Genomic DNA, 140,271 nt, shown 5'->3' on the forward strand with positions numbered 1-140,271 from the left:
CCATTAATATTTTGGTAACCACTTCAATATTATTATTGGTCTTTTAAGCATATGTATTTCATTTTATATGTTTAAAAGATCATTATGCTAACACGTGATCCGTAGGCTTCACCAGACTGCCAAACGGTCAAAGGTACATAGGTCCCTCCTTCCCACGGCCTCCCTGGGGGCGCAGTACCGCCCTCGGCCACGCGGCGGCAGTGCAAGCGGGGGTGAAGGAAGCTGAGCGGGGTACCTGCAGCCCCCTGCAGGCCCCTCGAAAAGGCGGCTCTCCCCAGGAGCGCTGAGCTGTCCGGGAGTTTAAAAAAGTGAATTAGCGGTTTTTTTTTGTCACAGAATTGAATCCTTAGGGGTAACAGAAAAAAACAAAAACAAAAACAAAAAAGACCCACGCACTCTAGAAGGGGTCCTGACATATAGTTTTCCGAAATAGCTCTGTGGGGTCTTTTTCCTTATTGCAAAGGTTATACAAGTTGTAAGCAAAATTTTACACAGTGCAGAAATGTTAAAAAAAAAAAAAAAGGAATTCTCTGGTGGCTCAGTGGGTTGGGGATCAGGTGTTGTCACTGCTGTAGCTTGGCTTTGACCCCTGAGTAGGGGACTTCCACATGCTGTGCACAAGGGGAAAAAAAAAGAATGGGAACATCTCCTGTTATTCTCCTTCTTTCTTAGAAAACCACTGTTAATATTTTGGCATATATACCTCCACATAAACAGGTGGAATTTTTACCCACTTGCCGGGCTGGTATTTGAGGCATTAACTCAGTGCTTCTGGGAGGGGAGCCTATGTGTGTGATTCTGATGATGTGGAAGATTTTTTTTTTTTTTTTGGCTGCGCCCATGGCATGTGGAAGTTCCCCAGCCAGGGATCGAATCCGTGCCACCAGCGTCAAGGCCTGATCCTTAACCTGCTGAGCCACCAGGGAACTCCACGTAGTAGATATATTTTAATTTTAACATTAAAATTAAACGGGGGTGCTGCTGGCATTTAATGGACAGGGCCAGGGGTTCACATAGCTGAAAACTCTGTTATGATCACAGACTACAAAGGGTGATCAGTTTTTGCAGTTTTACCAACACAGCTTAAAATGTATTTATTCTGGTGTTTAATAGCATATCTCTGCTTTTTTTGGGGGGGTCCTTATACAGGGTAATTTCCTGATCTTGTTACTTTTCTGAAATCCTAACTTGACACTTTGAAATCTGCGTTATTTGGTTACAAATTGTTTCCCTTTGATTTTTTTCCCTTCTGTTACAGCTTAGGCATCATATTGTGGTTTTTAAAAATGAAGAGTGTGAAAAGGCCCATTATTTATGATGGCCACTGTGGGGAGAGTAAACGAAGTGTTTTTTTATTTTTTTGTCTTTTTGTCTTTTTAGGGCCACACCTGCGGCATATGGAGGTTCCCAGGCTAGAGGTCCAATCCGAGCTGTAGCCGCCAGCCTACACCACAGCCACATGCGGATCCGAGCCGCATCTGTGACCTACACCACAGCTCATGGCAATGCTGGATCCTTAACCCACTAAGTGAGGCCAGGGATTGAACCTGCAACCTCATGGTTCCAGGTCGGATTCGTTAACCACTGAGCCATGATGGGAACTCCAGAAGTGTTCTTTTTATTTTGACAAGAGGGTGTCAGGTCTGCCGTGCAGCACCCCGTCACCTGGCTCCCTTCGAGTGTACTGTGAGGTCCGTCCCTCCACCCCGCCAGCCCCACACCTGGCCAGGAGCAAGGTTTGAGGGCTCTGTTAGAAAGAGATCTTCCAGGCCCAGAAGTGGTACAAGAGCTGGGGAGAAGGCCCAAGATCGGGGCACTGGTCTGGGCTCTGCTGCTGGTCCCATGTTGTACTGGGGACAATGAGTAGAACCCCGCCTCCTCCATACACAGTAGGTTTGGGGATCTGAAGGGAGAGGACACTTGCTTCCTATTTCCTGGAGCTCTGGGAGGTGCCCTGCCCTCACAGCCTAGGAGAGCAGGGGGCAAAATGTTTCCTGGACCAGTGAGCTTGGGGCAGTCTCGCCACATCCTCATGGCATCCGTGAGCCCAAGAATGGTTTGGCCATGCCTGGTGTTGCCATGGCTGGGATGAAGGGATGGGGCAGCCGGCATGGGGAGGAGGAAACAGCCACACCGGAGCCCACAGGAAGCCAGAGAGTCTAGCGGATGCCAGCAGGGGCAGATGAGGAGGAGGGCGTGGAGAGAGACCCAGGGTGTTATATCCAACAACGACGGGGGAGGAGTTCCTGTTTTGGTTCCGTGGTAACCAACTCGACTCGTATCCATGAGGACGTGGGTTCCATCCCTGGTCCTACTCAGTGGGTTAAGGATCCGGCGTTGCTGTGGCTGTGGCGTAGGCCGGCAGCTGCAGCTCCAATTCAGCCTCTAGCCAGAGAACTTCTGTATGTGGAAACTGTGGCCCTAAAAAAGAAAAAAAAAAGGGTTGAGCCACAAGCTGGAGAGAGCCCGGATCCCTGAGTCACCACTTGGAAGAGAGCTCCCTCTCTTCCAAGCCAACAGCAAGATTTGGTGTGAGCAAGAGATAGATTTTGATGTGTTTGGCCACTGAGAGTTTAGTTTGTTTCTGGGGCAAAGCTTAAATGCCACAGCTTTTTGTTGTTTCACATGTATTTCATCCTCTGATTCACCTAAAGCTTCCCCTCCCCAACCAGTGGCAAACTCAACTGTTCAACTTCCTCCACTGTACAAATCTGACAACTGCTTTCAAGATTTTCTTTTTTTTTTTTTTTTTGGTCTTTTAGGGCTGCACCCATGGCATATGGAGGTTCCCAGGCTAGAGGGGTGGAACCAGAGCCGCAGCTGCCAGCCTAACCACAGCCATGGCAATGCCAGATCCGAGCCTGGAGCTAGTGGCAACACTAGATCCTTAGCCCATTGAGCTTGGCAGGGATGGAGCCCGTATCCTCATGGGTACTAGTTGGGTTCATTACGGCTGAGCCACAACGGGACCTCTGCTTTCAAGATTTTTATGTTGACTATTTTAAGGAGTTTTTACTTCTAGGAATGCCAGTGGGGCCATGGGGGAGGGCAGCAATGTAAGACTAAGTAATTAGGATCTCCCTCCTTCAGAAGCTGGATAAAATAGACATATATTTTAAAATATTCTCAAAAACCTTGAATGCTAATGCAATGTGGTGTCTTGGATTGGATCCCAGAAGAAAGAAAGGATATTAGAAAAACTAGCTCGGAGTTCCCATCGTGGCTCAGTGGTTAACGAACCCTACTAGCATCCATGAGGATGGAGGTTCAATCCCTGGCCTTGTCCAGTAGGTTAAGGATCTGGCGCTGCTGTGAGCTGTGGTGTAGGTTGCGGACGTGGCTCGGATTCTGAGTTGCTGTGGCTGTGGCGTAGGCCAGCAGCTGCAGCTCCAATTGGACCCTAGCCTGGGAACCTCCATATGCCTCAGGTGCGGCCCTAAAAAAACCAAACAAACAAACAAAAAAAGGTCCCAATCCCAGAGTTCCCCCTGTGGCACAGTGGGTTAAGGACCCAGTGTTGCCGCAGCTGTGGTGTACATCACAGTGGAGGCTCGTATTTGATCCCTGGCCCAGGGACTTTCACATACCGAGGGTGCAGCCAAAAAAAGAAAAAAGGAAAATGGTTCTTGTCTGTGTAGAGAAGGTTGCTAAGGTGGAGGGGGTTGGGGAGTGGATGGACTGGGGGTCAGGGTTCGCAGGTGTAAGCTTTTATATATAGAATGGATAAACAGTAAGGTCCTATGCTACAGCACAGGGACATATATTCAATATCCTATGATAAACCAGAATGGAAAAGAATGTTTTTTAACTACATATATATATATATATGTAACAATCACTTTGCTGTGCAGCAGAAATTAACACAACAATTTAAATCAATTAATAAATAAACTTAAGGAGTTCCTGCTGTGATGCAGTGGGTTAAGGATCCAGCATTGTTTCTGCAGTGGTATGGGTTCAATCCCCAGCCTGGTGCAGGGGGGTTAAGGGGTGCGTATTGCCAAAGCTGTGGCATAGCCCTGACCTGGGAAATCCCATACGCTGCAAGTGTGGCCAAAGAAGAAAAAAAAAAAGTTTTAAATAGTCCTGGTCTGGTAACTTCCTCCTGACCCCCTTACCTCCGGGTACCATAAAGATACCAATGAAAAGTCCTTTCTGGAAGAAAACAGCATCAACCTAAGCCTCAGATTATCTTAAAAATCATTTTTTCCCCAAATAAAATCCAGTATAAAAAGATAATCAGATGCATGAGGACAAGACTCCACAAGCAAGAGTGTGCGGGGACAGCCAACTGCAGAAACAGACCCCTGGAGACTCCAGACACTGCAAATAGCAGGACAGCTTCAACGCTACTATTCTTACCATGTTCAAGGAGGTAAAAGTCAAGGTGGGAATTTCTGGCAGGGAACTGGAAAGTAAAAAAAGTGACAGAGCAGATTCGAAAAAGAATAGCACGACATTCTAGAACTGAAAAAATATTATTAAAAGTAAGAATAAGAAGTTCCTCGTGGCTCAGCGGTGAACGAATGCAACTAGCATCCATGAGGATACAGGGTCAATCCCTGGCCTCGCTCAGTGGGTTAAGCAACTGGCATTGCTGTGAGCTGTGGTGTAGGTCGCAGATGCAGCTCAGATCTGGCATTGCTGTGGCTGTAGTGTAGGCTGGCAGCTGTAGCTCTGATTGGACCCCTAGCCTGGGAACCTCCATATGCCAAGGGTGCAGCCCTAAAGAGACAAAAAATAAAATGAGAAGAGGAGGAGGAGGAGTTCTGTTGTGTCGCAATGGAAACAAATGCAACTAGCATCCATGAGGACATGGCTTCTACCCCTGACCCTGCTCAGTGGGTTAAGGATCTGGCGTTGCCGTGAGCTGTGGTGTGGGTCACAGAGGCGGCTCAGATTCTGTGTGGCTGTGGCTGTGGCGTACGTAGGCCAGGAGCTACAGCTCCGACTGGACCCCTAGCTGGGAACTTGCATATGCCGAGGCTTCGGCCCTAAAAAGCAAGACGGAGGAGAAGAAGAAGAAGAAGAAGAAACCGTCCAGGATGAAGCACAAGGAAACAGAAGGATGGGAAATAGAGTAAGAGTAATGGGGATAAAGTGAGAATGTTCACTCTGTTTTATTGGAGACACAGATTGAAAGCAAACAGAGGATGTGATACAGGCAATGATGTACCAATGTGAAGAGACACACCACGTGTTCCTTAGCACGTGTGTGTGCTTATAACATGTGGGAAGCTGAAGCCTGTGCCCTGAGGTATGGAACCCTCTCCCCTGGGTCTAAGGGAGGTACACTATGGACTCTGGATGGATGACAAAGGTGGCACATCCTTTGTAGAGCAGTGGGGAAAGGGGAGTGCTTTCTTTTTTTGGTCTTTTTTAAAAAATGGCTGCACCTGCGGCATATGGAGGTTCCCAGGCTAGGGGTTGAATGGGAGCTGTAGCTGCCAGCCTACACCACAGCCACAGCAATGCAGGATCTGAGCTTCGTCTGCGACCTACACCAGAGCTCATGGCGACGCCGGATCCTCTATCCACTGAGTGAGGCCAGGGATGGAACCAGCATCCTCACGGATACTAGTTGAGTTCTTAACCCACTGAGCCACAGTGGGAACTCCAGGATGGTGTTTTCAATAAGTAGCGTTGGGACCATTAGGTACCCACGTGGGAAAAAAAATATCAGCCTCGATCCCTGCCTCCTATCACACATGAATGCCAATGCCAGGTGCATTACACAACCAAATGTAAAAGGCAAAATGATGAAGCTTTTCAAAGATCATGGAGCCTATCTTCATGGCCTCGGGGTAGAGGAAGCGTTCTCAAACCAGACACAGACAGCACAGACCACAGAGGAAAAGACTGATAAATTCGCCTACAAGTGTTCATTGGAAGATGCCACAAAGAGAGAAGAGACACACACACACACAGAAAAAATACCAGCCACGCATATTGCAGACAGCACAGATATAGCATGAAAAAAGATAACATTGGATGCAAGAAGCCAGGCATACAAAAGACTGATTCCATTTTGATGAAATTTAGAAACAGAGCAAACAGAATGGCTTTGCATTGTGGTGTAAATACACTTAGAGGGTAAAACCAGAAAGCAGAGGGACTGTGCCTTCAAAGTCCGAGTAGTGAAGGTCTCTGTGGGAAGAAGCTGTGATCTCCGGGGACATAGGAGGTCTTCTGGGGCTGGAAGAGTTTATTTCTTCACTGGGGTGGTGACCATACAGGTGTTCACTTTTTATTAATTTGTGATGTTGTATTTTTTTGGGGGGGTCTTTTGTCTTTTTAGGGGCCGTACCTGCGACATTTGGAGGTTCCCAGGCTAGGGGTCCAATCGGAGCTCCAGCTGCCAGCCTATGCCACAGCCACAGCAATGCAGGACCTGAGCCGCGTCTGCGACCTACACCATAGGCAACGCCAGATCTTTAACCCACTGAGCAAGGCCAGGGATCGAACCTGCAACCTCATGGTTCCTAGTCGGGTTCGTTAACCACTGAGCCACGATGGGAACTCCCATGATGTTGTATTGTTTGTGCCCTTTCCCGTGACTCGTTCTATTTCACAAATCTAATATATATATTTTTTGAGATGGAGTGACAAAACAACAAATAGGAAAAGTTATCAGATATCTAAAACCAAAACCAAAACCAAAACCAAAAAAACCTGGAGTTCCTGTCATGGCTCAGCGGTAATGAACCCATTATCCATGAAGATGTGGGTTCAGTCCCTGGCCTCGCTCAGTGGGTTAAGGATCTGGCGTTGCCGTGAGCTGTGGGGTAGGTCAAAGACGTAGCTCGGATCCTGCTTCGCTGTGGCTGTGCGGCAGGCTGGCAGCTACAGCTTCGATTTGACTCCTAGCCTGGGAACTTTCATATACCGCAGGTGTGGTCCTAAAAAGACAGACAAACAAACAAAAACCCAAAAACCAAAAAACCCAATTTGTAGTAATTTCCCTTGTTCTTGCTGAGATGAAAATAAGCTGAGTCTGCCCTTTCTTCAGACCCTCTGACTCACTTCTTTTTTTTTTTTTTTTTTTTCCTTTGGCAGAGCAGCATGTGGAAGTTCCCCAGGCCAGGGATCGAAACCATGTGACGGCATCAGCGCGAGCCACAGCAGTGACAACGCTGGCTCCTTAACCACGTGGCCACCAGGGAACTCCTGTCTGACTCACTCCTGATACCTGTCTGGGAGTGAGCCCATTTTCCCTCTTGGAATTATTCCCCGTTCCCTTCGGTGTGTGGGCTGAATGCCAAACCAACGCTGCAGACCCGGAGCCTGAAGCAGATTCTTTCTGTCACCTCGGCAAGGATCGAGGACATTGACATTCTTGCCCCCGCCCCACACTGTGTTTCCTGCACTCTCTCTCCCTGCAAAGATGGACCCCCCACGTCATTCATTTCTCTGGCATCAAGCTCATCTTCTTGTTCTATCTGTGGCTTCCCTGGCTGGTGCATCTTGACCCAGCCTTGTGTGGGTGAGGGGACCCTGCCTGGGCTTCTAGCCATCTTGGCCAACTGTGCCCTGAGTAACCTTCTGTGTCCCAGCAGTCCCGCTCTAAACTCTCATTCATTCAAATACCTAACCCTATGTTAATTTCAAGTACACAACATTGGGGGTTTTTTTTAAGAATTTTTTTCAAACATTTTATTTTATTATATTTTTAGGGCCACACCCACGTCATATGGAGGTTCCCAGGCGAGGGGTCAATTCTGAGCTGTAGCCACTGGCCTACACCACAGACACAGCCACACAGGATCCAAGCCACGTCTGTGACCTACACCACAGCTCACAGCAACGCGCCAGATCCTTGACCCACTGAGCGTGGCCAGGGATCGAACCTGCACCCTCATGGTTCCTAGTCAGATTCGTTAACCACTGAGCCACAAGGGGAACTGCTCAGTGTAGTTCTGATTTACATTTCCCTGATGATTAAGTGATGTTGAGCTTGTGTGAATGTGCCCCTTGGCCATCTATACATGACTTCTTTACAACAATGTCTAATCCAGTCCTTTGGCCATTTTTTAACTGGGTTGGTTTTTTATCTATTTATGTTTTTAATGTTGAGATGTATGAGATTTTGGGGGTATGTTTTGGATATGAACCCCTTATCAGACATGTCATTTGCAAACATGGTCTCCCATTCAGTAGGCAGTCTTTCTGTTTTGTCGATAGTTTCCTCCACTGTTGCAAAAGCTTTTAGTTTGATGCGGTCTCAGTTGTTTATCTCTGCTTTTGTTTCCCTTGCCTGAGGAGACAAATCCAAAAAAAATGTTGCTAAGACCAGTGTCAGAGAGTATACTGCCTTTGTTTTCGCCTAGGAATTTTATGGATTCAGGTCTAATGTGTAAGTCTTTGCTCCAATCTGAGTTATTATTTTTTTCTTTTTTGACCTTTTTTTAGGGTTGTACCCGTGGCATGTGGAAGTTCTCAGCCAAGGGGTCGCATCAGAGCTACAGTGGCCAGTCTACACCGCAGCCACAGCAACTCGGGATCTGAGCCGCATCTGCAACCTACACCACAGCTCACAGCAACACTGGATCCTTAACCCACTGAGCGAGGCCAGGGATGGAACCCGCATTCTCATGGATACTAGTCGGGTTCATTACCGCTGAGCCACGATGGGAATGCCTGAGTTAATTTTTGTATATGGTCTGGGAAAGTAGTCCAGTCGGATTCTTTTGCACGTAGCGACACTATTTTTAAAGTAATTTCTGCCCCAACTTATTTATAGTCATCTTTCTTAAAAGTTAAATTACCATAAACATGAGAATCATTTTGGTACTTTCTGTTCTGGTCTATTTGTCTAGCTGTTGATGTTTCTTCTGTATGAAACCTTTAAAATTGTTTTTGTGTAAGAAATGGTTCCTATCTGCTAAGGCAAGTGTCACCTTCCACCCCGCCCTGCCAAATCTGGTCCCCAAATTTTCTTTTTCAGAATTTTCCTGCTATGCACTGATGCTCATTTTTCCTGATGAGTTGGGTGTTTTGGTCCTTGGCTAGTGTTTTAAAGGTCCTCCCCTCCCATATAGCAGTAGGTCCTTTATTTATTTATTTATTTATTTATTTATTTATTTTTACTTAAAAAAAAATCAAACTATAGTCGATTTGCAATATTGTGCCAATTTCTGCTGTACAGCAAAGCGAATAGGACCTTTACTTTTCCTAGTTGGTTTACAACTTGATATTTGATCTTTTGGTTGATTATTTAGTTTGAACTTTTTTTTTCATCATACTCTATGACTATTATCATTATTGTTTGTCTTTTTAGGGCTGCACCTGAGGCCTATAGAAATTCCCTGACTAGGGCTTGACTCAATGTAACCCCTAGCCTGGGAACTTCCGTATGCAGTGGGTGTGGCCCTAAAAAGACACCATCAAGAAAGATCGAGAAGCTATTCTTCTATGTTTTCTTGTGTTAAGTTTTCTCAATTTAGTTTATGTTTATGCCTATGGTCCCTCTTCAGTTGAGCTGTGTCTGTGGTATGACTCCCCTCCGCCCGCCATGAACATTAAGTTGTTCCAACACTTTTTTTTTTTTTTTTAGGGCCACACCTGCGGCATATTGACTCAGCAGTAAAATATGGAAGTTCCCAGGCTAGGGATCCAATCCAAGCTACAGCTGCTGGCCTACACCACAGCTCACAGCAACCCGCGATCCTCAACCCACTGAGCAAGGCCAGGGATCGAACCCGCATCCTCATGGCTCCTAGTCAGGTTCCCTAACCACTGAGCCACAAAGGGAACTCCCAAGTGGTTCCAACACATTTACTGGTGTTCTTGTCAAAAGTCATCTGACCCTCTGTCAGAGAGCTCTTGATATTTCTCTAAGTCTAAGCGGCCCTGGTAAAAACGCGCCTCCTATAGTCCTCTCTCCTCAAAGTGAGGTCCTAAGACTAGAAACATGGCATCACCTGGGAGCTCGTTAGAAATGCAGAATCTGGCACCACTCCAGCCCTACACAACTCCCAGATGATTCATAATCACATTACATTTTGAGAAGCACTGGTGGAGATAATTTTTGAAGAAGGAGCGGAAATGTGATCACGACACATACGGCCACTTACAGCCTCCCCCTGCACCGCAGGCTGTGGGGGCCTGTGGATCTATTTTCTCTCTTGGACGCCGCTAGGCTTACTCTCATCCTCAGCGTCTGGGTCCGGGCTCCGCTCGGGGCGGCCCGCTCCTTGCTCCTGGGGGAGAGGGGACCCACGAGCCCACTCCTCACCCTCGAATACCCACAACCACTTGACCACTCACTCATCGAGCAGCTCGAGCCCTCTCCCCCATGCCAATCCTTCCACCCCAACCTCAGCATCTCAGTTACAGAGCAGAGGTAATAATGGTCCCTATCTCAGGAGTTAATGCGATGCGAATTGTTCTGAGGAGGACCTCGGGCACAGAAACAGCACAATAAAAGTCAGGGATCGTCAGGGCCATTTCGATGCCCGTCCCCCAGGAGAAAGCCCCAGAGCGCAACCCGTTTCCTCGGCAGATCCACCCCCGCCCACTCCAGCCGGGCAGAGCCGAGCCCTGCAGTCTTACCGGCTCGACGTCTCCTCTCTGCCTCCTCCGCGCCCCCAGGGGCCCCGGGCACCGATAAATCTTTCCCAGCACCTTGCATTGTTACAGAGAGTTGCCCTTGCGCGTCTGACCGGTCCTCCGCCCCGGCTGGAGTCCGTCAAATTCAGAATCCCTGCTTTGCTAGTCTCGGAACCCCCAGCCCCTGGCACAGTGCCTGGTACTTGGAGGGCGCGCAATAAATGTTTGCAAAATCGAATTCTGTGTTTAGCAAGCGTCCATCCCCCCTCCCCAGCACATGGGGCGGGGGTGGGTATGTGCAGGCGTTGGGGGCGGAGGAGAGGCTGGCTGTTGACCGGGTTGGGGACATAGACAGGGGTCTCCCCGGGGCTCGATGGGAGGACGCTGAGGTCGCGGGGTGTGTGCGTGGGGGAGTACTACGCAGGAGAGTGGAGCCTGGGCCCTCTGAGGGTTGGCTGTGCCAGACGCCGCGGGCGCCCTCCGCTCCTCCCCCTCCTCCCCGCGCCCCCTTCCCCCTCCTCCCCGCGCCCCCTTCCCCCTCCTCCCCGCGCCTCTCCTCCTCCCGCTCCGCCACCCCCGCCCGCGCGGCCGCGGCAGGGAGGGGCCGGGGAGGCGGAGCCAGCGGCAGCCGAAGCTCCCGGCCCCCGCGCGCCTCCCGGACTGGAGCTGAGATCCCGGCGCGCCCAGGTAGGACCCCGCGCGGGGGACCGACCACGGACCCGGAGCTGCGGCGGGAGGGGCTCGGCGGGCGGGAAGGATGCGCCGAGACCCGCCCCTCGTGCACACGCAGCGTTGCGGCCCAGGGAGCTCCCCGCTCGGTTGGGGGGCGCTCCGTCCCCGCCCCTCGGCCCCGGGCCTTCTTCCCCGCACCCACCCCCTCCCCTGCGTGCCCCGTTCCTTTCCCGCTGCTCCGCATCCTCCGAGACCGCCCATGGCTTCCCCCAGGTCTCGCCTCGCCTTTGCCCAGCCGCGCTCCTTGTTGGTCCCACAGGTTCCTTCTCAGAGCCAGCTGGAGTCTGTGCTTGGCTGCTTAGGGGAGTGGGGGGCACAGCTAGAAGGAGCCGGAGGGTGAGTCTGGCGTAGGGGGGCGGGGCGGTGGCTGGAGGGCCGGGTACCATTCTTTTGCATCCTGGTGTCCGTGGGGCTCAGGCACTGGCGGGCGCAGTGGGGCTGGCTCCATGTTTGCAGAATGAATGAATCATTACTCTCCTTATCTGCTTCTGAAGGAGGACTTTTTGAGGACCACGTGCTGCAGAGCACGCTGGGGGGCCTGCCGGGCTAGGGCTCCCCACCGCCGGCATAGTAGACACCCACTCTCATCTCTCTCCACCTCCTCTCTATGCTCTATTTTGAGCCCCAGGCTCCTTTCACCTTGGGGTTTGAGGGTGGTGGGGAAGGAGGGGCTTGTGGGCCCAGCCAGGTACTTGTTGAAGGTGTGACAGGCAAGGGACTCGGGCAAGGCCCCTGAGAAGGTCACAGGGGAGGGAGGCGCTGGGGAGGAGAGCACCCACCATCAGACAGGGGCTACTTCTCACCCCTGAGACCCGCCACCAGAGTATGGATTCTGACCTGCAAGTTACTGAATCCTCCAAGCCTCTGTTTCTTTATCAATCAAATGAGAATATTAGTATCCATTCCTCAGGGCTTTGAGCAGCTTAAGAAAAAATGTCATGAGAAATCACCCAGCACAATACTTGACACATGGGGAGCACTCAGCAAATCTTCATTTTCTTTCCATCTTCTCTGGAAAAAAAAAACCAAAAACAAAAACCAAAAAACCAAGCAGAGATTTATATGTTCCCATCCCCTCGGTCCCCGCGTTGGTCCTGGACAGACACAGTACCTATGTAATCACTGTTGAATGAATATGCTTGATGGAGTTTCACGCTGTGCCCCCCCCCCCCTTTCCTCCTAGAATCCACAGGCAGAGCTCCAGATCTGACCAGCACAGACATGCCGGTGCTGTCTGAGGACTCCGGTGAGTGTCTCCCAGGGCACTGGGCCTGTCACAGCCTTGAGAACAAGAGCCTGCCCGACAGCCCAGGGCAGCCAAGAAAGCAGCTGCTGCTCGTATGGGCTCTGAGCCTCGGGAATGAGAGCCTGGGGAGAAAATGTGCAAAGACAGGGCTAAAGTGTAGTTGGAGGGGTTGCACGGGGCAGGAAGTATCCATTGCATTGGGTCTACTTTATTTTTTTTTAACCCTCATTTTTTTTTTTTTTTTACACTCTCCTCAGGCTTGCATGAAACCCTGGCGCTGCTGACCTCTCAGCTCAGACCTGACTCCAACCACAAGGAAGAGATGGGCTTCCTGAGGGATGTTTTCAGTGAAAAAAGCCTCAGTTATTTAATGAAGGTAAAGTCCTCCCCCTGCCCTGGGAAGGTGGTCACTAGCCCACCGCGCAGGGCTTCTTTCTGCTGCTCCATAGAGAGGAAGGGCCGCGTGTGTGGGGTCCAGGGTAAGCCCGGGCAGCTGGCTTGGGAGGCCCCACCCTGAGATCAGCTGTCTTTGCAGATTCACGAGAAGCTTCGCTATTACGAGAGGCAAAGTCCAACCCCTGTTCTGCACAGCGCCGTGGCCCTGGCGGAGGATGTAAGGCCCAGGTTTCTCCTTCCGGCCCGAGTGCCCCCCGCCCCCCATCACTCCTCCATCTGACCTGCTTACCTTTGTTTAACCAGGAGTCACTGGGACTCAGGAGCCCCAAGGTGACGAGCATCTTTTTCCTTTCCCCTCCTCCCTGGGCCTCCTAAGAGGCAGGGAGGAACTCGTGAGCCTTGGACAGGGCCAGGGGACATGGTGACGTGGTGACGCCCACTTACCCTGTGTTCCTGAGAAGGTCTATTTCCCCAGCTGTGACATTGAGAGCAGTGCCCAAACGATTGAGGACTGGTGACAAGAACAGGTCACTCGTGCCCATTGCATCTGTGCTTTGGGCAGGCGCGATGTGAGGTCCCGGGTGCAGTGCGTCCCCCTTACTGGCTCAGGCTTCTTATCTTTTCAAGGAATCTTTCCCCGTTTCTGACGAACCTGTCCTCCGTGTTGCGTGGTCGGTAAAGCTGTCCTGGTTGATTACTAAGGCCGACTTCCGAATAAACTCACATAACCCCGGGAGATGGCTTAGCGAGGGCTGGAGGCAGATCCCAAGCCCTTTCTTGGCTGTGAAATGCCTTTAGAAGGATGTTAGGTTGCCAGGCTCCCAGGCTCAGCATTGCCTCTGCTACTAGCTCTGTGACCTTCAACAAGTCACTCACCCTCTCTGAGCCCCAGTTTCCTCATCTAGAAAATATGGCGAGGGCGCAGACAATAGAGCCACATAAGCCCAGGTTCAAGTCCTGGCTGTGCCAGCTTTGCGACCTTGAGTGAGAGAGTTAATCTTTCTCATTTACTTCTCATCTGTGAAACAGCAAAATACTAGGACCCGCTGCATCTAGTTCACTGTGAGAGTTAAGTGAGAAGGTCCGTATAAGGCCAACAGCATCCAGGGAGGGCTTCGCGCGCATGAGCCCCCATTAGCATTAGCCTGTCAAGCCTTCTGATCCCCAGCATGATTTCCCGGGGAGCATCAGTCCTGGGGTGGCAGAGGGTCTGATGGCCCCCTGGTGCTGTCGTAGTGGCTGGGAGGGCCTTTGGGTCTGAGGCCGAGTCTCCCCGTCCCCCCCAGCCCCCACCCCGCCCGGCGACTCCCAGCAGGCTTGAAGCATCCACAGCCGTCTGTGTCCTCTCGCTCCTTCCCCTCCAGGTGATGGAGGAGCTGCAGGCCGCCTCCGTGCACAGCGATGAGAGGGAGCTGCTCCAGCTGCTGTCCACCCCCCACCTCAGGGTACTCACAGTCCCTGCCACCCACCCATGGATCCTGGGGCGGGGGGGGGGGGCAGGAGGGAGCGCTTGGTCATGAGACTGAGGAAAGGAGACTTCTGAGCGAGGGCTCCCCAGCCCAGCGTCTGGCTGGTTGTCTCTCTGGCATGAGACTCCCTCCCCCACCAAACCACTGCCCTGCCAGGTACCCCCCGACCCCTGGGAGCTCTGGGGCCAGCCCTTCTTTTTTTCTGGCTTTCCTGACAGGCCATGCTCATGGTACACGACACTGTCGCCCAGAAGAATTTCGACCCCGTTCTGCCCCCTCTGCCCGATCATATCGCTGAGGATTTTGACGAAGAATCAGTGAAGATTGTCCGTCTGGTGAAAAACAAGGAACCTCTGGTATGTGGCCCCCCTCCTCTCTTTCCCACCCTCTTCCTCTTTCCCACCCCCACCACCCACCCAGACAGGTGGGAAGGGACCCTGCCAGAGTCTTCGGTGTGAGTGATGCCCTGACGAAGCTGCCACTCGTGCCTGTGACATGTTTGTGTGCACAGTACCCTTCCTTCCTCCCTCTGCCATGACCAGGTTCCCTTGTGCAGTAAAGAACCTGCACAGCCGTGCAGGGCAGCCCTTACCACTATGCTCTGAACCCAACTATGGTCCACGGGGCAAACTCCGCCCCCTGCAGGTGTTGGTGAATAAAGTTCCATGGGTGCTTGGCCATCTCGTTCATTTATAGATTGTCTGCGGCTGCCTTTATCCAGCCACAGCAGACTCAGCGGAAACTCTGTTGCCCGCAAAGCCTAAGATATTTACATTTGGCCCTTTCCAGAAAAAGTTGGCCAACCTTGTCCTGAATTCTGAGGAAGCCCAGGGCAGCAGCTATTCTTCTCCCCAGCTGACAGATTGTTATCATTTTGGTCCTGGTTCAGCATTCATTGGCCGAGCAAAGGGACAGTGTTGTTTATTTGATGGAGGGAAGTAGCAGCAGTCCAGAGAACTGGGGGTTGCCCTGGAGAACACCGCAGCTGGCCCTCTTGATTGTCAACTTTCGCCAAGTTGACCTCAGATGAGCTGCTTCTGCAAACAGACTGTGATTCTCCTCTGCCTGTCTCCTTACCCTCAAAATGGGGCAAACATCCGCTTGGCAAACAGACCATGACGCCTCCTATGTGCCAGGCCCTGTGTTGGGTGCGGGTGGCTCAGAGATGATTAAGACTTCATCATGGGAGTTCCCATTGTGGCTCAGTGGGTAATGAACCCGGCTGGTATCCATGAGGATGGGGTTGGATCCCTGGCCTCGCTCAGTGGGTTAAGGATCTGGTGTTGCTGTGAGCTGAGGTGTGGGGTTAGTAAGTTGCAGACACAGCTCAGATCCCGACTTGCTGTGGCCGTGGCGTAGGCCTCAGCTGCAGCTCCGGTTCCACCCCTAGCCTGGGAACTTCCATACGCTGCAGGTGTGGCCCTAAAAAGCAAAAAAGAAGAAGACTTAGTCCTTGCCCTCTGGGAGTTCATAGGAGGTAGTGACCAGGGGTTTCCTAGAAGGGGTGATGCCCCTGATGAATTCTGAGAAAGAATAGGAGTTTTCTAGAAGGAAGAGAGTGGGCATTTTACCAGTAGAACTGCATGAGCAAAGCCATGGGAAGGTCAACTTGGCCTGAATGTTCAGGGAACTTGGCAGGTAGGAGGGAAGGTGTGACAGAGGCGAGGCCAGAGCAGCGGGGGAGCGTAAAGACCCAGATCCCCACACGCGGTTGCTTGGCTGGACCCCGAAGCCAGTGGGGAGCCATTGAAGAGTTTAAAGCAAGAAATAAACCAGTGCCCCATTTGGCTGGGAGTCTGGGGAGGCATCTTGGCTAAGGCCCGGGTGTCCTGCTGAGATGACTGGGTGGGTCACGGGGTCATCATTCGAGGGCGCGGGGGATAAGGATGCGCTTAAGGTCCATTGAATTCAAGAGGCTTGAGGGACGAGCAAGTGGCGATGTCCAGGAGGTGAAGGCCTCTGTGTGCACAGATGCAGACTTGGCAGGTGCCAGCATCCGGGAGGGGTTATGACCATGCCTGGGTAAAGCATGTGCAGAGTGAGACAAGAAGAGGACAGGGGCCAAATCCTGGCCCTTTAATCAACATTTAAAAGGCAGATGGGAGTTCTTTTTGTGGCTCAGCAGGTTACGGATCTGGTATTGTCACTGCGGTGGTGCAGGTGTGATCCCTGGCCCAGGAACTTCCACATGCTGCAGGTGTGGCCAAAAAAAAAAAAAAAAAGATAGAGGAAGACTCAGCAAAGGGGATGAATTGTCACTGAGAAGAACTGGGAGAGAGGTGTCACCAGGGCCCAGGCTAAGAGAGCATTCCAGAAGGAGGGCAGATGGAAGAGCAGAGGAAGAAGACTGAGGATGGTGATAAAACTTCTCTATCATATCGCCTTTGTGATATGATAGAGAAGGCACTGGACTTGGCATCACAGAAGGCCTTACTCCTCACCAGCTGTGTGACCTTGAAGTTGCGTATCTTCTCTGTGCCCCAAGCCCTCATCTCTACAATGAGATGGTGACAGGAGTTCCCCTTGTGGCTCAGGGGTAATGAACCTGGCTGGTATTCATGAGGATTTGGGTTTGATCCCTGGCCCCACCCAGTGGGTTAGGGATCCGGTGTTGCTGTGAGCCATGGTGTAGGTCACAGACTCGGCTCGGATGCTGTGTTGCGTAGGCCAATAGCTGCAGCTCTGATTTGATCCTTAGCCCGGGAACTTCTATATGCTGCATGTGTGGCCCTAAAATGCAAATAAATAAATAAATAAATAGAATGAGATTGTGATTGCATTATTGTGCTTTGTTCAAACTCTAAACTTCTGTGCTGTATTAATTTTTTTGTCCCCACTGGGGGCATGAAGAAGTTCCCGGGCCAGGGATCCAACCTGTGTCAGAGCAGCAACTGGAGCCACTGCAATGACAACAGTGGACCCTTAATCCGCTGTGCTACAAGAGAACTCCTGCACTATACTAATTTGAGATATTGGTTTTCTCTCGTCCTCAGCACTGGAAAAGTGTTCTGCCCGATGGGGTGGCAGAGGGAGGAACAGGGGAGGCTCTGCTGGGTCCTGAGAGGCGGGCTCTGAGGCTCAGGGCTGCTTCTCAGGAGCCTGCCTGCTCTTCTCTGGTGCAGGGGGCCACCATCCGGCGGGACGAGCACTCGGGGGCTGTCGTGGTGGCCAGGATCATGCGAGGGGGCGCAGCAGACCGGAGCGGTGAGTGGCGTCAGGGCTCTGGCCTGGCTGGAGGTGATGGGCAAGGTCCCCAGCCTTCCACCTTCAGCCACGGGTCTCCTTTCCCTCTCCTATCTGCCCACCTCTTTGGGATGTGCTTTGCTTGCTGGGAGTGGGGCTGGAATTTGAAAATAATCTGGAATTTGAAATCTCCTTTGAAAATATCTCAGACATGGAGTACTTTGAGGGTGATGAGAAGGGTGCAGGCATTGGCTTCACCCAGGGACTGGTTAAGCTCGGTGGCTAAATCCTAACTGGGAGGTGGGGACATCCTTCCCGCCCCCCCCCCCCCGCCCCCGCCCCCAGTTGCCTCAGCAAGCCAGTGTTACCGAGGAGAGCGTGTTCGTGGCCCGGCGTGTTTGGGTGGAAGACGGGTTAAGAATCACTGGTGTGCGGAGGAACCTGATTGCGAGAGAAAGCCCCTGGTAGAGGGGAGTGTGGCCCCCAAAGTCTGGGGTCCATTGCAGTGGAGAGTCTGAGACCAGTGCTTCCCAAACATTAACAAGCATAAGAATGGCCCGAGTGTCTTGTTCCAATGCAGATTCTGATTCAGCAGGTGGGCCCAAGACGCTGCAGCCCTTCCCGCCTCCTGGGTGATGCTGCTGCTTCGAAGCCAGTGTCCACATCAAATAGCAAATAGGGCCTGACAGACCAGACACTTGTCATTAAAGCAGAGGCCAACGCGTGTGTGTCTGACACGCTTGATGCCATCGTCTCTAGTGCCCTCATGTTTCTTGTAAAACTTGAGAAGGACATTCTTGGAGGTATGTCGGTTCACCCAGGAAGGTGAAGAGTTAATGCTCCTTTTAAAGATGCAGAGGTTGCAGCAGAAAGAACACGGTCTTCCTACGGCAAAGTAACTGCATTTGCGCGCTGGCTCTATTATTTCTTAGCAGTGTGGCCTTGGGCGAGCTGCCTGGTTTTTCTGGATCTCAGCTGCCAGTTTGTAAACTGGGGATTTTAGCAGGTGGTCCTGAGGCTGTAAGGCCAGGTGAGGCATCTGGCACGCCGTGGGGACCCAGTTCACCCCAGTCCTATCCATCTTCTTGAAACCTTGAGTCTCCCCTGCAGGTACTGGCTCTGCTCCAGGGGCCGCAGCCCCCTTCCCGAGCTGACCATGACCATTGGCCCCTGTGTCTCCTAGGCCTGGTCCACGTTGGAGATGAGCTCCGGGAGGTGAACGGGGTCACAGTCCTCCACAAGCGGCCCGATGAGATTAGCCAGATTCTGGTACGTGCTTCATGGGTGCTGCAGGGTTCAGTGGTTCTTTGGAGACCCAAAGCGGGGCGCTTCCTGGGGCCAGGGCCCCAGATCTGGCCCAGTCTCCACAGGCAAAGTGGCCTCACCATGTGCCCAGCATGCGGGGAGGCGGGGGCAGGGGGAGCAGAGCACCCAAACCACCTGCCTCTCCGAGCCCCCTCTTCAGCACAGCCAGCCTCCCCACCCCCAGCCTTCTTTCCCAAGGACCCTTCTAGAAGAACCTCTCCAAAGGCTCCCCTCTTCTAAAAGGCCGAGGAATATCCAGTAAGAGACTGTAGCCCAGGGAGGCCTGAGAGCAGGGGCCTCGGGGTCAGCTGGTCCTGGGTTTGAATCTTGCCTCCATCACTTTTGACCTGTGCAGCCTTGGACAAGGCATCGCATCAGTCTGAGTTTCAGCCTCCTTTCCTGTGCAGTAGGGGGTGGGCATGGGTTCTCCCTCAGGGCGTGGTTATCATTAGGTTGTGAGCATTGGGCAGAGGGTAGAACCCTTCATCATTGCCGGGTGTGTGGCTGGTTCCTAGAAGATCAAATGTGGGGGCAGAAGCAACCTTTTGGGTCCAGTCTGGGAGTTAAGGCAAAACCAATTATAAAAAGCCCCAGTCCTAGTTCTGTTCTCTTCATCCTCGGCATCCTCTCCCGATGTGACACTCTTTGCTAACCTCTGATGGTTTAGGGGGTGGGGCGGGGAGAGGCAGAAACGGGTTGAGATCTGAAGCTGGGAGGCCCAGCTCTTTAAGGCCCCCACAGCTGGGGGCCCTGGTTGCCACCTCCTGGCCCCCCCTCGCCTTTTCCTGGTTCTGGGCACCGACCTTCTTGCGATCCAGAGCGATGCAGGAACAGCGCTGGGCGGGCTGGGTTCTCATGCGCTGTTTTCTTCCTCACGCCCCCTCCCCACGTGGGGTGCAGGGTCTCTGTCGGGTAGAGGGGAGGGGAACCCCTGGAAAGGTAGGAGCGGCCTGAGATTGGGGAACATGCAAGCAAAGAGGGAAGTACGGATTAGGAAGCAGCCCCAAATCGGGCAGGAAGGAGGAATAGGAAACTGAATGAGGTGATCAAAATCACCCGAGAGGAGTTCCTGTCGTGGCACAGTGGTTAACGAATCTGACTAGGAACCATGAGGTTTCGGGTTCGGTCCCTGCCCTTGCTCAGTGGGTTAACGATCCAGCGTTGCCGTGAGCTCTGGCGTAGGCCAGTGGCTGCAGCTCCGATTCCACCCCTAGCCTAGGAACTTCCGTGTGCCGCTGGAGCGGCCCAAGAAATAGCTAAAAAAAAAAAAAAAAAAAAAAAAAAGACAAAATCACCCGAGAGAAGAGCAAGAAGGGCACCCCTTTGGGGGCAACAGAGGTCACAGGGACGAAGGGCTGTATTCAGCGCATGCATTGTCCTTGGGTTCTCATTAAAAATCTTCTGTCCCTCTGTCCCCTGCAAATGCATTAATCAGTTCAGCCGAGGGCCGCTGTAGAAGGCTTGGTCGTGGGGGACCCGGTGTGTCTGACTTTCCTTTCCAGACCTGGGAAGTGAGACGTGAGGTCGTGGCGGGCGGGCGGGGCCAGGTAGATGATCCGGCTGTGCCCGCTCTCTCCTTTCAGGCCCAGTCCCAGGGATCCATCACCCTGAAAATCATCCCAGCCACCCAAGAGGAGGACCGCTTGAAGGACAGCAAGGTTATGGGGGAGCTGGAGGTGGGCGGAGGGGGGAGCGGGGGTTGGGGGGGAGCTGTCATCCGGGAGGAGATCACCCGTCTGGTCCTGAGAGTGTGTGCTCAGTGGAGAACTGTAATTCAGTCACAAAGTGATTCATTTGTTTGTACCCAGCCTCTTCTAAACAGGACTAGATGTAGCTTGCTAATAAAAAAGACAAGGTTCTTTTCATTGGAGTAGAAAATCAGGGCCGTGAAGAGGAGGAGCAGGTACCAAATGTTCTGGCTTTTGGGGCCAATTAAGTAACTGCCATCTGTTTAATTGTTTGGTGAGCCTACCTTCGGTGGGCACCTCCTCTGTGCCCGGCGCTCTGCCAGGTGTTGATAGAGGCGTTGGAAGTGAGGCTTGAGGAAGGTCGAGATGAGAAGGACTTCCCTGGTGGAGAGGGGATGGAAGGGTGTGTGGGCAGAGGGGTCTGCATGCCAGCGGCTCAAAGCCATGGATTGGTATCCGGGGTCCATGAGAAGGCGCACGGCAGCGGGCTCCAGGGGGACGGTGGCGGGTGTGCTGGGACATGGGTTAAGGCTCTCTTCTGAATGGCCTTAAATCCTTTGTTAAGGGTTTTGGCATCCTCTCTGCTTAGTTTGGGCTCTCAGAAGCCCACCATGATACAGGGATTCAAGAGGAAATAGTTTATTTGGAGGTGACCCCAGGAAACATCAGTAGAGGAATGGGGGGGGGAGTAGCCATTGCAATGAAGGGTGTGTCCCCAGCAAAGTCCCACCGTGGGAGCCAGAGCTTCATCCAGCTCCAGAATCCCCTATAGACCACGCCTCTGTCATCCCACCCCAAAGCTCTCTCTCCCTGGAGAGCAGGGTAGTCTGGACTCTGGCTCTCTCCAGGTTGCACCCCGGGGATTAATTCCCAGTAATCTCTGCCTGCTGGATGGACGGAGAGCAGATCCGAGTGGCTGAAGAAAGCCTCTAGGGAGCCAGCCTGGGGTGCCCTGAAAAGATAAGGCCCAGGAGATCTGGGCGGGCACCCCACAGGCCAGGTTACAACCTCAGAGGCAGTGAAGCTCTTAAAGGTGTTTTTTTTTTTGTTTTTTGTTTTGGCTATGCCCATGGCATGTGGAAGTTTCTGGGCCGGGGGTTGAACCTGAGCCACAGCAGTGATCAGAGCTGCAGCAGTAATAACACCAGATCCTTAACCCACTGTGCCACAAGGGAACTCCTATTTTGTTTTGGTTGGGTTGGGTTGGGCTTGTCTTTTTAGGGCTGTACCTATGGCACATGGAAGTTCCCAGGCTAGGGGCTGAATCAGAGCTACAGCTGCAGGCCTGCGCCACAGCCACAGCCACTCGGGATCTGAGCCTCGTCTGTGACCTACACCACAGCTCATGGCAATGCCGGATCCTTAACCCACTGTGCAAGGCCAGCGATCTAACCTGCATCCTCATGGATACTAGTCAGGTTCTTTACTGCTGAGCCACAATGGGAACTCTTTTTTTTTTTTTTTTTTTTTTAAGAGGGATGCGATGCAGCCGTATTTTGTCTTAGAAAGCTCCCTGGGCTGTGGGTGGAGGGGAGTGCGGTGGGGAGAGACGGGGAGCTGGGGCATCTGGTAGGAGTCTATTGAGACTGGGTGAGAGGTTGTTAAGCCCTGAGCTGAAGTGGTGGGAGGGAGGATGGAAGAGGGCCTTCCTTTGATTTCACAATAAATTTGGATCTGAATTCTCTGGCGGCCAAGGTCAAAAGGAGAACATAACCGAGTTCCCATTGTGGCTCAGCTGTTAAAACAAACCTGACTAGCATCCATGAGGATATGGGTTCGATCCCTGACCGCTCTCAGTGGGTTAAGGATCTGGCATTGTGGTGAGCTTTGGTGTAGGTCACAGATGCGGCTCCAATCCCAGGTTGCTATGGCTGTGGTGTAGGCCAGCAGCCACAGCTCCAATTGGACTCCTAGCCTGGGAACCTCCATTTGCCATGAGTGCAGCCCTAAAAGACAAAAAAAAAAAAAAAAGAGAGAACTTAATGAATTATATACTTTTCATCAGTGGATGGCAGGAAGCATGTCAATTTTTTAAGAAAGCTAATTTTTGTCTTTTTGCCTTTTCTAGGGCCATACCTGTGGCATACGGAGGTTCTCAGGCTAAGGGTCAAATCAGAGCTGTAGCCACCGGCCTACGCCACAGCCACAGCAACACCAGGTCTGAGCCGCATCTGTGACCTCCACCACAGCTCACGGCAACGCCGGATCCTTAACCCACTGAGCGAGGCCAGGGATCCAACCCGAAACCTCATGGTTCCTAGTCGGGTTCGTTAACCACTGCGCCACGACGGGAATATTTCTTCAATATTTCTTCCTGAGCTAGATGCTTGATCAGGGCTGGGTGCCTGGGACCCTGGTAACGTCTGTGGCTGAATGAGGGTATCTGTTCTTGTAACGTATGGCCAGAAAGTTCTTTCTCTTGTTTAATGGAATTTTTCCTTCTTGGCACATGAAGGAATGTGAATTGGATTTGTCTAAGGAGATCCTCTGGCCTCCCCTGCCCCCCATTTGCTATTAAAGTAATTGGACCCTAATGGTCTGGAAGTAGAAATAAATAAAATAAATTCATGCCACCGAATTACAGAGGAGAACAAAGAAGCGTGGCAGAATGCCGTGTCCTATCATCTTCTCTGGAGGGATGACTTCGGGGTAGAGGGGAGAGCTGGGGGTTGCCAGGTGTATGAGAGACGAGGCAGGACTGAGCTGTCCAAGATGCGGATGTCAGTTACCCTCCGGAAAAGTGATGGTGAGGAATCGGTCGGTAACAGTAGTTTCCTTGATATTTGTGTTCTCAGGATAACGTCTAGATGACTTATTTAATGGATGGCTGCTGACACCATCAGGGGCAGTTAGCATATCGGAAATAACGTTTGAGTTATAAATCATGCTTGCCTTTACTTTTTGTTTGGACTTGTAGTTGCTTTGTGTCTGCTAAGAGGCTGTTACAAGGACAGCAGATCAGGTAAATAAGATGTTTAGGTTGGAAAGGGAAACTCGTAGAGCTCATCTCATCATTTTCTGATTCTTTTTTTTTTTTTTTAGGGCCACACCCACAGCCTGTGGAGGTTCCCAGGCTAGAGGTCGAATCAGAACTATAACTGCTGGCCTACGCTACAGCCACAGCAACGTGGGATCTGAGCCTTATCTGTGATCTACACCGCAACTCACGGCAACGCTGGATCCTTAACCCTCTGAGCGAGGCCAGGGATCAAACCTGCATCCTCATGGATACTAGTCAGATTCATTTCTGCTGCACCACCACGGGAACTCCTATTTTCTGATTTTTGATGGATTTCCCAACTGTGATATTCAAAACGGTTGAAGAACAGTTAAGAAAATAGGTGCATTGGGCTTCTGATTAACTTTCTAGGCGTTCTCACTGTTGTATAGCGGGTTAAGGATCCGGCGTTGCTGTAGCGGTGGCGTAGGTTGCAGCTCCGATTCGGGTTCGATCCCTGGCCCAGAAACTTCCATATGCTGTGGGGGTGGACAAGAAAAAAAAAAAAAGAGAGAAACAAAACAAAACAAACTTTCTCTTCTTGAGTCTGCTTGTTCTTCCCCCTGTGAGCGGTGCCTGTCCTTTGGCTGTCCATGTGCCATAGACACGTCTGTGCATCCACGGCACAGGGCCGCCTCACTGATCCCCTTCCCTGCAGGTGTTCATGCGGGCTCTCTTCCACTACGACCCCCGGGAAGACCGGGCCATTCCCTGCCAGGAGGCAGGGCTGCCCTTCCAGCGCAGGCAGGTCCTGGAGGTGGTGAGCCAGGATGACCCCACGTGGTGGCAAGCCAAGCGAGTGGGGGACACCAACCTTCGAGCTGGCCTCATCCCCTCCAAGCAGTTCCAGGAAAGGTGGGTCTGGGGCGTGTTGTGACGAGGGGCGGTGCTGGGGTGGCCAGAGGCCTAAGAACATGGCAGAGTCCCAAATCTTCCCCAGCACAGCCGGCACCCAGGGGGCGGGTCACTGAGCTCCGTACCAATTGTGCTTGTGTTGGCTCTTTTTTCTGCCATCACCGCTGGTGATGGCTGTTGGAGAGTCAATAAATGTATGGAAATCTATGTTACTAAATTACCGTCTATTTTAGAATGCCTGCTTGGGGCAAGTTGAGAAATAAAATCTAAAAATATAGACGAGGAGGAGGAAGAGAAGAAAAATTACCCAAAGTCTCATTACTATCTAAACAATGTAATTTCTTTCCTTCCTGCCGTGCCTATAGAATTTGAGGTCTTTTTTTTTTTTTTAAGGGTTGCACCCGTGGCATATGGAAGTTCCCAGACCAGGGGTCAAATTGGAGCTGTAAGTCGCTGGCCTACACCACAGCCACAGCAACCCCAGATCCAAGGCAGGTCTGTGACCTTCACCATAGCTCACGGCAGTGCCGGACCCTGACGCACTGAGCGAGGCCAGGGATCGAACCTGCGTTCTCATGGATACTAGTCAGATTCGTTTCTGCTGAGCCAGGACGGGAACTCCTGACGTGAGCATTTCCTACGTTATTACCTGTTCTTTTATCGTGTGGTTTTTAAGGAGCTGTAGTTTTCATTCACAGGCAGGGACTATGGTTTCTGCCCTGGAAGAGCTGACCGTTTAGGGGGAAGGTCACCCACGGTTCAGACGAACTTTATGTAAACGGGCATGAGGGAGGAGGACTCCGGGCTCTGCAGGGTCCTGGCAGGAAGATTGGCCATTATCCAGGGGCAGATGGAAGGGTCTGGAAGGGTCATACCTAAGTGACTTTGCGTTTTCCCTGTGGCTGTACTGTGATGCTCTCTCCAGCGTTTCACTGCTGCAAGGTCACCGTCATTATCTTGCACATAGACTGTTCTTCATGTTTCCAACTGTTTCGTTAGGACAGATTTCCAAAAGTTTCAATCTTGGGTCAGAGGGTGTGGCACTTAGCCTGCAAATACCTCTCCTGAGGTCTGTAGCCCTCCTTGAGCTTTGGGGGTGTGGAATGATGCTGAACAGACCTCAGGTGCATCCGTCTCGGTGGCCCTCCTGGAGTGGCCCCCAGACCAGGTGCTTCAGCATCCCCCCCCCCGGGAACTTGTTAGACAGGCCAGTCCCTGGGCCCCGCCCCAGACCTGCAGAATCGGAAACTCAAGAGGGCGGACTCTGAGCTCAGTGTTCTGACAGATATTCCAGTTGATTCTGCAGGGCTGAAGCTTGAGAACTGCAGCTCTGTTTCTTCAGAGGGGCCTCAGACCCATCTGCATCTTTGGTTTCACAGGTCTTGGGAGAAGCCTCTTCAGTTGCTTTTAACTGTGGGAATCTAGACACCCCAAGAGCCCTGGGCATCTTCTCGGCTCAGAGACAGGCCTTGGCGGCCGCTTCTCCCCCAAGGGCCACATTCGATAATGTGCTGGGGGAAGGCCGTTCAGTTAGGGTCACTTCCACCCTCGGCTTCTGCTGTCTTCCATCTTCCTCAGAGATGGGGAGGCCAGTGGGGATGGAGAAGGGGCCTCCTTTCCCTGAGATTCAGCCCTGGATGGGGAAGCAACGACCAACTGCTGACCACGGGCAACGGGCTGTACCCCTGTGTGTGCCCATCTTGGGCTGCCAAGCTTCTCCCAGAGCAAGAAACTCAGTTTCTTCCTCGAGCCAGTGAGCACCCGTGAAAAGGTGCCTCTTCACTGGACTCAGTGTGAAGCAAGGAGGTCCTTGGAGAGCCAGGCCGAACCCACCTGTGGGATCCAGGCCTGTTTCCCCGCGTTTTCCAGAAGGTTCCCCCTAAACGGCAGTCTCATCCAGCTCACAGGCCCTCCCATTCCCTTGTGTCCCCACAGGCGACTAAGCTACTGGAGAGCCACGGGCACCCTGCCGAGCCCCCAAAGCCTCAAGAAGCCGCCCTGTGAGTGGACCGGAAGGATGGCCCTTCGGGAAGGCAGTTCAGGGCGGGCTGGGGTTAGGACTTGGGGGTCCTCGTGTGGGTAAGAAGCGGGCACTGGGCCAGAGGGGGCATCGGGGTGTCGTCTGAGCTCACAGGCCCCTTGAGGACGGGGAGCAGGTTGGGGGACATATTCTCTGGAGAGGAGCTACTGTATTGGGGGCCTGTAGGTGACACTGCAGGGAGGTAACACCTCTCCTGAAATTGTTGCAGATCGAGCGTGTGGGTCGTGTGTGTCTGTGGGTCTGTGTCTTGGAGCGACTTCACAGCTTTCATTAGATTCCTGCAGGGCTCTCTGACCCTGTCGGTTTAAGAACCGTTGGAGCTCCTGCTGTGGCGCAAAGGGATCGGTGGCCTCTTAGGAGCCTGGGACACAGGTTTGATCCCCAGCCCGGCACAGTGGGTTTGGGATCTGGTGTTGCTGCAGCTGTGGCTTCAGTTGCAACTACGGCTCAGATCTGATCCCTGGCCCGGGAATTCCATATGCCGTGGGCTGGCCAAAAAAGCAAAAAAAAAAAAAAAAAAAAGGAAAAAAAAAATAAAAAAGAACTATTGATGTGGAACCACTCCACCAAGGAATGGAGACTGTGAGTGATCTAAAAAGACCAAGGAAAAAAAAAAAAGACTTCAGATAAACAATGAATAGGTTTTTGGGTTTTTTTCCAAAGGGCCTTACCCTAGGCATATGGAGGTTCCAAGGCTAGGGTTGAATCGGAGGTGTAGCCACTGGCCTACACCACAGTCACAGCAACTCGGGATCTGAGCCGCGTCTGCGACCGTCGCCACAGCTCATGGCAACGCTAGATTCTTAACCCTCTGAGCCCTGGATCAAACCTGCATCCTCATGGATGCTAGTCAGATTTGTTTCCATTGAGCCACAACGGGAACTCCCGAATAGATTTTTAATACAAGTATATCCCATGCAATATTTGGGACATACTTATACTAAAAAATTATTTGTTGTTTCTCTGAAATTCAAATTTAACTGAATGTCCTGTGTTTTATCTGACAGTCCTACTCTGTGTACCTTTTAGAAAACCCATTCACCTGCCGTCTTGCCTTTTCATCATCACAACAGCACTTTGTAGTGATGGAGCCAGGGTATCCCTTTTTCCAAGACAGTTAAACGGAAGCGCATGAGGTCAAGGGAGTGGGGCCGGGCTCAGAATCAGAGCCCCCGGATTAGAGCCCCCTGTGGAGAGCAAGCTTCCCCAGGGTACAGGCTTCCTAGCCTGGGAGGAGGATGGGGGCTCGGAACCAAGCGGGGGGCCCTGGACAATGCCAGGTGACCGAGCACGGCTGGCCCGCAGCCCTGCTCTGTGCCGCTCCATCCTCCGGCATCTGCATTTGCCCAGGCAAGTTTCTGACCCCAGAAGAGAGCAGGTCCTGGTCCCGCTGCAGGCGTCCTTGGAGCCGCTCCTCGGCTGGGCGGCCACCGCCCACGGCCGCCTTTCCAAACTTGCTCTCGAGTCAGAAGGACTGCGGAGTATTGGCCCTGAGGCTGCTCCCACCCATGAGGCGCTGGCTTTCTTTGGGCCACTAATGAGACACACACGGGAAGACTAATTAGACCAAGTTTGGGTTTAATAATGCACCACAGCTCAGATCACAGGTTTGCGGGAGGAAGGAAAGAGGGGACAGATGGAGGGCTCCTGAGGCACACGAGGCTGCGGCTGCCTCTCAGCCGCGGGGCCCCCCGGTTCCCCTCCACTAACGCTGTTCCATCTGTCTTTTGTGCAAACCGCAGATGATCAGCCTTGTGACAAAGGTAGGCCCAGTGTTTGTCCTCCGTGCGCACGGACAGGCCCCTTTTCTGTAGACTGTCTGGGGCGGGGAGGGGCTTGTTTTCCCCTCCGCCACCTCTGGCGTGGCTGTGGCCCTTGGCACCTCGCTCCCTCCGCTGCCAGCTGGACCAGCCTGCGCCTTGAGGCGTGCAGAGCCGGTGGGGATGTGGGCTGGGCCCTTCCTGGACTCTGGCTGGGCTGACCGTGGGCTCCAGCTGGGGAGCAGGCCAGAGACAGAAGGGTAGGGCAGGGCGAGGGATGTCCCCTCCTTCTTCTCCCCGATCCAAACTTGGAGGGGCTGGAACAAGGCCTGCTGGCCCAGGGCCCCCTGCCAGGCCTGGAAAGGCTATTTGTGGCCTAAGCCTGGAGAGCTGGGCAGAACAGAAGAACTTGTCCTGGAGTGACCAGGACATGGCATTTATCCCAAGCCCCCCCAGAGACACCATCCCAGAGGGCTTCTGCCTGGCCGTCCAGGGCCGGGGTACTTCTGGGCTGGGGCGTGCGTCCAGCATGGCTCACTGGCTTCCCTCTCTCTATTTGGTTCCCAGAGACCTGTGACTGTGAGGGCTATTTCAAGGGACACTATGTCGGTAAGTAGGGAGTAGTAGGGGCTATCCCCCGAAGGTCCCCTCCCATCCTGGGTCAGGGGGAGGTGAAGGCAGAGTGACCGAGCCCCAGGGATCCCTCAAGGGCAGCTGAGCCTGTGGGACCCATATTTGCCTTCAGCCTCTTCAGCCGAGCCTGCCAGGCCTGGGGTCCCCCACCCCAACTTCCACCCTGCCACTGGGAGCAGCAGCCTCACAGGAAAGGGACTCGGACCCCTACGTTAACAGCAATTTTATTATCACCATAATCTCTGTGGTAGTTTATTCAGGGTTTCTGCCACCCCCATACAGCAATGGAGCCTTTTACCAATCCCCAGAGTACCTCCACCTCTTTGTTTCGGGTAATCTTTTCACAGGCCTTAAAGAGCTTTTCTTTTAAAGTCTTCATTCTGAAGTAATTTCAAACTTCCTGAAAAGCTGTGAGAATCATGCAAAGAAACTGCAGCTGTTGTTAACACGTTGCCGTATTACCTCTATCACTCCCCTTCTGTATATACACCCCCCCCCATCATGTGAGAGTTAGCTGTGGACATCATGTCCCTTCACCTTTAAATAGCTCAGTCTGGTTCCCTAAGGACAGGGACATTTTCTTTTACACCCCAGGGCTGTTACCGCTTCTGGGAATTTAACGTGCATGCAGTTCTGTTAGCCAGTATACTGTTCATATTAAAGTTTTGCCAGTTGTCCCAGTAATGTCTTTTAGATCCCCTGATCTAGGGTCTGGTCTAGGAGCACACATGCATTTGTAGATTTGTCGTCCCATTTCATGGATAAGGGAACCGAGGTGATGACTCGCCTGAGGTCAGTCACCTGTCAAGTAAAACAGTAGCCTTGAACCCTCATTTTTTGGATGCTAGGTGGTCACCCTTTTGTCATATTACTGTGCATCCTGATCAAGCTCTTCCTGTAGCAAGTATTTGGGAGAGGCCTGTACATCTCAGTCCCACCTCCAGGTCTGACCAGGTAGAGAAAGCCTTTAGAGGGAGATGCTAGGACAAATGCTGCAGTGTCTCTCTTGCCCTTCTGCCCAAGCTGGTCTTCGGAGGAGCTTCCGGCTGGGCCGCAGGGAGAGACTGGGAAGCCCACAGGAAGGAAAGATGTCCTCCGTAGCTGAGCCTCTGGAGCTGCCTACCTATGAGGAGGTGACCAGATACCAGCACCAGCCTGGTGAGCGGCCCCGCCTGGTGGTTCTGATCGGTAGGTGGCGTTTCCAGGAAGTGGGCCGGTTTGCTCCCTGGTGGGGTGGGGAGGGAGCTCAGCAAGGACCCTTCAGCCTTCCCTTTGTGTCCCAGGGTCCCTGGGAGCCCGGCTGCATGAGCTGAAGCAGAAGGTGGTGGCAGAGAACCCACAGCACTTTGGTGTTGCTGTTCCACGTAAGATGACCCGTGTGTGCGGGCGCGCGCGTTTGTGTGTGTGTGCGCGCGCGCGCATCTGCGCATGAATACGTCTTGGAGTCTTGACTTCGTGTATCAATCTTCATCCTTATTTTGAGTCTGAGGGACTGCTAGGCACTGCCTGCTGTAGTGAGATCGAGGGTCCTAGGCCTGATGAGAAGGGACCCATTCTCAGTGGTCCACCAGGACCCTCTGAGGCAGTAACTGGAGGACCACTTGCCCACTTCTGGCCTGGGATGGGAGGTGGGTCTGGAGCACATTGCAGGAAAAGTAGCAACTCAACCCATTAGCAAAGGGTCCCCAGTAGTGGGGAGATTCCAGCCTCCTCTTCCCAATGACTCTGATTCTTCTGGACCCTGCTCCCTGCTTGGGCTTCTGGCAGTGTTGCTTGGCCACTCCCTTGTAGCCGGATCCAGCCTGACAGGGTGGGTACACTCCTGAGTGCAGGGGCAGCCGAGGATGCTGAAATCCAGTGAGCAGAGGTCCTGGTTTTGAATGTGACGAGGAAGAGGAGAGGGTGCCAGGAACTCTCCCAAGAGCTTTTACGTGCAGCGACTTGGCCAGCCTTCCCTGTACCCCTGCACTGAGCATTATCATCATCCAGACTGCAGAGGAAGACACTGAGGCTCAGAGAGGTTAAGTAACGGGTCCAGTGTCACACAGTTGGTAAGTGGTGGAGCCAAGATTCAAACCCAGGCAGGCTGCCCGAGTCACATGGGTAACGAGGCCACACAAGAGCCTCTCCCTGCTGCCTGCTGCTTCCTGTCCTTGGCTGTCCCTTTCCTCTCTGGGACTCGTTCTCTGTCCTCTTTTGCGGAGGGATGCAGGGCGGGCACCTGGTGGCCACGGAGAAGGGATGCTGTGGTGGCAGTAATGGGACTTTTCTAGAGTGTTCTCGGAAAGGCATCTACAAATCCTTTCTTTTACTGTATCACTCCCCTGGGCCTCAGGGCCCATAGCCTGGTCTGTGAGTTGTCAGAATTGTCTTCCAGAGTCTTACCTGACATGACCGGGAAGTGGCAGGGGGTCATGGTGGGGGTGAGAAGGCCAGTTTGGCAGCACACCTGTGAGGGACCAGGGAAGCTTCAGGGGGCCCCAGCCTTCCTGGCCAACAGGACAGACTGAAATAGGACTTTGAGAGGTTGTTCACACATGGTCTTCAGAAACCTCCCAATCCATCCCCTGGAGGAAGGGGTACCTGGAAGCAGGGTACCTACCTGCTTCCAGACACAGCACAGATAGGTGATTCCCCACCCCCCTGCTTTTAGGAACTGGGAAAGTCAGGGAAGACTTCCCAGAGGCAGGGACTTTTGTGCTGGGTTTTGAAGAGTAAATAGGAGTTTTCCAGGCAGAGCAGGAAGAGCTCTCCATACTACCAAGGGAGCAACATGTGCAGCAGGACAAAACTTGGACCCAAAGTAGCAGTGTAAGGGGCTGGGGAGGTTAGCGAGGATGATGTGGGGACATGAAGCTGATTGGGAGGCTGGGTTGATCACGAGGGGCTCGAATACTCATCCGTGGTGTTTCGAATGTAATCAGTAGATGAATGAAAGTTTCAAAGCGAGGGTGTGATCAGGCAAGTGACCCTAGCAGCCCTGCCAGACGTGGGACAAACATATCACACATGAGAGCCTAGTGGATCCCCTGGGTGGCCCCCAAGGGCCAGAAAACACTGTCCTCCGAGCCCCTCCTCTTTTCTTTTGGAATGCTCTGGAAAAAGCTGAGTGTTGCTTCCTCTATGCCCTTGTTTGGTGGAGGACCTGACTTTCCCCAGAGGTGTGCACCTCGATTCTATCATGGAAATCAGAGGAAAAATACTATTTTAAAACTGTGTGAGGGAGTTCCCGTCGTGGCACAGTGGTTAACGAATCCGACTAGGAACCATGAGGTTGCAGGTTCGGTCCCTGCCCTTGCTCAGTGGGTTAACGATACGGTGTTGCCGTGAGCTGTGTTGTAGGTTACAGATGTGGCTCGGATCTTGCGTTGCTGTGGCTCTGGTGTAGGCCAGTGGCTACATCTCCGATTCGACCCCTAGCCTGGGAACCTCCATATGCCGGGGGGGGGGGTGGGGGGGGGTGGGGCAAGAAATAGCAAAAAAAAAAAAAGGCAAAACTTTGTGAGAACCAGCTTCAGCTTTTCGGAAACCTCTAGCCCACAGGGGGACTGTCTGTCTTCGTGTCTCCTTTACTCTCAAAACAAAAAATTTTTTCAGCTACACCCACAGCACGTGGAAGTTCCCAGGGCAGGGATCAAACCTGTTCCACAGCAGTGACATGTGGGATCCTCAAGCCTCTGAGCCACCAGGAAACTCCTCAAAATGAGAAATATCGAATAGAGAATTAAAAGCATTATGAGAGGATCATCAGGGAGTTCCTATTACGGCTCCACAGTAAGGAACCAGACTAATATCCATGAGGATGTAGGTTCAATCCCTGGCCTCACTCAGTGGGTTAAAGGGTCTGGCATTGTCCTGAGCTGTGACAGTCGCAGATGCAGCTTGGATACGGTGTGGCCGTGGCTGTGGTGTAAGCTGGAAGCTATTGCTCCGATTCAACCCCTAGCCTGGGAACCTCCGTATGCCAAGGGTGCGGCACTAAAAAGACAACAGAGCAAAACAGGGTCATCTGAGTTTTTGCTGCCTTGGCTCGCACAAAGAAAAGCTATCAGGGCATAAATACTTAGAGGACTAGGAATGCCTTTGGTGATTCTTTAAAAGCGACAGCATCGATGAGGCAGTTTGGCAGAGTGGTCAAAGGCATGCACTTGGCCTGAGACAGAGAGCGTTCTGTCCTGGCTCTGCTCCCTGCCAGCTGAGAGACAACAGCCCAGCGCTCTTAACCTCTCTGTACCTCCCAGTTTCCTCCCCGGCCAAAAGGGAGGCCTCCTTTGCCTCCATCGCAAAGCGGTGCAAATCAGTGATGTGCCTGCGAAGAGCACTGCGCCGGCCACCCAGGGACCCTCGAAGGGATGTGGTTAGTTTGTACCCAGATCAGCCACGAACTCCTGACGGGAATGAGGGCACAGGCGACTGTGATGGGGCATCTCTGTCCGGCTGTCCTTCTGGCTTTCACAGATACCACCAGGCCCCGGAAGAGCCATGAGAAGGAGGGGGTAGAATATCACTTCATCTCGAAGCAAGCGTTCGAGGCCGACTTGCATCACAACAAGTAGGTTTGCTCCGTGGGCCCGTTGGGCGTCTTGGCGTCGGTCCAGCCTCCCCCTTGAGCTCCGGGATGAAGCGAGGGGGCGGAGGGGGAGGTCGTGGCGGCCGTTCACTTTCTGGGCTGATTTAGGCAAGCCCAGGAACTGAAGGCCTTTTCCCCTGTGGTGGTATTTTAGGTTCCTGGAGCACGGTGAATATAAGGAAAACCTCTATGGAACCAGCCTGGAAGCCATTCAGGTTGTGATGGCCAAAAACAAAGTTTGTTTGGTGGACGTGGAGCCAGATGTGAGTTCCTGGGCCACTTGGACGTTTCCTGTGAACGGAATTTATGAAGTAGTCGGGGTCTAGCGATTTCACAGAACATTCAGTCTCCGTCTAGGAACTGTTTATTCCATAGCACTGGATATTAAAATTTCTTTGGGGGAGTTCCCATTGTGGCTCAGTGAGTTAAGAACCTAACTAGGATCCATGAGGATGCAGGTTCCATCCTTGGCCTCGATTAGCAGGTTAAGGATCTGGCGTTGCTGTGAGCTGTGGTGTAGGTTGCAGATGTGGCTTGGATCTGGCGTTGCTGTGGCTGTGGTGCAGGCTGGCAGCTGCAGCTCCACTTTGACCCCCCAGCCTGGGAACTTCCATATGCCGAAGGTGCAGCCATTAAAAAAAAAAAAAAAAAAAAAAAAGACAAAATTTTCCTTGGGTTTCTGGGATCTGATGAAAGCTTTGGACCCCCAGATGTGCACATCTGTACACAAAAACTGCATTACTTGGAGGGACCCTAGGATAGTGACCTCCACAAGGAGTAAGCCATGCAGTAGGTGGGTGGCTACCCCGACCGGTCCGGGGCTTAGATGTAAACGCACAGGTGGAAGCTGGGTCACCCCCTCCTGGACCAGGACAAGTGAAACCGGTGGCTTAGAGAACTGCTCAGGGAGGTGGCCAGGAAGGAGAGCAGTTTGAAAAAGGGCCGACTTGACCCCGGGAGGTGCTTCAGAAACATTTCCAGTCCTGCGTACGCCACAAGCTTGACGGGGGCTTAACCATCTTTTTAACCTTGTCTTTGAGAAAAACTTCTAAGCTTTGAACTCAGTCTGGGCATTTTTTTCCTCTCTGTAGAAACAGCGCTCCAGTTTTTATGATATAAACTGTAGGCTTTATTTTACAGAAGTTGGCTTGAAACGGATTCCAAAAAGCACACCATGTCCTTAAAGGAAAACCCTCACTAATTTGGACTTACGGGGAGCTGGCAGTGGAGATTAAAAGCCTGAATTTCAGGAGTTCCCGTTGTGGCTCAGTGGTTAATGAACCCAACTCGTATCCATGAGAACATGGGTTTGATCCCTGGCCTCGTTCAGTGGGTTAAGGATCTGGCGTTGCCATGAGCTGTGGTGTAGGTTGCAGACTTGGCTTGGATCCTGAGTTGCCGTGGCTGTGGCGAAGGTTGGCAGCTATAGCTCTGATTCGACCCCTAGCCTCGGAACCTCCATATGCCACGGGTGTGACCCTGAAAAAAACCCAAAAAAGTCTGATTTTCAAAATTTCTTATTTTTAATTTTTTAATGGCTGCACCTGCACCCTACAGAGGTTCCCAGGCCAGGGACTGAATCTGAGCCGCAACTGTGACCTACGCTGCATCTGCGGCAACACCGGATCTTTTAGCCCACTGTGCCAGGCCAGGGATGGAACCCACACCTCTATAGCAACCTGAGCTGCTGCAGTCAGATTCTTAACCCCCTGCGCCACAACAGGAACGCCTCAAATTTTTTTTGAAAAGTGATTTTTATTGGCGGGGGGGGGGGAATGCTGATTATACACAAAGCAGTTTAATACCAGTGTTTCCAAATAGAAGCCCTTACATCTGTAAATAAACGTGCTCATTAACAGGACAGTTTGCATGTTGAAAACCTTCTATGTCTTTCCAGCTTGCTTGGAGTGATCTCTTCGTCTCTTTATTTGCTTAGCAACTCTTTTCTTCTTTGAATATCATAAGGAGGCCTGTGTGATAGCACAAATTTTGCATCAGTGTGGCCCAGATTGATGGTGCTTGACCGCATACACACTGAATCCTGCCGGCTCGTCCATCAGGACTGGGCAAGCTGAGAAGGATAGACAAAGGTTCATCAGAGCCTCTGGGGGGAATGGGCGGGGAGCTCAGAGAGATGACAGCTCTCAGAGCCAAGGCGCTGGGACCTCTTGGAACCTCCATTCTTGGCGAGTGAGCCTTTGGGGCCCCGCCAAGCCCAGCATCATAGTGGAGGGTGGGAAAATGAGCAGGCGGTCCACCCAGCTGAGGTCCCTTGTCACATGACCATACAGTCAGGGCCTCTGCCATTGCAGTTAGGTGATGGAGCACATTGTTACTGAGCATTCAACAAGTAGAGGTCTCAATGAAGTATTTTCAAAGTATATAATATTCCTGAACTTTCTTTCTCAGGCACTGCAACACCTGAGGACCTCAGAGTTTAAACCGTATGTTATATTTGTAAAGCCTGCAATTCAGGAAAAACGGAAGACGCCACCCATGTCCCCAGCTTGTGAGGATGCAGCAGCCCCACTTGTAAGTTTAAAGTTGATCGTTTCCTCTCTGAAGGCCTAAAAGGGCCTGTTAACAGCTGGATACGGGTGCTCGTACCTTCTGCAGAAGGCCAGCTTTCCATCCTGCCTCTTGCCCAGACTCAGATGGTCACGTGATCAGAAAGCTCAAGCTGGAGTTCCCGTTGTGGCTCATCGGGTTAAGAACCCAACTAGTATTCATGAAGATGCAGTTTGATCCCTGGGCTCACTCAGGGGGTTAGGAATCAGGTGTTGCTGCGAGCTGCAATGTAGGTCGCAGGTGCAGCTCAGATCCTGCCTTCCTATGGCTGTGGTGTAGGCTGGCGGCTGCAGCTCTGGATCAACCCCTAGCCTGGGAACTTCATATGACGAGACTGTGGCCCTAGAAAGGAAAAAAAAAAAAAAAAAAGAAGGCTCAGGCTGGGGCAGCTGGAGGTGCCTCTCAGTCCACACGGGGGTGGCTTTGTCTGGGTTCCCCACCCTCCACTCCCTCACATGGGCACCTGCTTGGAAAATAAGGGACTGCCATCTGTCAGGGACCTGATCTGAGTGTGATGAACCACAATAATTTATTGAATTCCTAAGCCAAACCCAGGTAATTTTTCATTGAAACATCAACTTTAGATCCAGCAAGCTAATCCAGGACAGAGGCCAGGGCCAGCATGGGGACTCTTTCCTCTGTTTGGAACCTTGCCCCATACAAAGGTTGTAGGTTTCTTTTTTAAAAAATATTTATTTGTTTGCTTATTTATTTTTTAAAATGTTTGTATTTTTTATTTTATTTTTATTTTTTTTGTCTTTTTCTAGGGCTGCACCCGAAGCACATGGAGGATCCAGGCTAGGGGTCTGATCAGAGCACGGGTTCCGAGCTGTGTCTGTGACCTACCCCACAGCTCACAGCAATGTTGGATCCTTAACCCACTGAGCGAAGCCAGGGATCGAACCTGCAACCTCATGGTTCCTAGTCAGATTTGTTAACCACTGAACCACGACAGGAACTTCAAGATTTTTTAATTTTTATAGCAGCCCCCATGGCATATGGAAGTCCCCAGGCTAGGGGTCGAATTGGAGCTACAGCTGCAGGCCTGCGCCACAGCCACAGCCACATCAGACCCGAGCCGCATGTGTGCCCTGCACCACAGCTCATGGCAATGCCAGATCCTTAACCCACTGAGTGAGGCCAGGGATCGAGCCTGCATCCTCACGGGCACTGTGTCGGGTTCTGAACCTGCTGAGCCTCAACGGGAACTCCATGTAGGTTTCTTGTTTGTTCCCCAACTGCCCCTTTCCTTGCAGGATGCGGAGCAGCAAGAGATGGCCGCTTCCGCTGCCTTCATAGATCAGCATTACGGGCACTGGGTGGATGCCGTGCTGGTGAAGGAGGACCTCCAGACTGCACACAGCCAGCTCAGAGCGCTCTTAGAGAAGCTGAGCAAGGACACTCACTGGGTACCTATTAGTTGGGTCAGGTAACTGCATCCTAGAGCATCCAAGTTGGCGGGGACCTGGAAGACCAGCCGGTCCAGCCTCCCCCTTGTTAACATCAAGGAATCTCCAGTGAAGGAGACAGAATTTTCCATAAACTCCATCAGCAAGAAGAGTATTTGTGGGAAGTCTTGTTTGTCCTTGGTTTTCGTCTGTGGTTTTTCCCTGCACCCCTCCAGAGCAGAAACATGAGTCAAAAGGGGGCTTAGCACGACATAAGACATGTCATTCATTAAAGCATCACAGGCAAGCTGCCCGTGATTCTTTGCACCAAAGTTGAGTAGCCGCTGTCTTTTGGCGGGGGAGTGGTGGTGAATTTATTCAGTACCAATTTCTAGAGGTGTTTGAACTTTATACATGGAGGGACACTTCACTTTTCCAGCTTTGTTGGGCGTGGAGTGGCTTTACCCCAGAGGATTTTCCATGCAATTAAAGCTCCCCTGTCTTCAGGCACTAAAATGTTGATTTCAACCTTTTTAAGAGAGTGTGTTTGCCTGGCCATGGAAAACGTGATTCTCTGTCTTCTTAACTACGTGAGCATTCAACAACTCTTTTGGAAGATGGAGTCACGCTTCCCTGTCACCATGACTTACTGTACTATTCTATGATTTTTTTTTTTGCATGTGTGTCTTTTTAGGGCTGCACCTGCAGCATTTGGAGGTTTCCAGGCTAGGGGTCGAATCTGAGCTGCAGCTGCCAGCCTACGCCACAGCCACAGCAACTTGGGATCCGAGCCATGTCTGCGACCTACACCACAGCTCGCGGCAATGCCTGATCGTTAACCCACTGAGTGAGGCCAGGGATCGACCCCGCATCCTCTGGGATACTAGTTGGGTTCATTTCCGCTCTGCCACGATGGGGACTCCCTGTTTTCAGGGAATGTAAGGCTGCTTGTGTCATTTCTCATATCCTCAGACTCGTAAGATTGAGCCCATGCTTGTTTTCATTCATTCTGTTCCGTCATTTGACCCTCTTGTTACTGACAGTTGTCCAGTTGTCACCTGTCCCTACCTTCAGATTATGGGGGCTCCTGTCATGTTAGCTTATGGGAAACCAGATGACCCCCCTGTCAAAAGTATGTCTAAGTCACAACAAAGCAGTCCTGTCAAAATCAGAGTATGAAGGCTTTGAGTGTGGGCCTAGGGGGTTGTCTCTGAGCAAAAGTGTTTAATGCCACACAAGCTTTGTGATAATAGATCTTAGCTTCAGAGAAGTGTATTTCTTATTAATAGCCAATGTATGTTAAGTCTTTATTCGGTGCCAGGAACTATCCTAAGGCCTGTATATACATGACTTTGACAAATAACACCAAGCCTAAGAGGTAGAATTCTCATCATCCTTATTATGCAAATGAAAAAAAAAAAGGCTAAAAACATTTAAATGTGTCCAAGCTCACACAGCTCTAAAAAATGGCAGCGCGATGGCATTTGAGTCCCTGAGTCTCCCTAATGCCAGAGATGTTATTAATCACTACCCTATATTGCCTCTTCTTTCGTGGCCCCATAAATGGGGCTACCTGTTAAATAATTGACTTCTAAGTGGGGAGTGTCTTCGAGCTAGAATTTACAATAATCTGCGTGTGGCTGCAACTTCTAAGACTGAAAAAGAGGCTGCTGACCTGGGTAAGATTTTCAAGCTCTTTTCCTCATGAGAAAAACAGGAGGACAGGTGAAGAGGGAAGCACAAGGGAGAAGGTTTGCCACCCATTTAGAAATTTCCATTTTGCCTTCTTATACGAGGATACTTTTGCCACGTTCTAGCTCATGAACCTGGTAGGTCCATCTAACAGGATCGTGTGCTTCAGACTGTTCTAGCAAAAGGATGAGGTTTTTTTTTTTTTTTTTTTGCTTTTTAGGGCTGCACTCATGACATATGGAGGTTCCCAGGCTAAGGGTTGAATAGGAGCTATAGCTTCTGATCTACGCCAGAGCCACAGCAACGCGGGATCCGAGCCCTATCTGCAACCTACACCACAGCTCATGGCAACGCCGGATCCTTAACCCACTGAGCAAGGCCAGGGATGGAACCTGCAACCTATGGTTCCTAGTCAGATTTGTTTCCGCTGCACCACGAAGGGAACTCTGAGGATGAGGATATCTTTATACTTAGAGAATCCTGAATTCTTAGCAAGGGAAACTAGTCTTGAGCTGTCGCACAGAGGACACGTGCAGGGAGGGCAGCTGCCCTTTGAAATTGAAAGGCACATGCCAAGTTGTGTGGATTATACAGGAGAGCCAGGACCTAAAGTCAGCTCTCAGGCAAAAAACATGTTAAGCCAAAATTACTTCTGAAAAATCCCCTAGGGGGGCACCTTGGTGGAGATTGTAACCAACTCGTCGCAGGTCTCATCTGGGTAGTTTTGCCCCCATTTGTAGGAGCACGGTGGTTGAATACCAGATGACTTTGTTTTTTGTTTTTGGGTTTTTTTTTTTTTTTGTATTTCATGCTACCCAACAGACATTTTCTGCCCCTTAATATTTTTACACAATTGTTGTATGAAATAGTAATTCTCTTCGTGTATTGTGAAGCAAGGCATTAAAATGCGATGCCTGCTTTCCTTCCTGTCCAAGAAGCTTCCCCACCCCTAAGGCAAGCTGTGTCCACAGCTGTTTGTCTGCTACTAAGTCTGAAAGGGTAGAATGACTAGAGCCCCAGAGACAGAGGTCATTTGTAAAATTTTTTGCTGTTCGTAAAAAGCAGAAGAGTCTTTTTTGAAATAACAAACAAAAAAATGCACCTATGCACAAAAAGATATTGGTGAAATGTGTGTAAATTCAATTCCCAGTCCCATTCCAGCCAGTAGTCCATATGTTCTGAGCCCCTGGGCAAAATTTTTGCAGAAGTCCATTAATCTGGGCCTCACACCAAAAGATCTGCTTATTCATACCCCTCAAGATGTACCTTTTTTTTTTCCCCTTCGACCTTCAAATGCAAGTAAGCTCTCTGCCCATGGCGACAACCAGAGAGAATGTGCACTCTGGAGGACTCTTCTAGGTCAGAGATGTTAGATGAGTGGGGCATGTGTGCTGCCACCACCCATTCTTACATCCATGGCAGACAGTGCTAATCGAGCACAGCACTCCTGCTCATTGTAGGCACTGCTCTTGGATATTTCAGGATATAGTATCCAGTCTCGATTGAGCAAAACTGGCAAGTGAATTCATCCCGTTTGCTATCTTTGATCCAGCAAATTGCAGCCTTCTCTACTATCCACTCCACTCCCTGTAGGAGGTGGGTTTAAGAAAATTACATCTGTCCTTCACAGGCAACGCTTGGCTATGTTAAACCTCCTCCATTTGTGCTTTTACCAGTGTATGTTTGAATACACACATGCTTTCAGACATGTGGCCCATCAGTCTTATACTCACTTATCCAGGGTTATTACATCATTTATGCTACCGATCACAGGCTCGTACATCCAAAAGAATGATATAGCACTTGGTGACTTATTTAATAACTACAGATCAGCATATGCACAAAGCCCATTCTTTTTTTATTATTATTACTAAAGTATAGTTGATTTACAGGGTTGTGTCCACTTTTGCTGTACAGCAAAGTGACCCAATCATACGTATATATTCCCTTTCTTATATTATCTTCCATCGTGGTCTATCTCAAGAGACTGCATATAATTCCCTGTGTTGTAGAGTAGGGCCTCCTTGCCTATTCATTCTAAATGTAATACGCACAAAGCTTTTTTTTTTTTTTTGTCTTTTTAGGGCTTCACTGGCAGCATATGGAAGTTCCTGAGCTAGGGGTTGAATTGGAGATGCAGCTGCCAACCACAGCCACAGCAACATGGGATCCAAGCCGTGTCTGCAACCTGTACCACAGCTCGCAGCAATGCTGGATCTGTAACCCACTGATCGTGGCCAGGGATTGAACCTGCGTCTTCATGGATTCTAGTCAGATTCAGTTCCACTGAGCCACGATGGGAACTCCCCGGGTTTTCTTTTCATCTCCCATACCCGAATGGGCTCTGGAGAGGCCTGGCAACCCAGAATGATGAGTAGAAAGAGACAGGGAAGAAGGGAGGGAGGGAGGGAAGAAGCTTGGGTTGCTGTCTCTGCCAAAGGACCGGGGAGAGGAAGCCCAGGAGACGTAGCAAGGAGCCCCAACCCTAGGCCCAATTCATTCCTAGCAGGAGTGAAGCCCTTTGTCTCCCCGTGACATGAGGAGACCCAGGTCCAGCAGTGCCGGCCTGCCCCTCTGCAGAAGATGGCCCAGCGACACTCAGCAGCCCAGGGAGGCACCTTCCCACACTGCAGAAGACACCAGCAGGGACTGAGTGGGAGTCCTGGCAGCACCCAGAGAACAAGCAGACCAGAACAGTATGGCAAAGGCTCAGAAAACCCAACTGTCACTGGAACAAAAACCCATAAAAGAAGTAAGAACCTACACACTGCACCTTAACAGGACTCCTACCTACTTAAAGATGTAAATAGGACTGAGCTGTTCCTACCACAGTTACCCAAATGTCCAGGATACAATAGAAAATCACTCATATCACCAAAGCCAGGAGAACCCCAATCTAAATCAGAAAAACACAATCAACGGGTACCAATATACCATGATTCATATGTTGGGTTTTATCTGACAAGGATTTTAAAGCAATTATCGTACAGCACTGTGGCTGGGATCCGGTGTGGCTGTGGCTGTGGCGTAGGCCAGCAGCTGTAGCTCCGATTAGACTCCTAGCCTGGGAACCTCCATATACCACAGGTGCTGCCCTAAAAAGAAAAAAAAAATCCAATTACAAATCGTAAGTGCCTGAAATAGGCAGTAGGCATATAAAGGTAGATAGAAGATATGTTGGGGGGTGGGGGAGGGATGACAGAGAGGGAGTAGAGGATGACTGCCAGGTTTCTTAGCTGGCTGTCTAAAAGAATGGCCGTTCCTCAAACAGATGACTGGAACCAGTTTAATGATGAATTCACATTTGGACATACGGATTTTTTAAACTTTTTATTTTGAGATAATCATAGATCTACATGTGTGTTAAAAATAATGCAGGGAGTACCTGCTGTGGTGCAGTGGGATCTGTGGCATCTCTGGAGCACTGGGACACAGGTTCGATCCCCAGCCTGGCACAGTGGGTTAAGGATCCAGCATTGCCGCAGCTGCAGCTTAGGTCACAACTGAGGCTCGGAGCCAGGGAACTCCATATGCCAAGGGATGGCCAAAAAAAAAAAAAAAAAAAAAAGAAAGAAAAAAAGGTCCTGCGTACCCTTTACTCAGCTTATCCAGGTGGTGGCACCTTACAAAACTATACACAATATCACAGCCAGGATATTGCTACTGATCAAGTCAGGATACAGAACAGTTTCATCATTGATGAACTGAATCTCATCAAAATTAAAATGTTTTGCTTTGTGAAAGATGAAAAGACATATTACAGAGAAAGTATTTTGCAGATCACATATCCAGTAAAGGACTTGTATCTAGAATATGTAAAGAACTCTCAAAATTCAATATTAAAAAACCCCAATCCAATTGGAAAATGGGCAAATGCACCATTATTCCACCAAAGAGGAAATACAGATATCAAGGAAGCATAAGAAAGGTATTCGACTTCATTAATCATTAGAGAAATGCAAGTTAAAACCACATGAGATGTTACTGAATATGTGTTACAATGCCTAAAATAAAAAATAGTGATAACATCAAATGTTGGCAAGGATGTGGAAAAACTGGATCATTCACCCACTGCTGGTGGCAATGTAAATGGTACAGCCACTCTAGAAATAGCTTTGTAGTTTCTTTTAAAATGGATTTTTTAAAAACTTTTCATCAGTATATGCCAGCTGTTATTTAATTAAAGTCTAGTTGATTTGCAATACAATACAGTGACCCAGCCACCCATACACGCCCTTTTTTTTTTCATTTTCCATCAGGTTCTTACCGAAGAGACCAGATATAGTTCCCTGTGGTGTACAGCAGGACCCCATCACCCATCCGTTCTAAATGTATCAATTTGCATTCACCAATCCCAAACTCCCCATCGGTCCCCCTCTCTTCCCCCTCCCCCGGCAAGCACCCGTCTGCCCTCCATGTTCGTGATCCGTTCCTGTTTTCTAGGTTGATTATTTGTACCATATTTTAGACTCTGCGTGTAAGTGATCTCATATGGTGTTTGTCTTTCTCTTTCTGACTTACTTCACTTAGTATGAGAGTCTCTAGTTCCATTCATGTTGCTACCAATGGCATTATTTTGTCCTTTTTATGGCTGAATAGTATTCCATTGCATACATGTACCACGTCTTCTTAATCCATAAAATGGACTTATACTACAACCCTGCAACTACACTCTTGGGCATTTATCCCAGAGAAACCAAACTTATTTTCCTACAGAAACTTGTACCCATAAGTTCATAGCAGCTTTATTCACAAATGGTCAAAAACCTAGAAGCTACTCAAATGACCTGCAGTGGGTGAACAGTTTAATAAACTGTGGTACAGTCACACCATGGACTACTCAACAGTAAAAAGGAATGAACTATTGGTACACACAGCTTGGATTGAACCTCCAGAAAATTATATGGAGTGAAAAAAGCCAATCGGAAAAGAATAGATATACACTGTATGATCCCATTTACATAACACTCATGAAATAGCATAACAACAGAGATGGAAAACAGATTAGTGATTGTTAGGGGTTAGGGCTGGAAGAGGGTGGCTGTGGCTAAAAGAGGTGGTAGAGTCTTCACATAATGGTGTAGTTAACTATCTCAGATGCGGTTGTACTTACACAAAACTGCACGTGATAAAACTGCATAGAGCTCTACACAAAGGAGTGCATGCATAATTTGTAAAATTTGTATATGTACGATATACAAATTGTATAAATGTCACCTTCCTGGTTTGAAATTGTACTATGTTTACACAGGGTGTTAACCTTGGGGGAAGCTGGGTGAAGGGTATAGGAGGCCCCCCCTTGTATGTTTATTTGCCACTTCCTGTACATCTAACTATTTTAAAATAAAACATTTATTTGTGATAAGAACATTTAAGATCTGATCTCCTTCACTTAAGAATAAGTTTAAAAACATTCAAAACCAGCATGACCAAGTCACAGAAGCCATGTATATTGCCTTGTCATATATTTTAAGGTATTTTTGACATTTTGTTTTCTTTTTTTCTTTTTATGGCTGCACCTGCGGTATATAGAAGTTCCCAGGCTAGGGGCTGAATCAGAGCTGAAACTGCAGGTCTGTGCCACAGCCACAACAATGCCAGATCTGAGCCGCATATGGGACCACGGCTTGCAGCAACACCGGATCCTTAACCCGCTGAGTGAGGCCAGGGATTGAACCTGCATCCTCATGAACACTATATCGAGTTCTTAATCTGCTGAGCCACAACAGGAACTCCTATTTTGGACATTTTCAATCTTGAACAGAGTCTATGGAAACTTCCTACGGCATTCTCTTCCAACTCTCTGAATTCACAGAAGAACTATGGCATTTGTTCTCTGTATTGCCTGACTCTTAATTTCCTCATGGGCTTTTGTTTTCCTTTTTGACAGAGCTGAGTGTGTGGCTGGATCATCTCATCCTATCTGTTCTTCCCCCCAGGGTGATGGTGATGGTGTATGTTTTTTAAAAGTTGGGGGTTCCCATTGTGACTCAGCAGGTTAAGAACCCAACTATGAGGATGCAGGTTTGATCCCTGGCCTCGCTCCAGTGGGTTAAGGATCCGGCGTGCTGCGAGTTGTGGTGTAGGTCAGCAGCTGCAGCTCCGATGCAACCCTAGCCTGGGAACTTCCACATGCTGCAGGTGTGGCCCTAAAAAGAAGAAGAAAAAAAAAAAAGGTCTCTCTTTCTCTCATGAACACTGTTCATAGCCCCCAATAAAAAGGCTTTGTTACATCTTTCCTTCTGCCCGCCTAGTTTTGATTCCATTCGGGGGTGGGACTTACAGCTTTGGGGGCCTTTAAATGGGACTTACTCATGTTATGTTCCAAGCTTTATTATAAGCATCCTAGATTGAGCATTCAGCCACTTAGGTGTGTCTTGAGATCCTAAGCAACTGAGAAATCCTAGGGCATCTTCTTGTATCTTTTCCATGGTGAGTAACCCTGTATTCAGGGAGAGGAGAGGGAGAGAAATGGAGAGCCATCAATTATCCAGAACCGTTCTTTGGAAAGCCTGAGTGTCCATTTACCCTTCTCCCTGGGGACAGCAGGCGGCCAGGGGAACTCAGTCATTACTAAGCATGTGAAATCATACAAAATGCCAACACAACGGTCCTTTTGAACAGTGACAGAGGCCCTTAATGTAACTTTAGCACAACACCAAAGCCATGAGACCTCCCGTTTCTTATTGAAGCAAATCACTTCCCCTTTAGACGCACGTAAAGCCTCAGAGCTGATGACAACAGCTTGTATGTAAGACGGAGCTCTGGTCCCTGAGCTGATGACCAATAAATATTACAGCAGAGCAAAATTCACCCCTTCCTTGGGCCCCTCATTCTTCATCTACAGTCTTTAGGGCTTTGTCCTTGGCTGTGATCACTGTTCTCTAATAAACTGCAGCAGTGTTCAGACCTACCTATTCACCTTGGGAGAGAAGATATCTGGTGGTATTTCTGATATAGCGCCTTGAATTCTTGAAGGAAAAAAAAAATCAGAAAGATTTATGTCAATGCCAGGGTGCTGGTGCCAAAGCTGAAGTTCTAAATTCTACCGATGGCTTAGAAATAAGGCTTACAGACCAAAGCCAGGGAGTGGAGGTTTATAAAAACACTGCAGATAGCTTTTTTTCCCTTCTTCTGTTTTTGAAATTTTTAAATTATAGTTGATTTACAATGTTGTGCCAATTTCTTTTTTTCTTTTTCTTTCTCTCTCTTTTTTTTTTTTTGGTCTTTTTAGGGCCATACCTGAGGCATCTGGAAGTTCCCAGACTAGGGGTCAAATCAGAGCTACAGCTGCCGGCCTACACCACAGCCACAGGCAACGTGGGATCCGAGCTCACAACAACTCGGGGTCCTTAATCCACTGGAGCGAGGCCAGGGATTGAACCTGCATCCTTATTGATACTAGTCGGTTCATTAACAGCTGGGCCACGACGGGAACGCCCATGGTGTGCCAATTTCTGCTGTACAGCAGAGTGACCCAGTCATGCATACATACATTCTTTTTCTCATATTATCTTCCATCATGTTCTATCCCAGGAGACTGGATGTAGTTCCCTGTGCTGTACCATAGGACCTCATTGCCTATCCATTCTAAACGTCATAGTTTTTTTTTTTTTTAACTTTCTTAAGGGTCATCCCTAAATAAGCAAATCAACCACATAGTGAAGCGTGTACTCTTCATCCTCTTTGCTTGTACATTCAGCCTGAATGAATTTAAGGATGAGGGAAGATACCATCGGATATTCTCTGAGGCTGACACATCACGATGGCTCTGCTACCAAGGAGATGTCCTTAGCGGGGGTGGGAGGGGGTGGGTGTGCTCCTGTTGTTAGCTTGGTAGGTTCTGGGCAGTTTTTCTTTTACCAGTTGTTGCATTTCTCATGATTTTTGCCCTCGCCCTCAGCGGCTTAGGGGTCTCTTCTGAGACTGACTCTCCTCTGAACACAGACAAACTCTGTGCGTGCAGCAGAGTAGCACTGAGTGTCCACGTGCCTGCCAGTCTAACTCCGACGACTTTCGGTCGTAGTGGGGTTTGCGGTCACCCAGCCTCTTCAGGATGCCCTGGTTCTCCACGGTGATTCTCACTAGGTCCCGGTTCCTTGTTTCTCTGTTTAAGCTGAAAAACACAAAACCCCAAGATGTGTGAAGAATGAAATTCTCCTCCTGGATGGCAGTGGGGGAGATGAAGTCGTGATGTCATATGCCCAGGCTGCCGAAGTTCAGGGCCAGTTGGCCTGTGGAGCCCTGAAGCCCTGCACACCTGTTGAACCAGATCTCGCTCTGGGAAACAGGCAAAGCCTTTTCAGGTTAAGGTGGGTGGTTCTCTGCCATGCTGGCCACTAGCAGATTCTACTTTATTGGTCTGGGGTGGAGCCTGGGCACTGGCATTTTGCAAAAGTTCCCCAGGCATTATCATATGAAACCAGGATTGAGACGCTTCGGTTTAGGTGATGGAGGAAGGTCAGGTGATGGAGGAAGGTCTTGCCGACAGAAAAATCGCAACTGGGTAGTGACAAGTTAGGGTTCACCTCCTCCCCCACTCTCGACTCAATTTCAGATACACAAGAGTAGGCAAGACATCTTGACACTCCCCCCTTCACTCACACACACACACAGACACACACACACACAAACCCTTCCCTGCGTACACTCCTTTTGTAGCCCTGCTCACATTGTGTAATTATTTACATAAATGTTCCCCCTACCTGACCTTGAGTTCTTTGAGATTAGGAAATGCATATCTCATTTTGTCTCCATATTCCCGGTGCTTAGCACACAGCAGTTGCTTAAGAAATATTTGTGGAAACAATTTTCAGAATGCTGCGTTAGAGTCCCAGCTATGGTCCCCATTTTACAAAAGGATAGAGTGCTTTCTTGTGACAAACTCTCAGTAGGACTCCGAAGAGTCTCTTAGAGGGAATAAAAGCTTTTCAACGCTCCAGGAAGGTCCCTGTTTGGGGTGCTTTTCTCTCCCCTTGACGGGGTCTCTGCTTATCCCTCAAGATAACTCTCATGAGGCTTCCTCCCGCACTGAAACCCACCAAGAGGGCCGTCAATTTTGACTTTCAGAAAACGAAACGAAAAGAAAGAACACTACCTCTTGGAAAAATATTCGTTCCAGCAATCCACCTGGGCAGGGCCGCGGTGGGCGTCGGCGATTTTCTGACACAGTTGCTTGTTTTCATATTCGATTTTGTCGATTCTCTTTTGTTCACCCTGTCGAGAAACCCCACCCACCCTGGTGACGTCATGGCTCCTCTGCGCTCGGTGGCGCGAGGGCTGAGCATCCCCCTCCCCTGGGATTTGGGGAAGGGGCAAATTGGGGGCCACAGTAAAGAGTGGGAGGGGAGCCGAGGAAACCAGGGTGGGGTGGATGGGGAGGAGGATGAGCCAGTCTTTAGTGAGGTTAGTATTTAGAAGGCTCTTTAGGACAGGGATAAAAATCCATAAGGTCCATCTGCAGACGGCAAGAATAAATACCTGTAGTTTGCTCAGTTTTAAAATGTGATGTGTGTGCGCCGCTGGAGGTTTGGTATCAACAGTAGGCTTCACTGGCGAGGGAGGAAAGAGAGCAGTGTTATGTCACAGGTGCCTTCTTATAGCCTAGGAGAACCTGCTCACATTCTATCTAGATGGTGACCCTGATTAAAACATTACATGTTTGAATTCTGAACTAATCTAGTTCAGGAATTTTGGTTCAGGTTAATTTCCCAAACTGACATCTTCTGAAGCATTTGGAGCAGAAACAAAGAAATGGTGAGGGCAGGGAAAAATACAATTTAAAGAGATAAATGTCCTTTGAATCCAGTGAAAGAGGCTTTCTCCCTAGTCTTTCCAATATGACTAGCTTGGCTATGGGGTGCTGAAGTCCTATCCTCCGTCAAGCTTACTTTGGCTTTAAAAAGTTACATGAGGAGTTCCCGTTGTGGCGCAGTGGTTAACGAATCCGACTAGGAACCATGAGGTTGCGGGTTTGATCCCTGGCCTTGCTCAGTGGGTTAAGGATCTGGCGTTGCCATGAGCTGTGGTGTGGGTCGCAGACATGGCTTGGATCCTGCGTTGCTGTGGCTCTGGCGTAGGCCGGCAGCTACAGCTCCGATGAGACCCCTAGCCTGGGAACCTCCATATGCCGCGGGAGCAGCCCAAGAAATGGCAAAAAGACCAAAAAAAAAAAAAAGTTACATGAGCATTTCCATCAAGTAAACCCCCTGGTGGCAGATAAATTTTGTCACTGATGCTACTGCCCTCTTGCAGATAAAGCCATATCATTGCAAAGCCATGAACTGGTCTGGTTTACCCGCAATACCTCTAAAGTGGGCCCTTCCAGAACCCTAATTGCAGTGTCCAGTTCAAATTGCCCCACGTACCTATTTGTATTCTATTCTTATGGAATACATAGTGGCCAAAGTCCAGTTTCTTCCTGAATGATGTGGTCTGTCTATGATTAGAGACGATTACAGGGTAGGCCAGATAATCCAGGGAACTGTTCATCTTCTCTTCCTAGTCTCACTTCAGAAATAAGGCACCCACGCTCCTCTGTGAGGTACTTAGCTGTCCCCATGACCGGTTGTCATAGTTACTCAGTTATGACATCAGGGACAGGTTCCAGGGAAGAAGGAGGAGCAGTGGAGCATGCCAGGCTGTCCCTGGGCTTCTCTTTTGAAAACTAATGTAGGTTCAAGTCAAGATGAGGGCTGACATTAGAAAGTTTCCCACCTGCCTGGTATGCAGGTGCCACCAATAGCAGCAGGAAGAGGTATGGTCTGGGAAGGCTACAAAGGCACTGGGGTGGGGGTGGGGGGATGGAGAAATCTAGCCTTGGTTACGCTTGGACTCTAAGCCAAGTAATCTCCAGGGCAATGGTTTCCCAGAAGGTATGAGCCCACAGCTGTTCGCAGAGGTGAAAGATGAACTTGATGATTTGATTCCATGTCTTTTGCAGATGAGGCGAAAGTCCAGAGCAACAGCCAAGCTGCTCTAGAATAAGTTAGTGGAAGAACAAGTTCAGGATGTGGGTTTCCTGAATTCTCAGGACCACGGATGTTTTTTGGAGACATTGGGCTTCGGGTGAGCTGCCAGTGGGGGAGGTCACAGACCTGTAGCTTTTGCTGGTAGTGGGATCTCGTAAATGATGAGTTGCTGACATCGTGTGGCTCATAGTGGGCTGGCAGCTGCTCCAGGAAGGGCTGCAAAGGAGCGGGATGCATCTCCACACCGGCACTGGGCGTAGCACCTAGTAAGTGTCCTACACATTTGCTGATGAAAACAGGGAGAACACCTCCCCAGTGCTCACTATGTGGAGCCGGGGGCTTTCCTGGAATGCTACATTTAATCTTTCAAACAACCCTAGGAGTTAGGGGCTAAACTCCATTTTTTCAGTAAAAAAAAAAAAAGTTACATCATTCCCCAGGGCCACCTATGCTTGTTTGCAGAGCCCAAGCTTTAAGTACGATGCCAACTCTCATTGAAGGTTGGAAGAAATGTGCCCCAGAGTTGGGCTTCTCAAACGTTAACCTTCGTAGAGATTTCCAGGGAGGCTTGTAAAATGCTTATTCTCCTTCAGCAGGTCTGAGCTGGGGTGCAGATTCTGCTTTCCTGGCCAGCTCCCGGGTAATACCAGAGCTGCTGATCTGCAGCCGGCAGTCCGAGCTCCCAAACGGAACCCGTGTGTCCCTGAATTCCTGAAAAATCGAGGGACACTTGGTGTGCCGCGGTCCAGAGGAACTTTTATTGCGCCCCGCATTTCGTCCAGTGGCGGTACCGGACTGCCGCGCCTTAGCGGGGGGTGGAGGTGGGACGAAGACCATCGCCCCTCCCCGAACCCCGGCCGCAGCTCCAGAGCCGCAGCATCTCCGCCCGCGGACGCAGGCCTCGGGGTCTTCCCCAGCGTCCTCCCGGCGCCTGGCGGCGCGCGTACCTCCCAGAAGCGGAACGCGCCTGGACGCCCGCGCTCCGCCGCTTTCCGCGCCCGGCGGGCCCGCCTCCGGGGCGGGACGGGGCGGGTCCCTGCTCCGGAGCCCCCGCCCAGCTGACCCGGCCGCTCTCCCCTCGCTCGCTGCTGCCCCGGCGTGCAGGGCCCGGCCGCCGCCATGTCGGGCCCGGTGGAGCTCTCGGTGCAGGATCTCAACGACCTGCTCTCGGACGGCAGCGGCTGTTACAGCCTCCCAAGCCAGCCCTGCAACGAGGTCACCCCCAGGATCTACGTGGGCAACGCGTGAGTCGCCGCTCCCGGGTCGCAGCCCCGCCAGCCCCTCCCCGGGGCGCCCCGCCCACCAGAGGGCTGGGGTGGGGGCGTCGGCGGGCGTGGGTGGGGGGAGCCGGGGCAGGGTCCCTCCTCCGGAAGCCGCGGCGGGGGCTGGGCGGGGGCTGAAGTCGCCGCCCACCGCCTCGCTTGGGGCCGAGGGGCCGGACCCCGCCCCGGCCCAGCGCGGTCCTTCCCTTCGCGTGATGCCCGGGGTCGGGGGTGCTGGGCCAGCCCGATGTCCAGTCCGAAGCCCACTCTCCAGGGGCATGGCCCTGGGCAGGGTCGGGGCTACCAGTTTCATTTAACAGGTGGCCCTCTGTCACCCGGCCGGTCTCCGGCCCCGCGTGTCATGTGACAGCTGCCTGGTTCTGCAGTGAGGTCACCGCGGAATGTCTGCCTTTGCTCCCTTGGCAACGGGCTGACGTCACGCTTCGGGCGTGGAACTTTCCTGGCCGGGCAGGCCCAGGGCCGGGAATTGAAAGATCCCAAACTCGGGATCCAGAGACCCGGGCCTTGGTTTTCTCGCTTCTCCCCCAGCTTTCCAAATAGGGTGTGATGTACCTGAAGTTCTAGAACAATCCAATGATAAACCCCCTAAGGACCTGAACCCTCACTTAGAAAAGGCTGTGGATCTTCTCCCCATCAGGAAGTGCATTTATTATTTATCCCTTAGGAGTTCTTACCAAATTGATTTTCTCATTTTCTCATAGTCAAACTACCAGTAAGAATTTCTCAGCGGCAGGAGGGAACCAGTGTTGCCCGTTCTGAGAGGTGCTGAAATACCAGCCAAAAGGCAAAAATAGATTACCATGCCTGTACAGCCGTGGGAGGGCACGGGTTGGATTTTCCTGAGACTCTGAGAATCCAGTTCCAAGGACTGCCGTAAAAATGGAGGTCATCGTGGAGCTAGGGGGTCTGGAAGGCAGTTTCCAGCTTCACGAGGCCGGTGTTATCCATTTAATCATTTACCATATTGAGCCTCCCTGTGTGTTGGGCATTGAACAAGGCTCATTCACAGTAGAGTTACTAGTGTAAATGATAAAGCTGTTGAATGTTGCTGTTGGCTTAGTGTAAGAGAAGGAAGCTGCATGGTAGCGACTCTTCAAAGTTATTTTAGTGTTTAAAAAAATTTTTTTATTATGGTTGATTTACATTGTTCTGTCCATTTCTGCTGTACAGCAACGTGACCCAGTCATACATAGATATGTATACACTCTTTTTCTCACACTATCTTCCTTGATGTTCTATCACAATATATTAGTGTTTTTTTGAAGGAGCCACTGCTTTACAGTGTAGTGCAGGGTTGTGATAGCCAAAGGCGCCCTGCAAAGTTCTGAGGAGAAGCCGCTCTCCAGCCACCCAAGCAGCAAATGGCCTTGGCACGCTGGGAATCCCTGTTCTCTTAGGCATCTTGGCCCCTTCAGCTGTCACCACTTCCCAATCGAAAACCAAGGTTGTGACTATCTAGTGGTAGTCACAGGTGACAGGTGCTGATGGCCACTGGAGGAAACACATCCTTTGCCCTTGAGCAAATCTGACCTTGACATCTGACCCACCCTTGTGTGGGGTGCTTAGCAAGAAGGATTGACTGAGTACCAGTATCACCCCTGCACCCCACGGTTGGGAGTGCCTTAAAAGCAGGGCTCCTGATCAAAGCTCACAGGGCGGAGATGAGCCTGGATGAGCCACGTTTTCTGGCTCTCGGGATTTGCAGTTGATGTGGGCACGAGAGGCAGAGTGAGGGAGAAGATGGAGCAGGGCTGGTGTCAGGAGGAAGGAGGGCTCCTCCCAGCCCTGCCGCACAGCAGCCCGTGTCAGCACACACACGCATCCTTCCGCTGTCCCATCAGACCAGAGTTTAAGCTCTGTCCTTCCTTCCTCACGGGGCTGCTGTGACAGGCAAACAAGACCATGCAAGAGAAGGCGTTTTGTAACGTATAAACCGCTGTTTGAATTGGGACGTTGTTGTGAGATGAAATAAAGGAGGCCTTTGACTATTCAGATCAAATGTTTTGTAACCCCCATGGTTCTGTTGGGGCCACTTGCTCCCCGAGTGCTTACTCATCCGAGAGAGCTGCAGAAAGGTGGCAAGTGGCTATGGCAGGAAGCACCCCTCTGGGGGACGGAAGGGGGCCGCTGCACTTTCTAATTCAAGGAAGAGGCTGCCTGGGATGTGCTGATTTCATTCTTCCCTGACTCATCACATGTTCGTTCAGCGCCTAGAGTGTACAGGTGCCATAGCATTTGCTGGACATAGAGACATGGAGCAGACGTGGCTCCTCCCTTGAGGAGCTCACACCCTGGGCAGCTAAACAAATAAGCACAATCGAGCTTCAGGATAGTGGCACTGACCTCCGCGTCAGGCCCTGTCTATAGAACAGGTCATTTGACCCTCTGAACAGGAGTAGGTACTGTTATCATCCCCATTTTACAGATGGGGGAACTGAGGCACGGAAAAGTTATGTGACTTGTTCGCAATTGCCTGGCTTACGGTGCGTGGCAGCGCTGGAGTCAGATCCGGACAGTCTGGCTCCAGAGCCCATTTTTAGCCACCTCCACGGGACAGGGAGCCGGATGCCAAATGGAGTGGAGGGGAGAGCAGGAAATACTGCCGAGGGTGATGAAAAATGAGAGGGTGCGTGTCCGAGAAGAAGGTGGAGAAATGCCTTCCAGGCAGAGGGAACAGCGTGGGCATGAAAGCGCCCAGGCTATTTGGGGCATGTCATTAGATCCGGCTAGAGTGAGGGCAGAGGGTCATAAGCTGGGGCTGGAGGAGCCGGCAAGGGCCAGAGCATGGAGGGTTCCTTGCGCGGCCAAGAGGCTTAGGATCTTCTCCAGCTTCCTCCCCCGAGGGCTGCCAGGTGGTCCGTTGACCATCCCCTGCTGCTGTCTCCTGTCCAGGTCTGTGGCTCAGGACATCCCCAAGCTGCAGAAACTGGGCATCACCCATGTCCTGAATGCGGCTGAGGGCAGGTCTTTCATGCACGTCAACACCAATGCCAACTTCTACAAGGACTCAGGCATCACCTACCTGGGCATCAAGGCCAACGACACGCAGGAGTTCAACCTCAGCGCCTTCTTTGAAAAGGCGGCGGACTTCATCGACCAGGCCCTGGCTCAGAAGAATGGTAAGGGACCCGCCACCCAGGAAACCATGGGAGGCAGCTTTGAGTGGACTTTTTTTTTTTTTGTCTTTTGTCTTTGTTGTTGTTGTTGTTGTTGTTGCTACTCCTTGGGCCGCTCCCGCGGCATATGGAGGTTCCCAGGCTAGGGGTTGAATCGGAGCTGTAGCTGTCGGCCTACGCCAGAGCCACAGCAATGCGGGATTCGAGCCGCGTCTGCAACCTACACCACAGCTCATGGCAACGCCGGATCCTTAACCCACTGAGTGAGGCCAGGGACCGAACCCGCAACCTCATGGTTCCTAGTCGGATTCGTTAACCACTGCGCCACGACGGGAACTCCTCCTGAGTGGACTTTTTCTAGAAAACGAGCCCCCAACAGTCCTCCACTTGGAAAGCCTGGTGTTTCCTGTCTCTTATGTTGAATGACCGAGAGCTTTTGGTCTCTCCTCTCTCTCTCTGCTCACTTGGCTGCCTGTCACATGGCCCCATGTCACCCAGGGTGTACACACCTGTCACACAGCAGCGGCCCCCCGGGCCCTGGTGTTTGATCTGACTTTGGCTGAGGGTGGATTGCCAGCCCCTTGCCCCTATTCCGATAGCTGCAATAATGAGGGTTTATTACGTCTGTGATAAGAAATCCTGGAGTCCTGACGCCACCAAAGGACTGGCTGGTTGGGCAGCTGTCTGGTGGCGTCAGGACTCCTCTGCCGTCCTCAGTGTTGGGGACTCCTCGTGTGGTCCCGGGATGGCTGTGGCAGATCTGGTTCCCACCTCCCAATAGGACAAAGTGCAGCAAAACACGAGGCCACCATGTCTTCCTCGTGTCTCTTTTCTCAAGAGCCAGTAAAACATTTTCTAGAACCCCTGCAATGGAGTCCCCCTCCCACCCCACTGGTTAAAACTGGGTCACATGAATACCTGGCAGGGGGAAGGGGGTAGCCATGATTGACTGAGGCAACAAGTCAGCAAACTTTGGCCCAGTTTTTATTTAATTTTTAATTTTTATTACTTGTAGTTTTTAGGGCCACGCCCATGGCATATGGAAATTCCCAGCCTAGGGGTCCAGTTGGAGCTGCAGCTGCCGGCCTACACCACAGCCACAGCACCTCGGGATCCGAGCCATGTCTGTGACCCAGCCACAGCTCACGGCAATGCTGGATCCTTAACCCACTGAGTAAGGCCAGGGATCGAACCCGAATCCTCCTGGATACTAGGTGGGTTCATTCCCGCTGAGCCACAGTGGGAATTCCAGGCCCAGTTTTTAAATGCTTCCTGCAGCTCCCAAATACAAGGTAAGAGCGAAGCGGAGCTGCTGAGGCGCTGGTGGTCGGGCAGGGCGTGCCAAAGAGAAATCCTAGAAGGCCAGACGCGGATGCCAGCTGAGCAGACGGGCCTCTGCCCTTTCTGCTTGTAGCCTGTTCCTCTCAGCAGCCGCCTTTGCCCTCCTGCCGCTTCCTCAGCCTCTTCCTCCCCCCGCCTCCAAAACCTTCCAGGGGGGAGTGATGCCACTGAGGCGGGCCCTGTCCCCCTGATCCTAGCCTGTCTCTGCCACCCTGAGCTGCACAGCAGCCTCCCCACAGAGCTTACTAACCGCTGGTCATCACAGGTTTGGGGCCCAGGAGGGAAGTTTTATCACCTGGGGAATCTGCAGACTTTATCGCTGGGCCCTTCATGGCCCTCCATGGCCTCACACATGTCACCCACTCCACTCCAGCTGTACTGAGCTCCCGCGCGGCTGAGAACAGGGGCCCAGTTCAGGGCATGGATTTTGCTCTTCCTGTATTCTCTTCAGCATCCATTCAGGGAGCCAAGAGCTCTCTGACTCATTCCTCTTCCCCTGTGGCTCGGAACAGACCCTGACTTTGTGTGACCTCCTGCCTTGGCCCACGTGGGCCAGGTCACTCATCTGGAAGGCTCTCTCTGCCTCTCCCTAGCCTGTCCTCTGGCAGACTCCACCTCGTGCTTGAGCCCTGGGCATAGTAGCATCCTCTCATCCATGAAGCCTGCCCTCAGGCTGGGTCCACCGTGTCCCTTGTCTGCTCCCCAGCCCCTGACATGGATCAGGCACATAGCAGGAACTCCAGACACTGTCACTGAACCAGTGACAAAAATGAATTGTGTGGCTTCTCATGCCTAGTGTACATGCTTTTAGGGTTGGTTGGCCAAGTGAGTCAGCAGAAACACACTGCCTTCAAGACTGTGCGGGGGTTGGGGGTGGAGGGGGTGGGGGTGGGGGTGGTCCATCACTTTGGCGAGCTGGGAGGAGTGGCCAGGGATGCTCAGAGAAGGAAGCAGTCATTTCCAGCCTGGATGATCAAGGGAGGCTTCACAGAGGAGGTGGCCTCTGGGCAAGGCCTAGAAAGAGGGGCTTTGAGGCCTCCTCTTCTGCCCTGGCTTCGTGAGCCTTGGGTATGCTGAGTCCATTCCGGTTCCAGGTGGTGAGGCAGCTGCCTTACCAAGGGTCCCGTTGCCAGGGAGGGGGCAGGGAGAGCCCCACGCTGAGTGCTTTAGGGCCACTGTCCAGAGAGTGAATGGGCAGGAAAGTGGGGGACCCCCCCATTCCTGCTCTGAGAAGTGTTGGGAGAATAGGCTCATGTTTGGGGGATAGGGTCACGGGGATGGAGGAGACTCTGTCTGCCTCTGGGCCGGCAGATTTCCTTCCAAATAAAGTCTGTGTAGCGGTGTCGGTGGGTAATCATTGACTCGGCCAGTCAGCACATGTTTATTGAGCACCTAGTGTATGCTGGAGGTGGCAGGGCTTCTGCATCAATAGCCTGTAGTCCTCGCCCTTGCAGAGCCCACACCCTGGCAGAGGAGGGTAGGTCTATGTGTGGCCAGTGGTGGCACAGGCTGGGCTGGGTTCCATAGAAGAGGACGCACCATGTGCCAGCAGAGAACTCGTAGTGTTGCCTAATATTTATTTTTTTATTTTAATTTAATTTTTTTTTTTTTTTGGCGTTTTTAAGGCTGCATCCATGGCATATGGAAGTTCCCAGCTAGGGGTCGAATCAGAGCTGCAGCTGCCGGCCACAGCCACAGCAGCACCAGATCCCAGCCATGACTATGACCTAAGCTGCAGCTCACGGCAGCACCAGATCCTCAACCCACTGAGCAGAGCCAGGGGTTGAAGCTGCGTCCTCATGGGTAGTGGTCGGGTTTGTTACCGCTGAGCCACAGCAGGAACTGCTAGTGTTTATTTATTGAGTGTTCATGTCTGTCAGGCAGTGGCCTAAGGGCTTTATATGTCACTTCCTTTAATTTTCTGACCACCTTGGACAGCGGGTACTATTAGCACAAATGGGGAAACTGAGGCACTGTGAGCTCAGGTGGGTCATAGAGTAACAACCACGGGACTGGCTAGGGCTCTCCAGGAAAACAGGACCAGTAGACTATATAGATTATTTATTTTAGGCAATTGGCTTATGCTGTCGTAGGGGCTGGAAAAATCTGAACTCTGTCAGGCAGACCAGCAGGCTGGAAACTAAGGTGGGACTTCTGTGCTACAGTCTGAAGGCAGAACACCTTCTCCGGGAAACCTCAGTTTTTGCTCCTAAAGTCTTTAACTGATTGGGTGAGGCCTACCTGCATTACCAAGAGTAATCTCCTTTATTTACAGTCAATTGGGGAGTTCCCCTTGTGGTGCAGCAGAAATGAATCCCAACTAGTAACCATGAGATTGTGGGTTCGATCCCTGGCCTCGCTCAGTGGGTTAAGGATCCCACATTGCCATGAGCTGTAGTGTAGGTCGCAGATATGGCTTGGATCTGGCGTGGCTGTGGCTGTGGTGTAGGCCGGCAGCCGTAGCTCCGATTTGACCCCTAGCCTGGGAACCTCCATATGCCGCAGGTGAGGCCCTAAAAAGCAAAACATAAAATAAAGTCAACTGATGGGAGGTGGTCATTGCATCTACAAAATCCCTTCTAGATTAGTGGTTGACCGAGTAGCTGGGTGGATTATAGACAAGTCCCGTTGACACTTCTTTTTTTTTTTTTTTTTTTTTTAGCTGTGCCCGCACAGCATGCGGAAGTTCCCGGGGCCAGTGATGGAACCCATGCCACAGCAGTGACAGTGCTGGATCCTTAACCCACTGTGCCACCACTCTCAAGTTGACTCATTTAACCATCATAACCAGGAAGTTAAAATTTACACCCAGATTCACATGACTTCAAAGATTTGGGTTCTAAAGCCCTGTGCTAACAAAGGAAATACTTGGGCTGGGATCTTAAGAGATGAGTAGGAGTTTGCCAGGTGGCAGAGAGAGAGGGGATGTTCCAGGTAAAGGCATCAGCATGTGCAAAGGCACAGAGGTGAGGAAAGCCTGGAAAAGCATCGAGGTGTGGGCGCGGTTGCCTGGTAAGCCACACTTTGGACACTGGACTACCCGGCCCATGGTGACAGGTCACATATTTTATTTTATTTTATTTTATTTATTTATTTATTTATTTATTTATTTATGCCTTTTGAGGGCCACTCCCGCGGCATATGGAGGTTCCCAGGCCAGGGGTCCAATCGGAGCTGTAGCCACCGGCCTACGCCAGAGCCACAGCAATGCGGGATTCGAGCCGCGTCTGCAACCTACACCACAGCTCATGGCAACGCCGGATCCTTAACCCACTGAGTGAGGCCAGGGACCGAACCCGCAACCTCATGGTTCCTAGTCGGATTCGTTAACCACTGCGCCACGATGGGAACTCCAGGTCACATGTTTTAGAACGCTCCCTCCCGCTGGAGTGCGGGTTGGTTGGGGGTGAGGGTGGAGGCCGGGCTCAGTTTGGAGGTGAGGGAGCAGAGGTGAGCCGTGACGAGCACCTGAACTGAGCGCTCTATGGGGAGGGGGTGCGATAAGAGAAGCCTGAGGCTTGCGGCTCAAGGCACCCCCCTCCCCCACACTCCAGGACGGACGAGTGGCAGGGGTGGGGACCGCATTGATGATGCCTCTGGCCTCACCTCCCCATCCCTCCCTCCCTTCACCCAAAGCTGGGGATGCAGGAGGGAGCAAAGCGGCTGCATCCCCGCCCTCGCAGAGTTCACGCTGCAGGGCGAGAAGACAGCGTACAAGGGAGAAAGATATATGGCCTGTTGGGGGATAGAGGGCCCGAAGGTTGGAGAACGGGGCATAGGGAGTGGGCTTGAGGCTCTAGAAGGTGGGCAGGCCTTTCTGGGACGATGACCCTGGAGCAAACACTTGGAAAAGGAGACGTCGCAGGGGGTGGGGGTGGGGCGGGGGGAGGGAGGGCGCTTTTGTTTGTGTGTTTGGTTTGGTTTTCTGTCGCATACTTGATGTGCCAGTTCCTCTTATTTTTTTAAACGGCTTTGTTGAGGCGTAATTGGCACACATCGGCTGCACAGAGTAGAGTTTGGTAGGTTTTGATGTATGTGCACCATGTCTGTGAAACCAGTCCCACCACCAGGATGGTGAGCTTATCATCACCCTGCAGCGTCCCCTCGAGTCCCTTGGTGACCTGTCACTTCCGCCCCTCCCTCCCCTCCGTTCCTAGGCAACCGCTGGTCTGCTTTCTCTCCGCGGACATTAGTGTACATTGTGTAGCGTTTTGTATAAATGAAGTCGCGCTGTCTGTACGCTTTTCCTGATCTGGCCCCTTTCACTCAGCATAGTTATCTTGAGTTTCTTCGGCGCTGTCGCGCAGATCAGGAAAGCCCTCCGAATGCTGAGTAGTTCTCTCTGTTGGATGGATGTACCGCACGGTTTGTTTTTCCTTTTACCTGTGGACGGACATGTGGGCGCTTTTCATATGTTGCTTTTTTGATTGAAATAGAAAATTCATATCGAGAGGGGTCCACATCACAGCGTCTAGATCCGTGTAGATCAGCACACATCTGTGTACCAGCCCTCAGATCAAGAATCAAAGCAGGACCAGCACCCCAGAAACCGCCCACATGTTCCCTCCCAGGGCCACATCCCCCCCTCCCCACCCCAGGTTCCAGTCTCCAGCCTGGAGCGCTGACAGCATGGATCCATCTGACAGCACGGATCGGTTTTGCTGGCTCTTCTACTCTGTCAAATCATATGCATCGTATTTGTGTGTTTCATCCATATTGTATCTGGGATGTTGGTGGTTGTACAGATTTGCTGTTTTTTCTTCTGCTGTTGATGGGCTTTTGGGAGTTTGCCGCCTGGAGCTGTCATGAATAGTGTACCTGTAAACATCCTGGCGCTTGTCTTTTTTTAATTATTATTATTGAAGGGTAGTTGTGTTAGTTTCATGTGCACAGCCGAGTGATTCAGTTATACATACCTATATATCTTTTTTTCAGATTCTTTTCCATTTTAGATGGCTACAAAATGTTATATATAAGAGTTCCGCTGCTCCGTGTCCTTTAGCAAACATGTGGGCGGTCCTGCTGGCTGTGGGTCTGGGATGGAGTTGCTGGGCCCTGTGTTCGCTTTGAGTAGGTTCTGCCACACCGTTTTTGAAAGCAATGTCCCCGTGTGCACCCCATCCCTGCCAGTGCTTTGCCTGCCCATTTGTGGTTTTCATCTTAGCCCTTCTGGGGGGGCACGGCCGGCAGCTGTGGCCTTGCGTCGCAGTTTTCATTTGCATTTCCTGGGAAAATCTTGCCTGGAGCCGGGGTGTCATTGGATGGCCCCCCGCTCACCCAGTCACCCTGTTTCTTACAGGCCGAGTGCTCGTCCACTGCCGAGAAGGGTACAGCCGCTCCCCAACCCTTGTCATCGCGTACCTCATGCTGCGTCAGAGGATGGACGTCAGGTCTGCCCTGAGCATCGTGAGGCAGAACCGTGAGATCGGCCCCAACGACGGCTTCCTGGCCCAGCTCTGCCAGCTCAATGACAGACTCATCAAGGAGGGGAAACTGAAACGCTAGGGCGCCCCCACTGCCTCTTCTCTAGAGGTGCCCCAAGCTGCCACGTTTAGGAAACACAGTGTCCCCTGCTCCCAGCATCACCAGACACTAGCCCACACGTCTGTCCCAACACAGCCCTGGGCCGCTTTCCCCCTGGGGAGCGGATAAAGAAGCTGGCGAAGGAGGGCCTTCTTGCTCCCTGTGTGTCCTGTGCCTACGGTTGGTGGCGTCCTCACCTTGAGGTGGGGGTGCAGAGGGAGGAGGCCTGGGCAAGAGGTCTGTGCAAGCGTGAGGCCCGGGACGCTCACAGGGGCCCCTCCTGACCTCCCCTGTCCCCCACTCCCCGCCCCCCCCCCACCCCTACCCCTTTAAGGGAACTATGCAAACTCTGGCCCTCTCTTCCTGCCGTGTCTGTCTCCCCCCGCCTCCACAGCCGTCCACACCCTGCTCAGCCATAGGCAAAGGCGCATCGTGAGACCTGCAGCTGGCTTGGGGTCAGTTGCCAGTGGGTGGAAATTCCCACGAAGGGACTGCATCTTAATGATTGCCTGGGGGTTAAAGAGGCCCTGGAGCGGGCAAAGACGTCCCCCCCGGAGGACACTCCCAGATCAGTTAGTTTGAAAAACGTGAATCCTCGGAAGGAAGGCTTGGGTTCAGAATCCGCCTCTTTGGGATCCGTGGCTCCCAGGCACTTGGTCTGGCAGAAGAGCGATGCCTCAGGCAGGGTTTTCTTTTTCTTGTTTTAGAAAACAGGGTGTTGAAGTCCAACCTATTTAAAAACCCCACCATTTGGAGAATTTTAAGGGTTTTGTCCTGAATTATAGTGTTGGCGAGCCCAAGCTGCTTGTGCTCACTTGCTTTTTGTCTCAGTTGCTATTCCAAGAACAGGAGGAGGAAGTTGGTCAATTATAGCCCGTGTGTGTGTGTGTATGTGTGTGTGTGTGTGTGTGTGTGTCCGTCCCAGCTCGCGACCAGAAGCTGGATGAGCAGGGAGATGAAGGGGCCCGAGCTCACACCCTGCCACAGGTAATTCGTGCAGCTCTCTGGTGCCAGAAATGGTCCTGGAGCCTTGGCAGCAAAAATGACTCGGCCAAGCAGGAAGGAACATGGCAGAACATCCAGATGGAGGCTTGATTGGTGGTTAGAGCAAACAAAAAGAAACAGCCTTTTAGGAACTTTTTTAAGGATGATGTTGGAATGCACTCGCACTCACACTCACACGTGTGCACATATATGTTGGAACGTAAGAGTTCTGTTTTTGAAGTCTTGTTAGGACGTGGCATCGTTGTCCTTGGCGCAGGTGACGCAGTGCTGTCATCTTCAGGTTCCCTAATGGCAGTGTGTCTAGCACACAGGTGTCTGGTAAAAGTCTGTGGAATTAAAATTTTTTTTGGCCACACCCATGGCATGTGGAGGTTTTGGGGCCAGGGATCGAACCTGCGGCCCAGCAGTGACTTGAGCCACAGCAGCGGGCAATGCCGGATCCTTAACTGCTAGGCCACCAGGGAACTCCTAAAACTTTTTTTTTTTGAGCACCAAATATATGCAGGGCATTGTTCTAGGGGGTGTGTCAAGCTCCCAGAAGCCTGAATTGATGGTAGGATCCCTTGGACTTGCAAAAGGCGTCTTACCTGAAAGGAGATATCAGGGACTTTTGTTGAATATTTAAAATTCAGTTTTAAATTTCAGTTCAGGAAGCATTAGCGAGGTAGGGAATGTGCCTTTTCCAGAGTTGGCCCAGAGCTTCCAGCTAGGATAGGGAGCAGCAGCTGTGTCTCGGGGTTTCCTCGAAGGTATAACGGTCTCATTTTGGCAGAAGCAGAAGCGGCACCTCGCAGCCTGGATGTCGCCTTTGCTCTGTGACTGCAGCAGCCCTAAAGGGACCTGGATTTGTCTGTCTTTTTCAGATACCGGGCTGCCCAGACAGACTCATCCTCTCAACCTTGTCCCTCACAGCTCTCAAAGAACTCTCCCATTTAATCCGACATGATCCTCAGAATAACCCCATGCACTTGGCAGGGCTTATTCATGCCCGGGGTTCAGAGCGATGAGGGGTGTGGTGGCTCAGAGCCACCCGGCTCTGAGGCAGAGCTGAGGCAAGCTTTCAGGTTTGCTGTTCTCTGAAGCCGAATTTTCTCTCTCGTACCACACCCCTCCTCGAAAAATGAGCCCCTGGGAGTGTCCAGGTGCACTGGACGTGCCCTTGACCCAGCCCGTTTGCCCAAGGGCTAGTTAGCTTTGGGGACTAAGGCCAACAGTTCAAGCGGTGGTGTCGTGGCGGGGGCTGGTGGGGGTGGGGAATGGAGTCTGGTCCAGGAAAAGGATCCCCGGTTGGGTTAGAATGTGTGGCTCTTCTTCTAGGAGACGTGAAGCACCCCTAAGTCAGAGCTTTCTGCTCCACTGTGGAAGAGGCATCAGAGCTGGGGCTGCCCCCCAACACCCCCAGGCCCAGGTGGTGGTCACCGCACAGAACAGCCACAGGTACCTGGGCTAACTGACCAAGACGTCCTGCAGGCCTCTTTAGGGGGGGCATGTCGGAGAAAAAGCCATGGGGAGAATTACTGCCTTCACTTTGGGGCTACTTTTATGCTGATAACGTGATAGTCTTAGTCCCAGAAACCCCATATTTACTTCACGAGATGTAGCTCCTAGTTCTTTGAGTAACACAAAATCCAATTCTATTGTGTAAGAGCCAACACATGCCCAGCGGAGTGGAGAGCTGTTCTGGAAGCTCTCTATCCCTGGGAAGTGATGGAGTAGGAACTCAGGGTGCCTCTACCCCCTCCTCTGACTGGACCCCTTCCTGTGACGAGCAGACCCCAGTCTAGACCAGCTTAGCGCACCAAATGGTTTTCTTCTCAGTTCTAAAGCCGTCCACCGTCCACAGGCTGCTTTGTTTCCCTGCCACTCTGAGTTAGCTGGCGAGCAGAAATCACCATCTGTCAAACAAGGGGGCTCAACCTGAAGACCTCTAAGGCCCCTTTTGGCTCTGATACCACAGGGTCCTCTATGAATCCCCATTGACCTTGACCCCCACCTGGCAATTATAGGGCGTGTAACCATATGTTGACCAGCAGGTGGCGCTGTGTCCCACCCTTGGTGATGGATGCTTGGCGAAAGGAATGTTGGTGCCTTTTGTATCACAAGTTAAAACGCTAATGTTTTAATCGACTTAAGCACTGATCTTAAAATATGAAGCTGTTAGCTTTTCTCATAGGAAAATTTTCTGTCATAAAACCGGCATCAAGAATCACTGAAGAGCCAACGATGATGGTCCTTCCAAGTCAAGATTTTATCCTGATTGGAAAGAGAGGCCATCTCCGGTTGAGAGGGCAGATTGGTTGGAAGCTTAATTTACCTCCTGTCAGCTTTTAGGGTAATTCGATTGTGAAAGTGTGAATTTTCTGGACAGAAAAAGGGAAGGTATTAAATTGATTTTAAAAACAAAAGTAAGTTTACTGTCTGTTATATCACAAGTCAGTGTTAAAACACTAAAACTGTAACCAAAATAAATGTCTTACATTACAGAGAAATGGTCTTTTGTGTCCTCCTCATTGTAGTTGATTTTCTTTTACCGTTCACGCTTAGCTTTTATGTTTGCTTTTCTTAACTTTTAAAAATAATCATCATCTGAAAACTAGCCTGCCTAAGCTAGTTATAGGTCCTGTCATGGTTATATTTATGCAGTAAATATTTGCTGAAATCTCTCCAGTACCAGAAATTTCCTGTTAGGAAAAAATCTTTTTATATATTTAATTTTTTAAATGTCAGGTTTATTGCACTATCACACACATCTGACTAGAATCCATGAGGACGCAGGTTCGATCCCCGGCCTCTCTCAGTGGGTTAAGGATCCAGGGTTGCCATAAGCTGTGGTGTGGGCCAGCCACTACAGCTCTGATTCGACCCCTAACCTGGGAACCTCCATATGCCAGGGGTTCGGCCCTTAAAAAAAAAAAAGCAAAAAAATAAAAACAGAACTGGGAATGTGTTTTTAAGTGTAACTAAAAAACATTTTCATTTAAAAGGTACTACTGTATATACATAGTAATAAATTCAAACAATACAAAAGGCTTGGAACAAAAAGTCAATCTCCTACCCCAAACCTTCATGCCTCTTTCCTAGAAGAAGCCACTACCAAGTATGTTCTAGAAACGTGCCATGCACGTGTAGGTGCACACAATCCGTGTGTGTGTAGAGATGACCTTTCCCCTGTAACGGAAAATGTTCTCGAACTTTTCCTTGTCTTGCTTGACAATATATTGTACTCGCTGTTTCTTCTGGTTCCATTCATTGTAGCAACCACATAGCATCCATTGTCTACAGAGGTAGAGTGACTTCTGCATACTCTTTGTAAGCGGGCATCTGGAAGTTTCCAGGCTAGGAGTCTAATCGGAGCTGCCCGCCTATGCCCCAGCCACAGCAACGCCAGATCCAAATCGTGTCTGCGAGCTACACCACAGCTCACAGGTACTAGTTGGGTTTATTACCATTGAGCCACAACAGGAACTCCCTGTATACTCTTATTTTAAAGGTCCAGGCTGCTTTAAGGACCCCACCTGTAAAATGAGACTCAGGAATGATAATCACAGTGTTTTAACAGTTTGGTATCCAGGTAATTTTTGGCGTCTGCTCGGGGTGGTACAGTGTCAAGGATATCCCAACATTCAGAGCTAACCAAGGAGGGGTGTCTGCTGCTCCCTTGTGTAATTTTATGGTTGTGGACATGCCTGAGTCTAACTGTGAAAAAGACAGTCTCTGACCTATATAACCTGCTGAATTGCCAACCCATTTATAAGAAGTTGGGGAGTTCCCGTCGTGGCGCAGTGGTTAACGAATCCAACTAGGAACCATGAGGTTGCGGGTTCGGTCCCTGCCCTTGCTCAGTGGGTTAACGATCTGGCGTTGCCGTGAGCTGTGGTGTAGGTTGCAGACGCGGCTCGGATCCCGCGTTGCTGTGGCTCTGGCGTAGGCCGGTGGCTACAGCTCCGATTCGACCCCTAGCCTGGGAACCTCCATATGCCGCAGGAGCAGCCCAAGAAATAGCAACAACAACAACAACAACAACAACAACAAAGACAAAAAAAAAAAAAGAAGTTGGGGAGTTCCCATTGTGGCTCTGTGGGTTAAGAACCTGACATAGTGTCCCCGAGAATGTGGGTTCCACCCCCGGTCTCACTCAGTGGGTTAAGGATCTGGTGTTGCCAAGAGGTGCGGCATAGGTCATAGATGCAGCTCTGATCCCATGTTGCCGTGGCTGTGTGTTGCCATGGAGGCCCACAGCTGCAACTCCAATTCTGATTCAGCCCCTCCCTGGGAACTTCCATATGCTGAAGGTGTAGCCCTTAAAAAAAAAAAAAAAGAATCCTCAGTTTCCATGAATGAGAGATGGGGGGCTTGGGAGCCAAGTGGAGAGTGAAGCAAACTTACCCCTGAGGTCTCTTTCAAATCAAACACTCTACAGTCCCGAGTCCCGGGAGCATAACTTACTTTCCAAATTTGGCATGTCCTTCAGAGTCTGGTCCAAATGCCACATCTTCCCAGATCCACCCCAAGGGTGTTCTCTTCTCTAAAGGCCCATAATAGGACTTGCCACTGTGGCTCAGTGGCGATGAAACTAACTGGTATCCATGAGGGTGAGGGTTCCATCCCTGACCTTGCTCAGCAGGTTAAGGATCCGGCGTCACTGTGAGCTGTAGTGTAGGTCACAGATGCGGCTTGGATCCCAAGTTGCCTGGCTGTGGTGTAGACCGGCAGCCATAGCTCTGATTCGACCCCTAGCTTGGGAACTTCCATATGTTGCAGGTGTGGCCCTAGAAAGCAAATAATAATAATAATTAATTAATTAATTAAAAAATAAAAGGCCCATAACACTTTGTTCTTTTATTTTTTTTTAATTTTTTGATTTTTTTTGTCTTTTTAGGGCCGCACCCTCGGCATCTGGAGGTTTCCAGGCTAGGGGTCGAATCAGAGCTGTAGCCACTGGCCTACACCACAGCTACAGCAATGCCAGATCCAAGCTGTGTCTGAGAGCTACACCACAGCTCATGGCAACGCCGGATCCTTAACCCACTGAGCAAGGCCAGGGATCGAACCTACATCCTCATGGATACTAGTCAGGTTTGTTTCCGCTGAGCCTTGACGGGAACTCCCAATTGAAATTGTTTTAACAGCTCAAGCTTGGCGTTGGCAGCCTTGCGGAGAAACATGCTATTATGTGTTGAATTGTGTTCCTCCAAAATTTATATGTTGAGGAGTTCTCACTGTGGCTCAGCGGGTTAAGAACTCAACTAGTATCCATGAGGATGTGGGTTTGATCCCTGGCCTCGCTCAGTGGGTTGAGGATCTGGTATTGCTGTGGCTGTGGTAGTTCCCTAGCTTGGGAACTACCATACGCCTCAGGTGTGGCTCTAAGAAAAAAAAAAGGAAAAAGATAACAATATTCATCTATTATTCCAAGTACCTCAGAACATGACCTTATTTGGAAGTAGGGTTGTTGCAGGTGTTGAGATGAGGTCATCAGGGTGGGCGCTAATCCAATGTGACTGACGTCCTTATAAAAACGGGGAAATTAGGAGTTCCCATTGTGGTGCAGGGGAAACGATCCCGACTAGGATCCATGAGGATGAGGGTTCGATCCCTGGCCTCGCTTAGTGGGTTAAGGATCCAGCATTGCTGTGAGCTGTGGTGAAGGCCCGTGGCTACAGCTCCAATTCTATCCCTAGCCTGGGAACTTCCATATGCCCCAGGTGCGGCCCTAAGAAAAAAGGAAAAAAAAAAGAGAGCAAGGAGAGGTCATCTCTGCGGTCACAGAATTGTTCTTTGTTTTGGCTGTGATGGTGGTTACTTGAACCAACCCGCACGATAAAGTTGCATAAAACTAAACACACACATACAGGTACAAATAAAACTGGGGAAATCTAAGACCAGTGCATTGGGTCAATGTCAGAACCCTGGGTTTTGCAAGATGATACGAGAAAACTAGGCAAAGGGAATAGGAAATTTTCTCTGTATTATTTCGTACAAGTGTACGTGATACGATGACCACAAAATAAAAAGTTTAATTCAAAAAATGTCTTTGTCCAAGGATGTTCACAGCATCCCTATGGAGAATAGGGGAACACCCTAAACTACCCACAACAGAAATCAGTTAAAACCCTGGGAGTCTAATTCCAGGGAGTATTGTCTAGCTCTGAACATTGCCATGTTTGCGGACTGAATAAATATAAAGCTGAATTAGTGTTAAGGGGAAAAGCAGATGGCATCATAGTAAATTCTCTCTGAGACATTCTATGGAAAGCGTGACCAATACCTTGGCAGAGAGTAATTCTAAAGGATGGAGATAAGTTAGAAGGTCAAGTCCACTGGATTCTTCTTCTTCCTCTTCCCCTTCCTCTCCTTTGTCTTCTTCTTCTTCTCCTTCTCCTTCCCCTGCGCTCTCCCTAAACATTACTTCAGTTTCAAATAAAATAAATGAAATCCTGAGCCGGGCCATCCTCTGGTCGCTGGCTCTTCCTCCCATCTCCAGCAGGTGGCAGACGTGTTCCAAGGATGGTCCCCACCGAGTCCCTTTCCTGTGGCTGAGCCGCAGATCCCAACAGCAGGTGGGGCTCCAGCATCATTCTCACCAGCTCAAAGACTCCAGACAGCGGAACTGCCCTCTCCGAAGTCCAGGGCAAGAAGACAGTTGTCTGGCCGCAACAGGGTTAATGGCTCACATTCCAGAGCAAGGAAAAAGGAGGCTGGAGGGTCACAGACAAGGGGAGGGGGCTCGCAGGGCCCCCTTTTCTCACAACACAGGCCAGCTCTGCTGGGAGAGATAGATCACCCCCAACAATGGCCACAGCTGTTTTCGTCTGCCCTGAAGGAAACTGACTTAGGAAGCAGGTATCAGAGAAGGCCCTTCCTGTAGGGGCTTCTGTCTGGCTTGTAAAACTGTCAGAGCAGCTGCATTCATGTGTCGAGTGATGGATGGTGGAAAGGAGGGACAGACGGCCGCAGATGGACACAGCGACTTACAAGTCGAGGCAGGTGGCAGAGGCGTTGCAGAGGCTCTGCAGGTGGGGTGCGCTGATTCATTGCCCAGTGAAAATACCAAGGGGACCTGGGCCACGGCCCTCTTCCCAGCCTCCTCCAGGGCCGGGAGGGGCTGTGCCGCCTCAGACAATACATCTGCAATGAAAGCTTCGGCCACCGGCCCTCCTTCATTTTCCTGCACCTCAGGTGTGAACCTGCCTCCCCCGGGGCCTTTCTTTCTTCTCCAGGGCCTAGGGAGCAATTCCTTTTGGGTTCTCTGTGGCTGGCTGGACCTGGGGTGGCTTCACGGAATGTTCCCTGTACTCTGCACCGATAAGGTTTTCCATAATGGCCTCAGAGCTCGCTTTGAAAAATGTAAGGGGCTGGGAGACAAGAAAAAGAATGCTAGCACTAAAAATGCTGGCTTTCGCTTTTGCTAAGAAAAGGAATTTTCTGCTCTCTGCTCCTTCCCACAGCCTGGCCCAGGGAAATAACTGCTTTTGGCACATTAGCACATTACCAAGACGTGCCTGTCACCAAACGCAGGATTTCTGAGGAGCATGAGCTGAGGTTTCCTCCTTGTCTCCATCACCAGGGCCTGCTGACTGTGCATCCTGGCCTTGAACCCAGAACCCCTGCTCCCTCCACCAAGCAGGAGCGCTGGCTGTGGCCCTCTGGTTTTCCCTCTTCCCTTCCAGAGGATACGAGTGGCGCTTTCTTGGTCTGGATAATTGATGCCGAGCTGCATGGAGTTGAGGGCCAAGGAGATTTCTTAAAAAGCATCCTCCTGCCTCTGCCGGGCTCTGGGGCAGGGGAAGGGGTGGGGGGAGGGACAGATACCCGTAGACCCCCAAGACAAATGAACTTGGTCTGAGACATGGGATCAGCTGGGCTGAGACCTATGGAGGACGCAGAGCTGCCGTTTTCTTTGTTAAGCTGGTCCAGGTTGGTTTTGAGAAAGCCCGAGGGGCCCAGAGAGGTGGAGGCAAGGAGCTGGAGCTCCTTCTGATATCTGAAAACCACAGGCGCCTGCGCGTGGGAGGGAGGCACGGAGAGCAGGCTCGCCGGGCCCGCCCCCTCGCTGTGGGTCACCTGGGAGCACCAGCCGCACTTTGGGGAGATTTCTGAGCCCGAGGAGAAGTCTTTGGGGGAGGGCCTGCTCTGAGCACACCCCGTTCCCTCCCCCTGGGCTGAGGGAAGCATGGGACCAGCCCTGCCCCAGCCTGTCCTCATTGGCTGGCACGAGGCAGAGGGGGCTTTAAAAAGGCAAACGTGGCCAGGCTGGGGACCAGAGCCTGTGCTACTGGACGGCCCAGTGCCCTCCTCCGGCTGGCACCATGCAGCTCTCGCTCACCCTGTGTCTCGTCTGCCTGCTGGTACACGCAGCCTTCCGCGTGGTAGAGGGCCAGGGGTGGCAGGCCTTCAAGAACGATGCCACGGAAATCATCCCCGAGCTGAGCGAGTACCCGGAGCCTCTGCCAGAGCCGAACAACAAGACCATGAACCGGGCAGAGAACGGAGGGAGGCCTCCCCACCACCCCTTCGAGACCAAAGGTATGGAGCAGAACATTTGTAGCATAAGGGTCCTGGGAGGGTTCTCTTTGGGTGGTTTTTGTTTGTTTGTTTGTTTTGTTTTGTTTTGTAATTTTATTGGCGTGTAGTTAGTTGACTTACAGGGTTGTGTCAGTTTCAGGTGTACAGCGAAGTGATTCAATCATACATATACACGCATCTATTCTTTTTCAGATCCTTGTCCCATATAGGTTATTAGAGAATATTGAGCAGAGTTCCTTGTGTTAAACCGTAGGTCCTCTTTGGTTACCTATGTTCTAGCTTTGGTGGGGGTCGAAGACCAGGGTTGACACGCTGGGGTACACTGGGAGCCACTGTCAGCACCAGCGGAGGGACAGTCCTACCTGGAAGTAGGGGAAGGATGGCATGCCAGCGAAGCCTTGGATTTCAAGTGCCAGGGCGTGGGACGGGCAGGGGGCTGGCAGTGAGAGCCCAGAGCAGGAAGGGGGCTGAGGTGGTGAGGGTACAGCCTGGGGACAGGCTCAGGGGCTCAGAAAAGAGACTCCAAACACTCCTCTCCTGAGAAGAGGGGAACCGGGGTCCAGCTGCTGATGCCACTGGAGAGGGGACAAGGCAGGGGAGCCTCACATCTATGAGCACCTGCTGGATGCAGACACCATTTGGGCTGCACCCGAAATGTACCCCCGGAGAACTCCCAAGGTGAAGGTGAAGAAACGGAGGCTTCAGAGATTAAGCGGTTTGTCAGCAAGCAGAGAACTGAGATTTGAAGCCACTTGGATCCCGTTACAAGTCAGCCCTGGCAGGGGGTGGGGTGGGGTGGGGTGTGGTGTCAGGGCCAAAAGCAGGAGCAAATCTCCACCAAGTGGTGGGAGATACCAGAGCGGCATCCTTCCAGCTCCCACCACCCCTGGTCTAGCCAGTGAGCTGGCACCTGAAGGCATGGGAGCTGCAAGCACAGTTTTAGCTTCTGACCTGGGGGGCAGCTGGGTCCAGGCCCTGGACGGGAGGCAGCATCCTCTGTGCAGGGCGTGGACACAGGTGGCCCCATCTGTCCTAAAACCTCACCCCAGACCTGGCCTTGCTTCCGCCCTGGGAGGGAGACTGACCCTGATAGAAAGGCAGTGGCCCCAGCAGAGGGCGCACCTGGGTTCCTGGTCAGGTCCCCACGGAGAAGCCTGGGGGGCAGTGTGCACAGCTGGCCCTGCAGCAGGTGGGAACTGCTGGGGGCAGGGGCCAGGATGGCACTTCAGAGTGAGGCCCTCTGGCCATGGTCCAGGTGAGAGAGGGAGTCCCCCTTGCCCAGGCTCCAGCTTTCTGCCCTGCTTCACCACCAGCGGGGACTGGGGGCTCTGCACGGGGCACCCCCAGATAAGGCTGGTGGAACCACCCGTCTTTAAAGGGGGAGGGTAGGAGTGCCTCTTCTCTGCTTCTGTCCAGGGGAGGTCAACTAAGCTCAAGTGATGGGCTCGAGTACAAGACGCCACCTCCCTGGGCTCCCATGTGAGCCACTGGCCCAGAGGAAGCCTCGTGCTCAAAACAAAGTCACCCTTTGCAGAGGAAGAGCCTGACCTAGGGGTACTATTCTTGGAAAGCCCCACAGCCTCCTTCCCTGGGCAAGGAGGCCGCCCCCACACACCACCCCTGCGGCTTGGGAGCAGGGATCAAGATGCCAAACCCGCCCAGAAACCAGAAGGCCAGCCACGAGAGGAGGGCAGCCCCCACGTCTCTCCTGCTGTGCTTCTTCTCCCAGGGCTGCGGCCCTGGCCTTCTCCGCCTCCTCTCTGGTTTTGGTCTTAGGACTATTTTTCATTGCTTTGTGTCACATTGGAACTGTTCCTATGAGACCCTTGGAGATGAGCAGGTGCTCACATGAGGACCAGCCGTGTAAAAAAGCTCCCAGGGGTCTAAGCCCACAGTGGGAGACACAGTCAAGGTGTCTCAGGGGGATCAAGCCAGGCCTTAGAGCCCAACCTTCCCCCAAGCAGGGGGCAAGCCTGTGTCACCATCAGGTGTCCATCAAATGTACCCCCCCCCAAACACACACACAAAGACGGGCCTGGCAGAGTGCCTGGTACACAGCAGGTGCCTAATACATGTTTGCGGCAGCTGCAGCTGTAGGTTTCCAATCAGAGCTTGGTCTGTCTCTGATAGGGAGATAAAGGCAGTCAAAAAAATCAGCCCTTTGTTCCCCGACCATCAGCCTAGCCTTCCATGGGCTCCAGCAAACGCCCTTGTGGGAGCTGAGAAATACTGAGGCCCCAGGGGAGCAGAGCCGGGAGACCAGCTGTGCCTTTTGGGCAAGTGCTTTCCCCACTCTGGGCCTCAGGGGCCACGGCCGTCATGAGGGGCCGGGCAGGCCACCCTTGCTCCTTTCCCATCTGATGATTTCAGACTCGGCTGCACCTCCCCTTCCATCTCTCTTCTCAGCGGCTGCCCTGATTTAGTACCTTCAATCAGCCCCGCTCCTTCCTCCATCCCCTCTGCCAGCCCTCCCAGCCAGAAGAGGAATCTGGAAGAAGCCAAAGCCATTCAGAGAGTGAGGCCAGGGACCCTGTGGCACAGATGTGACTTACCTCTGGCCAAGAGGGCCCCCTGGAGAGGAATAATAATAACATACAAGAGCCAACACTTCTAGCACTTACTGTGTGTTAGGCGGTGTCCCCTGAAATACATACATAATGGATTCATTCACGGAATCCTCAAGACCAGCCATTTTACAGATAGGAAGCACAGAGAGGTTAAGTAACTTGCCCAAGGTCACACAGCGGTGGAGCCCATATTTGACCTTGAAGCAGTCACCTGACCCCAAAGTTTTAGGGGGACAGGGTGGGCCGGAGAGCTTTCCACCAGCTCCAGAGTACCCGGGGCCTTCGCGCATAACAGATCCCCAAGGGCCAAAGCGTCCAGGGAGAGGGCAGGTTTGGAAATGGCGAGGGTGGCTTGGAGGGAGCCCGGCGGGTGGCCCGACTGGGCAGCCGCCCTCACGCGCGCGCCTCTCTCCGCAGACGCCTCCGAGTACAGCTGCCGCGAGCTGCACTTCACCCGCTACGTGACGGACGGGCCGTGCCGCAGCGCCAAGCCGGTCACCGAGCTGGTGTGCTCGGGCCAGTGCGGCCCCGCGCGCCTGCTGCCCAACGCCATCGGCCGCGGCAAGTGGTGGCGCCCCAGCGGGCCCGACTTCCGCTGCATCCCCGACCGCTACCGCGCGCAGCGGGTGCAGCTGATGTGTCCCGGCGGCGCGGCGCCGCGCGCGCGCAAGGTGCGCCTGGTGGCCTCGTGCAAGTGCAAGCGCCTCACTCGCTTCCACAACCAGTCCGAGCTCAAGGACTTCGGGCCCGAGGCCGCGCGGCCGCAAAAGGGCCGGAAGCTGCGGCCCCGCGCCCGGGGCGCCAAAGCCAACCGGGCGGAGCTGGAGAACGCCTATTAGAGCCAGTGGCGCCGCGCCCCGCACCCAGGCGCCCCAGGTTTCCGCCCCCCTGCGCGCGGTTTGAGCGTTTGTATTTCATTTTAAGTGCCTGCAACCCAGGGCCGGAGGTTGAGACCTTCCTGGCTGCAGCGGGAGGGAGCCAGGCCCTGTGGATCCCAGGTGTCAGCAAAGCCCCCCTCTTCTCTCCCTCCTAGGGGGTCCCGGGGCAGGGGAGGAAACTGAGTCACAGACACTGAGCCACGTAGCCCCGCCCACCGGGGCCGCCTACCTTTGCAGGTCCCACTTCCGAGGGGGCAGGAAAGAAAGCGTTTCACTGCCCTGGGGATTTAAGGGAGCAGTGGGGAGTGAGAAGAGTCCAGGGACTGGTTAAGAAAGTTCGATAAGATCCACCCCCACCCCCCAGCTCTCTGCCAGTCAGAAAGCCTTTAGTGCCGTGTTGTGCCCAGGACTGACTTGCTGGGTGACCTCTGATAACGCTCTTCTCTTCCCGGACCTCGATTTCCTCTTTATAAAATGGAGATGGAGTGGGATTAGCATCTGGAAGAATCTGCTGTCCTATGAGTCCCTCTGAATGGGCAGAGGAGAGAGACTTGGATTGAATCACTGATATTGTCGCTTCCAGCATTTGGAGTTGTAATCCTCTGATGTGACAGCCAAAGATGAAAAACAAGCAGGAAAAAAGAAAGGAGTCTATTTCTGGCTGACTAACTCGGGGAAGAAGCTGTGATGTGTCCTAGGCTGCTCTCCCCAGATGTTTGGCTACCCCCACCCCTCCATCTCAAAGGACCCAGAAACAACAACATCAAATGGGGTAGAGAAGACGGTCCCAAGGGTGGTGGGAGGCACAGAAATAGCCCCCTGTTCCCAAAGAGCAGCCTGCCACTCCATGGCCATGTTTTGTCATCACTTTCTGCAGAGAGGAGAGCTCAAGGACCCATACCCTGGGCTTGCCACCGCCCGTTCAAACACCAGCAGGTCCCTTCCGAGGTACCTCCTCCTGCCTCCCACCCACGGAAACATTTCTGGCTGGAAAAGAGCTTCTTACTGCTGTTACGTGGGATGGCATATCTTATATTAAAATAATATCATTGGGGAAAAAATGACAAGTGCTGTATATATGCTGAGAAACCGCGAAGCTTCATAGCTGCCGTCCAAAAACCTTTTTGGAAAATCATTTCCAGACACCACTTAATTTCTGTGCAGTTTTCATTGTTACAAAAAAATTTTTTTTTCAGCAGAAGCACGTGCCGTGTGAAAGCCTACCCAGCTGGTTGTTTTTGCCATCTTTTCATGTGGGATTTGTCCCCAAGAATGAACATCGCAGTTTTTAAAGAAGAGTTAAGTTACCTATTTATTTTCTCACTTAAGTTATTTATGCCAAAGTTTTCCTTGTAGAGAAGGACAACCTAAATATTGCTTTATGAAATACCCGTCTGTTCTTTCAAAACCCAGAGGCATTGTTAATAAAGACCATGAAGTGACACGGAGAGGATGTGATCTTGTTTTGTCAACCACATGTGGTCATTCTTGTCACCGTTAACATCTTTCTCTTGGTCCCTGGCGCTTAAACCTTGGAGGCCCCCTTTGACAGGGTTATGGTAGCCCTTGTAGCAATTATGTCCTTCCTTTGAGAGGTCAAGTTCCGTCCCTTCCTTTCCAAACCCAGACCTCCTCCCTTTATGCAGGCTGTTGTATCAGCCTCAGCCTGCTCTCCCGTTAGCAGCTTGCCCGCCCCAATGTCTTCCCCAAACACTGTTCTCCCCACATCGATACCCCTGCTCTCCATCCCCCAGTAGCTCCTCCTTGCCCAGGATCAAGTTGAGCTTCGAGGTCTGACAAGTAAGGCTGCTTGATTCCCATCCCCCATTCCACCAATCTTCCTTAATGACCCCCAAGTGGCCAGAGCTGTCCTGATTCCGGCCCCCTGAGCTGACACCCCCCCACAACTCCTGCTCTTTCTTGGGGGTTCGTCTTCCTTGTCACCTCTTCCCTAAAACTTCTGGAGATGCTCCAGCCCCTGCTGATGCCTCTCTCCTCAGCCGTCCAGCCCCTTTGTTCGTATCACTCCTTTCCTTCCTGACTCTGTGTCTTCCATGCAACATCCATTCGTGGGTCACCTGTCTCGCCCGGCCAAGCCGTGCTTAGCACTTGGAGAGACACAAAGCCAAGTACGCCTTAGGACCAAGCTCGCTGGAGTTCAGTCAAGCCTTTTCTCCAGTGTGAGTTTTATGCTTCCCTGGTGAAAAGGTAAACTCTTCACAAGCAAGGGCAATGTCTTGTACTTCTCTCAAAAGTCTTGAGAGGGGGTTCCTATTGTGGTGCAGTGAAAAAGAATCCGACTAGAAACCATGAGGTTGCGGGTTTGATCCCTGGCTTCACTCGATGGGTTAAGGATCTGGCATTGCTGTGAGCTGTGGTGTAGGTCGCAGACATGGCTTGGATCCTGCATTGCTGTGGCTCTGGCATAGGCTGGTGGCTACAGCTCTGACTGGACCCCTAGCCTGGGAACTTCCATATACCAGGAGCGCGGCCCTAAAAAGCAAAAAAAAAAAAAAAAGTCTTGATAGACGAGATTACTGGAGTTCCCTGGTGGCTCAGTAGGTTAAGGATCAGGGCACTGTTACTGCTGTGGCTCAGGTTGCTGCCATGCTGTGGGTTTGATCCCTAGACAGGAACTTCCATATGCTGAGGGTGCAGCCAAAAAAAAAAAATCTTGCCTCATTTAATAGGGCTGGATGCCAACTGAGACTCAAGAAATATTCTTCCCTTTCCATAAGGAGGGATGAGCAGTTGCAAAGCTTTGAATCAAGTCCAGCCCATCTTGGGGTAAACCCACCCCCCCAAAATAAGCTGAGGTCCTCCCCATGACTTTCCCTTTAACTCCTGATGAGCCCTCCTAAGTTCATTACCATCATCCATGAGTCTTTGATAGGTGTCAGTGGGTGCTGCTGAGGAGCCTCTGCAGGGAATCCCAGCGTGTCCCAGAGCCCAGGACACGAGGGCACATAGGAAATGAATACATTGCCTAGCCCCCGGGGGCAATGTGGCAAGCTGGGTGGGACACGGGCTCTGGGGCCAGGTGTGTATTTGAATCTGAGGACACAGAGGCACCAAGGGGTTAAACGTTTTGCCCACAACCAGACGTGGGCTCAGTTCCCCGTCCCGACACGCCCTTGAGCTGCTCAGAGCCTCGTGGGCACGTGGGCAGATGATCAGGTCCCATCGTTCTGTACAAAGGGTTACAGGGGCCAAGGATGGCAATAATGGGTTCTGCAGGGGGAACGAGGGATGGAGAGGCTTAGGGAGGGTTTCACGAAGGTGGGAGCTGCTCAGAGGTTCAGCAGGTGAAGGTGAGGGGAGCAGGAACATTGCAGGCAGAGGGCACGGCCCAAGCCAAGGCACTGAGGCTGAAGGTTCGTGGGTGGAGGAGCCTCAATTCCTTAACATGTAGTGAGGCCCACCATGTGTGAGGCAGCGTCAGGGAACCCGGGATTCAAACCAAGACCCCTGCTCCAGCCCACTGCAACCCAAGCCACTGCAGTCAGCATCATAACCCACTGCACGGCAGCGGGAACTCCTCTGTGTAATTCTTAACAGCTCCCACATTTATTCTCAAAAATGTCCTGGTTTGGGCAATAAACGATATACACCTGGGGTCTGCTGCTGGGACCCCGAGTTCCAGAAGAGATGAGCCCAGGCTGCAGTCCCATTACCACGACGGGAAAAAAGCGCAAAGGCTAAATTGTAGGGCCGGCGAGAGGTTATTTATGGAAAGTTATATTCTACCTACATGGGGTCTGTGAGCCTGGCGCCGATCGGAAAGGGAACAAACAGGCTCGGTGGGAGGGAGGGGCAGTGTTCTGCTGCGGGAACATATGTTCCGGGGGCGCAGCCAGATGCAGGGCTTGTATGAATAGTCTGAGGGTTAGACAGACGGAGGGTAAGACGGAAGGAGGGGACAGAAAGAAAGAGGTCTTTGTCTGTCTGTCTCTTTCGCGCGCGCGCGCACACACACACACACACACACACTCTGCATAGGGCTCCACCTACATTGTAAGTATAAACGAGGTTGCCTTTGCACAAGGAGATAGAATGAAAGAAACTCAAAGAAGCCACAGGAACCCAAACGTCCCCATCTTCCTCGAGGCAGGCAGGACTTGGGCGGCTGGGGCAGGGGGAGAGCCTGTAAAGCCCACGCGCGCGTGAGCGGAGCTCGGAGGGACAGCAGCTGCAGGCTGGTGCCGCATCCCACACTCCTCCTCCCTGACCCGACACAGGCCTGCCCTAGTTCCCATCACCAGTTCTAGCTCTGGGGCCTCCCCATCCTCCCGCCCTCCCCGCCCCCACCCATTTCTGGAGAGCATCCTGTCTTCTCCTCTATTCAGAAGCAGAGCAGGCGGAGGCTCCCATCTGGCCGTTTTGACCGACAGCTAAAGTTCCCTTCCTGACTAGAGGGTCAACAGGCAGGGGGACTGTTGCTCTTAATTGACACGACCTTGCGCCTGGTTTGTCCAGGATACCTATTGGCTCAGGGTAATACTTTTATTTTATTTTTTTTAATTTTAATGGCCGCACTCATAGCATATAGGAGTGTCCCGGCTGAGGACTGAATCTGAGCCACAGCTGCAACCTACACCCGCAGCTGCAGCAATGCCAGATCTTTTAACCCACTGTGTCGAGCCGGGGATCCAGCCCTCTGCAACCCAAGCTACTGCAGTCAGCATCTTAACCCACTGCACCACAGCGGGAACTCCTCAGCGTAATTTTTAACAGCTCCCACTTTTATTCTCAAAAATGTCCTGGTTTGGGCAATAAACTATATGGTCCCCCTGCTATTAGGAGATGCAACTTTCTGTGGAGTGGCGGGGGCCAAGTTACCCACTTCCAAATGCCAGTCCTCTGGGACTCGTCTCTGTCGCTGCTCTCCGGGACGCTGCCAGCACCTGGCAGGCAGGAGGCACCGTACATGCATTGTGGTTGCACAGTTGTTTGGTTTATTTCGGATTTCTTCCTTGGTGAGTTGAGGTGGATAGAATGGACTGGGATGTAGGAAAGATGTGTGAAGGGGGGAAGAGCTGACTTCTGTGCAAAGAGATGGTTTGCTCAGATCGCTTTTTTTTTTTGAAGAGAGTGGTATACAATTTAAAATTTATTTAAAAATTATTTTTTATAATTTATTTTTTGTTTTTACAGCCACACCCTGGCGTATGGAGTTTCCCAGGCTAGGGGTCCAATCGGAGCTGCCAGCCTAGGCCACATCCAAGCCACATCTTTGACCTGCAGGACAGCTCATGGAGACGCCAGATCCTTAACCCACTGAGTGAGACCAGGGATCAAACCCATGTCCTCATGGATACTAGTCAGTTTTTTACCACCGAGCCACAAGAGGAATTCCTCGGATAACTTTCTATTAGGTTTCTGAAGATCAGACACAGCTCCTACCCTCAAGCAGTTTATAATCTTGCTAAGGGTCAAGTGGAAAATGATGGCACTGGGTACCACTGTGGAGGATGTGACCATGGCAACATCAGAAGGGCAGAGACAGGAGCGAGTTGGAGAGACCTTCAGGGAACAAGGTAGGCGTGGGGTCCAGCTGAGCTTTGAAGCCTGCCAGGACTCAGAGGGGCAGAGAGGAGAGGCAGTAGAAGGAAAGGGAGTGAGGGGGCCCTCTCTGGGAGTGGGGGAGGGGAGGGGCGATGCTGGCATGGGACCTGGAATGCTGTGGGCTCTCTCTATCTGCGATTATTACGCAAAGAAGCAGAAGCCAGGGAGGCCAGCAGGGTGGGTTGGGATAGATGCTGTCAATCACAGCAGCAGAAAGGAGGCATCTACGGGCAAGGAGGGAGGGGTTGAGTCCCCAGAAGGGTGGCATTGACTCCCATGGGCAAGACAAGGAGCTGGGTCGCAGGTGCTGAAGGGTGCACCAGAAGGTTCTGCTCTCCACCAGCCTGGCAGAGCTGCTTTGGAGTCCTGCCTTTCTTCCAACCTCTCCCGGACGAGTTCCCACTTTTCCACCAATCGTCTGGGCTGCCTGCACTGGGGTGCTGTCCGCCAAGAGGCCCAGAGCTGGCAGTGGGCAGCTGCAGGTGGGAGGTGGGTACCCACGAGGGAGAGTGGGAAAGGGAGATGGAGAAAGAGAAGCCCAGACCACAAACCTCCCTTGCCTGAACACTTCCCGAGGGCTGGTCCTGCCAGCAGTGTGAAGGTGGAGAAAGAGGAAGTAGGAGAGAGGAGAAGATGACTGTGGAGAGAACGGCAATAATCACTCATTCATTCCACTGCATCTGAGCGCCGGTGGTGTGCCCGGCACTGCCCTGAGCTCCATGCATGCAATCGCGACCCTGGAGCCTCACCAAGTTCATGGTCCAGTGCCGGCAGGGATCTGGCTTTTAGGCAACAAGGAAATGCATAGCATAATGTCCAGGAGGGCGTTCTGTAAAGAAAAATAAAGCCAGTGAGCAGCCGGAGAGCCACGAGGTGGCCAAGCCAGGTCTCTCTGAGGAGGTGGCATTTAAGATGAAACCTAAATGCAGTGGGAGGGAGCCACACAAGGACTGGGGGACGCATGTGCCTGGAGGGGAACAGCAAGTGCAAAGGCCCTGAAGGTATGGAGGGGGTGGAGAAGGGACACCACTAATTGCCTGCGGTGACTTTCAGGCGTCTCCAAGCCAAGGCTGCTAACTCCTAATCTGGAAACCAGCATGCTAATTATAATTATAGTGGGGAGGTGCATGTGTGTGTGTGTGTGTGTGTGTGTGTGCGCACACGCATATGAAATAGAGACTCTTCTTTGTATGTTCTCCTGTCTCTGCAAATTAAAGACCAAATGCCCCCTGCCCCTGGGAAGAGAATAATTTGCATATTATAAATTATATAACAATGTACACCTTTATTCTTTTTAAAAATTAATTAATTTTTTATTACAGTATGGTTGATTTACAGTGTTGTGCCAATTTCTGCTGTACGGCAAAGTGCCCCAGTCCTATGTATTGAGCGCCTTTATTCTTTTTTTCTGTCTTTTTAGGGCCGCACCTGCGGCACATGGAGGTTCCCAGGCTAGGGGTTGAATTGGAGCTGTAGCCGCCAGCCTATGCCACAGCCACAGCAACACCAGATCCGAGCTGCATCTGTGACATACACCGCAGCTCATGGCAATGCCGGATCCTTTAACCCACTGATCGAGGCCAGGGATTGAACCTGCGTCCTCATGCATACTAGTCAGATTCGTTTCCGCTGAGCCAGGACGGGAACTCCTATACGCCTTAATTCTTAAAACACATGATAGGTTTGCTTAAGTAAGGCTGCGGGCTTGGGCAGATGTCTTCCTTCCAGGAGATCCATATGTTATGAAATTCATATATAGTAGCAGAAAAAACCATGGTTTTCCTTTACTGGATGCCTACGAAACTCCAGCCTGGGATGAAAGCAAGGATTAGCTTGGCTTGGGAAAGTGCGAACTTGGTCAGAGTGACTGTTCTTTTCCTGCCCTGGTTCTGGCCCAGGCTTTCATGTATAGGTAGAAGTACACGTGTTTCTTCTATTCGGCTGAGACCCTGGATCGGAGATGGAGATCTGAAGGGTTAGGAGGAGTCTAGAAATGAATTCCGTCTGGAAAGGTTCATTCTTACTTCTCAGAACTATATGAAAACATGCCCACTAATGAGCACACTCACACGACAGCATCCACTCCACAGCCCTTCCTCGAAGACTGGCTTTCAGTCGGCTCTTTGGTTTTGCACATGGGGTCACACATGTGTGCATTCGTTCACGTGCACACACACACATATACCACATTGACTCTGAGTAGATATGCTGTCAGTTATTTCCAGGTATCCCACAAGCCTCCTTGTTCCTGCTCCTTGGTTAGCAGATGTCCAAGAACAGCCTTGGCAGCTGGGGACCAAGGACGATGCTCACATCCAGAAGTCACAAGAGATCACAACCGCGGCCAGTTCTGGACAAGATAGAGTCCTTGATCTCCCAGAGACACCAGACAAGAGGCCAAGGTTGCACCTCAGCTCTGCCCAGAGACCAAAAGCCAAGCAAGAAGGTGGGGGTGTTTTCTACATGCATTGCTCTCTGAGGGCCCCCCAAAATCTGCCGCTAGCTTTCCCCCATCCAAGAGATGCTGTGTGGAGGCAAAGAGGCCAGCTTGGGGTCCCTTCTCTCGGTTTCTCCCTTCTACCTCACTACCTGATGGACATTTCTCTCCCCCCCCCTTTTTTAGGGGCTCACTTGAGGCACATGGAAGTTCCCAGGCTAGGGGTTGGATCGGAACTGCAGCTGCCAGCTTATACCACAGCCACAGCAACACCAGATCCAAGCCTCGTCTGCAACCTCTGCTGCAGCACACAGCAACGCCAGGCCCTTAACCCACTGAGCGAGGCCAGGGGCCAATCCTGCATCCTCATGGATGCTAGTCGGGTTTGCTACCGCTGAGCCAAGAAGGGAACTCCCTTTCTCTGCATTTTTTTAAAAAAAGTTCAAATTAACATTTTTTTCTCCAATATTCTTTTTTATATAAAAGCAAATAAAACATTATAGACGAAGCTCTCTTTGTATGTCTCCCCTTCCCCATGTTTCTCTTTTCCTCTCCAGAAGGAACAACCTATGTTTCTATGCTTTTCTACATATGTATTACTTGTAACCATGTACAAAGGTGTGTGGTTTTAAGTTTTACATTTTGAATGTTTAATTTTTTAAATTTACATTTGAAATTTTTAAATTGCAAATTTTATCATACTATATGTATTCTGAAACTCACCTTTCTTTCTTTTTTTTTTTTTTACTCAAAATTATGCCTTTAAGATCTAGCCACGTTAGATCATGTTTCCCTTTTGAACCCTGGTACATTTTATGACTATGTCACCCTTCGTTTATCCGTTTTCTACTGGCGGACATTTATTTTGTTTCCGATGTTTTCACCATCAATGCCATTAGGACGCTGCCTGCACTGTTTTCCTGATATGACATATTGTAGAGCTTGTTCAAGACAGAAAAGGGTGAAGGTTCCAATATAAACATCTAGTCATGCGGCTTCCCTGTTCAAAACGCCTCCATGGCTCCCTATTACCCAAAGGACAAACTCTAGGAGTTCCCTGGCAGCCTAGCAGGTTAAGGATCTGGTGGTGTCACTGTAGTGGCTCGGGTCACTTCCTGTTGTGGCTCAGGTCACTTCTGTGGCACGGGTTCAATCCCTGGCCTAGGAACTTCTGACTGCCGAAGGCCTGGACCAAAAATAAAAGGATGCACTCTAAACTCATTAGTTTCTAGCTTCTGCCTGCTTGTCCAGCCACATATTGGATCACTGGCCTTCTTGGCACTTTATGCCCAGCAATGTTGTATTTCTTTACTTTTCCAAAAAGTCTAGATAGTTTGAAACCCCTGTACTTTTGCACATGCTGTTAAGTCAGCCTATGATACCGTCTTTCCACCTCTCTGTTCTGGAAAGTCCGCTTCATCTTTATTTTTTATTTATTATTTTTTTGTCTTTTTGCCATTTTCTTGGGCCGCTCCCATAGCACATGGAGGTTCCCAGGCTAGGGGTCTATCGGAGCTGTAGCCACTGGCCTACGCCACAGCCACAGCAACGCGGGATCCGGGCCGTGTCTGCAACCCACACCACAGCTCACGGCAATGCCCGATCCTTAACCCACTGAGCAAGGGCAGGGACCGAACCCGCAACCTCATGGTTGCTAGTCGGATTCGTTAACCACAGCGCCACGACGGGAACTCCCAGGTCCTCTTCATCTTTAAGTCTCACCTCAAATGCTACCTCTTCTGTGGGCACTGTGTCACATACATACTGCATCACAAGGCATCACATGGGCTGCTCTTGGCTGCCTCCCCTGTGGGCCGTGAGTCTCTGGCGGGCAGGGTCCCAGCATTTGCACATTTGTAGCCCCAGTGCCTTTGCACAGGCTTTGGTCAGAGTCAGTGCTTGATAACTATTTACTGAATTAACGGCTGTTGGGACAGCAGGGCATGATTTGAGCAGGAATGAAAAGTCCAGCCTCCTTCCAGCTCAGCAGCAGGCCAGCATTCCAGGACAACGTCTCCAAAAGCATTTCTTTCATTCCAGAACTTCCGTAGCTTTTGCAACCTTGTTGGGGGCAGTGAGGCCCCTCCCAAGAAACCAAGTCTATGGCTGTTTACCCAGGCCATTATCAAGCGTGCAAATTACAGATACCTCTATCACTGGGCCAACAATTTGGAGTTGCGGTGTGAGGTTATTTCTGTGTCTGAAGAAAACAGCTCAGCTCTGACTAAAGAAATAAATGATATCATTTTTTGTTCAGGCAACCAGATTCCTTGGTACAAAAAGCTCCCTGGGGAGCAGCGTTGGGACAGCGTGGCTCCTCTCAAGCCCTGTACATCTGTCAGCTTCTCTAATCTCTGGCCTTCCTTCCTTTGCCTGTTTCCTTCTCTTCACACAGAGGCCAGTGTTGAGCCCCATCCCTGCAAAAAGGGAGCCGAAGCCACCGGCCTCACGTATGCGCTGGGGTGGGCGAGGGTGAGGTTTTGGTCCAGTGATATTTGGGGCTTCCCCCCCCCACCTTTTCTTTTTTCTTAGAAACCAGCCTCAATTTAAGATAATGACTCTCCTTGCTGGCTGGTGATCGCTATTTGTAGGGACTTATTTTTCTCTGGTCCATTTGGCTAAGAGACATTGGCTCTAAAAGGGAACATTTTCTAAAAATGTCGCTGGACCATTGGTGGGGCACCGAGGGGCAGCTTCCGGGTCAGCTGTTCCAGGAGAGCCTAGGCGTCAAGAGTTACAGATGGAAGCAGGCTCCTGAGGCTTTTATGACCAACAGGGTCAGGATGGCTCTTTAAAGTGTCATTGGGGAGGAGTTCCCATCGTGGCTCAGCAGGTTACAAACCTGGCTAGTATCCAGGAGAATGTGGGTTTGCTCCCTGGCTCAGTGGGTTAAGGATCCTATGTTGCCCTGAGCTGTGGTGTAGGTCACAGATGTGGCTTGGATCTGACATGGCCGTGGTTGTGGTGTAGGCCGGCAGCTGTACCTCTGATTCGACCCCTAGCCTGGAAACTTCCATATGCCACAGGTGTGGCCCTAAACAAACAAACAAACAAACAAAATGTCATTGGAATCTGGGGCAACAAAGACCCTGAGAAATCTTTTGATCCAGACTTTGGAGAAAGAGTCCAATCTGTCAGGCCCATCTCCTCTCCAGCCCCTCCCATGTCCTTCCCCCCCCACCCCCCACAAGGCCCCGGCTCCCCGCTCTGTCCATGCTGCATCTCTAAGTTCCCCGAAAGCACCAGCTCGTAGCTTATGGCAGTGCTGCTCCCTCTGCCTGCAATGCTCTTCCTGAGCTCTCTGCCCTTCTGTCTCAGCTCAGAGGTCAGCTCCTCTGAGACTGTCCCTGACCTGGCCATCTGAAACAGGACTCTGCTCTTCTCTTTCCCAACCCTTGTCACTACTTGTCATTTTGCATTCGTGTCTTGTCATGTCTGTTTCTGCTGCCCGATTGTCAGCCGTGTCAGGCAGGGGCTGAGCTGGCTGTCTCCCCACCCTGTGCCCTGCTCTGAGACCAAGGAGCCTGGCCCACGGCAGGGCCCAGGAAACGTTTGTGAATGAGTGAACCAGCAAGGGGCAAGGCGGCCTCCAGCACACCCTGCCAAGGTTAAAACGGCACCTTGGCTGTCATTTAAATACCGGATCACGGAGTTCCCATCGTGGCACAGTGGAAACAAATCTGACTAGGAACTATGAGGTTGTGTGTTTGATGCCTGACCTTGCTCAGTGGATTAAGGATCCGAGAGCCATGGTGTAGGTCGAAGACACAGCTCAGATCCCGCATTGCTCCGGCTGTGGCGTAGGCCGGCAGCTGTGGCTCTGATTCGACCCCTATCCTGGGAACTGCCACATTCCGCTAGTACAGCCCGAAAAAGCAATAAATAAATACTGAATCACAACAGGAGTTCCCTGGTGGTCTAGTGGTTAGGATTTAGCACTTTCATTGCTGTGGCCTGGCTTCCATCCCTTGTCTGGGAACTGAGGTCACATATCAGGCTGCCGCATGCTGAGCTCAAAAGAAAAGAAAAACAGAGTTCCTGTTGTGGGAACCCGACATAGTCTCCGTGAGGATGCACGTTCGATTCCTGGCCTTTCTCAGTGGGTTAAGGATCCAGCATTGCCGTGAGCTGTGGTCTAGGCGGCAGATGCGGCTCAGATCCCATATTGCTGTGGCTGTGGTGCTGGCTGGCAGTTGCGGCTCTGATTCGACCCCTAGCCTGGGAACCTCCATATGCTGCAGGTACAGCCCAAAAAGGAAAAAAAAAAAAAAAAAAAAGCCTCAGCTGCTACTCTTGCCTTGGCTCACATCACTTCCTCCTGGAAGCCCCCCGAGCTTCCAGGCCTGGGTTAGGACCCTCCCCTGTATTCTCATGGCAGATGGAAATTTCCCACTACTGCCCTTGGCAAAATGCCCTTTCATCCCAATTTACTGTCTGTTTCCTCTGTTAGACTGGAAGCTTCATAAGGACAGGAGCTCGCTGTCCTGCTCAGGGCTACAGAGAAGACCCTGATTTGAAAATTCTGACTTGGACACATGCAGGAGCAGCCAAACTTGAAGGATATAAATTGACTCAACTTTGCCTCAGGAGCCCAGCCAGGAGACTCTGATCTCCCAGGAGGGGAGTTTTGAGACCCCAGGGGAAGGAGGAGCCCCAGGCATCCTCACATAGACATGACTGCATTCCAGAAGGACATGGGACAGCCCTCCGAGACTTCTAGACAGAAACCGGAGCTGAAGGGCTGGACCCCACCCCCCCTTCTCCTGGTAGGTGGCCCGAAGGGCACAGCCCTCCTGACATTTGAGTGTAGGAGGGGCTGCTGCTTCTCCAGCAGCCGATATTAAAACGTCTACCCCAGGTGAGCCGTGGTGCACGCATGTTTCAGGGGAGAGGCTTATGGAGATTTTTTTTTGGCTCTAAAACGGGACTCATGACAAAGACTGTATTGATTGGGATTCAGCCAGGGAAGCAGCAAATATGGGCATAGGGGACTTATTATAGGCCTTAGATTTTACCCCTAAAGTGGGAGGGGCTGGGGCCGTGATATTCTGCAAAGAGATTTGGATGATCAGAGAAAATGTCATGAGCCGTCTTGCCATGGGTGACAAGTCGGAGCTTGCAGGGACCTTTGAGAAGCCAGGCACATCCAGCTGCCCACTGGGGGCCGTGAAGGGAGCTGGTGGAGACGTCAGTGGGAGCTGTGGCTGGGCAGGGCCAGCAGACAGGACAGGAAGCAGAGGAGCACAAGGACAAGCTGGGACGGACAGGACATTTCTGCCTCTGTCCCTCATGGCATCTGACAGTCAGCTTCTGTTTTCTTTTCCAAATCTCTCGGAAGTTCATCTTTTTTTTTTTTGTCTTTGTTGTTGTTGTTGTTGTTGTTGCTATTTCTTGGGCCGCTCCCGCAGCATATGGAGGTTCCCAGGCTAGGGGTTGAATTGGAGCTGTAGCCACCTAATTGGCCTATGCCAGAGCCACAGCAACGCGGGATCCGAGCCGCGTCTGCAACCTACACCACAGCTCAGGGCAACGCCGGATCGTTAACCCACTGAGCAAGGACAGGAATTGAACCCACAACCTCATGGTTCCTAGTGGGATTCGTTAACCACTGCGCCACGACGGGAACTCTGGAAGTTCATCTTTTGACCGACTCTACCCCAGACCCACATGGAGGAAGGGCTTCTGGGAAAGTGTTATTCCCGGACTCACCACGCTGATATAATACAAGCCAGCACGAGGACCTGGCCCCTCATTCTCCCCAGCCTCCTCTCCTCCATCACCGCCCACACCCTGGCCCCTCTTGGCAGGTCCCCATCGTGCCCCGCCCAGGCTGTGCCCTTGATTTGCAAGGCCCTTGCTCCTGTGTTCAGGTGGTCAACTCTCCTTCGACTTTAGGATCGGAGGTTCCCCGAGAAGTCTTTCCTTTCTGAGAGTCCTGCTCCCCTCTGGGCTCCAAGAGGACTTGGGACAAACCCGTCTTGCAGCTCCTGGGGCCTGCAGCAGCGTGTCTGCCTCCTCCCCAGGTCATGGGCTATCTAAGGAGCCAGGAGCCTGCAGGGAGGGAGCCAGGCTCCCCAGTGTGGACACCACTCAAACACCGGTTTGGTTTGCTGTGCTTCAGAATGAACCCGGAGTTCGTTCAAAATTCAGGTTCCCAGTCCTTGCCTCCCGTATTTCCTAAATGGTTAGAGGGGAGGGGAGCACGGAGGAAAGTCGTGGGGACAAGTGTAGGGTTTCGATGGGGAGCCTTGCCAGTGACCTGGCCGGGGACTCAAGAAACTCTCCTTGCCTACTTGAGGATGCTGAGATGCCCAGTGAAGGCACCAGCTTCAAAAAGCTGAGGGGAGGGTGGGAGGGCTCAGGCCCCTGGGTGGGGCTCAGAGCACATGCCCAGGCTCTGAGGACCCTCTTCCCCAGGGGTCTCCCAGGAGCTGGAACAGGAAGCAGATTCTTTGCCCAGCACATCAGTGAGGAAGATGGGGTCCTGGAGGCACCTTGGGCCCAGTTGGCTGGGGATGTGTGCATGTGTTGGGTGGGGACAGCCAGCCTCAAGGCTGCCTCAGATTGACCGTGGAGGAGCTGGCACCAGGACAGGAGCTGGAACATAGTGGCTCTCACACAGCTGGGCCTTGCCAGCTTCAGCATCTGCTCCCAATTCCTGCCTGGTCCTTCAAGGCGAGGGCTTCGGCGTCCCGGGAGAGGCAGGGGGAGACTCGGTCCTCCCTGACCTTCTCGGCCAGGTGGTGGGAATTGGACACACCCTTGGCTTCTCCCAGGGGGCCCTGAGGGCTGCTGAATGGGATGCTGACTCAGTTGTCTCCCGACTTGGGCCATTATTTTATTTAAAATGACAGAGCATCCCACCCACAATCCTACCCCTTCCAGTCAACATAAGCACAGCTTGCATGTAGCTATAATTCTTCTAGTCTTGCTCTGTGTGTGTGTGTGTGTGTGTGTGTGTGTAGTTATGTTTTCTGCATGATAATGCAAGCGTTTCCCATGTTGCTGCAGAATTTTCATATCCATTATTCCTGGTGGCTGCCAGGCCATTGGGGACGATTGGCTATGATTTCCTTAAGGACTGGCTGTTGTCCTCTGACCCACCCATTAGCCACTCTGTCTTATCCTGGGGCCAGGCTCCCACTTGATGAATGTAGCCCCGGTCCAGCCCCAAATCCTGGCCCTCTCTATCCAGGCCCTTGCCCCGACCTCTCCTTCTGTCCTTTCTTTCTCTCTTTCTTTCTTTCTTTCTTTCTCTCTCTCTCTCTCTCTCTCTCTCTCTTTCTTTCTTTCTTTCTTTCTTTCTTTCTTTCTTTCTTTCTTTCTTTCTTTCTTTCTTTCTTTCTTTCTTTCTTTCTGTCTTTCTTTCTGTCTTTCTTTCTGTCTTTCTTTCTGTCTTTCTGTCTTTCTTTCTGTCTTTCTGTCTTTCTTTCTGTCTGTCTTTCTTTCTGTCTTTCTCTTCTCCTTCTCCTTCTCCCTTCCTCTTCCTCTTCTTCTTTTTGCTTTTTAGGGCCATATCGAGGGGCATATGGAGGTTCTCAGGCTCAGGGTCGAATCAGAGCTGTACCTGCTGGCCGACACCACAGCCACAGCAATGCGGGATCCGAGACGTGTCTGCAACCTAAACCACAACTCACGGCAACGTCGTATCCCTGACCCACTGATAGAGGCCAGGGATCAAACCTGAATCCTCACGGACACTATGTCTGGTCCTTAACCCACTGAACCACAGCAGGAACTCTTCTTGAATTCTCACTGCTCCAGACTTTTGCTTTGTCTCCCAGTTTGTTTGTCACACTCACCTCTCAGAACTGACAACTCAGGGGTTCCCGTGGTGGCCCAGCATGTTGAGAACACAACATAGTGTCCATGAGGATGTAGGTTCAATCCCTAGCCTTGCTCAGTGGGTTAAAGATCCGGTGTTGCCACAAGCTGTGGCCTAGATCCTGTGTTTCTGTGGCTATGGTGCTGGCTGGCAGCTGCATCTCCGATTGGACCCCTAGCCTAAGAACTTCCGTATACCACAAGTGTGGCCATAAACACGAAAAAAAAAAAAAAAAAGTCTAAATTTAAGATCCACTGAGAATATTAGACCTGCAACAATGGCTTTCCAGACACTACCCATGTTCTCGCCCAATTAGAAACAAGACAAAACAAACAAATGAACAATAACAGCAAAAAAATCCGGGTAACTCAGAATACTTCTCTAGAACTGGCCCTTGGCCAAGCTTCTCCGGCCAAGAATGACACACATCCTCAGATCTGATGCCTTTTGCTTGCAGTCCCTCCCCCACCAGGCCCAGGCCCTTGGATGCCACCCGAGGTCATGCCTCTGGCTATGCAATCAGGCTTCTGAAACATCGGATGGCTTACAATATTTTCATTATTGTAAGTATGGTGGCCGGGGCTCCCTGGCTCTGTCGGCTTCTTTCCCCTCTCATCCCTGCGAAGGGGAGAGAGTCTTGTAACATCACCAGTCATTAGAGTGATGGAGAATCCACTGTAACCAGAGAGGGTGACCACACCGAGGGTCCCCCCCAGGGGACAGAGGGAAGCTGAGGCAGGTGGCAGTGCCTACTTTAGACATTGAGCATCTTTGGCCAGATAGAGTTTTCTCTATCTAGGATGATTTCTTTTTCCAGAAGAGGGACAGTTCTGTGGCTCCTGACATGTGCGGCCCGATTGTTCTCCAGAAGATAGGTACCACCTTATAATCCTATGACCCAAACAGGCCAAGAAAAGATCCTCCTGCTGGCACATCTTGATACGCAATAAATCAATGGATAATAGCCAGCGGAACGGAAAATCCCATAGGCTGTGGCGCGGTGGTGCTGTTGCTGGAGAGAACATCCAGATCCGTAACCCCTGGGGCCCCTTCAGATACATTTGCATGGGATTTAAGGGTCATTAGTAGATGTTGCTAAAGCAAATTGATAAATGGCCGAGGCTCTGCAGGTCTTAGAGCAGGGAGCAGACGGGGTGTGAGTCTCAGGAATTCCACGAGGCCTTGACACTGCAGTGTCATCCTCACACCAGGAATTACTTCAGGGCCCTGTTATCGGAAGGTTTCTGTGGCCATCGCGCTCCCCCCACTGATGACTCCCTCTAGATCCAAATTTTCGGGGGACAAGCTGGATTGCTCTAGCTGGGACAACAGTGCTGCTGACAGTCACGACGGGACTGCATGGAACAGGAGAGAAGCAATTGCTCAAATCAGTGGATGAGGAGGATGAGGAGTCCCCACTGTGGTGCAACGGGATCGGCAGCCTCTCTGGAGCGCTGGTTCGAAAACCGGTCCAGCACACTGGGTCAAGGATCTGGTGTTGCTGCAGCCGCAGCGGCAGAGGTCGAAGGATGAGAGCAAAAGCACCAGCTCGTCACTAGCCAAGCTACGAAAACGTTAGGGTTGGGGGTTCTCTTGTGGCTCAGTAGGTTAAGGATCTGGCGTCGTCACTGCTGTGGCGCAGGTTTGATCCTTGGCCCAAGAACTTCCACATGCCTTGGCTGAGCTCAAAAGAAAAAAAAGAAAAAAGAAAATGTTAGGATTGCCGCGTGCTCAAATGGGTTGGCCAAGTAAGGCCACAAACCAAATCTAAGCTGTTGCCTGTTTTTTGTTTGTTTTTTATAACAGCCTGTGAGCTAAGCATGGTTTTTATAGAGGAACACGTGGAATTGATTTGAAGAATTCCAATTCAGTGAAATGTTATCCAAAAAGATTCCATCCCTCTTATTAGTAAATCTTTATTACAAAAAAAATTTTCCTGAATGTTATGATTATATGAAAAATTTTTCAATAAAAATTTGTGGAAATTTGTTTACTCTCATATCACCAAAGTACACACAAAACTTTTTTTTTTTTTTTTGGCTAAACCTGTGGCATGTGGAAGTTCCCAGGCTGGACATCAAACCCAAGCCACAGCAGCGAGCCAAGTCACTGCAGCGGCCGTGCTGGATCCTTAACCTGCTGTGCCACAAGGGAACTCTGATGTATGATTCCATGTAGAGAAAAATGTCCACATAGGCAAATCCATTAGAAACAAAAATTAGGCTAATTGTTGACACTAATTTGTTGGGATAGGAGAATGGGAGTGACCACTAATGAGTATGGGCTGTCATTTTGGGGTGATGAAACTATTCTGGAATCATGGTAATCATTGGACAAACTGGTATCCTAAAAACCACTGAATCATACATTTTTAAATGGTGGACTTTTACGGTATGTGAATTATATATCTTAATAAAGTAGATAAATAAAATAAAAACCTGACATCTGACATAATCTAGAACTCATTCCCTGAAAATAATTTTGACTTGATGTACAGTCTACATTATACATTGAATGTGCCACTGGATGGTCCAATGTGATAATCCAACTGATTGGATATGATGATGGAATAACTGGTGACTAGACAAGCACTAAGGTGAGACCGGGCATCTGTGAAAGCACTTAACTTGTAAAGCTTTCTAAGGTGCTATATTTTATTTTTAATTAAGTTCTGCCCTTGTATCAATGTTCTATTAAAGTCCAATTCAATCCAAGAAAAACATGTCTACAAAATGTATAGCCCTGGCTATCAAAAGTTTGAAAAATGTTTGGGGATCAGTCAGGTTCTTAGTCAGCTTAAGCAGCTAAGAAATTGATTGAGGGAGTTCCCGTCGTGGCGCAGTGGTTAACGAATCCGACTAGGAACCATGAGGTTGCGGGTTCGGTCCCTGCCCTTGCTCAGTGGGTTAACGATCCGGCGTTGCCGTGAGTATGGTGTAGGTTGCAGACGCGGCTCGGATCCTACGTTGCTGTGGCTCTGGCGTAGGCCGGTGGCTACAGCTCCGATTCAACCCCTAGCCTGGGAACCTCCATATGCCGCGGGAACGGCCCAAGAAATAGCAACAACAACAACAACAACAACAAAAAGACAAAAAAAAAAAGAAAGAAAGAAATTGATTGAGTTCCTGATGTGGCTCAGTGGTTTAAGGACCCGACATAGTGTCTGTGAAGAGGTGGGTTCAATCCCTGTTCTCCCTCAGTGGGTTAAGGATCGGCATTGCCACAGCTGTAGCGTGGGTCACAGATGCGGCTCAGATCTGTGGCATAGGCTGGCAGCTGCAGCTCCCATTCAACCCCTGGTCTGGGAACTTGCAGATGCTGCAGGGCCATAAACAAATAAAATAAAATAAAAAATAAAATAAATTGATTAAGGATCTCAGAAAGCTGGCAGACTCCCTGCAGAGGGCTGGGGACCAAGCCCACCAGGGCAAGGCTCTCGGTGAAAGCCCAGTGCTCCGCCACTAGGCATAGGCATCAGCTAACGCTGCAGGCTGGACCCAGGACCCAGAAGCCACGAGCCCTGAAAGGTGGTGATTCTTTCTAGAGTGGACTCTGCCAGGTGCCTGCCTCTTCTGTCACTCTCCTCTGAATCACTCTCGTGTGGCACGTCTCACCAGGAGAGCTCAGGTCACAGGTTCGACTCTGCTTCTAGGAATGCTGAAAAAGTGAGTTTTGGTTTCTATCAGGGACAGAGGGCACTTGCACGTGGGAAATGTATCCAGTGCAGGAGGCGTATTCAAAAGGTGCTGAACAGTCAAAAGAAAAACATGAAAAGCATCCTCTCCAAAATCATAGCCTTCGACGGCATCATTCCTCTTCTAGGACGTTCTCCCATGAAATAACCAGAGCAAAATACACTGAAGTGTCACCTATAATATGGAAAACAAGAGAAGAGGTGAGTAAATTGTGGTTCATGCACAGGATGGAATAGGAGGCAATGAGAAATCATGTTTTAGGAGATTTTTTTATTTCTTGTCTTTTTAGGGCTGCACTCGCAGTATATGGATGTTCCCAGGCTTGGGGTCAAATCAGAGCTACAGCTGCCAGCCTACACCACAGCCACAGCCACAGCCACAGCCATAGCCACAGCCACGCGGGATCCCAACTGCGTCTGCGACCTACACCACAGCTCACGGCAGCACCAGATCCCCGACCCACTGAGCAAGGCCAGGGATCAAACCTGCATGCTCGTGGACGCTAGTCGGATTCGTTTCTGCTATGCCACGAAAGGAACTCCCTTTAAGAGAATGTATAATGCCTTGCGGGAATGCTTACCTTATAATGCAGAGGACGCAAAGCTGTGCTACGTTCACTGTGCAGAGGAGTTCTCTGTATTTTGCTACGATGCAGATTCTGATTCAGTCAGTTTGGGGCGGGGCCCGGGATTCTGCATTTCTAACAGGCTCCAAGTGATGCTTCTGCTGCTAGCTGGGAGCAAGGGTGAAACCACAAAATATATAGTTCCAGTTAGGTTCAAGCACGTATGTGCGCAGAGCAAAAAGATGGGGAGAAAACACACCCAAATGGGCACTTTTTGTTGTTCTTTCTACTTTCCTATGTTTCAAGTTTTCCCTAATGTCCATTATTTAATAAAAAATATTGAATAAAAAAGAAGAGAGATGGCTGCTTCTTTGACTGCACTTAAACTTTTTTTATTAGTATCTCTTTCAACAGTTTTTCTCATCAAAGTCAGTGAGAAAACAGAGTTTGAGGAAAGCAAAAAACAACTGCTGCTTGCAATTAAGACCTGACACTGTCAGGATAGCATCAAGGACACCACAGTGTGGCTCTTGGGATCAGCGACAGACATGGACGGGTTGTTTTTATTGGCTGACTTTATCAAAAAAGTGAATAATGCCCGAAACAATCAAATACCGCATGGAAAAGAATTTATAGCACCTTTTGTGTTTGTGGTTGGAATGACTGCGGAGGTGGTGAAGTCAGAATGTGTATCTGCAGCCACAAAATAGATTTAGGTTTTTGTCTTGCAAAATCCGTCTGAACTTCGTGGCTCCAGTCACAGTCTGAGGATTAAGTCATCAGCCCCGGGGGAGGACTTCAGGGGAGGCTAAATCAGATCCAGCGAGAGAGAGCACGCAGTGCCGTGCCCATCCTACAGGGCATGTTGGAGAAATGTTGCAATACAATCTCCCAGTGTTTATTGCTGGAAAGAAGCAAGCTGGAGAGCACAGGACAGCCAAGAAAAGGACTCCAGGTTCCCCAAACCAATGTCTGCAGAGGGTGAACCAGGAAGAACCAACAGACTCTCTGTTTCCAGGAGGGACTCTTTTCTGCTGCTCCGTGGCTCCAACTCTATCAGTGTCGGAGGGTTGCTTTAGGGTTACCCTTTCCATCTTTGGGGACCCAGTATTACAACCTCTCTGTGTCTTTTCCCTCGTAGAGGACGTGTAGAGAACCTCCCTGGAGAGGAGCATTTGACCTCACAATCGGCCTTCTTACAAGATGCCTATTTGCTGTTTTTGCTTTTCGTCTTTTAGTTTGAGCCGTTCGCATACACCCAACACCATGGAACAGCTTTCTAGCAACTTTGTCAACCAGTGTTTCTCCAAATGTCACCTGCCACAGAATCCCCTGGGGAGTCTTAAAACTGCACTTGAGAAGCTCCCGCTATGGTGCAATGGGATGGGCAGTGTCTTGGGAGTGCTGGGACTTGGGTTCAGTTCCCGGCCTGGCACAGTGGATGAAGGACCTAGCATTACCACAGCGGTGGCTTGGGTCCAGATTGCCATTCCGATCTGATCCCTGGCCTGGGAGCTCCCTATGCTTCGGGGCGGCCCAAAATGGAAAAAAAACAAAACAAAACAAAAACACACACACACACACACAAACAAAAGCACAACACAACAAAACAAAACACCTGATTCTTCTGCAAGCTGAAGCGGGAGATCCCTAGGGTGGAGCCTCAGGAGAGGAGTTTACGATTTGCAGTCAGAACAGAACAGGTGGGGAAAACGTGGTAAGCTGCCCTGTGCCAGCCTCCATTGCTAAGAACAGTGCTGGCCACAGGCCAGGAGCAAAAGTCCTCCCCAGAGGCTATTTGGCAAGGCCAGGCCCTTCCCCAGGGACCTGCCACTGAGTGCCAGGGATGGCCTTGCCCCCAAGAACAGGGCTCAAGAGCAGGAAACGGGGAGAAGGAAGTAGACATTGTCCATTTGGCCAATGGCCTTTATCCTTCTGGAAGGTTCTGGCCCCTCTGAGAACCCGATGACAGTCACAGGTCTTTTCTCACTCGTGGGGGCCCAGCTGGGCCCTATGACCATCTCCAGAAAGGGAGGAAGCTGGAGGCTCCAGCCAAAGCAGGGTCCACACGTCTCTCTCATGGGCCTTCCTGCAAGCAGAGGATGGGAAAGCCAGTAGGAAGCCCAGGTCATTTCAAAGTTTCAGGTGATCTCAGCCCCCAAGCTGGGATCCCTCAGCTGATGTCAGGGAAGCTTCCAGGCCCTAGAACCTGCAAAGACCCCAGGCCGTGCCATTTAATGAATGGGAAGGTTCTCCTCCTCCACCCCTTTGAGACATGCCAGGCCTTTCCAGAGCCCACCCAGAACTTAAATAAGCACCCCCACTGTGATGCTGAGACTCCAGAACTAAAATAAACTTAAATAATATCCCAGAAAATTGTGGATGTAGGAATTGGAATGTACGAGGCAGGGTTTGCTCTCCCTCTATTACAGCTTTCATGAAAGGGAAACAAATAATAACGCTCCCCCAGGCTAAAGTTAGAGTCGACATATAGTTTTCACCAGAAAATATACAGTTAGGTGTCAATTTGGAATGCACGTACTTCCAGTGTGAAATCCTCTCCACGACCACAGGCTCCTCAAAGCCAAAGCCAAGAGCAGGGGAGGCCTCTGTGTGGTCCGAATGCTCAGGAAAGGAGGGAGGTCGAATTTATTGACTGTTTACCTGGCACGTAGCTCCCGCCGTCTTGCAATGTCTTTAACGACAATCCTGTGAAATGGGTTTTATTGGCCTCAGTTTACAGGTGGAGAAGCCGGGGTTTGGAATGGACAAGTTACGTGCCCAATATCATCGAGGGAGGGGAACCATTAACCTGGAACTGATTTATCTAATGATTTCTTTGCCTAATCACCTGTTTGCTTCTTTTGGTGTCCCAGTTTCCCCTCTCTTTTGAGCTAAGGGCTTTATAAAAACTTCATCTCAGGCTATATATTTTCTAAGCAGTCTGCGGATTATTTTTCTAGAGCTGCTGGGTCCCACTGCTAGCGGGTGGCCGAGCTGGGCTTCACACCCAGCCATTCTGAGTCCCTGCCCATGACTTTGTGCTCCCCCTTGAATGAGAAGAGAAAGACAGGATTTCCCTGGGAATCTGAAAAAGCTGGAATTTAGGGGCCAGAGGCCGAGGCTGAATGTCTATGCCAGGCCTTCCCCTCTGCCCTCTCCAGGGGAAGAAAGCCTTGAGCCTTTGCAATGATACCTTCTGTGGCTTCAGTTTTCTTTTCTGTCTGCAGAGGGCACAAGAGTGGATGCGCTGAGGCAGTGGTCCCCAAACGCTGGGGTGTGGGAGCTGCTGTGCATCAGAACACCAGGATAAGGAGTTCTCATTAGGCTTAGTGGGTTAAGAACCCAACAAGTGTCCATGAAGATTTGGGTTCGATCCCTGGTCTTGCTCAGTGGGTTAAGGATTCCGCGTTGCCATGGCTGTGGTGTAGGCTGGCAGCTGTAGCTCCGACTGGACCCCTAGCCCGGGAACTTCCATATGCCGCAGGTACAGCCCTAAAAAAAAAGAAAAACTGGTTTCATGGAGTTCCTTCTGTGGCTCAGCAGGTTAAGAACCCAACATCGTCTCTGTGAGGATGCAGGTTTGATACCAGGCCTCGCTCAGTGGGTTAAGGATCTAGTGTTGCTGTGGCTGAGGCCGAGACTGGCAGCTGAAGCTCCCATTCAACCCCTACCCTGGGAACTTCTATATGTGGCAGGTGCTGCTATAAAACCAACAACAACAAAAATTAAAAAAAAATATCAACACATCTCCAGCTGATGAGTCAATAAATATTTATCGAACATCTACTATTTGCCAGGCTCCGTTTAGGTGCTACAGACACATCAGTGAACAAACAATAGAAATATAAATAAACAGGCCTCGAAGGTCTCTCTTTATTCTCTGTCCATATTTGTCCTGGGGAAGCAGGTGTTGGTGCTTCAAGATGAAAGACCAAATGATAAATTTAATTATAATGCATTTCCCACCCCCATATTCACGCCCCAAACTCCCATCCCCTTTTGATCCCGAGTCAAGGCCAATTTCAAAACTCCCTTGATAATCAGCTGGGAGCTTGCAGGCCCCAGACAGTCCTTCAGTGGCCTGTGGGAATATCCCAAGAGAAATATTTTTTGTCAAAAGAATGCCAGCGGTTTAATTACTCTGTGGCCTGTGTTGCTGATTTCCATTTGACAGAGCGGAGCCCAGAGAGACAGGAAGGTCTGTTGTGAGAGGCTTCGGCAGCTGGGGCCTGGGGCCTGTGCCCTGAGCAGGGGTGGGGAGAGTGGGGAGAGTGGGGAGGTGGGGGTGGGGGCACACGGCACAAATGCTTTGAATGCCTCCTCTGCATGAGGCCTTCTGTTTTACCACCGGCTATTGGGGGCAGTTTAATTTATAATGTCCACTGCTTGTCACTTATCACTAGCCAAACGGGGGGGGGGGGGGGGGAGACAGGGGGGGGGGTGAGGGCGGGGGCAGCCCAGAGGGCAGGCGAGGCTCTCAAAACAAGATGCATCAATAAAGTTAAGGTATACCCACCAGGCTCAGGGAGTGGCCGCGGCCAGGCAGCCCCACGTTGCTCTGAGGCCAATCTCATCTTTCTGCCAGGGCTTTGCAGCAGCTCATGGTGGGGGTTGCATCAGTGAGCGTGTTTTCCCCCCATCAAATCTCAGCAAAGGACTGCGCTGTGTGGTACAAAAGGGAAAGAGAAAGAGCAGGATGTGTCCTGGGATTGGTTCCCACTGGGGCTGCAAACTGGGACTCCAGAGTGGGTCTAGTCTGAGGTTGGATATTGTTTGGCCTCGACAGCGTTTGACAAATTGGAAAATTTCACATCAAATTCTGGGTTTCTGACTTTTCTTGAAAAAGTAAGATGTGACAAAACCACACTGTCTTTTCCAGCAGGGCAAGATGCAGCGGATCACCAGCTTGGGGCAGCCACGTGAGGTTGTGGGGGTTGTGCACTGCACAAGGCAGCTGGTCAAGGGAGCAAATGGAGGCTGACCCCAGCCCAGGCCATCTGCCCAGCAAAGGCCGTGTGGGCAGGATGTGGGCCTTCTAGTTTACTGCCTCCAACAATTCCTGCGGCCGACTCCCCCCGCCCGGCTCCTGAGCTTGGTGAGCACGTGACTTTCTGACTCACAGCATATTAAGGACACTGCTCCATCTTCTCTATGTAAGGAACTCCTCTCCATCCTTCAAGGCTCAGCTTAACTCTAGCTTCCATCAGGTACGTTCCTGGACCTCCCCTGAGAGCTGGTGGTTCGAGCCTCTGTATTTTCCCAACGGCCCATGGCCATGGCTATTACAGCACTCAGTGCACCCGCTGAGCTCTAATTCGTTAACAGGTCTTTGTTGCCTATAGACTCTGAGCCCCTTGAACACGGACCCTACTCCTTCCTGCTCTCCCTCTGCCTGGGGCACAGCACTTAATCAGCGAGGGCTGAATGGATGACTTGTAGAGAAATTTGTAACAGGCAGGGGAAGCTCCCAAGAGGCTGCCTGAATTCCCAAGCCAGGAAGGTCAGGAAGAAGTAAAAGATTTTTAGCGTTGGGGTTTTGAAATAAGCTCAGACTCCTAATTCCCTCTCTTGGATTCTCTATAGGGCATTTGAAATCTTAAATACATGTGTGTGTATGAGTTCCTTGAGGGCTCAGCAGGTTAAGGATGCAGCGTGTCACTGCCAAGGCTCAGGCCGCTGCTGTGGCATGAGTTCAGTCCCTGGCCCTGGAACTTCCACATGCCTTGGGTGTAGTCAAAAAATACATATGTGCACATATATATTCAATCTTTTTTCTTGGTATTTTTGAGATAGAATTGGCATATAACAATGTGATGGTTTGACACACAGATATATTGTGAAATGATTACCGCATAAATTTACTTAACACCTACATAATCTCACATAATTACAATTTGGTGGGGGGGAGTATGGTGAGAACATTTAAGATCCTGCTGTGTAGCCCAGGGAACTATATCCAATCACTTGTGATAGAACATGATAGACGATAATATGAGAAACAGAATGTATATATATACATAATTGGGTCACTTCGCTGTACAGCAGAAATTGACAGACCATTGTAAATCAACTATCATAAAAATTTTTTTAAAAATTACTCTCTTAGCAATTTTCAAGTATAAGTTGCAAATTCTAGTATTTTCCACTATCTGGTCCAGTTAAAAGGATGAAAAGGTGTGACCTGGCAAGGGGACAGCATCACGCTCAGCACACCATCAGTGCTCAACAAACCTTGGCTGTTAATATTATTACCCATTCAAAGAACACGGGCTGAGGGCCCACCCTGCAATATGAGTAAGATGAGATTCTTGATTTTGTGCTGGCTAAGCTGGGGAAGCAAGGCGGAGGTTGGAGGAGTCAAGATCAGCTGGTCAACAGAGTTCCCATTGTGGCTCAGAGCAAACGAATCAGACTAGTATCCATGAGGATGCAGGTTCGATCCCTGGCCTTGCTCAGTGCGTTAAGGATCCACCATTGCCCTGATCTGTGGTGTAGATCATACACGCGGCTTGGATCTGGCGTTGCTGTGGCTGTGGTATAGGCTGGCAGCTGTTGCTCTGATTAGACCCCTAGCCCGGGGACCTCCATATGCTGCAGGTTCGACCCTAAAAAGACCAAAAAACAAAAACAAAAACAAACAAACAAAAAAAACCCCAAAAATCAGCTGGTTCATGCTGCAGTAACAAATGATTCCAAACAAATGAGGCCTCAAGCATCACAGTCAAGTTTCTTCATGTGTGTCATAAGTCAGCTCCTGCCTCCCTCGGCACTTTCTTTACTCCAGTGCCAGGCTGGCAGCGCGGTTTCTGGCAGGGGCATTGCCGTCCTCTGCAGTAGAGGGAAAAGAGAGCAAGGTGAACCCTATTTGGCTTTGGAAGCATCTGTTTCTCACTGACTCATAAGTCCCACTTCACAGGCTGGTGCAAGTCACGTGGCCAAGCCTGAGTAGGCCGGGCATCAGGGAAGCTGGATCCTTCTCCAGGGAGGCGGAGGGAATTATCTCTGAGCAACGGGACCGTGGAGCCCAGGGCCAGCAAGCAAATAATTACAGGCTGGGAGAAGTAGCATACAGTTCTGCATGGTGCTAGCAGAGGAAAGGGGCTGACTGCCTGCAGGGCAAGGAGAGCTTCATGGAGGAGGTGACATAGGAGTTGGATCCTGAAGGATGAGCAAGAGCTCACCGGGAAGGGAAAACAGGAAACATTTAGGTGGAGTGAAAAGGCAACTGACCAGACATGGAATTGTGAAAAAGCCCCAGTGACTGGGGGCGAGGAGGTGAGGGTGGGTCAGGGTGGGGCTAACTCTGTCCAGGTGGATTTGGGCCAGGACAGGGGTGCTCTGTTGACCCTCAGGCTAGGGATTTGGGAATTTTCTCTAAGGGTGATAGAGAGGTATTAGCCAGGAGATACAATTTTGATCCCTGGACTGGCTAGATGCAGGGATGTTTTCATCCTAAGTGCAGAGAAAGAGCCAAATAAAAAGCAGCCCTAAATCAAAGAGACTCTCTCCTGCGGCCCCCCACCCCCCCAAGAAGCGCGTCTTTCTGCACTGGAGCCCAGACTGGACTGATCTCCTGGGGTCGCCTTTCCTACTGCCAGAGATTGGGCACAGCTGGCCTGCAAATGCTACAGGGGTGCAATGGGGACGGAGGTCCCGTGGACCCGCCTGACCCCGCGCACCCCCGCCCGCAGCCCCCGCGCTGGAAGAGAGGCCCTTCCTCCCCTCTGGGGGCCTGGGGTGGCGGATATTTGTCTGTGATACGATTGTAATTTGGGCCCCATTTGGCCGCAGTAAATTGTCCTGTTTGCACAGCGCCAGGCTGAAATAGCTCGGCGCGCGCGCCCCAGGAAATGAGCTCAGGGCCTGGCCGCCGCGGAGAGCGCGCTGCAGCCGCCCCGGCGCTCCCGGCGCCCCCGCGGGCCCGCGTGCGGGCGGAGCGGCTATTTTTTCATTTGACCGACTTAAACAGGTAATTTGAATTATGATCATGAAAAAGTGTCCCGAGGCTCTGTCTGCCACCGAAAGCTCTGAGCAAAGTGGGAGACTCTGCCATGGGAACTTGGGGGATCTGCAGCATCTTCTTTTGGGGCGGGGGGTGGAGGGGGGGCAGGAGGGAGGAAGAGGGTAGGGAACCAAGGCTTGGTCCCAGATGGGCTTCTTCTGCCACCTCCAATGAGGCATTAAAAAAAGGCAAAACCCCGGGGGGACAAAAATGCTTTCTGGGAGGAATTCCTGTCCTGGCTCAACAGAAATGAATCTGACTAGCATCTCTGAGAAGTCAGGTTTGATCCCTGGCCTTGCTCAATGGGTTAAGGATCATGCGTGGCCGGGAGCTGTGTCGCAGACACGGCTCAGATCTGGCGTTGCTGTGGCTGTGGTGTAAGCCAGCAGCTACAGCTCTGATTCGACCCCTAGGCCGGGAATCTCCATGTGCCATGGGTGCGACCCTAAAAAGATTTTTTTAAAAAATGCTTTCTCAATAGGACTCTACATCCATGGAAGAGGACAGGTGAAGTATGGGTACACCGACGGTCCCAGCCTCTATAAGCAACACAACAGCTATTTTTTTTTTGTCTTTTTGTTGTTGTTGTTATTGTTGTTGCTGTTGTTGCTATTTCTTGGGCCGCTCCCGCAGCATATGGAGGTTCCCAGGCTAGGGGTCGAATCGGAGCTGTAGCCACCGGCCTATGCCAGAGCCACAGCAACGCGGGATCCGAGCCGCGTCTGCAACCTACACCACAGCTCACGGCAACGCCGGATGGTTAACCCGCTGAGCAAGGGCAGGGACCGAACCCGCAACCTCATGGTTCCTAGTCGGATTCGTTAACCACTGCGCCACGACGGGAACTCCCCACAACAGCTATTTTAAAATTTCTCTAGCTTGAGGTGGATCTTCACCCCATACATAATGCGATAATCATGGCATATATACAGTTCTGTGCTCTCTTTTTCACATGCTTTTAATTCCCGAATACTGTTTCTTGTTGTTACACAATTTTCCAATTTACCGTCCTCACTAGTATCATAGTATTTCGTTGGATGGATGCGCCATCAATTAGAGGACCATCCCCCTAGGTTGGCTCCAATTTTCCCTCTCATAAATAACGTCGCAGTAAATGTCTTTGTAGGTATAGAATTGTCCTCGCTTCCTGATGAATTATTTCCTTAGGATTAATTCCCAGGAGGTAGATTATTGGGCCAAAGGCTATGAACACTTTTATGTCACTCGGTATTATTGCCGAATTGATTTCCAAAAGGGTTGTGTCTGATGATTTACTGTTTCAAGAGGAGGAGCTCACCAAATGTGAGCTTCCCCACCCACACACAAAGGGCATGGCCTTGGGGGTCAGAGAGCAGGTCCCTGGGGGGAGCTTCCACTGGGGGGGGGGTAGAGATACAGGTGAAAAGGGCCCCGGAGGGGTGGATGCTGGGACAGCCTTCACCCCAGGGTCAGTAATTTCTGGAAGGGCCAACTGTCTCACTGTCCATCCTCAGAGTTCCTCCTGCCACGACCACCTGGGAACGGGCCCAGCCTAGGCCTTGAAACAGCACGATTTGCTGAGCCAGCTTTACCATGAAACAGAAGCTACTGGCACTCTGGCTACTTGTCATCGTTGTTTCCTGTGACGCAGCGCTAACTCCTCAGTGACAGACTCAGGTGGGGTGGCTGGATTTGCCATAGGAGAAGCCGTCTACCTCAATATAGGCAGGTCATTGCCAGGTTAAGTGATGGCGGAATCTTCTCCATTGACAAAGACCAAGACTTGGGAGAGGAAGACAAAACATTGGCTGTCCACACCCCAACGACCCCATGGGCTGAAGTCATTTCTCCCACAACTGTTTTTAGTATCACCTCAGCTGACCTCCTGGACAGTTTTGTTACTTTCTCGACAACCCCGTAGAAGAAAGCACTTGTAGGGACTACTGGGCCAAGGGAAGATAAACTTGACTTCTTCTCTTCGATAATAACCCATGTGTTCTTGGGACGAGCCACTCAGAGAACGTGGGTCCCAACTCTGCTGACAAGACCAAGTTCTGGATGGGTCGGCCACATCATTGCTGTCCCTAAGGCCCAAAAGCCTTTGGCAAAGTATCTTTTATGCACCCACGTCTTCCTCTCAAGGCGGCACCATGCAGAAGTGGACAGGAGGGCGCCGTGGCAGGAGGGACTCTGGGGATTGGACAGTGAGGTGGAGGCTTGGGAGTGACACAGATCTGAACATCTGACATCTGACAGTGAGGGCAGGGGGCACAGGGGTTGGCGGGGGGGGGCAGGACAGGGAGTCAGAAAATCCCTGGGATAAACCGTTACCTGCCAAGTAGAGTCCAGAGCCGGGTAACACGGTGCTTTGCTCTGATCCCTCAGGTCACAGCTCCTGTCCCCAGAGCCTGCTTCCCCAGGGTCTCCTGGAAAGCTACCACGCTATCCCTGAAGGGTGTCACGCTCAGAATCACCCCTCTACCCCAACTCCCAACAGGGGTCCGAGGATCCAGCTGTACCCCTGACTATATGTCTCCTTAGCTGAAGTTCTTGGCCATTGCCTGAGAGGAGGACAGAGGGAAGCCACCATTTCTCCAGCAGCCTGGAGCTCATGGTGCTGGTGCTGTGGCTACCTCCCTGATGAGCCTCAGCAAAGCAGAAGCCCGCAGGAGTTCCCTGGAGGCCTAGCAGTTAAGAATCTGGCAACTGTCACTGCTGTGGCAAGAGTTCAACCCCGGCCCTGGAATGTCTATATGCCTTGGGTGTGGCCAAAAAAATAAAAATAAAAATAAAAATAAAGCAGAAGCCCACACATCAGGGGACTCCATACTGGTAATGGGCATCCCCTTATTTCCTGCTGGGTGAAAATGGGTGTGAATTGGGGGATGTGGGTGCTGTTCTTAGGTTGGGCCTTTCTTACTTTGGGCTGTGTTTTCCCACAAGCACTGCCTGCTGGCGGGCATCCTTTCCCCTCACCCCACTCAGCCGTTTTCAGCCCCTTCAGCTCTAGTTCCTAACCCGAAACATTGTCCCCGGTTCTCGCAGTCTAACTCATTGGGATGGCATCGCCCAGTAGGGACTCAGGGGCCTCTCCTCCAAGGGTCTGCAAGGCTCAGCGAAGCCCAGCCTCCCTTCATTGTCTTGTTCATGGTCACAGAGTCTGTCTCCCCAGTACATCAGGACCCCGGTGGTGCTGCCCGTGTCTTACGCATCACTCGAACAAGGCGGCGCCCCACCCAGGGCCTGCCTCTCCGAGCTTGCGCAGAAAAGCACGCTGATCAATTTCAGTTGTGCATCCAACTCCGCCTACACCTGACCAGGCTCTTGCTTGCAAGTGGTAGAAACCCACGCTGGCTAAGGCGCAGCAGAAGAGTTGATTAGAAGGATATTAGTGAGCACAGGCATCCGCCAGAAGGCTGGGCACCAGGATGGTATGGCAAAGGAGGCCAGGCAACAGGAAACAAGCTGGTGTCACACCGCAGGGACTTGGGTTGGGAGGTACCACCCAGGTACCACCCCTACTGACCATCTCTGTCACTGCTCTGGAAATCACTGGCCAGTGTGCATTCTGGCCCAGTTTGAGGAGCATCAGGTTGGCCAAGCCTGAATCACATGTCCAACTCCAGGCAGAGGTGGGAGGATGTGGCTGGGCTCCCCAACTTCTGTGGCGGGACCCCTGACTTCCCCTAGGCCCATGGGAGAGCCCACACCCCAATGCGGGCTGCTGAGCAGCCCCCCAAATGACAAATGTCTAACAGTTACCAAGAGTGTACCAGGCGTTATCCTGGTGCTAGAATATGGACGGGAGGGAGCCAGGCCCCAGCCCGGCAAGGAGGCTGGTGGGAACGTACTCCCAGCAATGTTTGTCACTTATGGGCACCCACTCCATGCCAGGCACCATCCACGGTCTTTCTCAGGCATTGGCCCGGTTTATCTTCATGCGGGCAGAGCTGCACTAAAGAGGCTGAGGGTCAAGGGAACAGCCAAGTTGTTAGGGCAGCATCACAGGGAAACTACTGTCCAGCTGGGTCTGAGAGACGGTAGATACACTCAACGGAGTGGAAAAAAGGGAAAGGCATTCAGGCGGAAGGAACAGCATGTGTAAAGGCACAGAGGCACGGCAAAGTCGGAGGATGCTCAGGCCATTGTGGCTGCCAGTGTGGAAGGAATGTAGGGCGCACAGATAGGCTGGAGGCTATTGCAGTGGTCTGGGTCAGAGACGAGGAGGCCTTGAATCACAAGGCAGTAAAAACAGCAAATATTTCTTGAACATTTAGTAAATGCCAATCCTTACACAGGACTGCCTCATCAATTAGCTCCTTGAATCTTCACAAGAGCCCGTAAGACAAGCATTCCTTTTTTTTTTAATTTTGAGGATGAAGAAACTGAAGACCAGAGAAGTCAAGCGACTTGCTCAAGGTCACACAGCTAGTGAATTGGCAGAGCCAGGACTTGAACCAAAGGCCATATGTCAACCACTGAAGGTGCCAGAAGGGGCATGACCTGAAACGACTTCTGATGTCGTCTTGCCTGATGCTTCCTGACAGCCGCGTGTTTTGCTCATGGAAAGCCCAGAGAGGAGCTCCCCGCATTGACGGGCTGGCCCTGTGTGTTGGGCGAGGGCAGCTGCTCCTTCATCCTGAGGCCTTCTCACCCTGGCAGGGCGCCCCGGAGCCAGACCTCTGCATGGGACCTCCAGGTACAATACGGGGATGCTGAAGTCTGGTCCAGATTGGGGGTTGAAGGGAGGAAGCTCTTTTCTAGGAGAGCCGTGGATTTAAGTCTCAACTCTGCTACTCATTGTCTGTGTGAATTTAGGCAAGTGGCTTAATAGCTCCGACCCCAGATTTCCTGGTCTATAAAATGTGTCCTGTATCCATTCCCCAGCATCCCATGGTGCCCTCACCACTCTTTGTGTTGTTTTGAGGAACAGGAAACCCAGACGCCTGCCCTTTGGGAGATTCGTCTTACGGCCCCTCCCCTGCGGGGCCAAGGGGCCTCTGCAGGGTCAGTTTGGGTCTTGGATGGGATATGGGAGGTGATTGGAGCTTGGTGGGTCCACTGGGGCACCCAGGAGAATGTGATGGGCAATTCTCGGTCCTGTCTGCTCTGAGCCTCTTGTCCAGCCTTCCTCTCCATTCTCTGAGCTCCCCCTTGCCCTTCCAGTAAGTTCCCAGTTTGCTTATGTTCGCTGGAATCCAGGAGTAAGACTTGCAATCAAACACTCCTCCCAATACAGCATGTCTCTCCAACTCATGCGATTATCATAGAGATTAAAGACGAATGCCTGTGGCTGGCACATCGCAAGGGGACCAGCGATGTTGTCACCAGGGTAAATCTCAGTTAGTCTCCACAACAACCCATGCATGAGGCAGGGGGGTTTACCCATTTGACAGATGAAGAAACAGAGGCCCCAAGAGATGATCCCAGAGTGTCTGACTGCAGTGTTCCTCAGCCATCCATGGTCCCCCACTGCCCCGGGGGGCTCCTACGACACCGGTACACCTCCCCAGAGTGTCACTCACCAGCTGGAACCACACTGCCTTCCAGAATGCCTTCTGCGGAATTCCCACTGAGGCATAATGTGATTGGCGGCATCTCTGGAGCACTGGGATGCGGGTTCGAGGTTTGATCCCTAGCCTGGCAGAGTGGGTTCAGGATCCGGCATTGCCGCAGCTACGGCACAGGTCACAACTGTGGCTCAGATCTGATCCCTGACCCGGGAACTCCATATGCCTTGGGGCAGCCAAAAAAAAAAAAAAAGGTAGCAGTCAGAATGCCTTCTGCAGCTCAGGCATTGGCCCTGCATAGCTCGAGGTTGGCGGGGGGGGGGGGGGGGGGGCGAGGACCAAGTCCTCCACGTGAGTGTCCTGTAGCCCCGGGCTTGTCCCTGCTGTCTCAGGTAAAACTTTGGAAACCTCAACCCCTAATTACCGCCTGGCACAGGGCACCCAGTGGTTTCCGGGTGGCTTGTATTGACTCGCGCAGTCTTCATAGGAAGACATGGGTCTGGGCTAAATTTAAGCACCGTCACCGACAATTTAACAGTTTTCTGTGGGGGGGTAATTTAATGGTAAACCATAATTACCGATACAACTGATACCTTAATTCCCAAAACAATCTGTGGAGGTGTGTGGAATTCAAATCAGTCCAATTAGAATTCCATCTGCTCATAATAAAATATAGCATAATTGCTAATTGCCCTCCTTGGCTCACAATATTTTAAGGTAGAAATTTGGGGTTGTTTTTTAATATGGCTTTTATTTTAAAGTGTTTGGTTTCAATTTTGGACAAATGCCCATGAGAGGGAAGGCATCCAGGTCTCCGCACTTGGGCTCCTGTGGGGCCTCAGTGCTTCTCCCCTTGGCAAGAGCAAGTGGCCCGGGAGAAGGCCAGCTTGCACATGGGGCCCTGCCAATATCAGAGGTCCAGGGCTTAGCAAGGCTGAGAGAAGCTCTGTTGACATAAGCCACTTGAGTTTTAGCGTACTTTTGAGTCGGCAAAGCAATCTGATAAGCGCTAGAATCAGAGAGGCAGAGGTTCAAAGCCAGACCCTAGGATGTGAGGCAACTTACTCTCTGTGTGACTCAGTTTCCTGATCTGTAAAATGGGTATAATGATTGATCTTCCTCAGGGGGTTGCTGTGAAGATGGACAGGGTGCCTGGCACACAGTAAACATTCCAGACATGCTAGCTGTGCAGTTATTATAAATACATTCATTCGGGGAGTTCCCACTGTGGCTCAATGGAAGTGAATCTGACTAGTATCCATGAGGATGCAGGTTCGATCCCTGGCTCCGTGGGTCAGGGATCCAGCGTTGCCGTGAGCTGTGATGTAGGTCGCAGACATGGCTTGGATCCCAAGTTACTGTGGCTATGGTGTAGGCTGGCAGCTACAGCTCGGATTCGACCCCTAGCCTGGGAACTTCCATATGCCGCAGGTGCATCCCTACAAAGCAAAACAAAGAAACAAACAAGAAACCATTCACTCATCCAGTCGACAAATATATACTGAAGCCTGCAGGTGTCAGGCATGGTTTAGATGCTGAGGATGTAACAGTGAAAGTACCAGATCAAGCTCCTGCCTCGATGTAACTTCCCTTCTTGTGGGGGGACGGCGGGTGGTAAGCAAAGGAAGATGGAAAATAATCTGACCCCTGCAAGAACCATGGGCTCTGGTTTACGTGGTTTTCTCACTGAGGATCTGAATTGTTCAGCCCTCCCTTGGAAGCTGAGTTTATAGATCAGGGAATGGAAGCTCCGAGGTGAAATTTGGGGCAGCTTGCATGTCCCCACCCCCACCCCAGACGTGGGAAAGATGAGCTGGGAGAAACAATCTCAGCAGAAAGGAACTAGGCAGTCAGGACAAGAGGGCCACCGAGGAGGTGCGAGGACCCAAGGCGCTGAAATCTCAGCTCTCTACCTTTAATCTGGAAGCGTCCTCAGGATCCCCTGGAGGCCACCGCGGAGGGGCAAGGGCTCAGGCAGTGGTGTCCCAGAGACCTGGCTTCAGATCCCGGCCCTAAACCAACTTGCTGTCAGGCCCAAGACAACTGCTTTACCTGCTCCCAGGAGGTGTCCGCGCCCCTGTAAACTGAGAATAAGAAGATCGTGTCACAGGGTCCTTGGCAAGGGTTTGTGGGGACCCTGCATGTCAAGAACATAGTATATCTTGGGCACTCCAGAAGTTCCAAGTCTGTCTCCCTCTTTTTAAAACTCAGGCCCAGAGGTGTTCCTCCTGTGGCACAATGGGATCGGTAGTATCTCTACAGCGCCTGGACACAGGTTCAATCCCTGGCTCAGCACAGTGGGTTAAAGGATACTATAGCTGTGGTATAGGTTGCAACTGTGGCTCAGATCTAATCCTTTGCCTGGGAACTCCATATGCCACGGGGCAGCCAAAAAAAAAAAAAAAACAACAACAAAAAACAAAAAACTCAGGCCCAGAGAGGGGAAGTGACTTGCCCAAGGTCACACAGCAAGTTGTGGCAAAGAGTAGGCAGGTGTCACTCCAGTGTTCTTCTCACCCTCCCGGACAGATAGGAGGCAGCTTTTCAGTGGCCAGGGAGAGGGTCTTTGCCAGGCAGGTGCTGACCAGCAGTAGGCCAGAGAGACAGTTTCAAAAGAAGGGGGGATGAGTGTCCAGCCAAGAGACACTCCAATTTGACATGTACCCGAGTTAGAACAAAATAAGCCACGTAGATTTTGAATTCAGGCATTTGTTTACTTTCAACTGCTGAGCATGTTGGAGACGCCATGGAGGAGCAGAGAGGGAGTAGGGGGGGGCAGGTGGCTGGGGGAGGTTGGAGGGCTGGGGTTGGACTGGTCTGGAATGGAGGCATATTCCTTCAGATGACCCCTTCCTGCTGAGAAGCCCTCTGGCATTCCCAGACAGGCCCTCCCCTCCCCGTTGGACAAATCCACTTCCCAGCTGAGATCCAAGAGGCCTCCAAGATTAAAAACCTGGTCACCCACTGGTTATGGGGCAAATGGCTCCTATTACAAGAGGGCTCCAGGGGCCTGGGAACCCAGCAAGGGGTGGGCAGGTGCCTGCTGATACCGTCTTACCCAGGGCCAGAGCCATTCACTGCCCACATGGAGGTGGGGGCCTGGGGGACCCACATTAGCTTCCTGTGCCTCGGCGGTAATGACCACTAATGGGCTGGCCACTGCCCAGACCCCAGACCAGCCCATGGATGAGAATCTGGGTCCAGACTGAATAGGGCTTGGCTTGCTGCTCAGGCGCACCCCTTCCTACAACTGGGGCCTGGGGGAGGGAGGTTCAGGAACTGACTCAGACTTTTAGACTTTTAGCAGCCCCTGGGAGAGGCCATGAGATTCAAGGACGGAGGCCCCAGGAACGGGGGCAATAGGCTGGGAAGACTTTGGGGGTTTAATTCACACTTTTAGCCAAGAGACTCCCCACCTCCTGCTCCCATGCCCTCAGAGGCTTCTGGATCTAACTTTTTTTTTTTTTTGGCTTTTTAGGGCCACACCCTCAAAATATGGAGGTTCCCAGGCTAGGGGTTGGATTGGAGCTGTAGCCACCAGGCTATGCCACAGCCACAGCAACATGGGATCTGAGCTGTGTCTGTGGCCTACACCCCAGCTCATGGCAACGCCAGATCCTTAACCTGCTGAGCAAGGACAGGGATCAAACCCGCAACCTCATGGTTCCTAGTCGGATTCATTAACCACTTAGCCATGACAGGAACTCCTCCATTTTGGGTCTAACTTTAGACTCTCAGGTTCCCTCATAACTTCTGCAATTGCAGGTATAAATGGTTCACTGAACCAGCACAATTCCTAGTATCATCAAAACACAACGCTTTGTCCCCCACCTTCGTTTACGTTTTCTTTCATGAGTAATTGCCCCTATTTTGGAATGAAAACTCCCGCAGGCCCAGGCCTTTTCTGTCCACTCTTAGGTAAAAGAGAGTTCTGAAGTCACTTTAAGTCACAAACAGGGTCTCAGTTTCAACATGGAATTGCTGAGTTCTGTGCAATATTTTACTGTGGGCAGCAGGGTCCCTTAGAATAACGAAAACTAAAGTAAGACAATGTCTACACTTGTCTTCGGACACAATTCTCATTTAGTCACTTAATTTGCAAACTCTGACCCAGGGTCCATATATGGTTGATGCTGGCTGAGGATGCTACAGCGACACCTCATCTGTGTGTTCAAAGACCTGCCCTCAGTCACCCATCTCACAATGATTAGAAGTTCCGTGACACCCGGGAGAGGAAAAACCCATTTCTGTCCTTAAGGCAACAACCAAGAAGCATGGTGCTCTACAGCCTACAGCCTAGATGAGATCACACCTCGTTTACCTTCCAGAAGTACCCATTTTACTGATGGAGAAACTGAGCCTCGGGGAGATTAACTAATGTGCACGAGAACGCTCGTGTTTAACATTAGTAAATGGCAAAGTTTAGACTCTAATCGAAGTCTTCTAGCCCCAATTTTGAACTTCTCTCTGCTTCACCACCAGTGTCTGGTCCATTTAGGGCCATTTCCCAACTCTCTTTTGTTGCCCCTGTGAGAGAAGAGTGAGGCAGAGCATCTGCAGTCTGAGAACCAACCCTGGAGGAAGGGCAGATAGGCTAAGTCCTTCCCCGCCATCAGCAGAAAGCAAGCAAGACTCAGACCGTCACTGTGGCCAGGGAAGCCAGAAGGTTAAAGCCAGCTTTGAACACCATAAATTTGTGAAACCATGTAAGCCCTTGAGTGCTGTGATATTATTGGTGAGATGAAGACTGTAGGAGAAAATTACGATTCGGAATTATTCAAAGGAGTGAAAACTATTTGGAAGTCGAGGGGAACAGGGGCTGGAGGCAGCTCCTGGCTCAGTTTTATTCTCTCAGGCACCCCATCTTTAGGAGAGATTTTCTTTCTTTCTTTTCTTTTCTTTTTTCTTTTTTTTTTGTCTTTTTGCCATTTCTTGGGCTGCTCTTGCGGCATACGGAGGTTCCCAGGCTAGGGGTCTAATCGGAGCTGTAGCTGCCAGCCTACACCAGAGCCACAGCAACACGGGATCCGAGCCGCGTCTGCAACCTACACCACAGCTCATGGCAACGCCAGATCCTTAACCCACTGAGCAAGGCCAGGGATTGAACCCGCAACCTCACGGTTCCTAGTGGGATTCGTTAACCACTGTGCCACGACGGGAACTCCAGAGGTTTTCTTTTCCCAAGAGTTCAGAGAGAAGTCCCAGAACAGATCCTCATTGGCTCTGCTGGGTCATGTGTCTCTCCCTAAACTACCCACGATGGCTGGGGGAGTCTGTGACATGATTGGCCAAGTCTGGTCACATGACTGGTCTGAAGCACAGCAAGGGTGGGAGTCAGTCCCACTGAGCTAGTAAGGCAGGTAGGGAAAGGGCTGTTACCAGAATTCTGGGGGGAAGGGGGGAAATTGGACAGGAAAGAGGGCTTTGGATGACAGACTAAGGATTTCTACTTTATAAATTGGCAGGAAGAGCTAATGGATGCTTTTACACAGGGTAAAGACATTATCAAGATGGGGTTCAGGGAGATGAATCAGGAAGCAGTGAAATTGTTGCTACTCATGACTTTTAATCATTAGGGGTCAATTAAACATACATACATCTACTCGTGTAAATTACTCAGCCATGTGGCATAATGAATAAGAGAATAAAGCCTGGCTTTGTCACTTACCGATGACTTTGTGGAAGTTACTTAACTTCTCTATGCCTCAGTTTCCTCATCGGCAAAATGGGTATCGTTTTTTTCTAGGCTTTTCATGCAAATTAAAGGGATTTACACATAAAGCAGAGAGTTTGCTGCAGTTCCCAGGAGCCAGGACACCTCAGGTACTGGGGAAGCCTCTGGCTCCGGCGGCACCGACCTGCCCAGGCTGGCCTGGCAGCGGTAGCCAGCCTGAGCGGTGACCCACTTGTGTGTTGCCCTCCGCAGCCTCTCTTGGCTGACAAACAGGAAGGTGGCAGTGCTGCCTAGGTGCCCCTGCCGCCCCCACAGCCCTGTGTCTGTCCCCAACCCTCACCTCTACTTGAGGCTGCGGTGAGCTTGGTTGGTGCTTCTCTCACCACAAGCCACAGTCCATCACAAATTGCCCTGTGGTGAGTTGCAAGCACATTTATAATGGATGAAATCAGGGGGCGAGAGCTCATCGCTGAGATATTTAGTAAACAAAACCCTGGGCCCTTGGGTGGGGGGCAGGGATGCTCGAGGGAAAACAGAGACAGAAAAAGTGGGGTCCCAGCTCCCTCTGAGAGTGCTTGAATGGCTCCACCCGTCAGCTTTTGTTTTTATTATTAAACTTATTTTGAAAATGTTCAGTCTATAGCAAAGTTGCAAGAATATGATAAACTTCCATACACCTGTCATCTAAATTCGCCCTTCCCAGAGTTCCCGTCGTGGCGCAGTGGTTTAACATATCCGACTAGGAACCATGAGGTTGCGGGCTCGATCCCTGGCCTCGCTCAGTGGGTTAAGGATCTGGCATTGCCATGAGCTGTGGTGTAGGTGGCAGACTCGGCTCGGATCCATCGTTGCTGTGGCTGTGGTGTAGGCCGGCAGCTACAGCTCCGATTAGACCCCTAGCCTGGGAACCTCCATATGCCGCGGGAGAGGCCCTAGAAAAGACAAAAAAAAAAAAAAAGCTAAATTCACCCTTCCTTAGCATTTTGCTATATTTGCTTTAGTTCTTTCTCGTTGTACACATGTATATTTAATACATGTGTACATATATCTAATGTAATAAAATACACACTGTTCTTCTTAGTGTTTTATTTTGCTAAACCATTTGAGAATACGTTGCAGCGGAGTTCCTGCGGTGGCTCAACAGGTTAAGAACCTGACTAGTATCCACAAGGTTGTGGGTTTGATCCCTGGCCTCGCTGGGTTAAGGATCTGGTGTTGCCGTGAGCTGTGGTGTAGGTCGCAGATGCAGCCTGGATCCTGCATTGCTGTGGCTGTGGCGTAGGCTGACAGCTGCAGCTCAGATTTAACCCGTGGCCTGGGAACTTCCTTATGCTGTAGGTGAGAGGCCCCAGAGAGAAAAAAAAAAAAAGAAAGAAGTTGCAGTAATCATGACCTTTCCCCCTCAAAATTTCAAGGACATTTGCCTGTATACCTATAGGAAAAGTCATCAACCTCAGGGGCTTGAGGTCACAATACTGTGGGTGATCTAATTTCCACTCTAATTTTGAATTCCACTGATTGTCCAATACCAGATTTTATAGCATGTTGTTTTGCTTTTTACAACCACACCTGCGGCATATAGAAGTTCCCAGGCCAGGAGTCAAATCAGAGCTGCAGCTGCAGCTGCAGCTTACACCACAGTTACAGCAACACTGGGTCCTTAACCCACTGAGCCACAACAGGAACTCCTATAGCAACGTTTCGTTTCGGTCCAGCTCCCCAGACTCTCCATAGTGAAGGTCCCAGGAAACTGGACCCCTTTGGTCCCCCTCCCCCCTCCCCACCGCTGGCCACTACTCTGCAGTCAGGTAGGAGAACTGAAGCTATGACCAGGTCAGAAAACAAAGCCAAGCTTGGGGTGACAGATGGGGCCAGACGTAAGATCTGGCTAAGCTTGGAGAGCCCTGGCAGCTTCTTCCAGAGGGTCCTCGGGGATGGGAGTCCAGGCGAGCAGGGGGAGGGGCATGTTGATTCTCGAGGGTACTGGGAGCCCAAGGGAGACAGGAGGCCCCCGTGTCTCCTCTGTTATAGCAGCCAATCCCTGGCCCTGGATCGGTGGGGGCAGGAGAGCTATTAGGGAGATGGGGAGAGGGACAGCTTTGTCATCTGAGTGCTAAGTGGCTACTTTGTATAGTCACTCAACAAACATTTACTGCACCCTTGCTCTATACAGAGAACTACTCTAGGTGCTGGGGGTGAAGCTGGATAGGTCCCCAGCCCCAGTCCCGTGGCGTTTTATGTTCTACTGGGGGATGTGACAGTTTGGATTGTGGTTATGGAAATAGTCACTCTCCCTACCCACCCCCACCTGCCCCCACCCACACATCCACAACCCTGTTATGAGCGGAATATACTTCTCACTGCTGATATATCATCTTGGCCATGATGCTTCTTTAGCCAGTAGAATGCTGGCGGTGTGTCATGAGCACCCTTGCTGTGAGGTTCGGCTTGGCTTTTAAGTTCCTGCCATCCTTCATGAAGAGAATATATCCCAGGGAAGTTCCCACTGTGGCACAGTGGGTTAAGAATCTGACTGCAGCAGTGTGGGTCACTGCAGAGGCACGGGTTCAACATCCAGCCTGGCGCAGTGAGTTAAAGGATCTAGCGTTGCTGCAGCTGCCACTCAGATTCAATCCCTGGCCAGGAACTTCTGTATGCCGCAAGTGTGGCCATTAAAAAAAAAAAGAATATGTCCCTGGAACCACTGGTCCAAGGAGAGTGAAGAATTACTTGGAACAGATCTGCACCAGAACTGCAGCCTGGAGCTTCACTGCCCTGGCTGAGCCACAGACTCACAAATAAAAGGAAACGCTGTTGTTTGAAGCCCCTGAGTATGGACGTGCTTTGTTACACAGCGTTGTCTCTGTACCAGCTGACTACCATGGGCAGAGACATAAACAAGCCAACTAGTAAATGCATGACGGGAACAAGAAGACAGAGAAGGCTGCAGGAGAGGAAGAGAGCAGAGATGCTGGAGATGCCACTAGAGAGAGGGCAGCCGGGAAGGCTCTCTGCTAAGGGAGAGGCGAAGGAAGCAGGGGAGGGAGTCATGTGTTATCGAGGGGAGGGGATTTCAGGCAGAGAGAGGGAGAGGAGAGAAGATAGGGAAATTGAGTTCTTGATGGAGAGTGGGGCCCCGAAAAGGTACCAGGAGGACCCGGCTCCTTTCCCACTTACTGACCTCAGCCTGAGATGTGGGGTTTCCTCCATGAGAATCACAGGGAGCAGCACACGCAGCAAAATCCCTTTGTAGACGGTACCATCCAGCACAAATGTGAGGGCCGGCTGTTGTCCGGTGTGTGTCCAGCGGTCTGGGTCCCCCATTTCCTGGACAAAGACGACATTTACTCATATTTCTCCTCGTGTGTGCCCTTGTGCCCAGCACTGGGGAGGGTAGGTCCACAAACACATTTATTATGCACCTGCTGTTACTGGACACCGTGCGGGGGTGTCTCACACAGATGGCTAGAAGGAACCTTGGAACTCAGATCCACCTGCTCACAGATGGGGAAACCAAGGCTCCCGGAGGTGACTTGACACCCTCAGGTAGAGCTCAGATGCTGAGGGATGGGGGCGGGGAGTGAATGGGGTGAAATGGGCAGCGGTCAGTGTGAACAAGAGCTGATCCATGGCTGAGTCTTAACCTTGACCTTGCTCAGTGGCCGCAGCAGTACCGCTATCTTTCCCAGGCTCCCAGAAATCTCCAAGGGGACCCCGGAAATGCAGGGCACTGAGGACAGACCTCCGGGCCCCGGCGTGGACTTGGCCGGGCGGGCCTTGCCCTGGGCTGCCCGGCTTTGCCACTCTGTGCCAGGAGCTCCAGCCTCTCCCCAGGGTGCAGGACGCCACCCCCAGCCACTCTGGCCCAGTTTCTTACAAGCTGCTCGGGGATGGCAGCGTCCCAGCCCCGCTATAAATAGCATCTCTCCTGGGCCCCAGACGGCTAGTTGGCAAACACTGTAATTTGCTGAAAAGTTTGGAATGTGTCTAAAAATGAAGAAGGCAAATGAGACCAGCCTTGAGGGGGGTGCGACCCGCGTATCCATTTCAGAGAAGGGCCGAGTCGCTCTCCTGATCTTCGCCAACATCTTCGCAAGGGCGCTGCAGGCAGGGCTTCGGGGAGAGGGAACAAATGTGGGTCTAGGAAGTAAATATTATATTTCCACCGACGGCGGCCCCCTCTTGTATTGGCCTCACCCCTGACCTTCCTGTCCGAAGGAGAGGGGCTGCCGCCACTGGGAGCGGGCGGCCATGGCTTAACCCTTTCTTGGACTGTGCTCGCTAAATCGAAGAGGATGTGGTCAGCTTGTAAGGATCATGAGCCAGAAGGGAACCCCCCCAAATAATTTCATCCAGCTCCCCCAGTTTGCAAATGAGGAGGTGATCCGACAAAGGCCAAAGAGCAAATTGCAGCTGAGCCAGATTTAGGCTGAGGTCTCTGGGGTCTCAGTTTGGTGCCAAGTCATGGACCCATGGCCTCCTGCAAGGGGCCACCTCTCTTAGGGAGGAGGTGGGGGTGGGGGTAGGGGGCTGCGGGGGAAGGGTCTGTGGCTCTCTGATCGCAGGGAACATGGACAAGCCTTTCTGAGGTTCTGGTCTGACTCTCACTGCATTGCTGGGAGGCACAGCCATTGTTGTTCTTACGGCCCCGGGGGAATAGAGACTCATTCTCACCCACAAGCCAGAAAGAGGCTGGAGGGAAACTCAAGACAAGATCAGAGCCTTGCCTAGCTTCCAGTAGAGCTCACTGCCCCAAAAGCCATCTTTATTATTCCTTGTGCTATCTTCTGAGCTCTTGATTTTCCCCTCAAGGCAGAGACAGAGTGTCGTCATGGTGGACTGGGAAACAGGAATTCTGAGCTGGAGCCCCAGATGCAGCACCAGCTCACTCGGGCAAGTCACTTCTCTTCACAGAGCCTCAGTGAAACTATATGTAAAACTATAATGGAAAGAGCTGGAGTTCCCGCTGTGGCTCATCAGGTTAAGAAGGCAATATGGTGTCCATGAGGATTCAGCTTTGATCCCTGGCCTCGCTCACTGGGTTAAGGATCCAGCATTGCCACAAGCTGCAGTGTAGGTCGAGGATGCCGCTCAGATCTGGCATTGCCGTAGCTCTGGTGTAGGCTGGCAGCTGCAGCTCCAACTCAACCCCTAGCCTGGGAATGTCCATATGCCACAGGGGCGGCCCTAAAAAGACAAAAAAAACCCACAAAACTTCCAATGATGGAGGCCCTAACCATGTGCATTTACATGCATTCATTCTCTTTGTCCTCGTAACAACACACACGATATATTCTTATCCCATTGTCCAGATGAAGAAAATGAGGCAGAGGGAGTATATAAATGTTCAAAACCACACCATTAAAAAAAAAAAGTTTGAAACCCACTGCCCTTGATGTTCTGAGGTCCCTTTCAGCCCTAATAATTTTCTGCCTTTGGAGACTTCAAACAGTTGGTAGCTCCAAGCTCTTGTCTGTTGAGAGGCTTTGTCTGAGGCAGGGCAGACCAGGAGAGGGGACAGTTCACACCCGTGGGGAGGATGTCCATGAGGAAGGAGCGAGGATACCGAGGGAACAGCCGCATCCCTGCGAAAGGCACCTGCCTCCCTGGAGGCTCACACGGTGGGGAATTGTGGCTGCAAAGCGACATCTTGTGGTCAGTTTTAGAACTGCACCCCATAGGACCTCAACGTCCAGGTTAATTCTAGAGGACAAGGAAGAATGGGGGAAATATTATATTACATTATGATCATCTACATTTTTCGTGGAGTGTTTAAAACACACAGACTTCAGGGCCTCACCCCACGCCTAGACAACCAGAACCTCAAGGTGAGGGACAGGGGGACTCTGGTTTTTTGGCTGAGGTGATTCTGCTGCAGCCTGACCCCAAGCACAGAGCTTTCCAAGGGGTGCTGGTCAGAGGACCTTCACTGTACAGCAGCTCCGACCGGTGTTTCACTGCTGTCTGAGCCACTAGAACTTTCTAGGCTGCTGACAATACTAAATCCATTAGGTATTATTTACAAAAGGAAATCTAGCTGCATCTTCCATTTGATTTGTGCTTTATTAGGAAATAAAATGGTAGCTAATAAAGACAATGTTAATATGGAAATCGAATCAGTCATTTTAGGTCAATGTCAATGAAATTTAGTCCATGGGCAGAGGATATAAATGTCTTTCTTTCCCCCTTTAAGGTAGCGGGTTTTTTTTTGGGGGGGGGGGGTGCTGGGTGAATCCTCCAAACACTAGTAACAACAGAACTCGCATTGTGGTTTATACTTTTTGAAGCACTTTACAGGTACTTTACCTGATTGATTCTTCCCAATTATCATGACTTCCCTTTAAAATGAGTAAGTCTGAGTCTGAGGCTTGGGCAGTCATGACCTCAAGCCACAAAGCAGGGTAACAGGAGCATCTGTCAGTTTTCTCTTGTGACCTGCTGCCTCTCTGTTCCTCCCTCACCCCCTAGAGGGATTCTCCTCTCATCCTTCCCCTGCTCAGGAAGCCACTCTGGCTCCCCAGCGATCAAGTCCAAGTGCACAGGCCTGGTTTCGAGACCAGGTAGCCTGGAACCACCTTCTCTCCCATCGCCCAGCTGGGCTCCTCTCCCTCCATCTCCTCCTCCCCACCCCTTGCTTGTCTGCAAACGAGTCCAGGCAGAGCAGCCCCTAGAGAAACAGAGAGAGTCCTCAGCCAGGTGGGGGTGGCGGGTTGGGGGGGGAGCCTGGCAGTGGGTCCCCTTCACAACACCCTCCAAACCCCCATGCCCAGCCTCCCTTTTTCAGCCCCTACCAGTCCCTCCTCCTCCAGGAAGCCTCCCTGTCCTTGCTTGAATATCCATAGGCCAGCAGGGCAGGACAGCCCCCTATGTATGGCCTCCTACCTGCCCTCCCCCCACCTCACGCATACACCTGCCCTTCGCCCTTTCTGCCCAGCATCGTAATCTTTTTTGAGTTATTTCTGTTTGTCCCATCTGTCAAGTGAGGGGGTAGGTGGTGACAAGGAGAGCGTCACCATCCATGCTGGAACCCACTGCGAGTCCATGAACAGAATGGGGGTGACGGACGGGGCCCCTCCCTCCCGCCCCCCGACCTGCTGAAGCGCAGGCAGAAATCACGCTGGCTGTTGTGATCTCTGGGGGCCGCCCTGCAGAGCGACCCACGGCTCTGGGAGGGACATCCTCGGAGCCACTCGGGGGGCAGGAGGGCCAGCTGGACGTGGGTGGCTGGCCTGGGAGAGGGGGCTGCAGGGCCTGGAGCACTGGCTGTGTGCCACTTTCATGTCACCCTCAGGGCACGGGGCAGAGTTTTACCCACACCCTACAGGTGGGAAAATGGCGACCCAGAGGCGGCTCTGGGGTTCACGGCGGTGCCCCCGCCTTTTAACGCAGCCGAGGCCAGGCCGGGGCTGCTTCTCAGCCCTGGAGGCACGAGAGAACTACAGGGGCCCTTTAAACTCCCCAAGTCCCCGTCTGCACCCAGACCCTCTCTGGGTGGGGCCCAGGTGACCATGTTTTTAAGGTCCCAGGGGATTCCAGCGTGTGGCCAAGAGGAGAATGGACACTACGGGCTGAGAGCACCTTGCAAACTGCCCCTCGGTGTCACTGCATGCCTCCTCGGTCACGGAGCCTCTTTCCTGGTCTGTGAAATGGGAATAACTGTGCCACCCTGAGTCAAAGTGCTTCCTTAATGAACACTGCCACACGCTTTTTTTTTTTTTTTTCTTCCTAGGCCATACCTGCAGTCTACAGAAGTTCCTGGGCTAGGGGTCCAATCAGAGCAGCAGCTGCTGGCCTTTGCCATAGCCACGGCCATGCAGGATCCAAGCCACATCTGCAACCTCCCATCCTACACCACAGCTTGCCACACCCCTTAACCCACTGAGCGAGGCCAGGGATCGAACCCCATCCTCAGGGACGCTATGTCGGGTTCTTAACCTGCGGAGCCACAACAACAGGAACTCTGCGACCTGCTCTTTTTGCCCTAGCCCTTATCACCTGCATACACACTAGATATTTCCCGTATTTATCCTGCACATGCTGTTCTGATTGACACACACGCCCCACCTCTGCCAGGACATGGTTCTGTTCAGGGCACGATCTCCGTCTTTGCCTCGTGTTGTCTTTTGCTGCATCCCAGTCACTAGTCAGCTCACACAGCCCTTGGCACACAGTCAGGGCTGAATAAATATTTGTTGAATGAATGAATGAATGAATGAGTCACAGTGCCTGGCAGCACGGCAGGCCTCTCAGAATGTCACTGGCATCCGTTGCTGCCACTATGCTTGTGGTCACAGCCTTCCAGCCCGAACGGCTCACCTCCCGGAGCTGCGTGCGATCTTAAGGCCACCCAAGGTCAAGCAAACTTTCCTTTTGCTCTAGAAACTTGCCTCCGTGCCCTGCTCCTCGGGCCTCCGATTCTGGGCACCAGCAGCGAGAAACCACCAAGTTTTAAGATTTCATTTGTAATTCTTTGCAGATGAAATGTCAGAACGATGGGAAAGGCAGAGCCATAAATCTGATCCTAATATAGCATAGAGCTTATTAATGAAGAATAAATCACTGAGGGAAACCTCCCCGGAGTGCTTGGCCGGGGCCCGCGGGGAGAATGGCATATTTATGTGCAAACCTATCGCATCTTGTACTTTCTCAGATATATGACCAAGGCAGATTTGCCAGGGCAGCAGCCTTAACATCCAGCAATTATGTTTTTTTTTTTTTCCTAGCAAAAATTCATCTCTTCTATAGAAATCTCCTAAGCATTTATTGGATTAGGACCACATCCAAATGTAGAAAATTAAACATACACACCGCCGTGGGACCTCGGCAGGTCCTGGTACAGAACGCCCATACCCCCACCTCCGAGATGCTCCCAGGGGGCGAAGCCGAGGCCCGAGAAGGGACCTGCTTTCCGCAGCATCACCCAGGTGGCTAAGGCTGGTGGAGACGAGAAACTGGTCCTTACTCCCACCCGCCCCCACAAAGATGTGCGTATTCTCATCCTCTCATCGCCCCCGTGTGAATTGGTTACCACAAGGGAGAAGGGGCTTGCCCGGTGGGATTCAATGAAGGAGAAGATGACGGGGAGATTCTCCAGTGTCATCAAAAGGGTGCCTATGGAGGAACGAGGGAGGCAGGAGAGACAGGGAAGACGTGAGGGGCGAACAGAAGCCACAATGATGCAGCGGCTTCTAGACGGCAAGGAGGTTGATTTTTGCTCAGAGCCACTGCCAGAGGGCATGCAGCCCAGTCAGGACCTTGGCTTTCGGACTGCTGACCTCGGACCGTAAGTGATGGAGTTGGGGTTGTTTGAAGCCACCGCTTGTGGTCATTGGTCACAGCTGCCAGAGGCAGCTAACAGCGTATAAGAGAGAAGCTGTGTCCCAGGAAGCTGCACCCGGCGGCGTCTGCAGACAGCGCAGGGGAGGGACCCCCTGCCCTTGAGGGTCACCCCACATTGTCCCTGGCGCCAGGCGGCTCCTCCCGTGGGCTCTTTGCAACTCACCCTCCCAGGCTGGGCTGCAGAGGGCCCTTCTCCCGTTTTCTCAGTCCCTCGGTCCCTCGTCTGCAGCTTTTCTGCAGCCCGACGCCCCCTCCATCACTCCCTCCAAAGCTCATCACCCAGCCGCCTAGCCCCCATCCCCTCCTCTCTTCTTATCCCCGAGAAGCTAAGGAAACAGCGACTTAGTCCAGGGCCTCCCCCGACCCCCGCGGCCTCTCCTGTTCTCAGCCACCAGCCTTGCCACCCCTCATGGCCTCGGGAGCCACAGGGCTGGAAGTCCCCTGCTCGATGCCTCTTTGGGACCTACTCCAGTCTGGTGATTGCTCTCTCCACCCCTGGGCCCTCAGGGACAGAGATGTGGCACAGGGAGCTCCCGGGGGAGGACCTGGGAAGAGGGGCAAATGAAGGGGAAGGGGGAAAGTGGAAATTTGTGAAAAAGCGGGTGGCCGTGGCCGTCATTCTCCAAGTCTGGCCAGTGGCCCGCCTCGCCTGGCCAGCGGCTTATTAAAGTGCACAGTCCTGGCCGCTCCTCTTTCTTCGTTACTGAGCAGAAAGGGTGGGAGGTCAGCACCTCCGGGCTTGAACCCTCCCAGTGCGAGATGGTCATGCAGCCTCTCCACACCCCAGGGGGCTCTGATTTGCACACAGCAGGATTATGAGGATTAACATACATACACAGGAGCTCCCGCTGTGGCTCAGCTGTAAAGAACCGGACTAATATCCATGAGGATGTGGGTTCGATCCCTGGCCTTGCTCAGCGGGTTAAGGATCCGGCATTGCCGTGAGCTGTGGTGTAGGTAGCAGATGTAGCTCAGACCCAGTGTTGCTGTGGCTGTGGCTGTGGCTGTGGCGCAGGCCGGAAGCTGCAGCTCCTATTCGACCCCGAGCCTGGGAACTTCCATAGGTTGCAGGTGCAGCCCTAAAAAGAAAGAGAGAAAAAAAAAAGTGTATTGTTAAAGAAACAAAACAAAACATAAATACATAAAGTGCAGAAGCCATGGGTACCCCCTCCATACCCCCCAGGGCCCATCATCTTGAAGCCCAAAGGATCTAACCTCTGCCCGCCTGAGGGCCTGGAAGTGCCAGAGAATGAATGCCCTTGACTGGCTAGCCCCGGGGACAGAATGGGGTTGGGGTATACCCCAGCTCCTTCACCCTCCAGGCAGATTGCTCTGAGGTGTGACTCCCTGAACCCCCCCCCAACTCCCCTTACCCCCCAGCCCCCCACCTCCACGGCCCAGTGAGATTAGGCCCCAGTCAGCCCGGGGTGACCTGCCTGATAACACACCTCCGCTGCCTTCCCTTCGCTGCCCCACTTCCCAGGGCTCCTGCTGGCCTGGCTGTGAGCTCCTCTGATAACAGCTCGCCCTGATTCCTCGTCCGTCTCAACCCCAGGCTGAGATGAGCCCTAGCATCTCAGGGTCTGGTCAGGGCCTGGCAGCCAGGAAGTGAATCCTTTTTGACTCCCAGTGTGGAGGGCAGGTTAGTCCAGACCAGGGGAGGTCACGGCAGAGCCTGGCGTAGTCCTGTGGCCTGGAGGCAGGGGTGCCATCACTGACCAGGGTCTGCCAGGATGGGCCCCATCCACCGGAAGTGGTCCCAGGAAAGCCACCTCACCCTTTCCTTTCTGTTTCTATTTCTTTTTTTCTTTTTTTCCTTTTTTTAGGGCCGCACCTGTAGCATATGGAAATTCCTGGGCTAGGTGTCGCATCGGAGCTGCAGCCGCCGGCCTACGCCAGAGCCACAGCAACGTGGGATCTGAGCCTCATCTGTGACCTACACCACAGCTCATGGCAACTCCAGATCCTTAACCCACTGAGCAAAGCCAGGGATCGAATCCGCATCCTCATGGATACTAGTCGGGTTCTTAACCCACTGAGCCACAATGGGAACGCCACCCTTTCCTATTTATTATTATTATTATTAGTCTTGTTACGGCTGCACTGGCAGCATATGCAGGTTGCCAGGCTAGGGGGTGAATCAGAGCTACAGCTGCCGGCCACAGCCACAGCCACAGCAACACCGGATCCTTAAGCCACTGAGCGAGTCCAGGGATTTCCGGGGACCGAACCCATGTCTTCATGGATACCAGTCAGGTTCATTACCACTGAGCCAGGACCTCTAAGCCATGATGGCAACCCCAGCCCTTTCCTTTCTCAGATGCCCAGTATCTGTGAGCCAGAGAGCTGAGCTGTGTTCCCAGCTCCCATAATCCCCTCTCTCCTGACCCCAAACCCCTCCATCTGAAATCACACCTCGCCACCCCGGCTCTCACCCCATCTCCCTTTCCTAGTTCCTCCAACAAAGCACACCCTCCTTAGAGACACATCGCCTTGAAATCTTGAAACCGCCACGCCAAGCCCCAGCTGCCTGGGCCTCCACAGCCACATGAATTCTAGTCCCCAGGGCCATTGAAGTCACCTCCCAGAGAAATCCCTATGATTTCATCTTCTATTTAATCTTTATTTCTCCTCATACTTTTTAGAACTTCAAATAATTTCTCATTTGTAGTAACTAGGAAGCCATAAATCGCCCCTTTATGTCTGAGGAAAATCAATTGTTATTTGACATTTTACCTTAATATTCCCGACTTCCTTCAACCGTAATAAAGCTTCCATCTGCCTTTTATTTTACAGGCAATTAGTAAGTCACCTTTTAAAAATTTCTCCACATTTTCTATCAAATGAATGCCAGGATCGAAAGGGGAGAGCTATTTTATGGGATTGAACTCGGCGAGTAGAAGGGGCTGATCGGTAGCCTTCGAGGTACCAACACTCATTAATGGGTTTTATTGATTCGGGGGCTTTTTAACCCTTAGCAATAATACAGGTGTCACCTGCCTGCGGCACTTGGGGGATGGGGTGGGGAGAAGCCCACACTGTCCCGAGAAACCCTTTGAAATGTGATCACTCCTGGCCCAACTCCACTCGCAGAGGTAAATCACAGCCCGGACACGCTCTCTTTCCTAGAGAGAAAGTTTGGGGTTTTTTTTTTTTTTTTCTCAAATTACCCAGGGGAATGTGACACGGCTGCCCTCCACCCACCCACCCCCCTCCCCCTACCCAGCCCCCAGGCGATCAAAGGGGAGAGGCCTGTTCTTGGGGTCTGAGGACCTGGGTGTGGCTCCCAGGTTTGCCTCTGTGAATCCTTGGGCAGGTCATTGAAAGAGCCTCTGAGACTCAGTTTCCCCAGCTGCTGAGTGGGGAGAAGACCCTCCTGCCGCCCCCCTCACAGGGCTGCACGCGGTCCACCCACCAGATCACACTGTGACAGACTCTTGGAAGATCATGGGAGATGGAAGAAACCAGGCAAGGAACTGGAGTTCCCGTCGTGGCACAGCAGAAATGAATTTGACTAGTATCCATGAGGACACAGGTTCGATCCCTGGCCTCGCTCAGTGGGTTAAGGATCCGGTGTTGCCATGAACTGTGGTGTAGGTCGGAGACATGGCTCGGATCTGACATGGCTGCGGCTGTGGCATAGGCCACAATTGGACAGCTCCAATTTGACCCCTGGCCTGGGAACTTCCATATGCCACTGGCGTGGCCCTAGAAAGATAAAACAAAAACAAAAACAAAACAAACCAAGCGAGGAACTAAGCACAGCTATGGCTACAGGTGGGAATCTGTCCACAAACTCCAGAATGATACCTTCCTCACTTTTTTGGAATTCATCTTAATCTGTTCTGTACCTCGGTTCCAGGGCGCCTTTCCCCAGCAGGCTTTCCAGAACCCCCAGCAGCCATCCTCCCCCCTCACTCACAGCAACCGTCCGACCCCAGATCCCTGCAGGCCCTTCTTGGTCCAGACAACAGGGCTGGATGCTTCAGAGCGGTTAGCAAGAGACCAGAGTCCAGGGGAGGGGAGGGGGGAAGGTGGCAAAAGCCTCGTCACAGACACGCGATGAAGCAACCAGAGGAACTGTTCTTGGTGGCAGGTGTCTGAGTGTTCACCCTAAAAGCCTCTCCACGTTGCTAGATGCTTGAGACATTCCATTAAAACGTTGCAGGGGGAGAAAGGCTCAGTCTGGGAAAAATGTCCCCCAGGTGGAGGGCCTGCCTGTGATGGGAGAGGGAGGAGGAGGGGGGCAAGAGCCTTCTGCATCCAGAGGAACCTGCTGAGGGAACAGCTTCATTATTTGTGGTCTTAATGCAAAACAAAAAGGCAGGGTCCCTTCTTCAAACATGACGAAGGATATCGAGATTGCAACAGCAGGGCATGAAACGGTAAGTGCGAGGTTCTTCTAAGGCAGGAGCCACCCAGGAAGCTCTGTCTACTTGGATGGAAGATCTGTTTTCTTTCTCTTAGGGCCACACGTGAAGCTCCTGGGCTAGGGGCCAAATAGGAGCTGCAGCTGCAGACCTACACCACAGCCACAGCCACACGGGGTCAGGACACATTTGTGAACTTTTCTGTAGCTTGCAGCGATGCTGGATCTTTAACCCACTGAGTGAGGCCAGGGATGGAACCTGCATCCTCACAAATACAATGCCAGGTTCTTAACCTGCTGAGCCACAATGGGAACTCCTAAAAGATCCATTTTAACCAACTCCTTCCCATCCATCACTCCATGTCTTAAAAGAACAATATGCTGAACCTAACATCTGATGCAAGTGGACAAAGAGTGGATAGCTTGGGGCCTCTTCTAATAATAATAAGAGCTAACGCTTATGTAGGCCTTGCCATGTGCCAGGCACTGATCCAGCACTTGACATTGTATTAATTATTTAATCCTCCCAACAACTAGATGGGATAGGACTATTATGCCTCCCATTTCACAGATGAGGAAACTGAGACACAGAGAGGATAAGTCTTGCCTAAGGTCTCAGAGCTGATAAGTGATGGAGGCAGTGCTTTTGATCACTCCTTTCTGCTGCCTCTCTGAAAAGATCGTCAGGAAAAGCCTGATAGTGACAGACCCCTGGATGAATCTTCACTGTTCCCAGAGGGTCACCTTCTCAGCATCTCTAGCTCAGTGCGTCTCAACTACAGTGTCACCGCACACCATCTTGAAATATGACATAGGTATCATATTACTAATGTTAATACCAAAGTCTGTAAATAATTGAACTTGCCATGTAAGGTCCTCGATGTAGATTCTTAGGGGAGCAGGGTGCCAGGGAATGTCATTACAAGGTGTGGCAGGGCAGGAAAAGCAAGAACCATGGCTCTTGCCTCATTAACATAAGATCAGAAGACTGCTGAGAGGGAGCCTCTCAACACAGCTGCTCTAGGGATACCACTGACACCTGGTGGCCACCAATGGAATTGCAGGCCTAGTGTCGAGGAGCTGCGAGGAGGTTCTTCCATCTGCTGTAGCCAGGGAGAGGAGCTATATTCCCAACTCCCATAATCCCATTCCCCTTAATTCCGTATCCCTCAATTTGAAATTGTCCCCAACCATTAACTTCTCTAACCCCATCTCCCTTTCCTAGTTCGTTAAACACAAAGTAAATCTAACTGTTTCCTCTCTGCAGTCACTTTGCCTCTAATCTTAAAGCCATCATGCCAAAGGGTCCTAAGTGCAGTCGCAGAAGGAAGCAGGATATCAGCTGTGTGTGGGTGAGTCAGGAAGACCCCCCCCTGGGGAGGAAGCCCCTTAAGGATGAGCAAGAATTAGCCAGGAAGACAACAGACGAGGGACACCCTAGGAAGTGGGGGGCAGAAATGAGTCAGGCTTTATAAGCAAGGAGTAAGAAGGTATGTTTCATACTAGGATGCACGCTATGATTTTTTTTTTTCCCCTTTCAGGGCCTCACCCGCAGCATATGGAGGTTCCCAGGCTAGAGGTCAAATCGGAGCTGCAGCTGCCAACCTACACCACAGCCACAGCAACGCCAGATCTGAGCCATGTCTGCCACCTATACCACAGCTCACAGCAAAGCCAGATTCTTAACCCACTGAGTGAGGCCACGGATTGAACCCGTATCCTCATGGATCCTAGTCGGGTTCGCTAACCGCTGAGCCGCAAAGGGAACTCCCGTGATTATTATTTCATTTCACCCTCACAAACAACCTTGCCCGGGAGCTATTACTGCTCATCTTTTAATATGAAGAAATTAAGATTCAGGAAAATAAACTTACCTGCCCAAAGGGATCAGATAGATAAGTGGCAGGGCCAGCTGCTCTGATGTGAGCTATGGAGGATCTGAGCTGGTACAGATCAGGAAGGGCTCGAGATCACCCAGGAAAAACAATAAACATGTGGGGTGGCTTTCACGAGCCCGGTCCTCAGAGGCACTGCCAGGACGACGAGGGTCCCAGGAAGACAGCTGGCACTGACTGGCCTGGGCTTCCACGCTGGACAGAGAAGGCTGCAGACATTGAGATTTACGATGGCCGTGACCTTCATGACTTTATGGTCAGGAGTTGAGCTATTTCATCTCATCACACAATTTTGCCTAGAAATAGCTGCAAACTTGCCTTCCAGGATGGCTTTCAGTCATGAGCGGGTGACCTGTGTATCTCTTAAATCATATTAATGCTCAGGGCAGTAGGCCTGTGCTTCCTTCCCCCGGCGGAATCTCTCGCCTTCTGCCTGCCATGTCCTTCTCTGAAGGAAAGTCCCTCTGGACCAGCCACACCAAGGAATTCGTAGGGGGGCAGGAAGGCCACTCCGGTGTGGCCCATCCTGGGGCCATCTGCCCCCCAACACACACACACAACAAACTGTCAAGGGGCAGCAAATTGGCCTGGGCTCCCCCCACTCTCTCTCTCAGGATTAACACAGGTACTTCCCTTCCAGCCGCTCTCCTCCCTTCCCCCACCCCCACTCAACTCTCTCAGCCTCATCTCCCTAGTGGCGGCTCCTCCCGAGGGACCTCCCTCAGGTGGGACCACTTGCTGAGCCGTGACATGAAGGCATGATCCCTTCCTACCAGGGGACTCAGTGCTTGCATAAGACCCTCCAAAAGACCGGGTGTAAAGGGTTTCCCTGTGTTCCCCCTGAGTCCTCCTCCCAAGGACAAGCATGGGCACTCCTCCCCACACCTGCCTAGGTGTTCGGGGCATGCCTTAGGGCTTGAGAGGTCCAGGTAATGGATGAAGATTAAGCAAACATCCATGCTGGGTGCAAACTGGGGGAATCCAATGGCAGGGCCCTGGGCACAGACCCTGGGGCCATCTCAGCCATGGGCATTGGCTGGAGATGACGCTGGCAAACAGTGTCCTCGCTGGTCCTTTTCATCACCCCCTCACCACTCAGCGGCACTTCCCTTCTCAGGAGGGGCCTCGAAAACCGCTTCCTCAGATCCGCCCCTAAATTCAGGCTCCTCCACCACCACCTTGCTTACCCCCTCCCCCATCCTCCCCTGGGGCCCCACCCTACACTCTCTTGCCCACCTCCACCCCCTCGGGAAAAAAGCTCCTTCACTTCTTTCTCGATTTATCTTGATGGCCCGTTAAAAGCCAGAGCCAAAGCCAAAATCATTAGTGATAGACAGTTGTCCTTCTCCAAAGGCAGGAAGGGCTGATCTTCAAACCCTGGGGACCCTCAAAATAAGCGGTAAATTAAAGGAAGAAAAGGAAAACAGGCCAGCGTCCACAACCACACGGAGGATAGCTCTCCTGGGACCAGTGGGCGCTCCCGGCTGTTTCTGGGGGTTTGCACAGACCTTGCACGGCGGGGCTGTAGTTCCAGGATCGGGCAGCAGGGGGCAATCGGAGGCTGTGGGCGGCTGTGGGACCCGGCCTTGGCGGTCTGGCCAGGGCTTTCAGCACCCAGAGCTTGGACCAATGGGACCCGCGGCTCTTCTCTCGAAGGCTCCCTGGAGCCAAAATCTGTGTGGAGGAGGTGGGGGGGCCAAACACTGACAGGGCGTTTCTCCTGTATCGGGAAATTGAGAGGCCCGGGACAGACCCCAGCACTCAGGCCCGACTGCGGAAGTGGGGGGGGGGGGGAAGGGGGCGGGGAGTAAAAATGGGCGGAGCCTGCCTCTTGGGCTCTGGTCCCAGTCAGTGATGGAAAGGCTGATTTATCGGTGCCTCTGTTTCCCCGTCTGTGAAATTGCAGGGTTAGCGCGTCAGAGATCCCTGAACCCTTAAAGGCAGTGTGTGTGGAGGGGAAGGAGCCTGACCTGGGCTGATTCAGAAAACCCATTGGGGGCGGGAGGAGGAGGGAGATACATCCCCCTCTTAGAACCTGAGGTGCCGAAGCTGGCCTCCCTGCAGGCACTGGTGCTCGCTGTGACCGAAAACTAGAAAATGTTCCTGATAACCTATGTGGGAGAAGAAATACGCAGCCTCTTCGGTAAATAAGAATATCAGCTCACAGAGTCCCAGGGAGCTGGGGTTGGCGTTGGTGGTCAGCAGAGCCGGCCTTCCCTTCCAGCTGTCCCAACCCCTGCTGGTCTTTCATGCCGGCTTTCTGGCTTTCTCTTCTCTTCCTTACGGAGAAATTGTCACCAGTCTCCTTAGCCTGGACGTTTGGTGTCGTCGCCCCCCCACTCCCCCCCCACGACCCCAAAGCCATCAAACCTAATTACCCGAAACGGCTTTGTTCTCGGTGGAATGAAATGAGGCTGGAGGGTGAGGCCCCACAGGTCCTGCTTCCTCGGGAGAAAAATCAGGGAGCTTGGGACATGGTGAGAGGGCTCTGCCTTGGCAGTGACTTTCACCAGCTTCCCCCTGGTCGAGGAGGTATTTATGGTGCGAACTCTTCTCCAGGGCGGAGGCAGATGACCCAGACCTGGAAGAGGTCAACCGAATGGACAGCGGTGGGGCGCTGGAGGGACTTAGCTGTGGCCTGGGATCTGGGAACAGTCACCAAAGCGCCCTCCTTGGGCAAGGAAAGAGGCACAAACGCCACCCACCAGATAGGGGCGGGGGGGGGGGGAGGGGGGGGCTAGGGGGGCGGGAGGCTCAGCGTGGCCGCCTGCCCAGGAGCCTCAGAGGCTCCCCCAGGGGAACTGCCTGTGAAGCTTGCTCACCCCAGGGAAGCAGCAGCAGCAGGACTATTATTATGACCTTTCACCTTGATCTTTCACCACAGCCTGACCCCTCTGAGGTGGGAGTGAGTGCGGGCAGGGCTCCCCATCAGAGGAGAGTGTTTAAACCGGGCCAATCAGAGCCCCGAAGACACTGTCCTGGGCTTGCAGCCTGGCCAGCAGGGTTAACAATTAGGAGGCTCCAAGACATGGTCCCAGAGCCGGTGAGGGGGTAACGTCAAGCCCCCAACCTTCTTTTCTGATTTCCAAGTGAAGAAAGGAAAGCAGATGTGTTAGCGCCCAGAGACAGTGGGCCCGTGCCCAGCCTCCAGCGGCGGCGGGTGGTGGTGGAGGAGGGTCGGCTCTGCCCTCGGGCCCCTCCTTCTGTCTGGGATTTGACTGTGTTGCCAGTTCAGTGACCTGTTCAGTGACAATACTCAGGGCGGGCTGGACTGCTCTGTCCAAATACAGGTGTGCCCCGGCCCTGAATTTATGAGACTTCAGACCTGGGGGGCCTGGGGCAGTAATTCAAGGAGCCTTCTGCCAGCCCGAGGAGCATTCCAGTGGCAAATCCGAGAGAGCGCGGTTGAACCCACACCTGCTCCCCCAGAGAGCATGAAAGGACCCTGAGGTCCTGCAGAGTCCCCTCCTCTGGCCACCCACCCCAGGGCACACCTCTCTCTGATTCCCTAACAGCCTCCTTCTCCCCCAACCCACTCTCCTCCCGGCTCCAGGCCCTGTGCCTGTGCAAACTCCTCCCCCCAAACACACACACACACACACACACACACACACACACACTTCAGCCCCTCTGTTGCCCTCTGACTCCTTACCCAGCACTCTCTAATCTGCATTCTATCAGAGACCCTTCCAGCAATCTCTCTCTGTGCTTTCCACCAGAACCTTCCCTTCTGGTTGGTTCCCATGGCCCTGACTTTTGCATGCCCATGGGCATTCTTGCTTTGTTCCTCCTGCCCCTCCTGACACACCCCAGCCCACACCACGTCCTGGTCCTACCACCCCCCCACCCCCCCACCCCCCACCCCCAGCCTCCTGAGTCCTTCCCTCCTTCACAAGCCAGCACCTCCCCAGGCCAGCCCTGCCCGGGAGGCCTCTCCCCTCTGAACGGTGGCCCCAGCATGCTTTCCTCCACCCCACTGGCTCCTCTTCCTCAGAAGCCAGTTGGGCCCCCCCAGGACCCCCCCCACCCCACCCCACCCCCCGCCCCGCCCCCAGAGCTCCCAGGCCAGGAGCCTCTTCTCTGCTCCCCTAGGGAGGAGCTCAGTGCCTGTCTGTGGGTTGACGAGTGATTCTGACCTTTACAATCATCTCCTCTGAACAGCCAGCAACTGCGGCGCATGGACAATGAGGTGGGTTCTGAGAAATTCCCACCCTTGCATTCTGGAGGGACAAGCCTGCTTGGAAAATTTATTGCAGGAGAGGCAGGCCAGGCCGGGACCTGTGACCCCCTTCTCCCACAGCTTGGGGGAGTGACCCTGCCCAGGTCCCTTGGGGAATAGCAGTATGGGAGCCCTGAGAGCCTCCTCTGGGGAGAGGCACATGGTCGTGACCCTGGCGGTGGCAGCAGGTGGGAGACCCATCAGATGGCCTCCGGAGCAAAGACAGAGGCAGCCCCGTGAGGGGCATGTGGTGATGCTAAGGCAGACTTGTAGCTGCTGCCCCATGACTGGACTTCCAGGCACAGCTAGAGTGACACCCTGCTGGGCCCTGAGTGGCTGGTGGGGACAGTGCTTGCAAGATGTGGGGAGTAACTCTTGGCATAACCCCATCTGTACCTGCCAGCTGATGAAGTTTTGGGGAAACCTTAGTAACAAATATTTGAAAAGGAGTAAAGGAGTTCCCGCTGTGGCTCAGTGGGTTAAGGATCTGGCATTGCCACAGCACAGGTCACAGACGCACCTCGGATCTGGAGTTGCTATGGATGTAGCTGTGGCTGTGGTGCAGGCCAGCAGCTGCAGCTCCATTAGACCCCTAGCCCGGGACTTCCATGTGCTGTAGATGGGGCCTATAAAAAGAAAATATTTTTTTAATTTGTAAAAATTAAAAAATTTAAAAACCTCTTCATAATTGTATACAATTAGTGGAGCACTTTTACCCATATTATCTAATCTAGATTTAGCTGTTATCCCCATTTACTAAACAAGAAAACTGACCTTGAATATGCTAAACCACAAGCCCAAGGTCAGGTGGCTTGTCTGACGCAGGCCAAGCACTTGAATGCAGGCCTGCCTGGCCCTGGCTCTGGTGGCCTGTCCACACTGCCCACACTTGCCTTGACATGTTGACCATCTGAACAACTGGTTGATTCGCTGTCTGACCCTTTTGGATTCCGAGTTGAATTGGGCCTTGAGAATTCTACACCCTGACACACAGAACTCAGGACATGTTGGCTCATGGAGCGTGGTGGTTGTATCACCTTGCTATATGGAAATGCTCTCGGCCAGAGCATCAAAAGAGATTTTTCCAACACAGAGATCTGATCATGCCACTCCCCTCCTTACAGCCCCTCAGCTCCTATGGCCTGGGCCCTCTCCCCCACCCCCACCTGGCCCTTACACTTGAATCCTTTTCTCCACATTAGAGCTTCCTGCCTGTGGCAGGTGCTGTGCCAGGGGCTTTGTTGGGCCTGGGCAGGTGAAGAGGGATCTGCCTTCCAGCACTGGATCTCACCAGAAGGGGATATTGCAGGCCTGCAGTGGGGACATTTGTCCAGCCCACAGGCTTTCATATATTTTGCATTTAAAATCCAGGTCCTGGGACCTACATGAGCCTGGGATGTTTTGAGGGAAGGGGTTCAGTAACCAGTAGGTAGCTCTCTTTGCCCTGTGTCGGCATGCAGCTGTGGGGCCAGAGGGGCCAGAGGGGCTTGCCACGCCATTCTTCCACCACCATTCTGGGGTCAGAAGCAGGTTGGCTTGCTCTGGAAAAGGTAGAAACTTAGTCCTAGGCTCATTATAGAATGTACTGCAATTCTGATTCTAACCACAAGATGGCGTCCCAGGGACCAAGGCCCACTCGTGGCGCTAAAATATTTAAATACTAAATCCCAACCAGCTTTTCTTAACTCTCCCTTTCCTTGTAGGTGGACGCTCCTCCTGAGAGGATAAGTAAGGTCCCTTTGACTAGGGTGTGAGATGCTCTGAAAGTCCAAGAACTGGGGCATGAATTGTTTTCCGGAAGTGGGAGTTGGGATGTAGGTTAAGCTGCCAGAGAATGCTGTTACGGTTGGAAAATGGAACCACACAAAACTAACCCAGAGGCCGAGGGCATGCATCAGGGTGTGCATGCGTGTGTGCACACATGTGTGTGAGAGACCAGAGAACCCATGTACACTGGGGTTTCAGAGCTCCTCTCTGTGTCCAACTGTCTGAGAGTCTGGACAGATAAAAATGTTCCTCAGAGGATAAACACTCATATATGTAGAAGGAGACGGATGTGGGGCCACTTCCATCCTCCTGGGCCACCTTCTTTTTTTTCTTTTTAGGGTGCACCTGCTGCATATAGTAGTCCCCAGGCTAGAGGCTGAATCAGAGCTACAGCTGCCAGCCTACACCACAGCCACAGCAACCCCAGATCTGAGACGCGCCTGCGACCTACACCAGAGCTCAGGGCAATGCCGGGTCCTTAACCCACTGAGAGAAGCCAGGGATCGAACCACGCACGCGTATCCTCATGGATACTAGTCAGGTTCTTAACCTGCTGAGCCACAACAGGGACGCTAGCATGTCTAGTTGTGTGGGCGGGTAGGAGTATGTGGATCAAGCATTTGTGGCTGTGCTGTGTGTCTGCCCTGCTCTGATATTTCTGCCCAGATGTGTACCCCTAGTGGTTGCTCTGAGAGCATCTATCACAGACTACGTGGTGCACTGGGCCTCTCTGTATTTGACTTTGCGGGATGTAGGGCCCCAGGTATGTCAGGGCCCTCAGAGCTGAGGCAGGAGGTGCGCACATATGCCCGCACCGTGATATGTGTGGCATACCCCTGGCGACCTGCCTCACCGGGGGCTCAGGCGAGGCCAGCTTGCTCTCTGTTTCCTGGCTGTTTTACCTCTCACGACAGTGTCCTCCAGGGCTGTCACTTGCCTCAGTAAACATTGCGCCTGCCTTTTCGCCGGCCAAGGATCCCTTAGGGGAGATGGTTTATTTCTTCAATTAAAATAAGAAGGGCCCTGGAGGCTGCACACTTGAAATTACCACATTTTAAAATGCTCTGACATTCATGAAATCTTAAATCTCATGGTAGTATCTCGGCTCCCCCCAGCCTGGCTTCCTCCCCACCCTGAACTAAGCGGTTCACCTCCTCCCCAAACTTGGCTGGGGAGACCTGAGTTTTTTCCTCTCTGTGTGTCTCTCTTGGTTCCTGTGATTCTGTTAATCTTTCAGTTCCCACCGGGCTTTTCTGCCTCAATGTGGTATTCAGGAAAGTCCAGGAAGCAGAAAAACCAGATTCCAATACCCTGTCCCTGGCTGTGTGAACTTGGACAAGGCCCCCAACCTCTCTGAGCCTCAGACTCCTCCATAGGAAAAGGAAGCTGGTGCACCCTGTGATCGGAAATGCCTTCCTGCTCTGATGCTGTGAGTTCTGAGCCCCTTTCAGTAGAGCCTTGTACAGTGTGGACGGAAGGGGTCAGCATGGGAGTTCCCCTTGTGGCTCAGAGAGTTAAGAACCCGAGGATGCCTGGCCTTGTTCAGTGGGTTAAGGATCTAGCACTGCCACAAGCTGCGGCGTAAGTCGTAGATGTGGCTTGGATCCCGCATGGCTGTGGCTGCGGTGTAGATCGGCAGCTGCAGCTCCGATTAGACCCCTAACCTGGGAACTTCCATATGCCACAAGTGTGGCCATAAGAAGAAAAAGGGGAAAAAAGAAAAAAGAAAAAGAAGAGGTCAGGCTTATCATTATTTTACGGTGAAGGGAGCCACAAGATCCCTCCTGGGACACTGCTCTTGCCACATCATCGCCTGGAAACTGGCAAAGGCAGAAGAGCACAGAAATCAGACACACGCTCACCACGGAGGGCTGCGATCTTCTCCTAGAACACCCCCGAAGAGCCAGGAGGAAATGGATGACAGCTTGTCTCCAAGCCCCGCACAGTAATTATTGGTGTTCGTAATGATGCCCCAAGGCATTACGTTCTCCTGAAATGCCTTCGGATTCATCAAAGAAAGATTAAACCATACCTCGTATAATTGCTCTTTGAATAGCTTCTTTTTTATTCTCTTGCTTGGAAAATTGATAACCTATGGATTTTCAATTAACTTTAAGTTACGAAGAACATTCAGTTTACCCAAGTATCCCATCCATTTTCTGTTCCCTGGTAGGAGGAGTTTATTATCCCTCTCAGGCTGCATCCCCCAAAGTTGACAGAGTTTGGGGGGTGGAAAACCACTGATCGGGCATTGGCAGCCCTCGCTCCGGCCCTTTCTAAGACTGTTGACCCTGCAAGTCAGCTAACCCCTCCCAGGCTTGGTTTCCCCACCTGTAAAACAAATAGACAAACAAACACAAAAAACGGACTAAGACCCGCTCCATTCCCACAGGACCATTGCTGGAATCGAGTAGCCTATGGATGTGTTTGAAAATGTCGCGTCTGTGCATATAAGAGATACAGGGGAAGCACTTGAGAACTGCTTGAATGACACCTGGGGCTCAGCTGGCAAAACTGCTCGCTTGAACAAGGAGTATTGGGACCCATGTTTTCCCAGCAGCAACCTGTGCAGCCCTGGGCACGTCACTAGGCCTCTCTGGGCTTCGGTAGACCTGGAGGAGACCAGGGACCACGAATTGGCAGTTCAAGATCCAAATCTTGCCATTAAAAGTCTTCTTTTTTTTTTTTTTGTCTTTTTGTCTTTTCTAGGGCATATGGAGGTTCCCAGGCTAGGGGTCTTATTGGAGCTGTAGCCACCAGCCTACGCCACAGCCACAGCAACGCTGAATCCTTAACCCACCGAGCGAGGCCAGGGATTGAACCCGAAACTGCATGCTTCCTAGTCAGATTCGTTAACCACTGAGCCACGACAGGAACTCCTAAAAGTTCTCTTTTAATGGAACAATGGTGTTTTAAATTCATTACCAACATTTAAAGACCGAGAGATCACACAGCTACCACATCCAAAAAAAACAAACAACCTCATTAAAAATGGGCAGAGGACCTGAATAGATTTTCCCAAGAAGACATCCGGATGGCCAACGCGCACACATGAAAAAATGCTCAACATCATTCATCGTCAGGGAAACGCACATCAAGACCACAATGAGCTGCCCCCTCACACCGGTCAGAATGGCTCTCAACAAAAAGACAAACAATTAACGAGGGCCGGTGAGCATGTGGAGAAAAGGGAACCCCCTGCACTGTTGGTGGGATTGTACATTGGGGCAGCCGCTATGAAAAGCAGGATGGAGGTTCCTCAAAAAATTAAAAATAGAACTGCCGTATGATCTAGCAATTTCACTTCTGGGCATTTACCCAAAGAACATGAAAAAACTAATTCGAAAAGACACATGTGTCCCCCATTCACTGCAGCATGATTTACAATAGCTAAGCAAGGGAAGCCGCCTAAGGGTCAGCGGATAGATGAACGGGTAGAGGTGCGAAATGCATTATGTGGAATAGCACTCAGCCATAAAAAATGAAATCTTGCCATTTGTGATGACATAGATGGAGCTAGAGGGTATTAGGCTAAGTGAAATAAGTCAGAAAAAGAGAAGACAAAATTCATATGATCTCACTTACATGTCGAATCTAAAAAACAAAAGTAAAACAGACTCATCCATACAGAGAATAAATGGGTGAGCGCCAGAAATAGATAGAGGGGATTAAGAGGTATAAGCCTCCAGTTCTATAAATCAGCCACGGGGATGTAACATACAGCCCAGGGAATGTCAAATAATATCGTAAGAACTTCGTAATGGGCGCAGATGGTGATCATTTCAGAAAGTAGGCAAATGTCACATTGCTATGTAGCCCACCGAAACTAACATCGTACATCAACTGTGTTTCAGTTAAAAAATAAATATAATTGATGAATAAAAATGGAAAGATCACCTATAAAAAAATCTAGAATCGGAGTTCCCGTCGTGGCGCAGTGGTTAACGAATCCGACTGGGAACCATAAGGTTGCATGTTCGATCCCTGACCTTGTTCAGTGGGTTCAGGATCCCACGTTGCCCTGAGCTGTGGTGCAGGTCGCAGATGCGGCTCGGATCCTGCGCTGCTGTGGCTGTGGCGTAGGCCGGCAGCTGTAACTCCCATTCGACCCCTAGCCTGGGAACCTCCATATGCCGTGGGCGCTGCCTAAAAAGTCAAAAAATAAAAAAAGAAAGAAAAATCTGGTAAAACTAGGCCCAAGTTCTTACCAGGTGAAATTGGCCAGTGCCAAGCAGCTATTGGGACCCCTCGATCTGTCACCATACCCCTGTGTCTCCCAGCTGGCTTCCCTCGCTTGTGTTTACTCGCCCAGCCCCTGTGGGTTCATGACCCATAGACGGAGGGATCGCTAAGGCTTTAGGCCTTGAGAGTCACAGTTGTCCCCAGGGATGGTGCCCTTTGTCCTAAGGCGAGAGAGCGACGTGGGACCTGCCCGGGGCCTCCCTTCCCACCTGGACCTGGCCGGGGGAGGGCACATTCCTTCAGCCCCTTCCAAGCCCATGCGGAGCAAAGCGTGTGGGGGAGCCCACCCCCACCGCAGTGCTCACAGGCCTTGCAGAGCCAGGAACTCACAGCTGCGGTTCCCCGCGTGCTGATTTCTGTTTTAAAAAATACTGCTGGGTAAACAGTGAGGGAAACCCGAGCTCTTCCCACACCACATAAATCCCCGGTTTGCTGTCCTATCTGGTTAGCTGGTTTTCCCCCAAATAATGGCACTGCTGCCTTGCATCAAGGGCTAGAAACGGGTGCCCGGGGACTTGGGCCCGGGAGCCTCCCAGGCTGGCGCCCAGCCCAGGCCTCCCTCCTTCTCTCTTTCAGCACTTCCTGCCCAGGGGCACTCACCTTTGTCCTCACCCCCTCCACCTTCGCGCCCTTCCTCCTCCGGCCTCCCCGTGTCTGCTTTGTCTCACTCCACAGGCCTCCACGGGGGAGACCTTCCTGGGGGACCCTGGGCTCTTCTTGCAACCCGAAAGCCCACCCCCCAAAGTGACACCTACCCCACCCCCGCTTCCCCTCGGAATGCCCCCCTGAGAGTTTCCTTCCAGAGCCTTCTGTCCAAGTGCAAGCATCCTGGCTCAGAACGTAAGGTCAGAGTCCTCTCCTCGGTCAAGATGAGTTTTGCCTTTTAAGGTTTCCAGACTTAGAG

General features: G+C 51.7%; 4 protein-coding genes across 6 annotated transcripts; 3 read left to right on the forward strand and 1 right to left on the reverse strand.

The window, feature by feature from the left end:
* The first annotated feature begins 11,151 nt into the window (after window positions 1-11,151).
* Window positions 11,152-37,687, forward strand: MPP3 (MAGUK p55 scaffold protein 3). Its single transcript, XM_047758636.1, has 20 exons — window positions 11,152-11,235; window positions 11,540-11,616; window positions 12,464-12,526; window positions 12,784-12,902; window positions 13,062-13,139; window positions 14,287-14,367; window positions 14,610-14,747; window positions 17,514-17,595; window positions 18,758-18,843; window positions 20,463-20,537; window positions 24,224-24,420; window positions 26,356-26,420; window positions 28,204-28,224; window positions 28,789-28,830; window positions 29,878-30,042; window positions 30,138-30,218; window positions 33,313-33,406; window positions 33,579-33,687; window positions 35,834-35,956; window positions 37,249-37,687. The coding sequence occupies exons 3-20, from the start codon at window positions 12,502-12,504 to the stop codon at window positions 37,423-37,425; spliced, it is 1,758 nt and encodes a 585-aa protein (XP_047614592.1). The 5' UTR covers window positions 11,152-11,235; window positions 11,540-11,616; window positions 12,464-12,501; the 3' UTR covers window positions 37,426-37,687.
* Window positions 37,688-45,230: 7,543 nt separating this feature from the next.
* CFAP97D1 (CFAP97 domain containing 1) lies at window positions 45,231-50,412 on the reverse strand. Of its 3 annotated transcripts, XM_047757705.1 has the most exons (6): window positions 49,440-50,412; window positions 48,553-48,623; window positions 48,170-48,288; window positions 47,065-47,188; window positions 45,987-46,043; window positions 45,413-45,514 (listed from the first exon to the last, which is right to left on the reverse strand). In XM_047757705.1, exons 1-5 carry the CDS (start codon window positions 49,561-49,563, stop codon window positions 45,987-45,989), a joined length of 495 nt encoding a protein of 164 aa, XP_047613661.1. In that variant the 5' UTR covers window positions 49,564-50,412; the 3' UTR covers window positions 45,413-45,514. The 3 variants fall into 3 exon arrangements, 2 of the variants coding, with proteins under 2 accessions (XP_047613662.1, XP_047613661.1); XM_047757706.1 differs by lacking the exon at window positions 47,065-47,188 and having other exon boundaries at window positions 45,231-45,514; window positions 45,988-46,043; XR_007131793.1 differs by lacking the exon at window positions 49,440-50,412 and having other exon boundaries at window positions 45,390-45,514; window positions 46,936-47,188; window positions 48,170-49,248.
* Window positions 50,413-51,091: 679 nt separating this feature from the next.
* DUSP3 (dual specificity phosphatase 3) lies at window positions 51,092-64,799 on the forward strand. Its single transcript, XM_047757704.1, has 3 exons — window positions 51,092-51,286; window positions 54,218-54,444; window positions 61,082-64,799. Exons 1-3 carry the CDS (start codon window positions 51,162-51,164, stop codon window positions 61,285-61,287), a joined length of 558 nt encoding a protein of 185 aa, XP_047613660.1. The 5' UTR covers window positions 51,092-51,161; the 3' UTR covers window positions 61,288-64,799.
* Window positions 64,800-70,442: 5,643 nt separating this feature from the next.
* SOST (sclerostin) lies at window positions 70,443-75,729 on the forward strand. Its single transcript, XM_047757843.1, has 2 exons — window positions 70,443-70,836; window positions 73,821-75,729. The coding sequence occupies exons 1-2, from the start codon at window positions 70,620-70,622 to the stop codon at window positions 74,240-74,242; spliced, it is 639 nt and encodes a 212-aa protein (XP_047613799.1). The 5' UTR covers window positions 70,443-70,619; the 3' UTR covers window positions 74,243-75,729.
* Window positions 75,730-140,271: the final 64,542 nt, after the last annotated feature.

The sequence above is a fragment of the Phacochoerus africanus genome, chromosome 14 (genome assembly GCF_016906955.1).
Source record: "Phacochoerus africanus isolate WHEZ1 chromosome 14, ROS_Pafr_v1, whole genome shotgun sequence".
NCBI lineage: Eukaryota > Metazoa > Chordata > Mammalia > Artiodactyla > Suidae > Phacochoerus > Phacochoerus africanus.

Coding starts and splice junctions, on each gene's coding strand:
- SOST (XM_047757843.1), top strand. CDS start 70,620: ATGCAGCTCTCGCTCACCCTGTGTCTCGTCTGCCTGCTGGTACACGCA. Junction 70,837..73,820: donor CCACCCCTTCGAGACCAAAG/GTATGGAGCAGA, acceptor CTCTCTCCGCAG/ACGCCTCCGAGTACAGCTGC.
- MPP3 (XM_047758636.1), top strand. CDS start 12,502: ATGCCGGTGCTGTCTGAGGACTCCG. Junction 12,527..12,783: donor GGTGCTGTCTGAGGACTCCG/GTGAGTGTCTCC, acceptor CACTCTCCTCAG/GCTTGCATGAAACCCTGGCG. Junction 13,140..14,286: donor CCGTGGCCCTGGCGGAGGAT/GTAAGGCCCAGG, acceptor CTTCCCCTCCAG/GTGATGGAGGAGCTGCAGGC.
- DUSP3 (XM_047757704.1), top strand. CDS start 51,162: ATGTCGGGCCCGGTGGAGCTCTCGGTGCAGGATCTCAACGACCTGCTC. Junction 51,287..54,217: donor AGGATCTACGTGGGCAACGC/GTGAGTCGCCGC, acceptor TCTCCTGTCCAG/GTCTGTGGCTCAGGACATCC. Junction 54,445..61,081: donor GGCCCTGGCTCAGAAGAATG/GTAAGGGACCCG, acceptor TGTTTCTTACAG/GCCGAGTGCTCGTCCACTGC.
- CFAP97D1 (XM_047757706.1), bottom strand. CDS start 49,563: ATGAACAGTTCCCTGGATTATCTGGCCTACCCTGTAATCGTCTCTAAT. Junction 48,624..49,439: donor TAAGAATAGAATACAAATAG/GTACGTGGGGCA, acceptor CTCCCTCGCCAG/TGAAGCCTACTGTTGATACC. Junction 48,289..48,552: donor TAAAACTGAGCAAACTACAG/GTATTTATTCTT, acceptor GTTTCTCGACAG/GGTGAACAAAAGAGAATCGA.